Genomic DNA, 124,720 nt, shown 5'->3' on the forward strand with positions numbered 1-124,720 from the left:
GGATTGTCTACGGTATATATTTTTTTCTAGCAAAAGAGGAGCCACTGCATAAATTATCAATAGTCTGGATCAGTTCTTAGTGATGATACATGGCATTTGAAGCTATTAGCAATTCAACTTGGGAATTCAGAGAATAAAGGCATAAAGGGATTCAAATCACAGGGGCTTCCTGGGGTTTTGGTAATGTATCGAGTCATTTCTACTCTTGCTAAAATTATCTTTTTAACTTGCTCTTGAATTAACACTTGAGATAAATATCATTTAAAATATGTTTCAGCAGATTCATTTCTGTTAGGTCTCAAATCCGAAACAAACAGCTAACATACTGCCTATTTAACATATCAAAGTGGAGCTGGCCCCCAGGTTCTCCCAGCATCCTTCAGTCCCTACTGGTTACAAGATAGGGCTGCCTATCACGCCCCCTACCCTGAACACTCCACCCAGGGTCTGGGCTGCCCTTCCCTATACAATCCAGCTATTTTGGTTATCCATCCCCTTTGTCCTGCCCTTTCCCTTCTGGCCTCTTGGTCTGGCCCTACTGCCCTGTCCTCATATGGCCCTGCTTAGGATCATGTCCACTCTGGACTTTCCCAGAAGTCCCTGCTTCTGTCTAAGCTCTCCCTTTTATCTACAATAAACTTTCTCCTCCACCAGTCATACCCTTCCTTTTTTACTTTGTTTTTTTTTTTTCATTCAGCTTCCATCTTTCAGCTTTCTGGAGAGGACAATTTACACAGATTTTGAGAAGGAAATGTAGAGTCCTTTGCATCATCCCCTGATGCCCTTTCCAGTTGCAGCAAGTTTACCAGGGAGGCTACCTGGCATTTCCGTTTGTTATCATGAATCTCTTCAGGGTCTTATCACAACAAACATAAGAGAGTGGAGCATAAATGAGCCTCCCTTCTCCAGGACCCATAGACTCATCCATGTCCAGAACTACAGTCTTGATCTTTAGTTTAACCCTCTAAATAAGCAGCAGAATCATCCTTGGAAACAGATGCAAAGCTGTGTGACCTCGGAGGGACACTTGGCACAGGAATGAAGCATCTCTCTTCATCTATCTTTCTTAAAACTCACAGGCTGCTATTTAGGAGGTTATCCTTCAAAGAGGCAAGTGGTACCTGTAAGTGTCAATATTTTCCATGATATTTTGGGACATTGATTTTTTTCCTATACTTTTCTACCATGCACCAATGTAAATATATTTTTATAATCTAAAAAATAACACCAGTCTTAGAAAAAAGCATAATGTACATCAAAAGTTAGAAATGTAATTTAAAATGTTGAGTCACATTACAAAGCTCAGCTCAGGAGATAGAAGCAGTGGGAATGCAGAGGATAGGAGCCCAGGGCCTTTGCCTGGAAATGACAGTATGCCATCTTTCTGGAAAGCCATTTGTCTGTATGTATCAGGAGCATTGTAAAGGTCCATGCTAAGTGGCCTACAAGTTTGGCTTTTTGCAGTGCACATAAAGAAAAGAAGTAAATATGCAAAGATTTAATTTTAACATATTCATCTTATTTTGTCCATAATATTATAAAGTTGTAAGTAATTATGGCAGAAGAGGTAAATAAAAGAAGTTGTTATAGGGTATCTGAAGAGAAAAATCTCCCAAGAGGCCTGAATAAATAGAACGGGGTCTTGATTAACTGTTGGCAGGACTGTCCCACGCAGACTAGTGGGAGGCAGCCTGGATCTCCAGTTGGTTAGAATTTTTAAGGGCAATAAAAACCCGAAATTGTGACACACACAGAAAGGCAGCTCTAGAGAAATGCAACAGGCAATTGTTGTTTATAGAAGTAGGGGGACTGTTGCAATTTAAGAAAAGCAGCACACGAGAGAGAAAGATGCCATGAGACAAGTTTCAAGAAGAGGGCTTTTTATTAGGAAAAGAGATCATAAAAAGGGAGAAAGGAAAGGGGGAGACTGGCCACTGGAAACAGGAGCAGCAGGAGAGAGGAAAGAGGGAGAGAGAGAGCAGAACAGAGAGAGGGAGGGAAAGAAAGAGAGAAGGATGGGAAGTGGGCAGGGCCCTTTTTTAAAAGGGAACATAGTGAATGTGCACAGATGGTGGGTGCTCAGCTGAGGGTGTATCCTGTCAGATCCCCAAGGACAGGCCAGTACAGATGCCTAAATACTAACAGAGATAACAGCTAAATGGTCAGGCAGTTAAACTTTAGCTCAAGGTTACATTATATAGGAATTTAGGGCTGGTTCACAGACAAGTTTCACTCAAGATAGTTTGAGCATTTATAGTATTCTCAGGAACACTTTCATGAGATGGCCTAACTGTTATGTTTAAAAATCCCCAATGAATGGTAAGGTTACTGGAAACCCACCACCAGTGATACAATAAGCCAATCAAACCGAATTAATAAATCCATATTTAATATGAGTAAAGCATTCCTGTATGACCCCAGGGGAACAGGAAACCTGGAACCACAGGTGAATCCAGATGTGGGGACTTTTAATGCCCTTGGAAGTGGACCCGTCAATGGCGGGGGTTTTTAGGGGTGGGGTCTAGACTGAGGTGACTCCAGGTAAGGGCCCACCCTTGGCACCTTGAGGGTGAGGTTTGGAAGGGGGCTATCAAACAATAACTATGCTTCAATAGGCTGCTACAAAGGTACAGCAACATCATATAATTAAACAATATAGAATTAGTATGAATGATGATATGTATATATGCTTGTAATTATACTTTAAAGTCTTGGAATGTGTCCACAAGAGTGCTATGGAATAAAGAGGAGTTACAGAATTCTATGTGAAATATTTAATTTTGGGGAGGAGGGCGGGGCACTATAGCCCAAGCTGACCTTGAACTTGTGGCAGTCTTCTGCTTTGGGAGTCTTCATTTCTGTTTGAAAAGAAAGGTATGCACATACATCTTGAAAATCTTTTCTTTTGGCTTATCTGTATTTTTGTATTCTTGAACTTTGTAGAATTAACATGACTTATTTGTGTGATTTAAAATTTAACATAAATGAAAATATCTATTAGAGGTGCACAATTTATAAAATAGTTCACATGATATATGCATAAACACACAGAAAACACACACACTTCTTATAATGCTGGGGATTGGTTTCTCCAGGTATCAGTAAGATCTACATATGATCTGGCACAGCCTCAAGTGGTTCCTGCGCAGCCTTAAAAAGTAACCTGCAGGGGCTAGAGAGATGGCTCAGAGGTTAAGAGTACTGACTAGTCTTCCAGAGGTCCTGAGTTCAATTCCCAGCAGCCACATGGTGGCTCACAACCATCTATAATGAGATCTGGTGCCCTCTTCTGATGTGCAGATATACATGGATGCAGAATGTTGTATACATAATAAAGAAATAGGATCTTTTTTTTTAAGGGTGTGAATAAAAGCAACCTGCATAGTTGGGCACTGGGGAAGCAGAGGCAGGCAAATCTCTGAGTTCAAGGCTAACCTGGCTCACAGGTTACACAGAGAAACACAGTCTTGAACACAAAAGCAAGAAACCCCCCCAAAATACCTGTGTATTATTTAATAAAATGCCAATTTCTAGGAGAGTCAGTCTCCGCCACCACCATCTAGAACTCTGTGATCAATTGGAGCATCTGATTCATTGGAGCATCTGATCTATTGGAGCATCTGATCCATTGGAGCATCTGATCTATTGGAGCATCTGATCCATTGGAGCATCTGATCTATTGTGGTGACATTTTAGTCAGTGGGTATTTATTTCTAGGCTCTGTAGTGGCTTCCTCTTCAGTGTTCTCTAGACTGAATGAAAGACAGATGCAGTAAAGAAACAAAAATAACCCTCGTGGGTGAAAAGGGAAAAGCTTATTCCAAACTGCCAAGGCTGTCAGAGAGAAGCGAGAGGGTAAAATCTCCTGGGTTATGTGGGAAAGGGTGCTTATGAAAGGCAGCCTGTGAACTAGGGTTCAGAGCTGTGAGTAGGGACCAAGGAGCAAGAGACATCCTAATAGCATGACAGGCATATGATAATGGAAGAGTTTGTGTCCCTTTTGCCAGAGGTAAGAAGAATTAGCAAGTAGGAACTTTCTTCAAGCCTCAGAGGGAATGCTGGCTTTTGTCTAAATGCCCAACTTTGGACTTTGGAAAAAGGAAATTTGGAGGGGATCTTTCATAGATGAGCGGGGTTTGTCTCTATATAAGGAGAGAGAGGAAAATACGTTTAAAGAAGCTTGCTTCAGATGTGGAGTGTCACTCTACCTGAGTCCCTGTCATTAAAAGTGAACTGTAATTTTCATTGAAAGAGAAATCAGTGTGATTTTACACATCCCCGTTTATGGAAGATTACATCTCACAGCCTGTAAGGAGATGGAGAGTGACAAGAAAAGGAACATCCTCACAGCCCGATTTTATGATGAAAATGTCTATTTAGGGCCATATTTTACAGAAGCAAAAGCCATCTTGAAGGCTGGGAAACTCAGTGGGGAGGGCTTAGAGCCAGTGCTTCGGACCTTGAGACAAACAAAACTGAGTCCTCTTTTGTCTGTTTCTTAGTCTTTGCCATAACATTGATAAAGAGTGCCCAACAGCCTAGTCACACACCAGGCTCGGTGACTTAGTTACATCTTTAATCTAAAGTTTCTTCAAGGGTCTAAGAGCCTCTGTTCACAGACCATGCTAGGATTTCTAATCTTGTTTGAAATCTCTGAAAAACTGGAAATCAAGAGTTTTGTTTCTTTCTTTTACAAATGAGGTAGCTGGTAAATTAGAGGATCCTTCCAGAAGCATCATTTTGTGATTTTCTGTGGGTATTGTTTAATTTACTTTTTAAATTTTCTGTTTTTTAGTTTCAGTTTGATTGTTGTTGTTTGTTGAAACAGGGTCTATGTAGCCCTGGCTATCCTGAATCTCAGTATGTTAGATCAGGCTGGCCTTCATCTCACTGGGATCAGAATGCCTCTGCTGCCTGAGTGCTGGGGTTAAGGATGTGTTTTTTGTGTCCTTTATTGTTTAGAGGATGTTTTTAGTTTGTGTGTTGGCTTTTTAAAAAATCATTTTCCTTTTCAGTCAAACATACCACAGAAATGTTTGGAAAAGTTGAGATTTAAGAAGAATCTAGGATTTCTGTATTGAGAATGTTCTCAGTGTGATTTTTTTTACAACATCACCAAGTTTTCTCATTCCACAGAGAAAGCTAAACTAATTTCTCCCACTGAAAACTTGAATAAGATGTAGATGGCTACATAAAACTTGGCATCTTCTTTTATAAAAACATATATCTGTGAATAAAATATTTTATGTCAAAAAGATCAATAAAGATATTACTTCTTTTTAAAAAGTTAGTTTGGGGGCCACTAGAATTTTTTACTCTCTTCTGAAACAAGGTGTCCCTGTGTCTCCAACTTGCCAGGCTGGCATTGACTCAAGAGATCTCCTGCCCCAGCCTCCCTTAAATAGGTGTGACTATAGGTAGGTCACTAGGCCTGGTGGTGGCTTCTTTTTCTTCCTCTACCTCTTCTTTTTATAGGTATAGATAATTTAAATAATGATTGACTCTAATTATCAAAAAGTCAACCCATTGAATATTAAAAGGAAATAAACTGAATACATTCTTTTTTTTACTGTTGCTCATATATTTTTAAATTTATTTTATTAGTTCAAATTAGAAACAAGCTTGCTTCAGATGTCAATCCCTTCTCCCTCTCCCTCCCCTTCCCCCCAACATCCCACCTACCCCTAGCCATCCCCCCTCCATTCCCCAGGCAGGGTAAGGCCCTCAAAAGGAGCTCCCCAAAGTCTACCACATCATCCTGGCCCAGGCCTAGGCCCTTCCTCATGTGTCCAGGTCAAGAGAGCATCCCTTCACAAGGAATGGGCTCTCAAAATCCCTTCTTTTTTTTTAAGACCTTATATATTTAATACAGTGCATTAGCTCTGTACAAATGGAAAAAAATTAAGTTCAACATTTCTAGACCAATATGGCTGTTATTTTTGTACAATGCCAACTCAACAAGGTAAACTGGGATACTTTTTTCCAAAGTTGACAGCACAGCTAAAGTTTCCAAAAAAATTCAAATTATATATGTATATATATATATATATTTATATTTATATAAAAAGACCAATAATGCCAGTATGTTATGCATCAATAGCAGCAACAGCTTTTCCAAGCATTTCTCTTTTTTGTGAATTTGTCTTATTATTATTACTAATAATTTTACATTTTAATCTTCACAAAATCAGACATTTTTCTATGTTTTTTCAATTTCTGTCCCTAGGCCACAGGTATAGTAGACATTCTGTTAAATGAACGAGTGGGTGACTGAATGCATGTATTGCACAAGAAAACAGTATTTTGGTGCCAAGAGACTAAAGAAAAGGTAACTAAATTTGCATTTTAGGGCATATAGAGGTTTTGGTGTCGAGCCATATGTTTGATCAGGATAAGAATGCTACAAATGATGCTATTAAGGGACTTTGTAGAGTCTTTGAAAATGATAGTTACAAGTCAGGTAGTGGTGGCACATAGCTTTAATCTAAGCACTCAGGATACAGAGGCAGGCAGATCCTCAGATTTCTCGGCCAGCCTGCTCTACAGAGCAAGCTCCAGGACAGCCAGGGCTACACAGAGAAACCCTGTTTCAAAAAAAAAAAAAAAAAAACATAACAAAACAAAAGCAAAAGAAGAAAAGAAGGAAAGAAAACACTAGTTACAGAAAGTGAAAATGTATCTATAGAAGCAAGTCACATAAAATATAAATAGTTTTTACACACATGTGATTTTGTTTGCTGATTTTATAATTCAAAGTGCCAAATTATTACTTAATATTCAAGTCCATAGCCCAACACCTTAGTTTCTCTGTAGGAAACAGAAATTGATAGTGGAAAATATCTTTATTGTGGCTTAGCTAAACGAGGAGGAAAGAGCTGAATTTCTCTCCCCTGTGCCCATAGAAGTGCCTGCATTTATAGGAAACCAAAAAACAGATGACAGAAAATCAGTAGATTTGACTGTGAGACAGCTTAATGCATCTTTTTCTCAGGGTAGGGAGACTTGACCCTAGGTTGCTCCAGCTGTCTCTGTGAGTATTCAGGTATCTGTACTGGCCTGCCCTTGGGTTCTGACAGGATACGCCCTCAGCTGCAGCCACTAAGAGCACCACCTGTGTTCCCTTTTAAAGGGGCCCTACCCACCTCCCATCCTTCTCTCTTTCTTCCTCTCCCTCTTTCCCTCTCTCCCCCTTTCTCTCCCCCCTTCTTTCCTCTCTCCTCTCTCCTGCTGCTCCTGTCTCTGGAGGCTGGTGTCCCCACTCTCCTTTCCCCTTTTTATGATCCCTTTCCCTAATAAAAATCCCTCTACATGAACTCTGTCACATGGTGTCTTTCTCTCTCAAGAGCTGCTTTCCTTAAATTACAACAGTCTCTATGCTCAGCATGGAGGGTTATTGTATGTTTAGAAATTGGACTTCTACAAGCGACATATTTGCATCTGTGTTAAATATGTTACATCTTCAAAGGACTCAAGGTCCAGGGCTTCCTAAAAAGACTGGAGATGAGGAGCCAGGCTGACTGCAATGCAGACTAACCAACAAACCCATTTGTGCTTCCTGAGAGGTTGAGCCAGGAGGATCTTGAGTTCAAAGCCGTTTCTGGGCTGCAAGTGGGACCCAATCCGTGGATAGATATGTAAATAAATGAATGAATCGGAGAGCAGAGCGATGTGATCATGGGAAGTGAGTCTTGCATTCCTTTACCGCCCCAGGTCTGGGAACAAAAACTTTTTGGGATGGAGGAGGACATTGTGCTCACCTGAAAGAGTCCTCAACACAAAGTCAGAAACACCAAAAACCTACCTTAGTCCACCTGTGCTGCCATAATGAAATACTTGAGCCTGGGTAGTTTTAAAGGACGGACATTCATGTCTCACAGTTGTCTAGGCCAGTAAGTCTACAGCATAGGGGTCACATCTGCTGCAGGTTCGGGGCTGTTTCCTTGGAGGTTCCGGTTACTGCATGAACTAACCCAAGCCCCCACTGCTGCTTTCTCTGCATCTTAACCCCATCCCTGAGGAGGGAGCCCTCTTGGCCTGATTGCCTCTAATGGCCCACAGATTAATGCTGTCACAGTGTCTGAATTTGGGGGTGGAGGGATACGTTTAAACCGTTGCTACACAAAATGTGTTTGAATGATTTAGTTATTTGAAAAGAGGGAAGTTCCATGATTGGCCAATATTTGGGACATTGCAGAGTCTAGTAAATTCCCATCATCTGAGAAGGGGAGCCTCTTTTGCTAAAAATATTTCTCTAATCTCTTGAGTGAATGTGTTTAGTCGCATCAGATATGCGGGTAGATGAGCTGAGACCACAGGGATCCATTCCATGCATGCAGGGAAAGAGATGAAGGCCTCTCTGATTTAATTTAAAAAAAAAAAGTATCTGTCCATTAAGTTTGGATAAACATCTGAATTCTGCCGTGCTAGTCGCCCTCACCTCCCCAACCCCCCAAAGCTCCTAATGTCCGCTATAGGAACAGCTGTGGCGAGAATTAGTTGGTCTAAGCTTTTGGGCCGCTTCCAACTTCGCTATAGCTCACACCCTATAGGTCAAGGAAAGAAGTGATGTAATGCATATAGCTGGGCCTCTTTAATTACAATGGAATGGAGGGGGAGGGGCTACCGGCGGTGACAAGTTTAGCGCGTGACTTGGTCCAGGGATGCAGGAAACAAAAACATTACCAACCATTGGCTGCGTCCACCTCGGACTCCGGTCTCTAGCGCCAGGTCTGGAACCTGGGAGCGCACGTTTCCGGGGCAGGGGTGGCGCTGTCCCGCTGAGCGTCAGCCTTGAGCACACACGCTCCACGCAGGCTCTCGCGGGCAGACAGCGTCCTCCCCGCTGGGATGGGCGTGGGGCCCAGCGCTCCGCACACGGTCCCCACAGGGCTCGCACGAAGACACCCGCGGTCACCCGGGTTCGCGGCGAGTGAGCCGCGCTGTCGTCATTCATTCGCAGTGTCCGGAGCGTCCTTCCAGCTCGCTGCCCCGATGCCAGGTGTCCACGAGCGGTGATCTCGGACTCGGCAGCTGGAGACCACGGCGGCCTGGGGTCTTGGGTCCCCGCACTAGCTCGCCCTTGAACGCCGCCGCCCCCCGCAACCGAGCCCAGCCGCTTGCTCCCGCCGCTGTGGGCCGGGCCGGGCTTCGAGGCTGCGCGCCTGGCGAGTGCGGCGCCGCGAGGAGGATGCTACTTGCTCGGTCCCGATCACCGTCATCGTTCCCGGCCGCCCGCTGGGTCTTTGTCGCCTGCCGGCGCCGCGGGCCGCCGCCTGCTGAAGGCCATCGCGGCCGCCGCACCCACGGCGGGCGGGCGCGCGTGTGCCCGGGAGTGCGCACCAGTGTGCGGGCCCCTTTGTGTGACTGCCCACGGCCACCGGGACCATGTGGGTGAATCCGGAGGAGGTGCTGCTGGCCAACGCGCTGTGGATCACCGAGCGGGCCAACCCCTACTTCATCCTACAACGGAGGAAGGGCCATGGGGGCGACGGGGGCGGCGGCGGCGGATTGGCGGGTAAGGACAGGGCACTGCGGGGAGGCTACGCCCGGGCCCTGGCTGCGGACACCCGGGACGCCGCCTGGTCCCCAGGGCTGGGCCGTCTGCCCGCCCAGCATGGTTGCCTGGAAGCATCTGGAGTTGTGATTTTATTTTATTTTTTTCAGACTAGGAGAGAAATAGCTCTTTCCTGACCCTGTCAAGAGATGGGGGCTTTGCGTGGGTGACTCATAAGTGGGTTAAGATGAGAATAGCAATGAGTGAATGTAGCATTATCACTGAAGAATCGAATGTCGTATTGCAACCCCCCCCTCCCTTAACATATTGCTGAGTGTATTAAGAGAGATGGAAGACGTTAGTTTGGACTCAGTTGTCTTTAAGGGCAATCACAACAGTCAGGTGTCAAACACCCTTTTGTTACCAAGGAAACAATCTGTTAAGAGGCTGATGTGGTCATTTCCTATATTCATATGACCTATGAGGATGAATAAGGAAAATGGAATTCTTTTGTTGCATGGGATTAGACAGAAAACAAAGCAAGTTGTCTGGTTCTGGCCATATAACTACATTTTAACAAGTTAGTTACTTCTTAAACTCCTTCAACAAGGTGTTATCAAGATAATTAGCAATCACTCATAACCTGGATATTTCCACGTTAGAAAGATCTTGCTTTATTAACTAGCTGGCTTGCATGGTGGGAGGTTACAGATAATACTGAACTCCTACTGTGCTAGAGATACTGGACCTGCCCTTCTTGTTACTACAATATTAGTAAATATTCTATCATCGCTAAAAAGTTAGTGAAAGAAATAGATGGCTGTCTAGGAAGGAGGCCAAAGAAATGGGGCGGACTGCTGACATCTTCGGAGTTGAGACTATAGATCCCCAGAGTCTGAGTGTTAGGTAAACTGCTCTTACAATGGCCTGCTGTGACATGACAATTCTTGTTGAAGAGTGCACACAGCTGTTATGTATATAAACTGATTCTCTATACACTAAAATCCAGATGTCTTCTAGTAGAGCATATGCTAACACACCTATGTTTGAAGTATTGGGCTAGTGCAAACATTTTTTAAAACATGTCAAAGAGAATCTGCAGAGGTTCAGACCTTATTATGGAAATTCTGACTAGTGAACTGGACTCGGAATGTCCCAGGTCATTTTGTAAAAGGTCTTGAACCATACATTTTAATGTGTAATTTTAGTATGTGCCTAGATCACCTTCCTTTAAACCTAGGACAAGGAAATGTGAATAAGCTCCATGCGGACAAAGAGCTTCCTGTTGACTTTGACTTTCTGTGTCATCATGCACTAGTATTCATCTTTCCCAGTCATTTGCACTAGGGTATGAAAACTTAGGGGGTGTGGGTTGTCTTCTTTTTCTACTTAAACTTTGTTGCATTCTAATATTTAGAATTCCAGTGGGGAGTTCACTGGTTATCTCATCTTGTCCACTGTCACTGATGCCTTAGTCTATGAAGATAGAAATCTATCTTTTTAAGTTGAGAACGCACTGCTTTTGTAGATGCTGTTTCTGGAATAATTGAAATTATTTTGAAAAGCACAGATATTTCTACTAACAAAAGCTGTTTTTAACCAGCTGGTTAAATGGTGGTAGAATGTCTGTTCTGAAAAATTGGTACTCTTTGAAATAGTCATACTATGTCTCGAATATAATAATGTGAGTTCATTCATTAAATTGCTAAATCATTAGCAAGTGTTTATTGGCAACTTCAGAAGCACCAATGTCATGATGCTTGCAGCTTAGTGGATATCAGATGATAAGACAATCACATAAATCCATTTAAAGTTATCAGTGTGCAAGGCCCCAGCCAAAAAGCAGAGTCCAACTTCGATCAAATGAAGAGAGTTTATTGAGGAGTTATGAAGACAGAGGCTGGCCTGGTTATCTGAGTCAGTGAAAGCAAAGCAAGGGAGGCCTGAAAAACACAAAGCAATGATTTGGCCAGGGACATTAATGCTGGAGCCAAGGAGGAGGCAGTTCCTCCTGGAGGAAGCCTCCTCCTGCCAGAAATACAGATCACAAGAAAGGTGAACATGCCCTGGTTCCTCTCTCCCTGCCATCCAGCTTCTATCATTATAAAATCCACTGGAGCCCAACGGAAGCTGGCTGGACATGGAGGCCTAGTGATGTATGCGGTCCCTTGAGATTGGCTGACCAGGGATGGAATGGGGAAGCCAGTGGTGGACTGAAAGTGGCAAGCATGGGCTCCATAAGGAGAGTAAGTACTATTAGTTAGTTTTGGCCACCAGGGCTAGGGTAGCTGGGAAAAGGGGAAAATTCCAGTGAGTGACCCTAAAAGAATGGGTGTGTGAAGACGGGAAGAGAGTCTGTATTGTCAGCTGTGGTAAGATCTTAGGACTTTTATATAATGAGCATTGAGACAGTAGGGAAACCTGTCCAGTTTGAACTGGCCAGGAATGTTCCACCAGTGGTCCTCATGGTAACTGGTAAGAAATTGCAGCTGGGGATGTAGCTCAGTTGGCAGGTGCTTGCCTAGCAAGCACAAAGCCCTGGGTTTGATCCCCGGCACCACAGAAAACTGCCTGTGGTGGTGAACTTTATAATCCAGCACTTTCGAAGTGCAGCCAACAAGATGAAGAGTTCAGAGTCGGGTTGTGCGATGGCTCAGTGGACAAAGCTGCTTGCTGCCCAGCATGGAGTCTGGCTTGGATTCCTAGGACCCACATGAGAGAAGAAGATCACTGTCTCCTGAAAGTTGTCCTCTGACTTCCACATGATAACATGATACCACACACACACACACACACACACACACACACACACACACACACAGGCCCAGCAAGAACTGCTTTTCCTGAAGACCTGAGTTCACATCCCAACCTCCACATTATACAGTTTACAACTACCTGTCACTCCAGATCTGGGGTATCTGAGGGTCTGGCCACCTAGCACCAAAACATGTATGCCATATACTCAACATAGACACACATGAACAAAACTAAAAAGTAAAGTCTCTAAAACATACTTCAGAAGTCATCCTTGATTACATAGGTTCAGCCTAGGCTACATAGACTTTTAAAAACAGAAAACAAAACAAACAACACAGAAAGCTATAAAAAAAAAAAAATGGGCTAGTACTGGAGTGATGGCTCAGTGGTTAAGAGTGCTGGCTGCTCTTCTTCCAGAGGTCCCGAATTCAATTCCTAGCCACCACATGGTGGCTCAGAGCCATCTATGATGGGGTCTGATGCCCTCTTCTGTCCTGCTTATGGACAGGAAGACAGAGCATTCATGTATATAAATAAATACGTCTTTTAAAAAATAATGGGCTAAAGTGGGGACATTTGCCAATTTAAAAGAAAAAAGCAAGCTATTCTCCATTGCAGATCCTATGCATAGCTATTGATGAAGATTTCTGTTGTACATGAATTTGAGTTATTCATTTTAGCACTTTGTTTTCTTTTGGGTTTTCAAGACAGGGTTTCTCTGTGTATCCATGGCTGACCTGGCACTTGTTCTGTAGACCAGGCTGGCCTTGAACTCACAGCAATCCACCTGTCTCTGTCTCCCAAGTGCTAAGACTAAAGGCATGCACCACCACTGCCTGGCTAGTTAAGCACTTTTAACTGAAAAATTTTAATCATAAAGAAAGTTGAACAAAATGAGTGCAGAATATGAGAAGTGAACATTTTGCAAACAATGGCAGGACAAAGAGGAGTCTATTACCAACGCCTGGTCATGCCACGCTCTGCTCTCCCTCTCTTTTAACACTAAAAGCTGTCTCACACTTTTTGCTAAACATGACTTTGCTTTTCTTCTGTTTTCCAACAAGGAACATACCCCCAAACCATGGTATTTGGTTCTCTAATGTTTTCATTTTTGCTTTTTTGAGAAAGTGATGAAATGAAACCATGGATTCTTCTCTGTGTTACTTGGTGATATTCATAAATACTGTTGCTTGGGTTCTAGCTGTTAACTTTTGGTACTATATAAAAAGCATTTATGGGTCACTATAATTGACTTGCTCATCTGTTGCATGGCTGATGAGAACTTGGTGGCTCGTTGGTTTTATGGATTCTGGCTCTACAGCTTGTCACTGTTCCATGGTACTAGTGGCCCACTGGTTTTTCAAATCTTCTAGAAATAGTCCATTGTTTAAAGTGTGGGAGAATTCATTTTCTAAATCTTTTACATATTCCTTTCCCCCTCCATGGGGGCTTTAGTGTTGGTAACTTAGTCTTTTCTTTCTAGAAGATATAAAGGTAATCATCTCTATTATCTCCCAGAAACTTCATAGTTTTAACTTCCAAGTTTATGTCTAATACTCACTGGAATTTAATTTTTGCTTATCATGTAATGTGAAAGCCAAGTTTTACTTAAGATTTTTTTGGGGGCAGAAGGATATGTACATATTTAATTTGGCATAATTCAGCAGAAACCCCTTTGTGTCCTTACTGCCAGGTGGGTCTGTTTTTATTATAAGACAAGAGCCCAAATGTGTGTGGTCTCTCTGGGGCCTTGTTGGTTCCCTATTAAAATTTCTATCAACCACACTGTACTTCCATAAGAACTTATATTCAGTAGATCAAGTAGAACACATCTTATATCTTGTTGTTTGTTCTTTAGGGATTTCTTTGGCTTTCACACTTAATAATATTTTAGAATCAATTTCTTAAGTTTTACCCAAGAAAACAATAGCAGAAACAAAGACTAAAACTGTTGGGATTTTGAAGAAGTTTCTATTACATCTACATTTCAAGTCTTCCAAACCATGGAATTGGTATTCTTTATTGATTTGGGTTCAGTAAGATTTCTCTGAGTACCTTGGAGAGGACTCAGTGGGTAACTACTTCCTGTGCAAGCATCAAGGACCTGAGTTTGGACCCCTAGCAGCTGTGAAAAGATCTTGACGAGTACTGCTCCCCTTTAATCCCAGGAATGAAGAGGATCCCAGAGACCAACCTGACAGCCAATCTAGCCAATAGGTGAGCTCCGGCTTCAGTGAGAGACCCTGCCTCAAAAAAACTGCACTAGGAAAGCAATGTGGAAAACACCTGAGCTTGACCTCTGGCCTGGATGCGCACACTTTCCTCTAAATAAAACATAGTTTTCTGTGTAGAAGTTTTAATGCCTTATTGGATTTATTCCTAGGTGGGCAATGTTTTAATTCTGTTGGATATCATGCCTTTTAAAAAATTCATTTTGCCTTTTTTTTGGGGGGGGGACTGGCACCCAGAAATACTCAGCAGGTCTGTGACATTATATCCAAATTGAATGAATGACAATTTATCTGAACAATCTGATTGTGGTTCATAGACACACAATCACAGCATCTGATAACACTGAAAGCTTTATTTTTCCGATTTTTGTAATTTTCAGGCAACTATGAATGGTGAGGTGATTGCACACACCTGCATTCAACAGCTATATTCTTATTAGCAGCACTTTGTTAGTTCATTTAAAATTGTTTTTGTTTTCCATTCTCATCTTGTAAAATCTCAAGTTTCTTAGAAGTGTAGTTCCTAATTTTCAGACATCCTAGGCTTTGTTTTAATGACATAGGTATTTTAAAGAGGTAGTCGTATGTAATGTGATCCCAGTACTTAACAGGCACTGGGTCCCACGAGATGCCCTCCTGGTGAGAATGGTCTCTGCAATAGCATGCCATGGTTGAGAAGATCACACTACCACAATTCCTTGTTTTCATTTGGTCACATCTAGTATCTTCAGTGATCAAGTATTTTTCAACTTAACTCGGTTTAAAATTGAATTCTGACTCAGCATGGTGGTGCACACCTTTAATCCCAGCACTTGGAAGGCAAAGGCAGGCAGGTCTCTGTGAGTTCAAGGTTAGCCTGGTCTACAGAGTGAGTTCCAGACAGGTAAGGCTACACAGAGAAAGCCTGTCTCAAAAATCCAAAACAAATAAATAAAACAAAACTGAATTCTGTAATTACAGAGAGTTTGTTTGAGTACCCATTGTAGTTACAATTCTGACTATTCTCCTTCTTCGTCAACTTTTTATGTTTGCACCTTGAGGTGGTCTTAGGAGATGGATTTATGTAGTCATAACTGCAGCATGTTCCCAGCAAGATCAGTATTTTTTATACTAATTTAAAATACCTTTACTGAACACCAAGAACAGTTTCCAGTATTTTTTCCATCACCTTTATTATTGAAAAACAAACCAAAATGTAATCAATTTATTTAGGTTTCAGCCAAGAAATACACAAAATGTAAAGTTGGTAGTCAGTGCTTCATAGAGGGGTGGTTTTATGGTTTGGTTTTGTTTTCAGCAGGGGTTTGTTAGACAGGATCTCATGTAGCCTACAAGAGCCTAAAGCTTGCAAGATCAGTTCTTTACTCATTGTGAAGAACTCACCCGTGTCTCCTGGCTTGCTTAACTTTTCATTATTCCAGTTATAAGAGTTACTTTGGTTAGTGGTGATATGTTCTCTTCTGAAAATTTACTTTCCTAAAATTTATTATTGTGTTTACAGAGAATGAATGTGTGTGTGCATGAGTGTGTGGAGCATTGTAGTTTGGATTCCTTTCACTTGGGCTCTGGGGGTTGGTTCAAGTGGATTGCACAACCCTCTGAGCCATTTTTTAAAAATAATTTATTTATATTTTGTGTGCATTAGTGTTTTGCCTGCACATATGTCCATGTGAGGATGTCAGATCTTGGAGTTACAGACAGTTGTGAGCTGCCATGTGAGCACTGGGAATTGAACCAGGGTCCCTTAGAAGAGGAGCCAGTGTTCTTAACCACTGAGCCATCTCTCCATCCCCTTTGAGCCATTGTTTAAATTTTTAATTTAATATTTTGAGATTTTACTATGTAACTCTGGCTGGCCTGGTGTGGTATTCACTATGTAGCCCAGACTGACCTTGAACTTGTGGTGATCCTTCTCTGTCAGTCTCCAGACTCCTGGGATTACAGGAGTCAACAACAAACTCTGAACTTTGGCTTTGACTTTTATCATGTATGTTGAACTCATCTCTCATCAGTAGCATCCACTGTTTATTTTCCCAGTCCATTCTGAAGTCCTGACCCCCAATAGGCTTGTTTAGCCCGTGCACAAGTGACTCAGCTTATGCTTTCTGGATTTTTCTACCTACTCTATGTTCTTTTTCTTTATCTTCCCTGCCTTTAAGTGGGATGTGGGAGCTATTCTTTTTTAATGTTATGTTTGCTGAAGGCTCTTTTAGGTAAAAGCTTTTGATGTACTCCAGTATTCTTTTAGTGGAGAAACACAGGGAAATTACAAAAGAATTTTTGACTTAACAATGTATATTGTCAAGTGTGTGTGTGTGTGTGTGTGTGTGTGTGTGTGTGTGTGCGCGCGCGCGCGCGCGCGCGCGCGAGCGTGCAGGTGTATGGGATTGGGGTGGAGAACACAGGCCACAGTGCATGTGTGGAGGTCAGAGGACAACCATGAGGAGACAATTCTTCACCATGTGGCGTCTGGAGATTGAACTCTGGCTACAGGCCTATATGGCCAGTGCTTTTCTCCTCCCAGCCACCCCAATGGCCCCGTTTTTAACTTTTTCTTGGAATTTTGAACTTGAGAGCCTCCTTCTGCTCAGCCCCGATTGTTGGAGTGATGAGTCTGGACCACTGTGGCTGGCTTAATGGGCACTCTGATCATTTCTTCTTTTAATCTTTTTTTATATAATAAATACCCTAGAAACTTTAACTCCTTTTTTCCCCAGCCCTCAAATTATTATAACACATTTTAATTTCTTAGTATATTTTCAACCCAAGAGTATACAACTATTGATACTTAAATATATTTTTTAGATTTATTTTATGTGTATGGGTATTTTGTCTGCATGTGTGTATGTGTACCACACATGTCAGAGAGGGCACTGCGTCCCCTGGGACTAGAGTTAAGGATGGTTATGAGCCACCATGTGGGTGCTGGAATCTGAATGCCAGGTCCTCTGTAAGAGCAGCCTGGACTCTTATAGCTGAGCCACCTTGGCAGCCATCACTGCTGCTTTTAGAAGTATTTGGTATATTTACCGCGCTTTACCGTCCTTTCCGTAATGTTCTTCTGTCTTTGGTCTTTATTCTAGAACCATCTTCTGTTGCCCCGACGTATCCTTTCCTCCCTGGTAACATGCTAGTGAGACAATCTTAGTTTTCATGCCTGCAGACTCTTTTGAGCATGTGTTAGACACTGTCCATAGTCTTCTGAATCCTCTTGAAAAGCAGACTGTCCCTCAGAACTTGTCACTTGGTTGTCCCTATGTCATGTTTTCTCTACCTGCTTTTAAGGTTTTGCTTTGACGTTGACTTTTTTTTTTTTTCTATAATCAAGATTGGTGGTCTGTTTGTTTCTTGTTAAAAAAAAAAAAATCCCCATCTGGGGATAGTATAGTTTCTTTAATCCTTACTGGGTTTTATAAATTCTCTGTATACTGCCCCACCCCTGCTGCCACCACTGTGTGTGTGTGTGTGTGTGTGTGTGTGTGTGTGTGTGTGTGTGTGTGTCTCCCATTTTCTCCACCTCTCCTCTTGGCTTTCTTATACCACATACTGATTTTTATATATTTCATTTATTTTCCTCTGATCTGTTCCAGTTCATGGTTTCTCTTGCTGTATTTAATCTCTTCTTAAAGAGATTAACCTAAGAATGTAATTATTTTTTCAATTCTGAAAATTCAGTTTGGTTTGTTTTTATAATTCCCATGTGTCACAGTTCTCAGTCTTGGTTTATAATATTTTTGAGCACATGTTGCTGTCTGGGAGCTCCTTTTGACTTCAGCTTCTTGAGGCCCACCATATCCGTCCTCCTACTGTTTCTCTTAGTTTTCATCCACACTTTTGTGCTATTTCATCATTTTGGCAATTATACTTCTACTTTGCAGAAGGTAGCCTTAGAAGAAAGTAGTTTTAAATTTTTAGTTTATTTTATGTGTATGCGTGTTTTCATGTACACTCCATGCATGCAGTGCTCACAGAGACCGGGAGAGGGCTCTGATCCCACCAAATTGTAGTTACAGATGGTTCTGAGTCTGTGTGGGTTCTGGGTGCCAGAAACTGAATGCTGGTCCTTTTGCAGAACAACCAATGAACTTAATCTCTGAGCTCTCTCTCCAGTTCCAGGAGAAGGTCATTTTATTGTCTATAAGAGTTTTTTTTTGTTGTTGTTGTTGTTGTTACAAATTAAAGTTGCTTTAAATTTAAACACCAACAACAATTTGAAGCTGAGCTCTAACATGGGTGGTTCTGTCCACTGCTGCTGTTATTAGGCTGTGCACCTTTGACACTTTAGCCATTCCCAGAGGAGCAGGCATCATCAGTGCCCCCCCACACACACACACACACTTTGGTAGTGACTCCTGTCCTATCCTCTGCTCACAGTCGGGTGGGATCTCAGCTGGCCAACAGTACCTTCTGGACCGGCAGAAGCCTCACAAAGTGTTTTTGTTTGTTTGTTTTCTCCAGTGCCTAGCTCTTCCCTGACAGCCTTTCTTTTTCTTGGGTGAGGTAATTTGTCTCTGTAGCTCTTGTTATTTTAAGGCGCATTTTGTTCACTTTGTACTTATTCTCAGGACTGGACATTGGTACAAATTCCCTTATGTCACATACGCACCAGATCCTTTCTAGAAAAGGAAACTATGGTCCAGAAAGTCAGAAGGACTGGTTCTTAGTCCCACAGCTAGTGGTGGAGTCTATTTGCGTTTATATCGATTTTACAGTCATTACAAGACTAATGCAAATGGTATATGCTAACCTAACTTCCATGTTATGACTGCCGTGTTCGATAATCTAAAAACAGCCATGGGCTTTTCTAGCAAAAACCGAGAAGATTCTAGAAGGTCATCTATAGCTTTAGGAGCATCTTGGGTGCAGGAGAGTTATGACTCAGGAACTTCCACCTGGTGGATGTCACCAGAGAGAGAGGCAGGGTGCCCCAAATCAGGTTATGGTTCCTGCCCTGAAAGAAACGTGCTTCAGGGTCAGCTTGCCTGAGTACGAACATCACAGAGGACAAGGGTGGCCTCTGCTGCTGAGTGTCACAACCTAGATGAAGAACCCAAGAAGAAATGAGAACAGTAGAGGCCACTTGACTGAAGAAAATTGAGGCTGCATCAGATGGCTTCATCCCAACCAGAGCATTTGCTGGCTTACCTGGGAATGCCTCTGTTTGCACCAAATGAAGGAAAAGTCTTCATTTGATAAACTGTCAATCAAAGATGTCCCAGGGCTGGGGGAGAAGCAGCAGCAATGTTCTTAAAGCCTTGATTGATTCTTAGATGTCTAAGTAAATACTTTATCTTGCAACTTAAGTGTTATCAAAGTTGCCACTCTGTATTTTTTTTAGCATACAGACATTTATATAGTGTATATATTATACACACACGCATACAAATTACATACATATTACATATAGTATATATTATACATTATATACACTCATTTACATACACATATCAGTTAAATTTTGTTCCATCTCCTAAAGGAACTTAATGGTTTCATAACTTCTGTATGTAGTAGTCCATAGTGATGTGACACTTGGCTCATAAAAATTTCATAACGAGTAAGTGCTAGTAGCAAGAAGCTTTCTTTGCCCCAAGCAAATCTCCTTTGCTTAGTCTGTTCTCCCTTCCCTCTGCTTGTTCTCAGTTGGTCACCCATGTAAATCCACCTTGAGACTTCCCTCTCAGAGTCAGTGGGAACAAACACTTTTCAGAGGCTTTGAACGGATTTTTGACATCACTTAGGTGCTTGCAAATTTGCCTAAGAAATTAGTCAAGAGACAAACAGCTGGAAGCTTCTCCTCAGGTGTGTGAGGAATCTGAGTGGCTGGCAGACTTCCAGCCCCAGAGCCCCTGTCCAGTGCTCTGTCCAGACCAGTTGTACAGAGAGGAACCACTCCAAAGAGATCAGGGATCCCACGACATCTGTTGGAAGCTGTATACACATAGGGATTTGGGTAGTTTATCCTCCCAGCTGTGGTGGGTACCACCCTGAGCTGGAGGCTCAGGTCAGCTTGGAGGCCAAAGGCCAGACATTTCCACAGCACAGAGCAAGCTGGAGGCAAAGAAGGAAAGTTCCAGGCGGGCTCAGGTCATCGGCTTCTTGTGTTCTTTGCATCTATGGGCTCTGCCTGTCTTCAGTACATTTGCTGTAAGAGCAGATCCAAGTCCCGGCTGAAGTAGTTAGGTTCTTGTATCCTATGCAAAGCACTGGACACAGGATCAGAAATAGAAGGTTTATTAATAAAAGGAAAGCAGGGGTTGGAGAGATGACTCAGCAGTTAAGGGCACTGACTGCTCTTCCTGAGGACCTAGATTCAATTCCCAGCACCCACATAGCATCTAACAACTGTCTGTAACTCCAAGATCTGACACCCTCACACAAACATGTGCAGGCAAAACAAACGTGCACTACCAAGAATGAGGATGGACTATTGAGCAGAGAGAGAACCCCCAAAACACTGGCCAGGAGGTGTCTAGCCCTTTATAGTACATTTACATAGCACCTGCTCCCATATTCCTTTAGCGGGCTTTTCTGATGCAAGCTATGTCTGTAACATGAAGCCCAAGGAGGGAAAGGCTTACAGTCTCTCTCTGCAGGCTGGCCTGAGCATGAGCCATTTGTTTCCCAAAGTCTTCCAGTCTTTCTCTCCCGTGCCATTCTTCAGATGTTCATCTTGGCATAGCTTTCCCCACTCTGTTTCTCTGCCACACTTTTCTGTACAAAGCAGGCAGTTTGCTGCCTCTGCAGTGGCCAATGTGCTTTGCAAAGTTTCTCTTCCTCGGGAATTTAGATTTCATTTGTTTGTCTACCATGCAGCTAGCTGGCTCTTTAGCACCTGCTTTGAAGAGTCTCCCAAACATTATAAGGAAGCATAAAAGCATCCCTGGTCATATGACCTAGCTGTATGTACACAGCTCGGTGTGTGATTGCAAGCAATGATGTCAGGATGCGGCAGAGACCCACCCACCGTTGCTTATCGTGGACCTGCTCAAAATCACAGGCAAATGGATAAGAAAACATGGTTCACAGACACAACTGAATATGATTTAGTGTAGAGATGAATGAAGTCTTGTTATTTGCAGGAAAATTAATTGAGATGTAGGTCGTGCCAAACCAAATAACTCAGATACAGAAAGACAAGGAATGCAGGTTTCCATCATGTGTGGAAATCGGAATAATAATTAATGACAAAAAGGATGACCTGAAAGTAGTAGCGGGACAACTAGGGACAGTAAGGGGACCAGGCAGATCGGAGGTAGAGGAAAGATGGGAAGGGTGGGGGGAAGATGAGTCCAACCAAAGTACATGTATGGGCATGCTTCAGCAAAACCATTGATGTGCACAACTGATATGAATTAGTGTAGCAATTAATTTGTAAAAAGAACCTTTAAGGTTGCCACCCACTGTCCTCCTTCCCCTGCCTGGGTTCTCAGGTAGGTACTGTGGAGTAGCTGCTGTAATTCACTAACACCAGTGTGTGAGTGACTGAAGAGCTCTGAGTTGTTGGGGGCGGGGCAGAGAGAGGGTGGAAGGAAGAAGGAGCACAAATTAAACTTCCTGTTAAAGTAAATGGCTCTGTGTGACCTAGGCAGATTCACGATTCTGTCAGGTGTAGGCTTTGCAGGGAAGTAATTCTGAACCAACAACTTCATTGTTTCTACACAGCTCCCCACTCCATTGTCACATCTCCCTTCCTTTCTTTCCTTCTCTATTCTCCCCATCCTCCTGCTGTGCGATGGTTCATCAGCTCTGCCAGTAAACACATTCCTTCTCTCAGCCCATTCCTTCTCTCTGACATTCCTCACCTCTTTTCATTCCTCCTTCTCAAACCAGAGTCCTTCTGATACTGATAACCAGGAAAAGGTCTGGGTGGGAGACAGGATCTCAAATCAATCTCATCCCCCCCACTACCACTCTCTCTCTCTCTCTCTCTCTCTCTCTCTCTCACACACACACACACACACACACACACACACACACACAAACCCTCTCTCTGTCTCTCTCTCTTGTCTCTCTCTCTCTCTCTCTCTCTCTCTCTCTCTCTCTCTCTCTCTCTCTCTCTCACTGTATAGTTAGATTGCAGAAACTTGAGAATTTGAGCCCTCCCTCGTGCTGGCACAGGGGCTCTGGAAGTTGTTAGCCTGCTTTCCTGGCATTCTCCCTGCCTCCACCCCTGCCCTTCTGGTATGTGTTCTGCTGAGCTCTGAGGACAACCAGGTCACTTTCTACAGTGGCCTGCCATCGCCTCAACCTCTAGCTTGCTTTAGATGGCATTTCAGTTTTGCCTTAGGTTATTTACACATCTTTTCAGTGAGTACTCGATTGCTGGTTTCGGGCAGTGGGATCCATTCAGGAGATCTATTTTTGATGAGTTGAGTCAGAGGCACAGTTCACAAGAACAAGACCCCTATCATGCTAGAGCACGAGGATGCCAGCATGTGGGAAGAGAGATTCTACGGCTGACTCAAATGAGAGAAACAAGGATAACAGTTTCCCAGGTAGGCAGGGGCCTGGTTTTCCAATGTCATTACATGTGGACATGGAGTTCCAGTCACCGAGCCTTGTCCCGCTCTGTCATGGCTCTTCATGCATGGCGTGCCTCATTGCGATGGTACATCCCCTACCTGTGGTTGTGATCCTTACTATTACAGTGGGGTAGTGCTAGTCCAGTGTGTCTTAGTGATCGTCTGTGTGTGCATGTGCTTCTCACTGTGGAGGAAGTGCTAACCCTGTTCTACACAAGCTGAGTTAATGTAATGTCATAGTAAATTTGCAGAGAAGCTGAGTGACTTCAAAGCCTTTGTTAGATTAATCTTCTACTGGGACCATGACTTGCTTTTTACCCCTTTTCTCTTTGCATCTCTGTGCCGTTTCTTGGTGGGCTTGGTGACCACAGAGCTTTTGAAGACAGCTTTGAGTTGTTTTATGTTTCTTTGCCTCTGTTCTATGTGACCCGGTATGTTTGAAGCTGCAATAATTCTCAGAGCCACAAGGCTTCCCTAAGTCCCCACTGCCGACTGTGATAAGAAACTTTCATTGGGGTGAAATCGACTCTATTGATTTAGGAACAAGGAGCACTAAGTCTGATGAATAGTCCTTGGAGTGACGCCAGCCTGGGAAATGTAAACCAGAACAGGCTTGCTTCCCCAGTCTCGTTATTCTGCAACTTGCTGGGCAAGTGTTTGCTTGACTGAAGGTCAAATACAGCATAAAGGATGTGATCTCTGTTTACACTTCAGCCAAGAGAGGTGAACCCCGCTTATCTGGTTCTTTTCTCTACCCCACCCCCAGTTTATGTGATTAATGACAATCAAACTAAATAAAGCCCAGGTTTATTCTGAATTCTTTTTTTAACATTTGATATATGTATTGGATGCATGTGTGTGCGTGTGTGCACATGCCAGCATGTGTGTGTGTACATGTGTACCTATGTATGAGTGCCACCATGCATATGTGGAAATCAGAGATAACTTGAGGAAAGTCTGTTCTCTCCTTCTACCATGTAGAACCTGGAATTGAACTCAGCTGTCAGGCTTTCAGCCAGTGCCTTTATCCACTGAGCCCCACCTGGTCCTGGACTCTTGATCTTCCTGCCTCAGCCTTCTGAGACCTAAAATTGCAGGGGAGGCACTGCCACACCTGGCCTTAACACTTCCTAGGAAAAGAAATTGCATGCATTTCAATAATCAGAATAATCTATTAACTAGGGTGATCTTTAATAGAACAAAATTAAGGGGACTTAGACTTACATGTGGGCTCTGTGACTAAAATAAAGGGGAAAAATCATGAATTCAAAAATTGTGAGTTCACTGCTCTCACTCTCTGCATTTTAACACATTGACTGGTTAGTTGTTAAAATGAAAAGTGTAGGACACATTCCTTCTAGAAGCATCTTTGTAGTAAATCTTCAAATCTAAGTTGTCTAAAGCTGAATTTTAACGCACCGTTATTGTAGCTGTCTTTTTTTCTTACTATATGAAGTCAACAGGTGTCGTGCAAGAAGCTTAGAAGTGCTGTGGTCCAGGCCTTCAGAGGCCTTCCATAGATCCACTCATTTTATTTGTTTGTTTGCTTGTTTTGTTTTGTTTTGTTTTTCAAGACAGGGTTTCTCTATGTAGCTCTGGCTATGCTGGAACTCACTCTATAGACCAGGCTGACTTCAAACTCACAGAAATCCGCCTGCCTCTGCCTCCTACTCAGGAGATCAAGGGTGTGTGCCACCACCTCCTGGCCTAATTCATTCTTGTAACAACCTAGGAGGTTTGATATTTCTTCTGTGACCAGTAGCTAAGTGCTCAGAGAAAATGCATCTCTTTCCTGAGGAGACCCCGCTAGTAGCAGACACTCATTGGATTTGTGCTTAGTTTTGACTAAGATTAGAAGGAAGAAACTGAGCAGGGAGAAAAAGAGAAGTGGGGAAGGAGGGCTAGGAAAGAAAGCAAGAGCCAACCTCAGGCCTCAGAAACACAGCCCTGAGTATGCAAATAGGAGACAGGCTAAGTGAGGCTATGCCTTCCCTCCTATTGTTGCTGTCCTTGGCCAGCAGCTGCCAGCAACCGTCAGGAGTTACATGTCTGTGACTTCTGTGGCTGTATGGGATAGCCCACATTCAGCACTTAAGCTTTTGGGGGCCAGTTCTTTGGGGAAAGAATGACAAACCTCTCTTGTGAATCTGAGCTTGCAACCAGACCACCTCCAGCTTCTCAAGTAGGGCAGGGATACAATCTATCACTTTAGAAAGACATGCCACCTGTCCTCTGTCCTTTCCAGGGGACCTTATCTGGTCACCTGATCTCTCTCTCCTCCCTACTCTCCAGCTTCCCCAGTATCCCCTCTTTCTTCAGCCCGTTTGATAGCAACCTGTGGCATCTCATTGGGTGTCCTGCTATTTTGTTTTTATAAAATAGTAAACCTATGGATCGTTCCTTTCAGAGCCGTGATCCCCCTTGTAGAGTGGCTGTTTGCCCACATGACTTCTCCATGACACCGTCACAATTTCAGGACCCTGGTTTGCATGCTTTGTGGACATATTTATAATGACTTGTGACCCAGTCCCCTTTCTTAGTGCCAGTAAAAACTTGTTGAAAGTTTTGGAGAAACGGAACAGCAGCTAAAAACACTTGCTGTACTTTGTAAACCCAAGTTCAGCTCCTAGCTCCCACATCAGGTGGCTCACAACCTCCTCTAACTCCACCTCCAAGGGATTCAACATCCTCTTCTGGCCTCCAAGAGCACACATGTGCACACACAGAGAGAGAGACAAACACACACACACACACACACACACACACACACACACACAATTTAAAACAAATTTAAAAAGCCTTTGGTGACCAACAAAGGACACATCTCACACCCTCAATTGTTAGTCATTTCAGTTTGCCGTAGGCAGGACTATATGTCATCCCATATTTTAGCTGTAGTCCATTTGCACACTTGAGCTTGTAAAGGACACTCCCCTGTATCTACTGCTCTGTCCTTAGGATCCACTTTCATTATAGTGTTTTGAGGATTGACTTTATAAAGTCCTTGGGGGTTGTCTTTTTTACCGCTTGCTCTTATGGACTAGATCTTTGTTTTAGAGTTCCCACAATACTTACATGGAGTGGGAGAGAATATTTTCCTCTGGCCCCTGGGTGAACACAGGTACATGCTTCCACATATACACCTGCCAAAACAGCAGCCCTCCTCCCAGCACACACACACACACACACACACACACACACACACACACACACACACACACACACGCCCATACAGCAGCCCCCCACGGGCACATACATCCACACACACATACCCTCCCTGGGAAAAAATAGCTTAGGAAAGTAGCCGGTCTCTTAGAGGATACTCATCTTTGAAAGGGTCCTGGCAATGTCTTTGGAGCAAAGGCAATGTCATGTTGGAAATGGCGTCAGAACCCTGTGTTCTCACACAAGCTTCTTTTTTACTGTAGGGTTTTCTATTTCCACATTCTGCATCCTTCCATCTTCTCTCATCCACATTCCACAAACAGGAAAGAGCAGCCATCATCAGCTCTGTGGCAGCATGGAGCCAGTGTGATCAGTGTGCAAAGGAAGTGGCCTTGCTAGAGCATCAATGGCAGGTCCTCGTTAGGTTCAAAAGGGAGAGGCCAGAAGGGAGGAAAAGCACTGGTTATGGGAATCAATCTGGGATGGTAAATAGCCTGGCCTTTGTTCTTAATCTCCACAAAGCAGGATGACAATTGGATCTGTCTTCATAGAGAGATAGACTGTGTTCCTTTAGGTTCTGGGTACCCTGTCGAGGCAGGAAGTGGTGAGAAAGCTGTTAGCTGCTATCCAGAGGCCCTTTGTCCAGCCTGCATAAATGAATACAGGAAGATATATGTGGCTTCAGGGAAATAAGTGTGTAAACACAGGCAGTAAGAATTTAATGTTGCTTAGTTTTATGCCGTAAGGGAGTTTCTGAAATTAATAAGTACCAGTTTGGTTCAGTCTTCCCCAGAAAACATCTCCCAAAACATTTTTCTGGAAAGACTTGTTTTTTTCCTGGGCAGGTCTGGTCTTGATAGCGGAGAAGCAAAGGTAGGATTAGTACCTGGGTATTATTAACTCCTGGCATTTAAAAATCAAATCATTGTTTGAGGGAGAGCAAGTGGGGGAGGGGTGCGTTGTAAAGGTCAGCTTCCTAAAATGGTAAATATTTAGAAACACTTTTTATCATGCAGAGAAACTTCTCTCCCCAGATATTTTGAACAACCATGTGAGCTTTGAATATCCCACCTTAGGTGAATGTATAGTTTTGATTGCAGAAGTATGTTTTCCCATCATGAACACTGCTTTAGTCTTTCTAAGAATAAGAAGTATGAGTGAATACTGATACCGAGCTCCGTCATTGGGAGATAATGAGAGCTGATCAGGACCAGGTAAGTGGAGGAGTCCTTGTCCCATGGAGGTGGCTGCCATTGGCACATCACAGTGCCTCTAGGATTCGTGTGATCATAATTTACAGAGTGCTGCTGGTTGGATGGGTTTAACTAGTACAGTGTAACTGATGGCACTGCACCGAATCCTGATTTTCCTTTCAGCTAATTAAGTAAGGACTTAATGAGAACAGAGCAGTCTTTATTTAGGATTGGAGAAGCAGGGGTGACTTGACAATAAGTGTCCTAATTGGGAAGGTGTCCTGATTTCTCTAAAGTCTTGCTGTAGGCTGAGATACCTCAGTGTCTAACTATCCAGGGACAGTGTATCTGCCAATACAAGCATGTCTGCAACAGTAGGAAGATAGCGTTTGGCTTGCTGTCCAAAGAAAGCCGGTGTCCAGTCTTTGACAAGGACAGGTCTCTGCCTGTGGAGACTTGTGCCCTGGAAGTCAGCAGCCAATATTAAGGTCTGATCTACCAGTCCTAAGCAGTTGTCCCTCTAACAACTTGAAGCCCATTTACCATATACATTATTCATGTTCCTGTCAGTGCTCTGCTGTGGTTATAGTTTCTGCTGGCATTGCCTCAAGGGACAGCAGTCTGGTGATTATGGCTTTGGAGTCGCAACCTGAGCTAGTCTGGCTCTGGGCTTAGAGAAAAGCATCCTTACTGAATTGTACCATGAGGAAGTACAGGCTCCCTAGAGGCTCTGGAGGTAGATTTCACTGTCACCTGCCTCTAGCCCAGCTAGCATTGTGAATGCACACAGTATCAGAGGTGTGGAGTTGCTCAGTGCTGGAGGAGAAACCCACTTCTCACTCCTAAACCAGTATGATCTGAGACAAATTGTTTCCCAGCTCCATCTCATCTGTAAAATGACAATTAAGTAGGGCTTATACATTGGAGCTCTTTACATTTACGTACACAGCATACTCTGAGCAGTCTCTTCACTGTGAGCTAAAGAGGAGCTGTGAGTGGGGAAGCAAAGTGCCCCCCTCACCCCTTCAGCTCTCAGACATCCCTTTTGCTGTCTCTTATCCCTCGGAAGTGAAAGCTTGAGGTAGTGTTATTGGATCCCCTGAAGGGTCTGTGAGGAACATTTGCCCAGGATGCTACAGGGAAAAGAGGATTTGGAAAAATCTGGCTTTGAGACCAGACTTCACCAGTTCCAGCTGTTTGCTGTAGGTAGGGGGGTGAACATTGTAAGTCTCTGTTCCTTGGGCTTTTCATGATAACCCCCAAGTCAGGAGTCAGACCACTCAGAGGGACTCCAGAAGGATTTTGGCTTTTGGATACATGTGTTCTCATTACTACGCATTACTTAAATCACACAGGATTTAAGCCCAAGTGTTCCTTCAACACTAGAGGCAGCAGCTTGCAAAACATTTGCCCCTTGTGAGTCAGTCATTCTGGTTTCAGAACTCTCTTATTTTTGTAGTAAACAATCAGACATTTCTGGATTTATACACAGAGAGACCAAATATGAAACAAAACAAAAACAACAGCAACCCCCTCCCCAAAAGACAACAACAACAAAAAACCCACCCGACAGACATAAAACTAGAAGGAGGATTATTTGGAAAGAGGATCAGCAGGTGAAGGCAAGAGACATGAGCAAATGGCGGGTGGAGATGATCAAAGTACATTGCATACATGCATAATTAATGTGTTAATAAAGACCTTTAGAAAAAAAACATGGCCAAGGAAAGAAGTTAGGCCATTGGAGGCATGCCCTTGAAAGGGCATCCTGGGACTTGGTACATGTACTCATGCTCTCTCTCTCTCTCTGCCTCTTTCTCTCCTTGTGGACCTCTGTGAAAGGAGCAGTTTCCATCTCCCTACACTCCCTACCTTGATGGGCTGTGTCAGCTCAAGTCCAAAGGCAGCCAGCCTGAGCAAACATAGACTAAAGTGTCTACAGCCATGACCTGAAGTGAACCTTTCTTCTGTATGAGCTGAATTTCCAAGTGTTTTGTCATAGAGATAGAAAACAGACTAGCATGCAGGTTAAGCTTTTTTTCTGCCTAATTATCTGTAATCCAGATAATGGTAACATACCTCTCCCAGTTCCTAATACTTTTAGTCTTATGTACATGGAGAACACAGCAAAATATCTGGCAAACTGGTTGTGATATCCTCTCAAAGCAGATTGCTTGCTCAGACCCAAGAGAAATCAGAGCTCAGGGAGAATTCTGCAGAAAGATCACTATTTTTCATTTTATTTGGAAAACCAAGAGGAAGGAGTCTTCATCCTGTTCAGGGAGATCATCTCTCAAGCCATGTTAGCTAGCACACTCTTTCCCACATTGATTTCCTGTAAGTTGGCTTTATTTTGTTGTTAGGTGAAATCTTAAATCTCAACTATGAGAGGTATTAACCAATTAATGGCAATTATGTAGCCATGGTGATGAAGAATACACAGTAGATAATATCCCCAAATAGGAAGAATTAAGGATAGAAAAGGAAATGAATTGTCTCCCATGTGCCCCAGATACCCCCCAAAATGTTTTTTTTTTTAATATTCCATGTAATTTTCATAACAGGAAGTACATTTCTGTATTTTCTCAAATGTCTGTTGGAAATTAATTTCTTTGTTATCACCCCCACCATTTGAAGTTTAAATCATTCTCTATGTAACTGTATCATTGCTTGAACTAGGGAGAAGGTATTTCTTCATTCTGTTGGACTGTGACCAACATTCCTGTCTGATGTTGAGCACGGTTGGTCTCTAAAGACTGTGTGAAGCCTGCCGCCAGTGACCTTTACTGTACACACAGCCTTTGCCAGAACAGTGTTTACATGGTTACTTTACTGTTAACTTCAGGCTAGTGGGAACTCCTTGCTTTAGCTTTGGCCTCGGCAATTGGCCAGATAATCAGAATAACTCTCTGTGTTTTACATCCAAATACTCTACAATTTTAAAAAATGCTTTAAAATAACTGTGCATGGAAACCAAACTTTAGAAAAACTTACTTTATTTTTATTTATAAGTACCCGAGAAGGCCAGAGACGTCAGTTTCCTAGACTGACATTAACACATGGTGTTGAGCCATCTGACGTGGTTTCTAGGAACTGAACTTGAGTCCTCTGCATGAGCAGTATATGCTTTTAGCCACTAAGCCATCACTCAGTCCAGAAACTAAATTCTTATTTTCCTGGTAGACTAGTGTTTTGTTGTTGTTGTTTTCTGATGATTGAGACCCAGGGGCTTTTATAGGCTAGGAGAGTGCTTTTTTACTGATGTAAATACTGAACCCACCCCCGTTTAAAGTTGTTTCTAATTTAATTCAATTTTTTATTGTGACAAGGTCTAGCCTGATGTCCTAGGCTGTCATTGAATTCTCCATCTTACTGCTGTAGCTTCCCCAAGTGCTGGGATTGTAAGTGTGTACCACTATGCCTAGTTTAGACAAGTGGTTTTTGAAAATCATTTTCTATGCAGAAATATTTCAATTAGGAAAAGGTAATCTTGCTTCAGTGCAATTAAAGAGTGGTATTGGAGATATACAGGCCAATTCCTCAATTAGAACTGCCACCACAATGACTTCAATGAGTGCTAATTTTGCATTTTGACCAATTCATCATTCATTCATTCACTCAACCATTCCTGTACTCATTCATCCACAGACAGACAGATGTTGGATGCTTATCACATGTATTCACCGATGATCCAAAATTATATGTCTCTTCTATGCTAGAGAGACTTGATTCAACAAGACTGTGCAGATGTTAGATTCTGGAAGCAGGTTTTTGGGTTTTGCTAAGGCTTAATGAGAAAGACTTGAAGTGCATATTGAATTCATGTGCCCGTGGAAAGACTGTTACTTGTTGTAAATTGGGATGATGTCACCACAGACTGCTTTCAGGCCCTCCCATCATAGGTAGTTTGAGATTGTCCTGGGCAGGGATTTGAGTGAGGATCAGACACAGGAATACTGCCTGCTCCACCCTGCCTCCAGCTATGGGCCATGTGCAGGTGAAGGTCAACTCAAGACCCCAAGTGTCTGAGCTCTCTCGGGGACTCAAAAATCAGGTTCATGGTAAACAAAACCTCCTTTGGGGCAGTGAATGGAGGTGCTCTCATCCTTTAAACCAGTTATAGCCAGCTACTAGGAGCCAGTTTCACAGGTCCTTCATCACTAGTGGCTTACAACAGGTCAGTCTCAAGATCTCCCAGTAATTTGTTTCTTCGGGATGTTAGTGTTGTATTTGTGTGTGGTGTGTGCATACTTGTGTGTGGGTGTGTGTACTAAGGCTTGGAAAGTGACTCAGTGGGTAAGAGTGCTTGCTGCAAAGAGTTAGGGACCTGAGTTTGAATCCCAAGAACACTCTTAAAAAGCTAAGCATGATTGCAGTGTCTGTAACTCTAGGGCAATGGTTCTAGAGTTTGTGGAGTTTGGAGACTGACATCAGTGTCTTCCTCTATTGTTCTACACCATATAGGATTGTGTGGTGAATATGCATGTGTGTGTGTGTGTGTGTGTGTGTGTGTGTGTGTGTGTGTGTATGTTCATATGTGCACACAGAGTCAAGAGGAGACATCATTGCTCCACTCTGTCACTCTCTGTCTTATTCCTTTGTCTCTCAGTGAAGTTAGAGCTTGGCTGGTGGCCCCACTGATTCTCCTGTCTCTACCCCGGTTGCCCTAAGGCAGTGGTTCTCAACCTATGGATCACAAGTCCTTTGGGAAGGTTGCATATCAGATACCCTGCATATCAGATATTTACATTATGATTCATAAGAGCAGCAAAGTTACAGTTATGAAGTAGCAACAAAAATAAGTTTATGGTTGGGGTCACCCTTCATAAGGAACTATAAAAGAGTTGAGGCATTAGGAAGGTTGAGAACCATTGCCCTAGAGTTACAGACACTGCAATCATGCTTAGCTTTTTAAGAGTGTGCTTGGGATTCAAACTCAGGTCCCTAACTCTTTGCAGCAAGCACTCTTACCCACTGAGTCACTTTCCAAGCCTTAGTATACAAGACAGGGTCACTCACTGAACTTTGAGCTTGTCATTCTGGCTAGACCGGCTTGGTCAGTACACCTGCAGGATAGCCTTATCTTTAGCTCTGGGGACACATGTATGCTACCATGCCCAGCTTTTATGTGTGGCTAAGGTTCTGAACCCACTGAGCTGTGTCTCCAGCTCTCTCTATAATTTTTAAATTTGATATATTTACTTTTATTGTGATGTTATTAATAATAAAGTAACCTTAATACAAGCTTATTCTAAATCATCAGAATGACCACCTCATGATTACTGACTTCAAGTGGTGAGTAATGTCAATGTGACAAACTCTAGAACAGCGGCTCTAAACCTGGGGATCTTGACCCCCACAGAGTCACAAATTAAACATTTACACTATGATTCATAATCGTATCAAAATTACAGTTGTGAAGTAGCAACAAAATAATTTTATGGTTGGGGTGACCACAGCATGAGGAACTGTATTAATAAGGTCACAGCATCAGCAAGGTTGAGTACCACAGGTCTAGCATCACTTAGGAGGAAAGCCACCAGGCCATTTTCACTTTTGAAAAAATGTTCTGACATTTCCTGCTGGTGGCTGATGAGGCCACCATTAGAAGAGGCAACAGCCTACTGTGAATCCCAGCACTGAGGCTGAGGTGTGCTGTCCTTGTTTCTACAGCACAGCTCTAGGGGGCTAACACTAGACGAGACCTTTCGGTCAGTTCCTAAACTACTAACAGACCAACTCTACACTCAGCTGTAGCCAGTTTCCTTTTCTTGGTGGTTCTGAAGCCTTCGTGTTATGAGAGGAGGGTAGAATCTACTGACCTTGAATTAACACAGCCCGTTTGGTCCCATTTCACAAAGAGATTGTTTGGTTTTATGATTTTTAATGTTTTAAACTTATTCAGAGTGTTGCCATCTTGATAATGGAGAAATGGCACTTTGCTTTTTAAACTGCTCTTTTTGGCACTGTTACACTCAAACTTTCTTATTAAGGTAATTCTAAGAGTCTACCCAGTGTGAAAGGAAGCTATGACCAAGATTGGGAAATAATAAAAGAAAATATGTCAATTCTGGTTGGCATGTTGTCCCCTTTTAAACTCTCAGTGACAATGGCAGTTGGTAATCCAAGGTGAGGCCAGGGTAATGAGGAGCTGTTGGGGAGGAAGATTGTTTTTATTCATGAAACAGTGTACAGAACATAGGGGATAGTTACTAGGAATTGTTGGTGTTCATATGTCATAACCTGCAGACACAGTGAGGCCTTTGTCATCAGGAAACGCTATGATGATACACAAAATATGGTGTAATCACATAGCCTGAGAAAGGTTAAGTTCAACCTCTAACAAGAAAGTTGAAAGTCATAAAAGGCAGAGATGAGTGAGAAAAATAAGAGGAAGTATATAAACTATTGCATCATTATAGTTTATTGTGTGTAGTTCTGTATTCCATATAGTTTATAGACTATTATATTGGGATTTTAAACTCCCAAGAGAAATGAGGGATTACTCAATGAGCATGGGGGATTGTGGGTAGAATCCAGTGTCCTGAAGAGGACAGAAGGACAGTGAGGCGTGTTCATGAGGGGACAAGAGTGACAGTTCAGAGGAAATGGGATCTTTTCAGAGCAAAATGAAGAAGAGAAGAGTGTTGCTGCAGAGCAGTAACGGTGCTTTCGTAGCTGCTGAAGAGTGGAAAGAAGGCTTAGGAAGGAAGCCATTCCGGGGCTTTGTTAAGGTGGTAGTATTGATCTCCAGATGAGCTACTCCTTACTAACCATGGGGCCCCGAGGACCAGCTGGCCACTGCCATGACCCAGACCCATCCAGAAGTACAGAAAGTCACTCAGTCAATGTTTGCTGGTGAGCAAAAGATCAAATGGTAGATGAGTTATCTCGCATACAAAGACCTCTGACCCAAGCTCTCATGGAATAATCATACCTGAGGCCCCAGCTTTGCTCTGGTCACTTACTGTGTTCTCAGGACCAAATGAAAAGGGCAAGAGAAAGGATTTCAAACTCAGCTCTGGGATGTGGGTCCCTCACACCGTCTGTGCTTCTTAACTTGCAGGTTTTCCCTGGGAAAGTGACAGTAGCCATTGGAGCTTCTCAGAGTCCTTCCTAGCTTCTCCATGCCATTCCCCAGAGGTTCCTGCCTTGAACATCAGTCATTACTTCCAAAACAGAAAACAGACACTGGGCCTTGTAGGAACTCTAGAATGTGGGAGGTAATAAGTTCTGGGCAAGGAGTAGGAGAATGGACCTGGGAAGTTAGAGCTAGATGGAGGCATTGGGTCTCAAGGGTTGGTAAAGATCTAGGTGGAGACGGGCTCTGAGTCAGGAGACATGGGCGGCTGGGCAGATGCCAGAATAGGGATTCATGCACTGGAATAATTCTAGACTCCATCCAGCCAGATGGCCCTGCTGTAAGACGGTAAAACATGAGCACTCCTCAGAAATCCCTCACATGTTGGATGTTATACTGTGGGGCTTGGGAGGAGGTAGAAAGGGAGATGACATCTAAACTAGATGTCATCTAGTTTAAACTGAGACAGCCTAACCAAAATCCCAGGTAGCTCAGTGGTTTTTCCATTGCATGACAATAGGTAATTTATAATGAGTGCAGGTCCAGTGTTTGGACAAATGTCCCTGAAAGTCCACTTATTGAAGGTTTGATCCCACGATAGCACTCTTGAGAGATGTTGGGACTTCCACCAAGAGGCAAGCTTGGCAGGTGCTCTTGGGTCAGTGGGATGTGCTCTTGCAAGGAATTCTGGGAACTTTTTCCCCTGACAATGAAATGAGCAATTTGTTCTGCCATATGCCTCCTGCCACTGCCATATGGCACCCCAACCAGAGGCCCAAAGCAGCGGGTCTGCCCAGTTTCGAACTGCAATCTCTATGATTCAGGATAAGCCTTTTCATGTATAAGCTGATGTCTCATCCATTTCAAGGTGGACATAAGAAGATAACTCGGAGGTTTATTATAACTCAGAGCTTGTGGTTCTGGAGGCTGGGAGGTGGAAGAGCTTGACTCTACCACTTGGTGAGGCCTTCTTATTGTATCATAACAGGGCTAAAGAGAGTCTCATGGCGAGACAGCAGGTGAGCTAGCTCAGTGAATGGCCATCATAGTGGCTGCAGTGTGCATATGTCCCCTCCATGTTCCCTTCTCATCATCAGACAACAGAGATATGTGTTTTCCATGCCCAGCAATGTGTCATGTCCACACATGTGCTGTTGCATGATGGTGATGGGATCTCATGCCTCCTGGACAGGCCTCTATGCTTCCCCCATCCCTCTCGAGTGCTATTGACCATGGTGACTGGGCACTAACATTCAGAACACAATCTTACAAGTTATTTTCTCATCTCATACCCAGTCCCTATCGTGGTTAGCTTCAGTTGTCAGTGTCACACACCTGCAAAGAGGGAACTTCAGTTGAGAAATTGCCTTCATCAGAGTAGCCTGTGGACATTTTCACGGAACATTTTCTCGATTGCTCATTGTCAACTTTTGGGCCAACCTATGCAGATCTTGTCTGCTGGACCTGGGAGCTGAGGCCCTGAAAGAGTGGGGCAGACTCCAGTCTAACACTACAGACAATTTTATTTCAATTCCGGTGGACTTTTATACACAAATGTAACAAAGAAAGTGATTCATGGAAGGTTGTTTGAGTTCAGAAAAATATGATCAGAAAAAAACATGTAAATAAACATCAGTACACACATACTAAACATTAACAGAGCAGCCCTTTCCCAGAACTTTCTCAGGACAGACCAGTTTAAACACAATTGCCTGGCATGTACCATAGATTATATCTGAGAAAGCATGAAAGCAAGGCAGAAGGCCGTGTTCAGATTCAGGGCACACCAAGGACAGCACTCCACACATCCTTTCACCAGAGTGGGTTATATAGCTATGTTCTGACATCCAACAAGAATAAATAGGCCTTATAAGTCGAATGCAAATGTTAGTCACATGAGGAATGAAATCATGTCCAAAAACAATCCAAGAACAAAATGCAGCTGAAATAAATGGCCCTCTGCCTTTTTTCCTGGGGCCTTCCTCACAGTTCCCCACCCATCACTCTTTTGACCATGTTCCAACACTCATTAAGGTAGGAGGGCCCAGTCCACTGTTGGGGGTACCATCCCTGCGCAGGTGGACCTGGAATATTTTATGATAGGTAGCCAAATGGGAGTCGGGAGGTATGGGTGGCAGTCCGGGGAACTGAATGCAAGCTAGCAAGCAGCTCTCCCATGGCCTCTGCTTCAATTTTTGCCTCCAGGTTCCTGCCTCAGCTTCCCTTGATGGTAGACTGTAGCCTGTAAGTGAAATCTAGAGTTGCTTTTAGTCATGGTGTTTATCACAGCAACAGAAAAGTAGCTACTCCTTACTTTAAAGTTAACTACTACTTTTAAAAAAATCTGCCCCAGTTTCGTTACCCAACAAAGAGCATCTACAGCAGTGGTTCTCAACCTGTCGGTCATGACCCTTAGGGGTCAAATGACCCTTTCACTGGAGTCGCCTAAGACCATTGGGAAGCACAGATATTTACATTATGATTCATAACAATAGCAAAATTACAGTTGTGAAGTAGCAGTGATAATAATTTTATTGAAGGTCATAAAACATGAGGACCTGTATTAAAGGGTCACAGCGTTAGGAAAGTTGAGAACCACTGGTCTACAGTTTATAAAACCCTTCCCTGTAGAATGTTATCTTATCTTCCCACAGCCTTGGGAGACAGATAGGAAGACAGATCAGGGAACTGATCTAGCAACAGAAACCTATGGCGCTGGCTACAAGACTTTCCAGGCAGTCACCACTAGTGAACAGAAAAGTGAGACTTAACGTCCTCTGACTTCTCTGCCCCTCTGGGGGTCCTTCATAGTCACAGTGTACATGATTTTCCACAAGGAAATACAATAATACAACCACCTAACATCTTTGGATTACTGGGTACTCTCCCAAATTTAAGATAAACAAGTTACTTATTTGGGGGATTTCCCTAGTGATCTTCTTGGAAATTATTTCAAATTATCTTTTGGTAATTTTCTAATTGTTTGACTGACTCATTGTGAAAATGTTCCATCATGATTGTTGGCACTTATTCTCTGAACCACCCTGAAGGATGCCAAGGAGGCTTGAGACCCTGGGATAGACTGCACATATGTGGGACACTGACCCAGTTTGCTCGAATTCATTCAAAGGAGTGAGCAAAGACCAGACAGCCTAAGACTTGCAAAAAAGGAACTGTCTGCCCTTATGCAAACTTTCCAGGAACTTGCACATGAAAAGCAAAGACCAGGCAGATGTCTTTGAGTCACTGCTTGATGCTCATGCTAATGGTAAAAAAAGAGTATATTGTACTTAAGCATATACAAGCAAAGCATATATACAGGCTAACATTGGGAAATAATCTGTTAATTCCCTAAAATTTGCCACATGCACTGAAGTTAAAGGTATAGAAATAGCGTCTAAAGCAGTAGTGACTGAACAGCTTTGATACACAGTAGAGTCCTCAACAGAGCCCTGACACCTGCTTCACATATAGCACACCCAGGAAGGGAAAGGATTTCAATACACCCCAAGGCTTCCTGAAACTGCCACGGAGGATGAGGGGCCAGGTGTGCTCGTCAATGTTTCCCAGAGCAGCACTTGGCAGCTGTGGCAAAGGGAAGATGAAGGCGTGAGAGAGCATGGAGTACAATGGCTTGCCTGTCTGGCCAGTCATAGCCATATTTTGCTGCAGTCAGGGGAATCCCCAAGAGGACAGACACCTCTCTCCCCATCACAGCGTCTTCAGGCCACCATGAGCTATGAAGAGAACCTGGATTCCTGGTCTGTCCTCTAGATTTCAGAGGCTTTATCCCTCACCAGGCGGAGGGCAGGAGTTTGGCAGTGAGCAAGTGCTGGGGTGTGGTGCCTTATGTTCCTGCCCATACTCAGATGAAGGTAAATGCTCATTCACTGCTCTAAGCTTTACCCTGCAAGACATAATTGAAATAGTATCACAAGGGCAAAAGAGGGTCGTGTTTAAAAGGACAAAGGACGGTAGCTCAGTGGCATCCCTTAGTCATTTGTGTAGTAGCTGACAAACAAGCAGGCCCACACAGTTTGAAGAAGCACCTTGAATTAAAAAACCAAAACCAAAAGCAATGTGTGTCAGCACATGCCAGTGATCCCTGTACTGAGACTGTGGAGGCAGGAGCCTGGGGAGTCCAAGGTTAGCTTGGGCTGCACGGGGAGACAAGCTCTCAAAAAACCAAAGCAAAACAACAAAGGAATCTACTTGGTTTGTGCTCTACCTCTTCTTTTCTGTCTCTTAACACTCTCCTTTCAATACAAATGACAGAAAGTGGGGCTAACACTTCTGTCTGCATCGTCTGCATCAGGAGACATTTGTTGAGCCTCTGAAAAGTCATAGCCTTTATTTAGGGTGCTATAACCATCCAAGAAAGAACAAAATCCCTTCTGCTTATCCAGTGAGGACTTGGTTGAAAGACATTGGCATAGAAGTAATTCTTGCATTCAGCTATTGATGATGATGATGTTTGGCTTATTTTGTTTGGTTTTTGAACAGAGTTTCCTTGTGTAAGCTTGGCTATCCTGGAACTTACTCTGTAGACCAGGCTGGTCTGGAACTCACAGAGATCCACCTGCCTCTCTGCCTCCTGAGTTCTGGGATTAAAGACGTGCACCACCATCAACCAGCATACAATTATCATTTAAAATGTTTTACTTTCATGTGTTTATTTTCATATGATCCCATCTTTCATTGTATTGCTGTGCTTCATTAAACCCTGGAGTAGACTGAGACAAAGCTGAAAGTTCATCCTTCCTTAGACCTAGTTCATGTGAAAATCCTTTAAATGAGCAAAGTGTACTGTAGTACAGCCGGCCCTCACCGTCCATGGGCTGCAACCAACCATAGGACTTCACGTGGAAACTGTTGAGGAAAAGATCACTTCTGTACTGAACGTGTCACATATTTCCTCTTAGAGGCATTACCTAAACAATGTAGTAGAACAGCTACTTCAGAGGTTTTAAAACACCGTGTGGGAGGAGGTTCATAGGTGAGAGAGCAACATTGAGCCATGAGCCCCGGTGACTTTTGGAATCCTTAAGGCGTTCTAGATTGTATGTGTGGTTTTTGCATGTAGTTTTCTCCGTGAGATCAACAAGCTTAGTGTTGAAGGTGTAATTTGAAGTTTGAAAACAACACAACAAGGTGTGTTTTATTACATTTTAAATTCCTAGTTACTCTAAAATTCCTCATTCATAAATAAGATAATAATAGAAAAAATTATTTCTCCCACCTTTCATTTTTGCTCACCACTCCCCAGCTGGAGATATATACAATGGGTGACAATTGCAGCTGTCACAACCATTGCTAGTAAATTGCTGTATGTCAGTGTGGCGGTTTGCAGCAAGCAGCACAGGCAGATAACACTTCCTTGGAAGTGATTTTGAAAAGAAAAGCTTCTCCACCCTAGCATGTCCCTTTCACTGTTACTGGTGACCCCGAGATCTAGAAACTATGGGTATATTTTAGAAAAACTTGCTGCTGCTTCTAGTGCAAGCTTGGACAACTTCTTAGGAAATCTCCCTTGGGTCTGATGTGTTCCATAATGAACCAACAGCATGGATAGGGCACTTTCTGATACTGAAAAGCAGTGACGGTGCCCTAGACACCCTTGAAAGACAGGGGGGAGGATGATTATGGCTCTGCATTTCTGCAGGTTTTCTCACGAGGTTACCCCATTTATTGGTGCCATGGTCTTCCAGCTCCACTTTCTGTGTTGAAACTCCATGTGTACCTTAGACTGTGGTGATCTATTATTTATGATTTGTTAAAGGTTGCCTGAGGATTCAGAAAGCAAACTCAGCCTCAAGCTATAGTAGTCAGGCAGTGGTGGAACACACCTTCAATCCCACCACTGGAGAGGTTAAGGTAGATGGATCGGTTAGTTCAAGGCCACACTGAGCTACACAATATACATCCAGTCAATCCCAGGACTCTCAGGAGGTATTTAAGACAAGAACAGAGTCTCAGAGCTGGCATTCATTCTCCAGGCACATTGAAGATAGGGAGGCATTGAAGTCTCTAGCCACGTTGAGGAGAGTTTAGCAGTCTGGGATTTCAGTCTGAGGTTTGGTGGAGCCAGGATCACCTTTCAGCCTGAGCTAGAGGTAAGAGCTAGTGACTGGCTGCTTTACTTTTCTGATCTTTAACTTGAAGCTTGAACCCCAATAGCAATCTCTGGGTCTTTTCTTTTTCATGCTACAGTAGAGATTGCTCTCACTTAACTACCACAAACTGAGGTTTCTCAGTGAAGCATCCCTCACTTGAGGTTACCCAGACCTAGAATTTTTCCTAGGAGGGAACACAGGTGCGGCATGCTGAGGTCATAAAGACTCTTCATCACCAAGGCAAGCTGCTGCTGTGTCTCCCCTGAAAATAGCACGGCTAGTTTAATCACACTTCTGCAGCCATACTTTCTCTTTTCAAATATTCAGATGCAAAGCTGGAAAGCATATTATTAAATTGTAGTTAATGCTGGGCACCTTGAGCAACACTTGGCTCGTGGTAGTGTAAAAGGGGCATGTACTCAAAGGCCCATGGAACCACAGGGGTCACTTGGGGTTTATTTGGGCTCTGAGTAGCACTAAACAGAATCATTCAAGTCCATTTGAATCCTATTACCTGGGTTTGGTTGCTAGGATACCTGGACTGGAAGCCAGACCTGGAACACCAAAGTGACCAAGGGAGACAGCTGGGCAGAAGTAGCTATCTATCCTTGCTCTCTAGTTCTCCAGGATGCCATATGAGCCCCTGATGACTGGCATCTCTCCTCACTTCTGCTCCCTTCTTACTGTTGGCTGGCTTCCTTGGTGCCGCTTTTTGTCTTCAGCATCTGCAGCTGTGTGGACTGCCTTGCTTGGTGCATGCTGTTTTCATAAAGTCCTTTCCACATCCTCTTCCTATAGCCGTATGGTTTTTTTTTTTCTTCTGGTTTCTCAACTCACAGCCCTGAGGTGTGCGTGTGACAGGTGCCGTATCTCTTCACTCTAGGCTACAGACTAGTCCTGTGTTTGTTTCAGTTGTGCCCTGGTCTAAGGCAGGCTGAGGCAGCCTGTTCTATACAATATGACACACTGCCTCCCCAGGTCCATTCCCATACATTACTCTAGGGGCTGCTAGTTCTTAGGATAGCCAGTGGCCCACATAAAAAATAGTAGGAGCCGATTTCAGTAATATTATTGATAAACTCCTACAGTGGGTTCTTCATTATAGTGTTTTGGTAATCTAGATTATTTTTCTATTTCATTGTTATAATGTACACATTTTGTAATCAAGAGTAAGAACATTTATGACAATTCTAACAGTGTAATATAGCAGAAGAGATTCCTTAGTGGGTAATGTGCTTACCTCACACATAAACATGAGGAGCAAGTTAACCCCACAGAGAAGTGCCAGGTGTGGAAGCATGCACATGTACCAGCTTTGGGTGGAGACAGCCGGGCCCTGGGCCTCATGGCAGGCCAGGGAGAGACCCTGTCTCAAAAGAGAGGGGATGATGTCCTTGAGAATGACACCTGAGGTTGTCCTTCACCTTTCACAAACATGCACACACATATGTGCATGCACACCCCAACAAATAGTAGGAGCCGATTCACACACATGAATAAAACCATCCACCACCCCAGCGTCAAGAAAGGGTGTGCTTTTGGGGTGAAGAGATTACTCAGTTGGCAAAGTGAGGATCTGAGTTCAGATCCCCAGTACCACATGAACAGCTGAGCAAATAAGTGCATGTCTATTACAGTGCTGGGGAGGATGCCTGGGGCTTGGCATCTCATCTAGAAGGAATTATGGGCTCCAAACACAGTGAAGGACTCATTCTCAAAACATGAGGTGGAGAGTGATGGAGGAAGACACAACAGCCACCTTCTAGATGCCACATTTGAATGCATGGGCATGCACACAAGTACACACAGAGACACACATGCATGCACATGCACATGTACACACACACACACACACACACACACACACACACACAGGGCTGGAAAACTTGCCTCTTTCACATCAGTGAAGACAGCCATTAGCCGCAGTTTACTCTGCACCCTTCTAGACGTCTCCTAAGCTGAAGCACAGAACTTCTTTGCTTGTATGGAGAAGTCCAAAGGCTGCACAGTGGTGGAAATGCTGCAGTTCACTTGACTCATTTCATTTCCACAGCTTTCAAGGTTTAGATGAACAAATCAGGAAACAAGAGCTCTGGAAACTGGGAAGCACCACGGGCTGTGCAGATGGATATGCACTTTGAGCTGCACACAACAGCTCCTTTTCCACTCAAGTGTGCTTTGGGGTTGGTATTCAAGTACTTGCCAGTGTTTTCATGTTACATAGAGCCTTGGGTAGGCTAAACTATATAGCTGAGGATAGCCTTGAACTTCTGATCTCCTCCTGCTAGGATTCCGGGCATGTACTGCATACACTGTTGGGTACCCAGTTTATGAGATGCTGCCACTGAATCCAGGGCTCCCTGGATGCTAGGCAAAAACTCCACCATCAGAGATGTCTTCAGCTTCCTAGAGACAAGATTGCCAATGAATGGTTATTGGCCAGGCAGCAACAGTCATCATAACACACAGCAGCCATGTGTTTTCTTGAGGGCATGATCTCTCTGCGGTTGGAAATAATTTGTTTAATTATTCAGTTCTCTCATTATAAAAGTACTGAGTGAACATTTGAGAATTTTTTCAATTTATTTAATGCACGTGCATTACCCCCCACACACACACACACATGTGTACGTGTGCAGTTCCTTGTGGAGGGCAGAAGAAGAAATCAGATTCCCTAGAGTATGAGTCACAGGCACACACAGTGTGGGTGCTGGGGACAGAACTTGGGTCCGCTGCCATCTCTCCTGCCCCTAAAAAATCTTTAAAAAATTCAGACTCAAGAAAACTTTAAAAATTTTATCTTACCCCCTAGTGTTACTATTTATATCTGTTTTTATAATCTTTAACTGATATGTACTTTGTGCTTTTCAATGTAAGTGATATTTTTTGACAAATTAAGTCATACAAATTATATTGGTTTTAAGCGTTTTTTTCTTTTTTCCATGTAACATAGTAGGTGCATTTCACCACACCATTAAACAATTGTTTGTAGATACAATTTTAAATGTCTCAGTATTGTTGTATAGATATATTATGATCTATTTAGACACTTTAAGTTATCATAGAATTGTAATTTCCAATTCAGCACTACTTTGCTTCATAGAATTTCATTGTACCTGGTGTGATAGCTCACACATTTAGTCCCAGCACTTGGGAGGCAGAGGCAGGCAGATCTCTGAGTTCTAGGACAGCCAAGGCTACACAGAGAAACCCTATCTCAAAACACTGGTAATAATAATCATAATAGTAATAATAATAATAACATTTCATCATGAAGGTTGTGTTCTCTAGCTGATAGATACTGTCACGTATTCAGAGATGGAAGCTCTAGTGAGTTAGGAGAAAGTTTGGAACAGTGGCTCTTGTAAATGTCACCCATGTGAGAGTCAGGGTCTGATGAGTATCAGGTCCACAAGCATCCAGGAAGAGTTGGTCTCACCCTGTAAAAGGAGGGTGACCTCAGCACCAGAAACTCTCTCCCTCCTAGCTGTTTCAGAGCTGACATTGGCTGGCCCAGCTATCAGGTTCAGTTTTTCAGACCTATCTGTAAACAAGATTAGAATCAGTACACCTTCCTGCTGTGCTAGTAGAAGCAGCTGTACATCTAACAGAATGGCAGCTGGCCCCATCTGACTTCAGTCCCATCATCCCATTGCTCTGTGCTAGAGTGGAATTGATCGCAGATGGAAGGCAGAGGACAGCAAGCTAGTGTGTGAACTGTCTGGGCAGAGGCACCTGTCGTTCTTTTAATGCCATCTTGAGAATTTTTTAACAAAAGAGATCCATATTCTCCCTGCAGCATGCACGTGTGTGTGTGTGTGTGTGTGTGTGTGTGTGTGTGTGTGTGTGTGTGTGTGTTGCCAGGAGTTGATGTCCTGCACTTTCCTCCATGGCTCTCCCCTCTAGTTTTTGAGACAAGGTTTCTTTCTGAATCTGGAACTAGTTGCTTTGGCTAGACTAGCCAGCCAGCAAGCCCTTGGGATCTTTTCGTCTCTGCTTCCCCAGTTCCTGGCATCACGGGCACTTGCTGGCCTTTTACACAAGTGCTTCAGATCTGGACTCAGGGCCTCATGCTAGCACCGTATTGACTGAGCCATCTCTCAGGCTGCAGCACCTACACTTTTGTTTATACGCTGAGCCCTACAAATGATACAGCACTCAGGTACATTCAACCATTTGACAATGTGACATTGTCATTTGTGAAGTTCATGAAGAGTACAGGTGTGTTACAACCAAGAAAAAGGAAAAATCGGATAATATCTTAAGTAAGCTTATGATTTATGTTGAGCCACTCCCATAGCTATCCTCAGCTGCATTCAGGATGAGGGCTGGGCATGCCTCACTAATCCTGAGTGGGGTGTAAAGTAAGATTTTGCACTGAGAAGTAGATCAGTGATCCCTTCAAGCCACTGCCCCAAAGGGAAGGCAAAAAGTCACTGCAGCTGCTCTCCCTTTATGCAAGAGAATGAGGCAAGTGTGATGACTTTAAAAGGATGTCCTTCTGGGCAAACTGGAACAGCTCTTGGAAGACATGGCCTTCAAGGTTCCTGGAAGCCTGGAGCAGCACACACTAATTGGCTGTCTCCCAAAGGCTCCACAGATAAAATGCTCTCAGATGGCAGCCTCCTGCTCTGTTTGTTTAGTTAGAAACCAGCCTGTGCTTTCTCTTTTGAGGTAGGAAACAGAGAAGCTCCATCTGCCTTCTCTCCTACCAAGTGTTCACTTGCTGTGTTCTTCCAAAAGCACGCATGTCACAGACCCTGAGACGAAGCTACACAGAGCAGGCCATCCACCTGCCTGGGCTCTGTCTTCTGCCTCTTTAAGCCTGCTTCCCTCTTTTCAAAATGAGGTAAGGGTCCCTGGGGATTGCCTGATACACTAGATCATGTTCTCACCACTTTGAAGACAGTGCCCCATGGGAACCAAAGCCCAGTGAAAAAAAACCTCATTTCTTCTCCATTCATGAATCCTTGCTTTCAACTGAGAAATTATATTGGTTCTTATTTTCATTTGCATTGTGAGAACAGTATATTTTCTCAAGATGAATAAAGCTCTTACAGAACTGAAGGGGATTTCTAAAATCTGTACATACGATTCTACTAAGCAAACTCTGGAGGAAATGCCTGCCCTAGAGTCCCACCCCCTTTCATTTAGTGCTACCTATTTTGCTTATTGTTATTATTACTTTTGAGATAGCATCTCACTATGTGGTCCAGCCTTACTTCAAGCTGAGCATCCTCTTGCAGGATCCTTCTGAATGCAGGATGCAGGTAGCATCACCACATTTGGCTAGGGTAGTATCATTTAAAAGACAGGGCTTTGAATTGTTTCTTACTGTTCTGCTTCCAGTTATGAATAGAAACTTGAGATCAATATTCTAGAAATTTAGAACAATTTACCTGTTGAATTTAACAATAAAATATGGTTACTTGTTTATGTGATTTTTTTTTTACTGCTGCATTTTGTAAAGGTCTACAGTAGGTTGTAAACTGTCTTAGTTACTTTTCTATTGCTCTGACAAAACACCATAGCCAAGACCTTATAGAAGAAAGAGTTTATTTAGGGCTTACACTTCAGAGACGGAGTTAGTGATCATCATAGCAAGGAAAATGCAGCAGGCAGGCAGGCAGGCATGGTGCTGGAGTACTGGCTCTTGAGACACAACCACAAGGCAGAGAGGGCTAGCTGGGAATGGTGTGGGCTTTTGAAACCTCAAAGCCTGCCCCCAGTGACATACCTCCTCCAACAAGGCTATACCTCCTAATCCTTCCCAAAGAGTTCAATCAACTAGGGATCATATATTCAAACATATGGACCTATGGGGCCATTTTCATCTAGACCACCAGAGACACTTAAAATTACACACACACACACACACACACACACACACACACACACACACACACACACAGATTCTTAACCACAGCCAGTTTGGGGAGCACTGGTATAGCTAACAGAGTGAGTAGCGTATTTATAATGTCACTAAGCTTTGGAGTACTCTCTCCACCAAGAACAGATTGGTTCCTGTGTGCATGTGTGGTACAAACATCTCTTTTCCTTAAGAACATCATGTTAGAGCCATAGCTAGGGAGATGTCATGGGAAGCAGCTGTTGAAGAGGGTTTGTTGCTTTTCTCAGGAGATACTGGAGGAATGGGACTATGTATGGCATGAAAACTCCTCAGACTTTCATACACCAAAGGAGAATCCTAGTCTTGAGGCTGGTTTCACACTTTGCCATAACCTTTTAATTCTTTCCTTTATAGTAAGTAATAGAAAAACTCAAGAATAACTAATATACTTGTTGGCAATGAAACAGAGAAAAACACTGCCCCCATTTCTTGCCTTAGCCACCCCTGAGACAATCCTTCCTCTGTATCTATCACCTCTACACAGAGGACAGCCATTGCCTGTGTTCCCTTTCCATGGTGCACAATGGTGCTTGCCACCTTGATCTACCGCGCTTTCATGTCATTCACGGTGACTCCATGAACCCAGGTGCATGCCTAGTTAGGGGGCTGTCGACAATCACTTGGCAAGCCCAGTGTTCCTGGCAACTGAACACTTTAGTTTGCCCTGATCACACCCACGGCCAGGGACCTGTGCAAGTAGTGTCTGTGTGAGGACAAGCATGTCAACCAACTAGTTAAAGTCTGAAGACTTTTGCTATTGTTTTACTCTGGGCACCAACTGCTCACCACCAGACTAAGTTGCAAAAACAGACAAGGAAGGCGTGTCTTCTCCCTAAGAGTCTCTGCTTTTGATCAGATTAACCATAGGTAAATCTCAAGTTAATGCTTAAATTAGAGAAATTGATTTCTTCAGATACGTCTCAATACCCCTCTTGGAAATGGAGCTTCTGGCCTTGCTTTGTCCCATCTTCTCTGGCAATGTGATCTTTCATTATTCAAGGCAGACTTGTTAAAGTCCATCCTGCTGAGAACTGGTATGAAGATGAGGAAGTCTGGAAGCAACTCTCGGCTTCTGTGATCAGAAAGCTGGTTCTTTTGTTTTGGACAGCAGTCTAACAGCCAGCATCATGCGCTGAGTATGATTTGGGAATTCCAAGCTGAGTGTTTTCCCTTAAAGAACTCATGGCATCATGGAAGGAAAAATATTTGAAGATTTTTTTAATTGGCAAATAATATGGTAATTCCTGTCATAGTGTAAAGTGAACCATAGCTGGCAGAGCCCATAAAAGGAATTAATTAGTTACTGAGACTTGGAGATGGGTCATACTGTGTGTTGACCTAGGAAGAGTACTGGAATAAAGTGGTGCTCATAAGCTGGGTAAACCTACCTTATACATACTGAGAGGTATAGAAGTGTACCAGGAAGGGGAAAACAAATGAAAGAAAGAACATTTCAGATCACACGACATACCGTGCAATGCCTTGAAGACATAAAAGCAAATCTGCAAGCACAGGAGCCGTAACAAAAGGCAGGTAAAACTGACCACATGAGACACCTGTCAGGAGCGGGCTTTCCATCTTGGTTTGATTTCTTTCTGTGTCATATCATGTTGCTGGCATAAGTGCTAAGATGTCCTGGGAGTGATCGTTTACATCTAGGAAGCAGCAGCCAGAATACGGTGTAAGCTGGTGACCTCCAGAACCCTTCCCCTGCCCCAGATGAGGAGACAGACACAGAGTGATTCTAGGGGCTGCAGACACCAATCCAAAATGTTGGACTTATATGGAAGATTCCTGAAGAAACAAGCCTGAGCACACTGCTTCCCTAGCTTTAGAATGATTAGTGAATGTTTGCTGGCGTGAATAGAAATTGAGTGGGTGTGCCAGTAAAGGCCTCTAAAGGAGAGTTGTCCCAGAATGGCCAACCTGTCTTCTTCAACAAACAGCAGCACTAGAGGAATGGCAGATTACATACTGTGAAGGAACAGGCCAACCTACTTGGCTGCTGAACAACCAGATAAATGCCAATTGAAACACACAACAAGTAGATACCAATACTTTTACCTTTTGGGTTGGCTAAGAATAAGCAAGTCCTGTAGAACTAAATGTTGGTAGTGTCATGAGGAGACAGACACTATCACTTTCTCAGATAGACTGCGCAACACCTTTGAGAGTCGTTCTGTAATATCTAATAAGGGTTAGGGATACACTTACTCTAGTACCCAACAAATCCATTCTAAAGATACCTGCTCATGCGCCTAAGGATTTATTATCCTGAGTATAATTGCACAGCTATTATTGTAAAAAGAAGGGGAGGGAGTAAATTCAAATGTCCTTTACTAGGAAAATGAATGTAACAGCATGGATATATAGTGAAATATTGTGTGTTTGAGGTAAACTAATCAAGTTTATTAGCATATTTACAAATTTTGTAAAGTAAGTTGCTAGCATTATCTACCTTCCATGTTGTTGGTGCTTTGGCCTCAAACTCACTATATAACCAATGACAACCTTGAACTTCCCATCCTCTTGCCTCTACCTCCTGAGGCCTGGGATTCAGATGTGTGACACCACCTGGGTTATGCAGTTATGGGGAGTGAATCCAGGGCCTCTGGATGGCAGGCATGCTTATCAACTGAGCTACATCCCCAGCCCCAGGGTATCTGTTTTTTTGTTTGTTTGTTTGTTTTGTAATCATAGATATAAATTACAAAGCACATCTGTGTTAACACATGTATGCACTCAGGGGCCAATCTGTGTTAACATGTGTGCATACACATGGGCCAACCAAAGTTATATATACGAGTCTAGAGAAAGAGCTAGACTGTAGTACCACGAAAGCACCTTGCTGTGTGTGCTCCATCATCTTCCTTTGACCACACAAACCACAGCTGATGGGAAAGAATGTTGAAATGGGCCATCGAGTTTCCAAGTTCTTAATACATTTTATGGCTCCTCAACTACTCTCTAGGGTTGGTGTTATTTTTCTTTCTGTGCCTGGAAATAGGCATATGAAGAAAATACATGTCCAGGACATGAGCCAAGGCTGAGCCCTCTCCCCTTCCCACTGTCACAGCCTTATCTCAGAAGAATGAATGGGGTATTGGGTGAGCATCAGATCCTTCCCAGCTTTGTGTGAGGTTGCCTGAGATCTTTCACAAACAGATCGATGGATGTCGTGAGCACCCTCCTATGACACGCACACTCTCTTGACACATCCCTGCCTGCTCCCCCCATGGGGGTATCTTCCATGCACTATAGACCAACCACCATGCACTAGTCCCATCCAGGACTCCAGATATGGAAGGTGACCATGTACTGCACACCTTCTAGTCACCTCAACTGAGGGAAAAGCTTGGGCACATTGCTTTCCCAGTGTTTTCTGAGTCTCCTTGAAAACAGATCTCTGCTTAGTAAGATGCTCCCAAGCTGAAGTATAAGGAAGATCAGACAATAGTTATTTTGAGGGCCATAATTTGGTTTCGTTATCTCAGGCGATCAAAGATTGTTTAACACCAGAAATAGCTGGCTGGGGCAGCTGTTCAAACAGTGCTTTGTGTGGGAGATGATGACAGTGCAGTGTTGTGACAGCAACTCCAGAGCTCTGTAAGAAGCCTTCTAAGAAAACCCTGATTGTTGCTTACCCCCCTTCTCCCTCATCTGCCTTCTTCTTTTCCCACTCCCTGCCTTTTTTGCTCTTCTCTCTAGACCAGATCATCCATCTTTTAGTCTTGACTTGTGTCAATCAAGCTTGGACAGCACTGGAATAATTCATCTAGACTTTTAAAAAAAGACCTAACTTACTAGCTCACAGAAAACTAATTTCCACTTTAGAAATTCTAGAATTGTGATTGCTGTTGTTGCTATTCTCTGATATGCTCAGATCAGCTGATGATCAGTGTGCTTTGCAAGGAGTCTAAGTGGATGTTTTGCCCCTGGACAGTGACCAAGGATGGGCATAGGACTTCCCTGTGGTCTACCTCACTTAGGCTTCTTGATTAATAATTCTAGTTCAGGAAGACAAGTGCTACAGTGTCACTTTACAACTGAGGAAATCGGAGCCATGTGAAGCTAAATGGCTTGCCCAGCTCCACCGAACTGGCTAGAACCCATTCAGGTCTGGCACTAAGCTTTTCAGCATGAGCTGACTAGTCCATAGCTCTTTCTAGCACTCAGTCTTCCAGGGTTAATTGAGGTGATCTGTGGAGGATTGTGTGTGCCAAGGTGCTGCTTGGTATGGTCAGAAACAAAACCCATGACACTGTGGGAAAGCATCACATCAGGAGGGCCAAGTGGTGGTGTTTTCTGCCAAACACATAAGTGCTGCCTCAACAGAACTTCATGGAAGGCCTACTGTGGATGGCCCTAAGCTTGAACCTTTACAGGAGGCTGCTCACTGTTGAAGCACACCATACCAGACCTTAGTCTCCTCTCCCGACATCAAGTCCACCCGTGCCATTCACAGTAAACCTTCACCCTTACATAAAGGTAGGCTGCAGGGACTGGAGAGATGTCAGGGAGGTGACGAACACTGGCTGCTCTTTCAGGTTGCTCTTTCAGCAACCACATGGTGGCTCACAACTATCTATAATGAGATCTGGCAAGTCTCATGCAGGCAGAACACTGTATACATAATAAATAAATAAATCTTAGGGGAAAAGTAGACTGCAAATAGTCTTGGAATGTCCTAGTGAGGTTCCCATTGAACTTTGGGAAGGTTTTGCTTGCTCTAAACAGCCTGTTACTTCTACCTACTGCCCCAGTCCTCAGAAACTAGCTAGTGATTTAATTGCCTCCTTTCCATAACTGAGGAAACAATTTTAAAATTCTGCCACATATACACCCACAACTGCACAACATGACAGGCAGACATAAGGCCAGTGGGAAATGCATCTGGAGACCTTGTCAGAATGCCACCTTTCCACACACAATAGAAAATTAACAACTAAAGAACATGTCATGCCCTAAGGTTCTGAGACCTTAATTGCCCCCTCTGAGTACAAGCCCTACTGCATATTGGGTCCTATGTAACTTTGGGCAAATTAGAGATATTTAAATGGTGGGAATTGCTTGAGTCAACTTGAATTACTGTGATGAAATACCTGAGGTAATTTAACTTATAAAACAAAAGCCTTATTTAGCTCCTTGTCCATCAGACCAACCCCATTCCTTTTTGGGGCAGATGGATAAACTGACAGTTCCAAGAACACACCACAGAGAAAACTGCTACCTCACAGTCAGGGAGCAGAGCGGAAGGGAGGAAAGGGACAAGGGGGCCACAGTCCTCTAAAGATCCCAATGGCCTAGGGACCTCCCACCAGGTTCCATCTTCTAAAGGTTCTGGAACCTTCTGAGGGTGTTACCCTGAGTGTCAAGCTTTTTACATACAGACCTTGGGTGACATTCATCCAAACCCTACAACCTCTGCTCTTGACTAATTACCCATTCTCAGAAAATAGACTGGCTGGGCATATTGCTAGCCTTTAGTAGATCCATGGAGGACACTTGCCCAAATGACAGCAAGAATGTTTCTGATTTGTTCAGTCAAGTAAATCATCTGATTTATGAAACATGACAGAATTTGTGGATGTGGTCTCCATCCACCCATTCTTGTTATTTCAGAATAGTGTAGGAGATGTCTGGTATGTAATGCTGGCCCAGAGTGGATAAAGGGGACACTGGATAAAAAGTGGTTGTAAGGAGTATTGGTCTTTTGTTTAAGTTTAAAAATTAGAAAGAGTGTGAGATGGAACCAGAGCGATGGAACACTAACCATAGAGAGTACACTAACCAGTTTATTACAGGGCAGGAGAGGGAGAGACAGAGAGAGGGTAAGAATGAAGAGCGGAGAGCAAAGAGGAAGAGGGAGGTAGGAGAGTGTGAGAGGAAGAGGAAGAAGAGAAGAAACGACCACGTGGAGGTGCTCACTTAAAGGGGGAAGCTCACACATGCGCACTGAGTCCTTAAGCAGCCATAACAAGTGATGTAGACATGACGTGGCCCCACAACACAGGGCCCTTTGAGCTGCCCAAGTATCTGCCTGAATGCCGAATGTCCCACCCATTGTCAGGGGGCAGGGTCAGCATACCAGTTCCAACAATCTCACCTCTTATTATTATTAAAAAGATGGGGAGTTAGGCGTGGCAGGTTAGGGAATAAGGAAGTCAAGTTATCAGACTGCTTCCTGCTGACCCTGGGGGGCATTGACCATCTTTGGGGGAACTGAGAAAACTGGGGTGCTGCCACGTCCTGGGGTAGCTAGTTGCCCCATCGCAGTCCAAGCTGTATGGAACTCTTTGGCACCTCTCAGACCTGGCAAGATGTTAGCAGAGTAGAGAACAAGGTTTTGAGTCTTCTGATTTTTAAACTTAAACAAAAGAACAACACTGATGCTGTGAAACCCAGGAGGCTCTTCCCATGGTCTCTCCTGTCTCCACAGGAGACACGGGGATCCTTCTGTCGACCCAACCATGGGATGGTTAATGTACTCTCTATGTTCGTGTTCCATCGTGCCAGTTCCATCTCGAGGCTTTCTAATTTTTAAACTTAAAGAACAACAAGGAGCACGTCCTTTAAAGCAGCTGTCCCCACACCTGACAGGTGGCATAGAAATCTGAGAAGTGCTATCCTGGGCCAAGAAAAGAGTGTGCTGCCCAAGACTGACGGTTCTCAAACCAGGTGACCAGGACAGTGATTCCTTACAGACACCTACCTCCCAGCTTCTTCTTAAGGAGCATCTTGAAGACATGTCACTTTGTGCCAATAGATGGCTAAGCCCCCTTATTTCATGGACACACTTCTCTAGACTTTGTCCCTGAGGTCCAAGTTGACTTTGTGTTGTTGAGAGATATTTGATTATAAGATATACCACTGTGATTGGTTTAATAAAAAGCTAATAGCTAGACAGGAGCTATAGGAGGGACTTCTGGACAGAGCGAGCTCTGGGAAAAAGAAAGGCAGAGTCACCAGACAGACAGGATGGGCAGTACAGGGTAAAAGTAACCGAGCCACATAAGAGAACATAGATTTTAAAATATTGGTTTGTTTAAGTTACAAGAGCTAGTTAGAGTTAAACAAGTCTAAGCTAAAGCCAAGCTTTCAAAATTAATACTAAGTCTCCACGTCATTTTTTGTGTGATGGAAGCCCAAAAAGACAAGTCATCTACACCGTGTCAGTAGATCATTGAGGATATACACCCCAGAAGTTAGCTTTGTGCAACCAGTAATGCATGACCTGGCCCTCAGCCTTACTGATGGATCATTTCAGAGTTCTGAGCCGACTCCCATGACCTCTAGCTATAGTGAGGGTGCCACAAATGGCCAAGAACTACTGCATGTGAAATAGTGACTAGTGACCTTCTGACCGTGTGACTTTCTGTCTTTCCTACAAGACCTGGGGGCTCTTGTAGCCCCGAATGAAGTTGGTAGTTTGTGCTGTACTAAGTTTTTCAATGCAATAGAAAAGTTTGGCAGATTAAAATACAGGCAAAACATCGCGACATCATATCAGATACTTAGGCCTGGTTCTCATAGCTTTGTCCAGTTACTCAGTCAGGGGTATCTTTCAAAAACCAAAGGGAAGCATAGCACGTATCAGGCATAAAGATGGTTAGAGAAAAGACGCCAGTGTGGGTGTATTTATGGATTTTCCTATTATTAACAGCATCTGTGAAGAGCACCATATGCTCTACAGGGACTCTACTGGGACATGAGCTTTATGTGGTTGTAAAGCCTTCAGTTTTTCAGCTTCAGCTCCTCTTGGAGATCACTGAAATAAGTAACAGGGGCCAACATCCTGTGTGATGAACACTTTGTCAAGGTGCCCTGCAGTGGGAGGTGTGGCTGTCAGGAGATCCAGCTGGAGAGCCGAGCTCACACTGATGATGTGATTCTGGCATGGAAATCCTGACCTGTTTCCTACTTCTCCCCTTCAGGCCTCCTAGTGGGTACCCTTGATGTCGTATTGGACTCCAGCGCCCGTGTTGCACCATACCGAATCCTGTACCAGACTCCAGACTCTCTTGTCTACTGGACCATCGCCTGTGGTAAGTCTCAGGATTCTGTGATGCTCACGTTTACAGAAAAAAAAAAAAAAAAAAAAACTTCCACACAGCAGCTTCAGAAGGAATGTGCTTGCTGATAGCAATCTCGTGAGTTTAGAGTAGTGATCCTTGGTCGCTTTGCCACCAAAGTGTTGGTGGCTTACCATGGTAAAATTTCTCACTCTGGAGTCTTATTGGGACCAGGAAGCCTCCATCTGGAGTGACGCTCTACAGAAGGAACACGTGATTGGAAGGCCAGCTTACAAGGGAGGAGAGAAAAGTACACTTCCTCAGCCACAAGTGGCACACACCATGTCTACTTACTCTGGCTACAACTTCTCAGATCACCTAGCTAACTGCGAGGAGGCTGGGAGACGAAGAGGAACAGGTGGGGAGGGTACTAAGAAGTGCTTACCTGGTGACCCTTCATGTATCAGCCCAGGAGCTCCTGTGCATGAGATTTGTATCTCTTCCTGATAAATCTGCTGTGCCCTGTGCTTACAACAGTAGCAAGCAGCCTGCTAGAGCTGGCACTCACAGAATGGTCAAGACATGTGTGCTCACTGTTTGCTTGTGGCAAGAAAAAAAAAAAGCAAGAGTGCCAGTTTACTGTTTTGTTTTATTATTTTATTTTGCCCCTTTTAATTTTTTACCTTAATAGGCTCTATTTTAAGAACAGTTTTAAGCTTATAGAAAATTTGAACAGGTAGCTCAAGACCTTCCACTCCGTACACCTCCCACCCATAGTCCCACTATTATCAACATCTCCCTACAGTCAGTGAACCAGTATTAACCATTGTTTTGTTTTGTTTTATTTTTTTTCTGTTTTGAGATACCACCAGTAAACCATATTATCTTGTCATAGCCTCTTAGGTTTGCCTTGATGTGGAAGTTTCCCAGGATACCTTGCCTGGATGCCCTTGACAGTTTTGAAGGATGGGTTAAGGGTGCATTGTGGGATTGCACCTCTATTGTATTATTTATTTCTTTATCTATTGGCTACTGAGGATTGAACCCAGGACTTCATACCAGCGTATACTAATACTCCAAAGGAAGCTAAGGGAAATGCCTTCTGTGTTGTGCTAGTAGCTCGTTGGGAAAGTCAGAAACAGTCTAGAATAATGTTAAAACTGACATAGAAGCCTGAAGGATGCATTTAAAGACAAAGGGCAAGGCTAAGGAGATGATGCAATAGGTAAAATGCTTATTGGGCCTGATACTGACCCCCAGAATCCACATAAAAAGCTGGTGTGATGTGCACACTTGTAATACCAGTACTGGGGACACAGAGGCAGGCAGATCCCTGAGGTATAGTTCCTTCTTGGCTACTCAAGACCAGTGAGGATCCTGGTGGGCAGTCCCTGAGTAACAGCACTCAAAGTTGTCCCGTGGCTTTCCCAAGCATGCACACATACTTGTACATGTATGTGCACTTCCATATAACTGAATTGCTCATGTTCACGTACACACACACACACACACACACACACACACACACACACACACGACATTAAAGATCACAGAGAGCCCTTGTAAGCCTTGGCTCTATGAGGATGTGACCCTCCTCACTCTCCTCAGGTGTTCATTTCTTGGGTCCTGGAAGCCTTAGGGATCCTGTAGAATCAGGAGTCCTCGGGGCTCTTCGATCTCTTTGCAGCCTTCAGGTCCCCAGCCAGGTTTCAATGATGTGAGAGCTGCTGGGTGCCTCTGACTTCCTTCTGTCTTTTCAGTTGTCCCCTTTCCCACTCAGTGCTCTTCAGCTGGCTTCCCTGGTGTGGCCAACCCCCAAAGCAGCTCCTCCATGAACACGCATGTGGGGTGGGACCCAGCCACAAAGTTCGGTTGTTTGTTAATTACCTACTGACCCAAGGTGAAGGAACAGCAGACTGTAATTGCTGGTGCCATAATTTATACCCCTAAAAGGTGCACCTTCATTTTTCTATTAACTAGTGCCTGTTACAACTGCATGACCTCATTGCAGTAAACCCAGGATGGCTTCATCTTTTATGTATATTGATTATGTAAGGATTCAGGCCTTATGCTGGCCTGCCCCTGTCACCTGGCACAATGTACTCAGGCAGTACCCTGGTCAACCCAGGGTCCCATGGTTGTGTCCTTTGTGCCTGCATGCCCTTTAAAAGAAAGACCCCGCCCACTTCCGCTCTCTTTCTGCTCTCTTTCCGGCTGTTACCTTGGGGACAGACAGAACTTTTCCTGTCTCCGTCTTCTGTTCTCTCTCTGTCTCTGTGTCTCTTTACCTCTTTTCTCTTTCCTTCCCCCCTTTCCCTTTCTAATAAAACTTCTCGCTTAAGCTCCATCTGCCTGACATGTTTGTCCCTCCACCTCGGTCACCTGCCATGGAATCTGCCAAAGGTTCCTCACACTTTATCGTAACAGATTACCCATAGAGACAATCCAGAATTTCCTCACAGAAGACTCCAAGGAAGTGATAGCCATTGCCCATTAATTATTCTTTCTTAACAATTTTCCATTTGTTCCAACTTGAGTTTGAAACCTGACTTACTAATTTTAAAATCAGAAGCTCCTAACCCACAGGCCTTTCTTCAATATGCTCATCTATCTGCTTGTGATTTTAATGTTAAACTGCAGAGTTGGTACTTGGTAGAAAATATGGCAAATTGGGCTTGTAAATTTGTGTGTATTTCATGAATTTTTGTAAGAGAAACTTCAAGAGAAAAGTGGGTTCACTTACTTGGAAAGCCGTAAGATAGAAAAGCCTGTCGTACATGGTGTTGTAAGTTGTCGGTGAGAGTGAATTGAATTAAGAGAGCATTGACCTGCCGAGTCTGCCATTCAGGTCTTGACATGCACCACCCTCTGTAGATCAGCAGGACTCTGAACCATGAATCCTGGACAGATTTGCCTTAGATTAGAGACACAGAAAACTAGGCATAGGAATTTTCTGAACCTGTGAACGAGTGTAGCTTTCTGCTAAAGTGGTAATTAATTTACCTGAATCAGTGTAGGTGGCATTGTTTGATTGGACACCTCGCCTATCACAGAGGCTTGGGTTGGCTGCCCATTGATTGAGTTTAACTTTCATTTGCCAACCTAGGATCTCATCAGGGTCTTTCAGCCACTTGATTTCAGAACTGACAGGTCCATCAGCCATCACTTTGTCAACCATCATTTTAGGAGAGTAAGGAGGGGCTCTTATTCCCAGGGATAGCCAGTTATGTAGAACTCAGCACTCATTCTCACACTCTGTGCTCTGTGCTGGCACCATGTAAGGGGATATTGTTGGCTTCATGATTAAACATTCTTTTAGTCAGTACCTGTAAGACCCAGAGATTAATTTAGCATTGCTAATCGTTCTGCTCCTGCTATTTGCTACAGTAGACAAAAAAATGTCAGCTTAATTTTCCTTCCACATGAGACAGACAATATGGGAGTTGATAGGCAAGTTTAGAATCACAGTCTGTGTAGTTCAAAGACTATTCTTGTATGTGTACATATGCATATGTATGTGAACTTTCATATGTGTGCAGGTGCATGTGTGTGAGGGTGTGTATATGTATGTAGGCATGACCATGAGGACTAGAAGACAATACAAGTTGTTGTGTTTAACTATGTAAGGATGTGTTACATTTGTTTATGCTGCATTTGTTTAATTATGTAAAGATGTGTTGTTGTTTCACCTTGCCTGCTTTAAAGCACCTGATTTGCCAAATAAAAAGCTTAACCACTAATAGCTCAACAGGAAAGGGATTAGAGGGGCTGGTGGGAAGAGAGAATAAGTAGGATGAGAAAAACAGAGAGAGAATGAGGGAGAAAGAAAAGGAGATGACCAGGGCCAGTCAGCTAGGTAGCTGCCAAACAGGTAGACACAGAGTAGGACATACAGAATGAAAGAAAGGGAAAAAGTCCCAAGGCAAAATGTAGATGAAGCAAAACAGGTTCAAATAAATTATAAGAGCCTAAGAGCAGGTGCAACAAGCATAAGATAAGGCTGAGCATTCATAACTAATAATGTCTCCATGTCATTATTTGGAAGCTGGTGGTGGCCCACAAGAAAGCCTGCTATAGACCATGGCAACTCTTATAAAGGAAAACATTTCATTGAGGCTGGCTTACAGTTTCAGAGGTTTAGTTCATTATCATCATGATGGCAAAAATGGCTGCATGAAGCCAAACATGGTGCTGGAGAAGGAGCTAGAGTTCCCCCTTGCTCCAAAGGCAGCAGAAGGAGACTGTGACACTAGACCTAGCTTGAGGATATGTAAAATCTCAAAGCCCGCCTCCACAGTGACACACTCCCTCAACAAGGCCACACCTCCTAATAGTGCTACTCCCTATGGTCCAAGCATTCACACTTGAGTCTATGGGGGCCATTCCTATTCAAACCACCTCAGATGTCTTTGTTGTTTGCCTTATATTTGATTAATTCTGAACATTGTATATTTAAAGACTGAAACATGTCAGAGATCCATTCAGCCTATTCCACATCTGAAAATACCACACTGCTGTTTTTAACCCTTAGAAGACTTGGTGGATTTTGTTTTCTGCTGTTATAGTTTGTTTGTTTGTTTGCTTGTTTTAATTTGCAAACATATTCTCTCTTAGTCTCTTGCCCCCATCCCAACAGTGAGAAAATTTCGGGGCAGTGCTATGGACTCAGGATCAAAGTCCAACACATATTGTTTGTCAGTACCACACAAGTGCTAGCTACCAAATATCAATCCCCAGGAATTTACACCTTTGTTTTTAACCCAAAGAGGTCACAGGACAAAATCACTCTGTGGGTCTGTCTTAAAATTTCTTTCTTTTAGGAAAGATGCAGAGGTCATGAGGGAGCAGAAAGGTTGAGTCAGGTGTAGATTAGAAGAAAGGATATGTGATAGGTAGGGTTTTAGCTGGGGGAGTCGTAGGAGAGGAAGGGAGGGAGAAGGGAACTGGGATTGTCATGTAATTCAATCTTGTTTGTAATTCAAATAAAAAAATGAAAAAATAAAATAAAAATAAAAACAATGACACCAAAAAAGAGAAATATTCATAAAAAATTCTTTCTTCTGATTTGAAGTACACTCCATGGACTTGCATTTTAGAACTGGGTGAGTTATCAGACCACAATGGTTCAGCGTTTTCCATCAACATCACATATAGCATTAAAAATTTGCCCAGACACATGTGTGACACCTAAGGATGACAGTCTAGAAGCCCTCTGAATGACAAAGCTTTGCATTCTCCAGATGTTAACAACCTGAGAGACATCAAGTACAGACCTTGTTCTCCCCCAGCAGAGCTCTTTGTCTGGGCGGCCCTCACCCTGCCTTTGGCTTTTTTTTTTTTTCCAGCTCAGTCCAGATGGATCAGCTTGTTTTTCTTGCTCAGTTTCAGTAAATGGGGCTTTTTGAGAAAATCAACATCCCAGTCCCTTTCTTTTGCTTCTGAATTCAAACACATTTCCACAAACTGCTCCATGAATAGACCAGGCCCTGTCAATTATGGTGACAGCTGCCTGTCAGGTCACTTTAAATAGTGTGGGGGCATGAGAGTGTTATGGTTATGTGTGGAGATCAGAGGACAACTTGTGGGAGTGGGTTCTCCCCTTTCAACCATGTATGTCCTAGGGATTGAATTTAGGACATCAGTTGGCAGCAAGTGACTTTACCTGCTGAGGCACCTTACATGCACACCCACAACATTTAATGAGACAGTCTTACCATGTGTAGTCCCTGCTGGCCTCAAAGGTCCTCCTGCCTGAGCCTCCTAAATATTGGGACTACAGGCATGCACTACCATGCTCAGCATCTGGCTTTAACCGGGAATGGTGAGGCATCAGGGGGCATGGGCAGATGCCTGTCAAGTTAAAGTGTGCATGCACACACTATTCCTCCTACACTTTTGCAGAGCTGTGTATACATGGTTCTGTGGATAAAGAAAATGCCAAAAGCAGTCCAAAACTGTGTTTCTGCCCTAAATCTTAAACCTGACAACCAAGGAACACTGAGACTGAACATCAAGGGCTGTGAATGTAGGGAGTGTGAATGTTGGGCTGAGGAGATAAGTCTGGTCAATAAAATGTTTCCTGTGCAACCCTGATAGTGTGGATTAATCCCCAGCATCCATTCCTGAGTGTGGCAGCAAGCACCTGCAATCCTGTGTCAGAAAGACAATCAGGAGAAGCCCAGCCTAGCCTCATTGTTTAGTTCCACCATTTGCAGTGTTTACTGCCACCTTGACAACTGGATGGACTCTAGAACTACTTATAGTTGTGCCTGTGTCTTGATGATGTTCACTGAGGTGGGAGGACCTGCTCACTATGGGTGGCACCATTCTCTAGCTAAGATTCTGGGCCATGTAAATAGAGAGAGGGAACTGGGTGCAGCACTTCATTCTCTCCTTGTGTTGATGGGATGTAACCAGGTGCTTCAAGTTCCTGTGGCCTTGGCTTCTCTGCTATGCTTCACTGCATCCATGGTCCAAGGGTGCAGTGAAGCACCCTTAAGTTGTGTTTATCGGAGTATTTTATTACAGCAACATGAAGATAAACTAAGAAAGTCTCTCCCAGGCCAACAGGAGACCCTATCTCAAAAATAATAATGTAAATGGCATCAGAGTAATGATGCCTAAGACTGACTTCTCTCTCTCTCTCTCTCTCTCTCTCTCTCTCTCTCTCTCTCTCTCTCTCTCTCCTCTCTCCTCTCTCTCACACATACACACACACTTACACACACACTCTCTCTCTCACACACACCACACAGACCCCCAAACATACATACACACACACACACACACACACACACACACAGACGGATGGACAGACGGACGTACGTCTTAGTGTGATTTCTTGTAATGGGCAGAGTGTGATAAGATCTACTCAAGAAGCAGACCTCCATTGCCAGACCTCACCCAGCTTCTGGCAGTCATGATGGAGGAAGACGAGCACATACAAGGTGAAAGCAGAGCTGGAGCTGTGTGGAGGGGAAATGCAGAGCTCTGCAGCTCTGTGCATCTCTCCATGGGCCTCTCTTCTAAGGTTCAGTGCATCTGGTCATGCCAACAAGCACAGATGGAACCATGGATGGTAGACACTCTGCCAGGTCCCCTTGATATCGGTAGCATCTCACAGCTCATGGGGTCAGTGACATGGACAAAGAAGGGTTTGGGTTTTGGGTGAGAAATTCATGCAGTTTGAAGAGATAATCAGAGTATGAGAGGCCCACAGTTTTGTTTTGATTTAATTTTTCCAATTATTATTTAAATTCTTACTCTAAAGGATTAAAAATTCTGTCAAACTCCTCAAATTGATAGTTCCCTAAATATTCCAAATAATAATTGTATTTTGCATTTGAAAGAATTCCCTACTTTCTAAACTGTGTCTATAGACACTCTCCCTCGTGGTGTCTATAGGGCTAGTTTGAGGGGGAGGAGAGGCCATTGTTCATGCATTCATTTCTCCCATTCAGAATTTGAGATGGTTATTAAAAACTGTCTAAAGATAGCCAGCTAACTCCTCGTAGCCAGATGGAGGGGCCAGGTTAACTTGAGCTCCAGATATTGCCACAACATTGTGTGGTGCTGGCAGCATATTGCTCTCACAGGTTCCTGTCCTTGGCCCAGAGCCGTAGAAAGCATCTATGATGCAGAAGTGCTCGTCTTTAGGGTCTCACATGGCTGCTCTGCTGAGAAACCCTCTCAATTACCCTTTTTCATTGTTTTGTTTTTGTTTTTGTTTTTTACAATTTTGTCTTTTTATTGAAGTCCTTGGGATTGAACCGAGGGCCGTGCACCTGTTAGGAGTACCACGCCAGTCTCATAAGTATCCATTATCAGTCATTTTAGTGTCTAGTTCTAACGTGAAAAAATATAAACTTGGGTTTCCTTTTTCTTTTTGCCTTCCCTCCAAGAGTGATCCTGAGGTCCCTAGTGCATTCCTGTCAGTCTTAAAGATATTTTAGATCAGAGACCAGAGATCTGCGTATAATTGCAGGTAACACCCACGTCTCTCACATTTCTTCCTGTGTTGGGAATCAGCTTTCGATATCTTGAATTTCCAGTGACAAAGAATTCAGAAAATGGGCTTTCTTGAGATCTCAATTAAAAGATAACTTGGGAATCTTAGACAGCACCCAAAGAACCAATGACACCAGAAGCTCACTCCTTGGTGTGGAGATAGGAAGCATGTGCAGTAGATGTGTAACTGAAGATAGTTTGTCTCTAAAGCCTTTTCCCCCACAAGACAACGATAAAGGGAATTCATCCTAGCATTGTCTAACTTCATCCTGATGGTCACCCTGTTATGCCCTGCAGGATAATTACATATATTCCAAGGCTAGGATGGTTTAATTTAGAGTTTCCAAGTGAGGTAACGTGTGTTTCTTAGCAACTGGCAGAAATGTAGACTTGGTTGGAAGCTGCAAGGATGAGCTCATCTCTGTGTTTCAAGTCAGCTGCACTGGGGAGGGTGGCTGCTGTCCTCCAGTGATAGTCTACTTTCATATCTCATTCATAATTCAACAAGGCTCTTTTTTTTTCTCATTATATGAGATGCTTCCATAATATCTCCAAGGGCACACCATAGCTCACCCAGTGTTGCAGCTTAACCCAGAAAGCTCACATCACGACAAGATCTATGTCACCCTGTAAATTACATATTCTGGAAGGGAGAAAAAAAGAGCTAAATTCCAAGTTGATCTTTGCAGTGTGTGTGGCTACATCAACTAAACCAGTCTCAGTTTCTGGAATGACCTCGTTCGAATAATCTAGAACACAGTACTTGCTCTTGGGTGTCTCTATATTCATAGTCTTGTGTGTCTCTTCTCTGGGGGGTTGAAGTCAGAACTCTGGGAATGGCAAGCAGTCTCCTGCTGGTGTCAAATTGTTTCTTAATATGCCTTTGGCATGAAAGCTGACATCCGTTGCTGCCCCCTCTGCTTCTGTGCAGGTGGCTCCAGGAAGGAGGTTACTGAGCACTGGGAATGGCTTGAACAGAATCTATTGCAGACACTCTCCATCTTCGAGAATGAGAATGACATCACCACATTTGTAAGAGGAAAAATACAGGTAGTAGCCTTTTTATTTTGTTTTGGCTGAATGTTATTAAAATACATAGTATGCATGTATAAAATTCTCAAAGGATAAAAAACATTTTAAATATACCAAAGCCTTTTAATTGAAAAAATCTAAAATTTACAGAAATATTGCAAAAATAAGAAGTGTATATAACCCAAGTGTGCCCTTCACTCGGACTTAGCTGTCAGAACATTCCACTCCACTTACTTAGGATTCTTAAAGCTAACACTCCTTCAAGTGTGTGGTTTCTAATAGTGATATTTGATGAAAAATAAACATTATTTATTAATGTATATAATTGTATCATTATTTAATATTTAGCATATATTCTAAGTTTTTAAAAATTTAGAGTTATTTATGTATATAAGTGTTCTGTGTACATGTGTGTATGTGCACCATGTATGTGCCTGGTACCCTCCAAGGTCAGAAAAGGACATCAGGGCTCCTGGAACTGCATTTACGGATATCTGGGAGCTCCTGTGCAGATGCTAAGAACCAAATCCAGTCCTCCTACGAGATTTTTCAATGCTCTTACCCTGAGCCATCTCCCCGGTCCCACATAGTCTAACCTAAATGGGGTTGATTGTACCCTTAATGGTTGTGTTTTTCATTCTATGAGGAAATTGAATTTAGTTTGCACCTCTTTAGTCTGGAACATTTCCACAGCCATTCCTTATATCGTACGACATTTATGTTGTTATATTGTGCCCGTCTGGTTTTTATAAAAGGATGTTTCATTTGAGGTTCTGTCATATGTCTCTTTGTGATTGAATTCAAGTTTTGCCTTCCTGGAATGGAGTGCTACACAAACTATCTGTGTACTCCTCGGGCTATTGTGTCCTGAGGCACATGAAATTTATCTGCCACCCAATGGTGTCATGAGTCCATTCAAAGTTCATCCATTTTTCCATGGTAGAATTCATGCTTTTATCTTTGTAAATAATGGTATCTGTAGGAAAACATTTTAAACCACCAATACCCCATTTTTTTGTCCAAGTTTCCTTGTTGGTGTAGTATCCATTAATGATGTTTAAAAATCTGAATAGTTCTTCAGTGTGAAAGTTTGCAAACAATGGTTTTATTAAATATGAAGTTGACATACTACAGACTTTATTTCAATATTATCATTTTGAAAATTCCACGTCTTTTTTCATTTCACAATCCAACCACTTATCCCCTTGTTCTTTTTACATCTCTATGTTTGGTGTGTGTGTCAGTCACTACCTGTGCCATCCAAATTTTGCAACTATAAATTCTGCTACATTTAGAATTTCACGCATCCATGCTTGCATATGACTGAGGCTGTGTCTTTAGGGTGAACTTGCAGATGTGGAATTGCCAGATTGAAGTCTAAATGCGTATGCTGTTTTGCTAACTATTCTCAGTCTCCCTTCCCCCCCCCCCCCCCCCCAGGATGCTGTGCTACTTTATATCCCCACTGGCATTTGTGCAAACACCTTCTTCCCCACAGCTTCTCCAATAGCATAGATTCTTCCGCTTTCCAATTTCTGCCAGGGAGACTTCACTTGTGTTTGGCTTGTATTTGTGTGAGAACTTGGGCAGCATTTCCTGTGTCTAAGATACACATTCTGTGTCTATACACTGCTGTGTGTAGCTTTTGTTTATCTTTTATAGGATTAGGGAGGTCTTGTTTTTCTTGAATGTTTTGTGTATGTGTGTGAAGACCAGGGGGCAATCTGTGGTGCCATTCCTTAAGTGCTGTCTGCCTCTTCTTGTGTTTATTAAAGACAGACTTGCAAGGACACTAAGGTGTCTGGCCTGAGCCCTAGGGATTCACCTGTCTGTCTCCACAGTGCTGGGATGCTCCACCATGCCCAGTTTTGGTTTAGTTGGTTCTAAGGACTGAATTTAGACCTCTTTGTCTAGAAAGATCATTTGCCTTTTGTTGGTGATTCACATGTGTTGTAGCTATTTCTCCTGTTTGTCATTTGTCATCAGACTTTGCTCATGACAATTTTTGCCACACAAAGTTGTAAAGTGACTTTGTATGAGGGGGTGCTCAAAATGATCAATTCTTTCTGTTTTAGCAACTGGGTTTTTAGACATGGTTACAAAACCTTCTTACATCCAAAACATGGGGAATTGTAGTGAATGGTCTGGTGGAATGCTGCTGTAAAATCCCATGTTCTCTTTCCTCTTTCTATGTGACTAAATTTTTCCTCAAGTACATAATAATCGAAACAGTAAAGTTGATAACAAATGGAAGTCCATTGCTCTTTAGGATGTGATGTGGTTGAAGTAGAGAGCTGAATTTGAAGCTGGCCATATACAACTCAAACTAAACTGTAGAAAATGCTCATCCAGTGACCCCAGTCTGATTCTCATGCCCAGCTTTCCCTCCGAATGAATGCACATTCTCTGTTTAGGATGCCCTATTAGAGACTAAGAAAGGGAGAGAGGGAGTGACACACTGGGGAGGGCCAGATACAGACAACTTTCCAGAGTGTGTGTGTGTGTGTGTGTGTGTGTATGTGTGTGTGTGTGTGTGTTAAGTAATTGAAGGTTGTGTAGTAAAACTCAGACTCTATGTATGATGCAAGCATGAGAATATGGAGATCAGGAGGGCTTCTAGTTGTTTCTTGTATGAGGGGCTGGAAAAAAGAGGGCAGCCAGCTGCAGTGGAAATGCACACTGACATGTGACTACATAGGTATCCTGGGGCCACCTCGCAGTCCTGCCTCTTGATACTGCCAGAGGAAAAATCACAGCTTCCGAGGGGAGAACAAATTATGTCAAATAGTTTTTCTTCTCACTGCATTAAATGCATCAGGTTTATTTCCCCTGAAACCATTTATGAGGAGAGAATTCCCATTAATGCAATAATGTGTGAAAGAATGTCATTCATGTGCAAATGAATGGCTTGCTGGTTCACAGATTGTCCAATAATTAAGCAAACTAGCAGGCTTATTTGCTATGAGATCTAACTAACTTTTATAAATTATAAATTAATATCTAGACAGGCAACAGGATTCAAGTGCTATGCATAGCATTTTGTATGCTTATTTCTTGATGTTTCAACATGTTGATCATAATGGTCATATTGTGTGTCCTTGTGTTGCCTTGACTAGTAATTACTATAATTATATAATTATAATTGTAGGGTTTTTTAATTTTTTGTTCTGTGTTTTGAGACAGGGTTTCTCTGTGTATGCTTGACTGTCCTGTAACTCACTCTGTAGACCAGGCTGGCTTCAGACTCTCAGAGTCTACTTCTGCCTCCCAAGTGCTTTAACCAAGAGGTTAAAGGTGTGTGCCACCATCACCAGGCTAATTATAGTTGTTTTAATAAGAATATAACTCTCAATAATTGACTTTACTTTCTTGTCTTTCTAGAAGTTACCTTTGCTTCTAAATTAGCAGGGGATAGGCAGATACAAATGAAAACAGAGTTACCACATAACTTTTGCCACAAGTTATATTTTGCCAATCTCCTTTAGGATGGAGATTAATAGATGAAGTGATTAAAACATTTTAATGAACCAAATTATTTTAATGGACCTTAAGCATAGCTTGTTATACCATAATCCCCTATACTTGCTTTCACACTTGCAAATTTTAAAGGCTTGTTTTATTATTTTAACTAGGTGTATGTGCTTGTGTCAGTGTGGGATATATGCACAATAGTGCAGGCATCTGCAGAGCTGGAGTTACAGGAAGTTGGGAACCGAACTTGGGTCCTCTAGAAGAGCAAGCAGCACTTGCTCTTAGTCATTTCTCCACCCTATTGTTAAAATGGCTTTCAAGCTTAATGTCTTCATGCTTTAATTTTCTGTCCTCAGTTATAAATCTAACATTTCCTTGTGTTTACCAAGTTTTGGGTTTTTTGTTTGTTTGTTTGGTTTTTGTTTTTTGCTTTGTTTTGTTTTTTAATGTATATTTACTTTGTTTTGCTTTTGGGGGGGACAGGGTCTCACTGTGTAGTCCTAGCATGCCTGGAACATATCATGTAGACTAGGCTGGTCTTGAACTCACCAAGATCTCTCTGCCTGTACCTCCCAAGTGCTGAGATTAAAGTATACACCACAATGTCCAGCCTCTGGTTTACTAAGTTAATTTTACTCTTTTAGTTCACCTTTACATATTTAAATTTACATTAGGCACCCAGTGTGTTAGATATATTGAATTTCTGACATTATGAAGTGCTGTTGCCTAGAACTAGAGTGATTTGTTTTAGAATAAGTAGAACCATAGAACTTAGAGGAAAGAAACACTCCATCCCTGTGTTCAGTCCACCTTCTGGCTGAACATTCACAGAAAAGACAAGGAAAGCTTGGGCATTCCAGACTCTGTCTTTTCTTAAAGGTGAGAAAGTTGGAAGAGGGAACTTTTGACTGGTCTATTGACAACTGTACATTATGCCCCAGAGTGTCTCCAACTATCCTTTCTTAGTTTCATACTTTCATAAATACATTCATACTTACAAACATTTTGAAGTTTAAATGGACATTCTAGAAGTTGGTATTTAGCATGGTGTTTTTGTACCAAAATATACAGGATTTACACGTGATCTACTGTGTAATACAGGGCCTTACATGTAGTCTGCTGTGTAATACATAACCTTACTTGTGGTCCACTGTGTAATATCACTAGTTTTAATGTTCTTCATCCATATTCTGACTTCCATAAGAGATCTGCTACAGTGGTCCAGACGAACAGATATAAGCCCAACTAAGGTTTCCAGGCTGATTCTAGACCTCTGCCGTTGCCTAGGAAACACTGATGCTGCTTCCTATTACTGGGTTCTCCTCATAATTGTATTACTTTCTCATTCATTTCTTCTGTGTCCCCCCCCCTCTCTCTCTCTCTCTCTCTCTCTTTCTCTCTCTTCTCTCTCTCTCCTCTCTCTCTCTCTCCTCTCTCCTCCTCCTTTCTTTCCTTCTTTCCTTCTTTCTTTCTTTTTTGTTGTTGGAAACAGTGTCAGTGGCCCAGGTTGACCCAGAAGTTACTATGTAGCTCAGGCTGGCCTCATCAAGACCCTTCTGAACTCTTCCCACCCAGTGATCCAGTGCCCTTACACCACCTCTGACTGTCTGACATTCCTCATGTATCTCTACTGAAGCCTGCTCATGCCTAGAATAATCTAGGTTCAACTCTTTAGCCTCTATGGACCTCAACATTTGTTTCCTCTGAGGGATTGTAGCAGAACTAATTAGAGGAAAACAATCTTATCTTAGATATTCTCCCAGGAAAGATTGTTGCTGTTTCTGATGCCAGCCATACTGCTACCCTGGGTGATGATGGACCAAGTCCACACTGAAAACTTAGTTTCCTAAACATAGTTCACTATGAAACAATGTAAATTCCACAATTGAGGTCATACAACAAAAAGCAAAATATGACTCCTTACGAAATATTCTCATTTGAGGACACAACATATTCTCTCCTAAAAATATTGCAGTAGATACCTTTTAGATGTACTGTAAATGTTCAAGTCACTATTGTTAGTGTTGGAACTCATTCAATGGTTGAGGAAAATATAAACAGAATCCAACATAAGTTGAAAGAGTATAGAATTGAGAATGTTTAAATGGAGTTATGTGTTGCTTAGTCTCACAGGGAGAAGAGGGTGACTATGGGTTGAGGGAATGGCCATGAAGCAATTGTACAGTGTGGATGCCGCATAGGCTTTGGTAGCAATGTTGTTGGCAAGTCTCTGTTTCAGAACATGGCTGTACAAAACCTGAGTGGCATGAGAATTGTGACAGGAAGCCGCTGCGATAATTCTGGCTTGTGCTGAGAGTCTAGGGGTGCCTCTGAAGGTAGACTAGATTGAAGATGAACTATGGGGTTATGTTCACAGAGGGAGTCTACTGTTGGCTCTTAGTTACATGTCCAAGATTTTTAGTCATGTGAATGGAGACGAGGACTTTTGGAAGACTGAAGCCATCTGTTCTGCTACCATTCCTCATTTCCACCACTGAAGGCCACAAGGGATAAGGTGTGGCAATGGACATAAAATTCAAGAAACAATTTCAATATATGATGCAGAGAACCGCCAGTGCTTTGTGTGAGGGAAGGAATCATAACTAGATGGTTCACAGGGAGGGGGAATCAACTAAACCAGGGTTTGAGGGTGGTTGATGTGACTAAAACAGTTTGCAGAATGACAGGACCAGAAATGAGAAGGTGAGACACTTATAGATGGCACTGTAGGCCCAGAGGGCTGGGTAGGGCAGAATTCTCCCAGGAAACTATTCAGATACTGGACAATGAAGAAAAAGTTACAGTGTTCATTGGATTCAAAATGAACATGACCTAGTATTTTTGGTGTAACAAAAGTGGTGAACTACCTATGTTATTAATGGTAAGAATAATGTAGTCAAAATTGTTTTTTAAATTGGTCTTATTTTTTGCATATGGGTGTTTTGTATATGCAAGTATGCCCTGTGCATCACATATGTGCCTGTGCCTGTGGAGGCCAGAAGGGGGAGCTGGATCCTCTGGAACTTGAGTTATGGACAGTTGTGAACCACCATGGGAGTGCTGGGAATTGAACCACAGTCCCCTGTAATACAAGTGTTCTTAACTGCTGAGCCATTGCTCCAGTTTCCAAAATCAGCTCTCTCTCTCTCTCTCTCTCTCTCTCTCTCTCTCTCTCTCTCTCTCTCTCTCTCTCTCTCTGTGTGTGTGTGTGTGTGTGTGTGGTGTGTGTGTGTGTGTGTGTGTGTTTGTGAGGTGGGTACATGTGCATGGATGCGCATGCATGTCTGGAGGCCAGAGAGCAATGTTAGGGTCTCCTCAATTGCTCTGCACCTTATTTTTTGAAACAATATGTTTCACAGAATCTGGAAGTCTCTAATTTAGATAGACAGGGTGACCCCAAAGCACCTGGGATCTTCCTGTCTCTACCTCACCAAAGCTTGCATTAGAGTAATGGGCCTCCACAGCTGATTTCCATGTGGGTTCTGGGCAGTCAAATTCAGGTCCTTGTGCTTGTGTGGCGACCACTTTACTAACTGATCCAGATAGGTATCCAGCCCCCCAGAATTTAAGCGTATGTTTATGGGAATAGTAAGGCTACGCTGGAAGAGTGAGAGGCCAGTGCACAGCCTGAAGGCTGGGAACTAGAGACATGATGATCCTATTGGAAGGTTATATCCCAAGGATGCTGAAGGATTCAATCATGTCTAGGAGACCCCCAGTTCTCACAAGTTCACACAGATATAGGTGACACTCTGGGCCCTGGATCCACATTTGCTATGCTCTGAAGCTCAGGCTTTCCCAGTAATAATGAGATCAGAGAAAATGAAGATAATGTAGGGGCAGATTTGATGATTACAAAGTCAATCATGGAATTCGAGGGAGCCTTCTCTTTTAAAATATATTTGATTTTTGTGTGTATGCATGTGTGTGTATGTGTGCTTACACACACATGTGTGTGGCCATGTATACCATAGTGCCCCTGTGACAGTTAAGAGGACAACTTTCGGGAGTCTGTCTCTCCTTCCACCGTAAGAGTCCTGGGGATTGAACTCAGACCATCAGACTTGGCAGCAAGTGCCTTTACCCACTGCACTATCTCTCCAGCCCACGGTGGCTTCTTCTCTAAAGAGATGCACAGAAACAGTCTTCAGGGAGCTAGAGAGGATTTGGCTAGCAACTAATGCCTTCTCAAGTTACTGGAATGATTCAATAGCAGAGTTAGATTAGACCAATCACTTGCTGTGCAAATATTTTATCTCCTGTCCAGCTGTCAAAGAATCGTGTATCTAAGTGACTTCCCTTTTGTATTCATTTGTTTTTGGCTCAGATGATTCCTGAGGTGTGGGGTCTCTGGTCAGATATCCTTTAGAGACATACAGTCAGTCCTTCCTCCCTTGACCTTCTATGGTGTTTTGTTTGTTTGTTTGTTTGTTTGTTTGTTGAAAGACAGAAGCTGACCTTTATAATAACCCTATTATGATGCACTTAGTAAAAATTAACTCAAGACGCTTATACTTCTTTGTTTCCAGATAAAACAGTTTCATTTCTAGTGAACATAAGAAACTAACAAACACCAATGGATGTGTAATAAGATCCTCAGACAATTTTTTAGTGCACAAATGCTTCTCGTTAATTGGCTGAGCATGAAGACTCTTGAGAAGCTGAAACAGAAGGATCACAGTGAATCCAAGGCCAGGCTGGGCTGCATAGTGAGTTCCAGGACAACCAGGAGTTAACCAGAAGCTTAGAATTTGATGGATTGCCTCAGAAGGGAATTAATCATTAAAACAAATCTGGTCTTAGAAAGTGTTTCACTCTAATCTATTCAGATGCAGACAAAATTCCATCTGTATGCTTTATCCCCGATTAGGGCATCATTGCAGAATACAACAAAATCAACGATGTTAAAGAAGATGATGACACAGAGAAGTTTAAAGAGGTCATTGTGAAGTTCCACAGGCTGTTTGGGATGCCCGAGGAAGAGAAACTTGTCAACTATTACTCTTGCAGTTACTGGAAGGGGAAGGTCCCCCGGCAGGGCTGGATGTACCTCAGCATTAACCACCTGTGCTTTTCCTCCTTCCTGATGGGGAGGGAAGGTGAGTGAGTGCTCTAGCGTTTCAGTGGGAGCCTTGGGAAGTCCACAGAGGCTTTCCCGGAACTCACAAACCAAATCAGAATATCAAAAACATGTATGTAGAGGTGAGTCAAGATCTTTTTCTGACTGTTTAATGAGTGCATTCAATTATTTTCATTTCAACGATTGCAAACAAATTAATCATTGAGTTCTAGAGGTTCACTAAAGATACAGTTGATTTGGTAGACATGACTTCAGTCCATAATAATTCTGATCCCAGCGTTTATGTAATACAAGTTATAACTAACAAACCAGGCAATAAAGGTAGGGCCGGGAGCTTAAAAGAGTTGGACAGCTGGGAGCAGGGCTGTGAGTTTACCCCATCTGGAAAGACACTAAAGTAAGTGTTGACCCCACCTTGTTGCCTGTGCTCAGCCAAGCTGGTGATCCGGTGGGTGGACATCACTCAACTGGAGAAGAACGCCACGCTGCTTCTGCCAGACGTGATCAAAGTGAACACACGATCCAGTGAGCATTTCTTCTCCGTGTTCCTCAACATCAACGAAACATTCAAGCTGATGGAACAGCTTGCCAACATAGCCATGAGGCAGCTCTTGGACAATGAAGGATTTGAACAAGACAGATCTCTGCCGAAACTCAAGAAGAAATCTCCCAAAAAAGTGTCTGCTCTTAAACGGTGGGTGAGAAAAACTGTAGAACTCAGTAATGGAAAGCTTTTCCATTCACGCAGGCACTGAGTTCTGATCAACTTCCAGCTTGTGAGCACTTTCCTGAGTGTAGGTGCAATGGGGAAAAACTGCCTCAGCCAACCCCAGTTAGTGAGAGAGACAGGTATGATGGGTTCCTCCACCACATGGTGGGATCTCTGCTAGCCTTAGTTCCAGAATGCAGTGGGCTCAGGTGATTTCTCAGTGGAGCTGTTATTTGCTGGGCTCCTGGGTTACAGACAGGTGCATGTTTTGTGCAGAAAGATGAACCCATGGAGGAAACCCTAGAGAGAAACACCAAGAGCAGTGGGTCAGAGGCCAGGGCATAAGATGAGAAGCTGCAGGGAACCCTGAAAGTTGGGTGTGGAAGTTGAAAAAATTGGCTCAGGACCCCAAAGACCAAATCTCAGTGCAAAGGAGATTTATTTGCCCCAGAGGGACAAAGGGCAGGGATAAGGGACAAAGACAGAAGACAGAGGAGAGGGAGAAGAGGAAGGGAACCAGGGAGAAAAGGAAGGGGTATTTTTCTGGGGCAGGTATCAGGGTGGGTGTGGGAACAAAGGACTGCCTCTGGATAGAGAGGAGACATTCATGGCCCATAGGAAAATACAGTTTATAAAGATACAGAGGAAACCCTGTGTTAGGATGAGGTTTTAATTTTGTTTAGGCATGTTAAGGTAGCCACAAGGGGCATTTTGATTGCTGGACTTCAATACCTTGATAGCTGGACCTTGGTGGTCAGCCTCAGGAATAAGTCTGGCATAAGAAAGTAACCAAAGAAGGGATTAGACCTTGGTGGCTAGCTTTAGGAATGTAATCTAACAGTTTTTAGCAAGGCATAGGAAATGGGGGAATGTCAAGGCCTACCAGAGACATGTTGCCATGCTTAGGCTGATTAGAGTTCCTTAAATCAGGAAGTGTGCCCAAGGCACATGAGAGGTCGGTTTTGATTATGTTACATGGAGTGGCCTACAGGACCCCAGGATGGAGGTCATTGCTGTAAGGGACATGAGGGAGGAAGAGTGGGAGCCTGAAAGCAGGTGGTAAGGATGTCTTTGGGGTTTCATGTGGGGTTTGACATCCTAGTGAACTACAGATTTATTAATTACCTTAATGAGTTATATACCTGGTAAAAAGTCACAGAGGAAATATCAAAGGCAACTGACAGAGAAGGGATTGATTTTTTTTTTTTAACTTTGGAAAGTATTTGATGCTCTGTGACTTTTTCTACAAAGACAGGAACAAATGCCTATTCTTCCCAGATATGACACCACAGAGTGGAGAAATGATTCACCCAAATGTAGCTTAGTGAACCAGTGAGTTTTGGGGGGTTACTCACAGGCACCCAAGTTTGCCACTGAGAAACCCACCCTAGCATGGGCATCCACTCCTGAGGACGCTTGTATGCTTGCATCACCTGCAGTGTGGTGCAGGCCACTCAGCCTGATGGAGAGCCTTCTCCCAGCAGTTGGTAATGCTCCTAAGCCTGGGAGGGGCCTGGTGAACATTGTGTGTCTCTAGAGATTGCTAGGCCTGGAAAGTCTCATTGACTTCCTGGGCAAGTCTTAGGAGTCTCCCTCCAGGAAGGGGTATTGCATTTCAGGGGAAAGTGGCTACACAAGAAAACAGACTGAATGCAAGAATCTGTTGGGAATACTTTGTTGGTGAGGGTAGATACTGGAGTGAAGCCTAAGGACAAGCATAAGAAAACAGCCTTCAAATGAGATCTGTAGAACTGAGAGGGCACTGATGTGTGTGGCTCCAAGCAGACAAGGACTGAGGTGATATTACAGGCAGCAGAGGGAGGTGGGGGACTCTTCTGCACGCACCCTTTTCACTGTGGGAAGCCAATCTAAGGACAAGCTAGACCTGTGCAGCACTATGAGCTGGAAGCCTGAAGGGAGAGTTCTGAACAGGAGAAAGCCCGTCAACAGGGCAGTATGGGAGTCAGCAGAGGCCTCGGTTGACTTCTGGAACCTTTGTCTCTAGACCGGATCCCAGGTCTCTTCACACTGTCCTGTAGTTCAGGGTGGAAAGTGACACCTAGCAGACTCGCTTCACTGTTCGTGCTGCCATTAGGTCTTTCGGGGCTACAGCAACAAACCATGTCTCAAAAAAAAAAAAATTCTGGATAAAAAAATCTGATGACCTCCTTAGGAATTCTTTAGTCGTTTAGAAAGAGAATGAGCTTCCTTTCTCAGTCCTACTTTGCCCAAGATTTTTTTTCCATTTACAGATTTTAATTATAAAATGGCTAGATATAGTAAAATGATGCTGTACTTTGAGATCACGAGGTTGGAGTACCACCAATATACAGCTAAGGATGGGAGGGACCAGTCTGGAAAGACTGAGAGGCAAGGGCTGGAGACCCTACACGGCCATAGTTACAAAGTGTTAGTGCATCTTTCTGGGTGACCTGGACTATCGTTGTTGGTTTGCAGTGATCTGGATGCCAGGGCGAAGAGTGAGCGATACCGTGCCCTTTTCCGGTTGCCCAAAGATGAAAAGCTAGATGGCCACACAGACTGCACCCTCTGGACTCCATTTAACAAGATGCACATTCTGGGTCAGATGTTTGTCTCCACAAATTACATCTGCTTTACCAGCAAGGAGGAGAACCTCTGCAGCCTCATAATTCCCCTCCGAGAAGTAAGTGTCAAGTGGAAATCCATGTTTTAGGACGTCCACTCACAGTGCTTTTCTGTGTAAACCAGGGATTTGTTTTCTTTATTCTCTCTCTCTCTCTCTCTCTCTCTCTCTCTCTCTCTCTCTGTGTGTGTGTGTGTGTGTGTGTGTGTGTGTGTGTGTGTGTGTGTGGTGTGTGTGTTTTGCATAAAAGAGTGTGTTTGTGTGTGCACCATGCCCACAGCTGGAGGCCAGAAGCTGTTATCAATTGCCTTCCTCTATCATCTCTGTCTACTTGGAGCAGGCTCTGTCACTGAGCTAAGCTGGCTGCCAGTGAGTGATGAGCTTGTCTCCACCACCAGTGTTGCAGCTAGACAGATGCAGGCATGCCCGGTTTGTGGGGTTCAGAGGCAAGCATACTCTGGTCCTTAACACTGAGTGCTCCATTGCTCCAGGGCTTTTTTCTTTCCTTTCCTTTCTTTTCTTTTCCTCCTTCCTCCTTCTCCTCCTCCTTCTCCTCCTCCTTCTCCTCCTCCTTCTCCTCCTCCTTCTCTTCCTCCTTCTCCTCCTCCTTCTCCTCCTCCTTCTCTTCCTCCTTCTCCTCCTCCTCCTCCTCCTCCTTCTCCTCCTCCTTCTCCTCCTCCTCCTTCTTCTCCCTCTTCTTGTTTAGGTTTTTGCCATCAGTGAGTGCTGATGATGCCTGTGATGTGCAGTGTAGAGTTGGAAGCCCTGTGTTTTCCAGTCACCCAAGCTTCGCTCTTTTTCAGAAGTTAAGGAGAGCAGAGCTTTTGGACTCACTGTGTTATGAAACTGTGGCTAAGGTTCAGTTCCACTCTGCTGATCTCCTCTCTCTCTTTAAAGTGTTACCTGAGTGATCAAATTTTCCCTGTATTTTAAGAGTAATGCATTATTGTCATGACTAGTTTGCAAAGTTCCCTCCAGGCAGAGCTTTTCCTGTGCATTACTGTGTATATGTCACATAAATCAGACATAAATGTAGGGGAGTTTTTAGTTTTATTTCATCTACCAGTGAGTATACCTTAAATGATTCCCCCAAATCATTAAACAACCTTCTATAATGAAATTTTAATGACTGTAATTTACTCCATTAAGTGTTTATAAATAATGTGTTCACCTGTTTATGTGCGGCGGTACCCTTTCATTCTTGCTGTTTTTTCCCTGTCACATGTAGAAATCTCCTTAAGTTATAGTTTATAAATTCCCTGAAGCCAAATTGATCAATCAAAAAGAGCACAAACTATCAAACAGCTGACAGATTCACTTCACTTTGTCACAGGTTTAGCTAATTGGTATTATAACATATCTTGAGGCTTGGCTAACTTACTGGGGATGAATTCAGAGGTGGAGAGATCAATTACATTTACAATTTGTGATTAACGGGCTTCATACTTTTTTTTCCTGCAAATCCACCTTGATTGATAAGTTTTCCACTTAGTTGTTGTGTGATGCTTTTGCTCTTTCTCTTTTGGCTCTTCACTCTTTCGAGGGGCCTGCCACTCAGCTCCCAAATAAATCACACAGGGAGGCTTATTCTTAGTTACAAATGTCCAGCCTTAGCTTGGCTTGTCTCTTGCCAGCTTTACTTAACTTAAATTATCCCAACTACTTTTTGCCTCTGGGCTTTCTTACTTCTGTATATTTTACTTTCACTTTTACTCTGTGGCTGGCTGGGTGGCTGGCTGGCTGCATGGCTGAGTGGATGGCTGGGTGGCTGGGAGGCTGGGTTGCTGGCCCCTAATGTTCTCCTCCTCTTGTTTTCTCATGGCTCCTTTTCCTCATTTCTTCTTCTATTTATTCTCTCTGACTGCCCCACCTGTCCTTATTCCTGCCTCACTATTGGCCGTTCAGTTCTTTATTTGACCAATCAGGTGTTTTAGACAGGAAAAGTAACTCAGCTTCACAGAGTTAAACAAATGTAGCATAAACAAAAGTCACACAGCTTAAAATAGTACTCCCCAACACTTAGTTCTAAGCATAATTTTCAAATTTTTCTTGTGTGTGGCATGTATGTGTATGACTGTGTGATGTGTGGTCACGAAAGCCATGGCACAAGTATGGAGGTCTGAGGACAATGCTGTGGCAGCGACTCTCTTCCAACTTTAAATTGGTCCAGGGTGGAACTTGGGTCTCCTGGCTTACATGGCCAGGCCTTTATCCACTGACCCCTTAGCATGATTTCCTTCATCGAATTCTGCCTGGACATGGTATAACAGCTACCCAGAGTGGCAAGGGAAATGCACTTTGGGATCAAGAATGGGCATAGTTGTTCAATGTGCGGATGAAACTTAAGACTGCAGAATAGAGGAAATGCTAGCTTTAGACAGAAAGTTGGAACTATGATGGACACACCACTTCATGTTTGCCTTAAGATTTTCTTCCCTGATGTACCAAAGAAAACAGTTTTAGTACATTTGTGTTTGTTTGGGGTTGATGAAACTGTTAAAAACCATCAGCACTGGGCTTGGGAGAAGGCTGTCGGTTAAGTACTTGATGCTCAGGCATGAAGACCTGAGTTTGGATCCTCAGGACCAGGTTTAGATTTAAGCGTGGCAGTATGCTCCTGTTTGGGCAGCAAAGGCTGAAGGTCCCTGGCATTCCCTGGCCAGGCATTCTACACAATAAGTGAACTCCCAGTTCAGTGAGCAGCCCTGTCTCAAAAAGTAAGGTAGATAAGTGATTGAGGAAGACACTCAGAATTTACTTCTGACTTTCCCATGCCTGTGCACACGTGTGTACATACCCACATGCACACACACAGAAAAACACATATTCACAAACACGGTGCTCACAAAAAACACAGAGACATATATCTTCTGTTCAAAAACAGATATTTCTCATTCCCTTTTCTTCCACACTGTAGTAGACGTTAAGTGAACACACACATATACACACACACAGAGTCTGCAGGTGTGCATAGGGCTTCAGCTGAGTTGTTTATGTCATATCTGCTCCAGAACAAGTCCTTGAAAGCATTAGCTGTCAAGCCCTAGCATCTAGGTGACATACCCAATGGACTGGGAGGGTTTTGAAAGATGTCCTAGCCTTTATTTAGTCAAAGGAGCCAGCATTGGAATTGTTTGCTCTCTGACTGATGATACCACAGCTAGGAGTCCTGTCTCCTTTGGCTCTATGAAAGTTTAATGAAAATCGGGAATTCCTTTTCAGTTCTCAACCTTGGCACCCTTGGCATCCGGGGCCACTTATTGCTGCAGACCTGTGCCCCACAGGGTGTCTGGCAGCATCGATGACTAGGCAGCTGTCACTTCTCCACTTGTGACAACCAAATATGCCTCTGGTTGCTGAAAAATGTCCCCTGATTTGGAAAAGCCCTGAAAGATGGTTCTAGTTTCTGGTAGCAACTGCAGTTTGGTTTGTATAAGGTGTTATGTTTCACTGGATCCAGGTAGGAAGGATTGCCATTTGTCTCACAGGGGCATGGATGGGTCGTCCAGGGAATTGGGACTCCTTGCTGCTTCTCCCTGCTCCTGTGCAGTCCTTCTCATGCAGTGCTCCTACTTCTTGTTCCCCCAGGTGACCATCGTGGAGAAGGCCGACAGCTGCAGCGTGCTCCCCAGCCCCTTGTCCATCAGCACCAGGAACAGAATGACCTTCCTGTTTGCCAACTTGAAAGACAGAGACTTCCTGGTGCAGAGGATCTCAGATTTCTTGCAGCAAACGACTTCTCGAATCTACTCAGACAGAGAGTTCTCTGGAAGCTGCAACAGTTCAGATGATGAGGTCAGTGGTGGGAGACACTGGACAGTGGGGTGCACCTGTGCTCAGGCCTGGAGTGTGCACCTCCTTGTCCAATTTGACTGTCAAACTTAACAGTTGTGCTAGGCCCACTGCCCCAGGGCTCAGTTCAATATCTCAGTAAGATTGTCTTGTTACAAGGAATTGGTATTTGATCGTAGCTCAAAAAAAAATATCCCTTCAAGATGACATGATGCAGCATCCCCCCTTTTTTTTGATAATGAAGATTGAAATTATGGCTTCACAATACTAGGCAAATGCTCAATTACAGAGTTATATAACCCCAGCCTTCACCGAGTTCTCCAGGCAGGCCTTGAACTCACTTCATAGCCCATGCAGGCCTTGACCTTGCAATCCTTTAGTCTCAGTCTCAGCTGGGATTACAAATTTACACCTCCAGGCTCAGTTTAAGCCTCTTTAAGTTGGTGATACCATTAAGTGATTTGGTGACATTAGTGGGAAGAATACAGAAGTCTCTAGGTGAAGTCAGACTTGATATTAACATCATTATGGTGATGTTTCTGTGATGAAATACATATTAGACCACTATCCAAGGAAGCTGGAACCCTGAGAAGACAGAGAACTAGCTAGAGTTTCTATTAGCTAACCGATGTTTTCAAGATTGGTGAGGTTGCATGTATCATCCTTGTCCCTGCTGTCCGACCACTTATGTAGCATTTTTGAGATGCCAGAAACTAGACAATAGGCAAAATAGTCAGTTTCCAAGACTTTTGCTTCTTCTGTGTGAAACAGATAACCAACCACTTTAGTTGAAATAATACAAGGGAAATTCTTTATTGCATTAGTTACTTGACAATAGTACTCTGGTTTCTCTGCAAATAACATAAGTCTTTATACATTTTTTCTTTTGTTTCTTTTTTTTTTTTTTTTGAGACAACATGTCTCGTAGGTCAGGCTGGTCTGGAACTTGCTTCGAGTAGCTGAAGATGAACTTGAACATTTGATCCTGGCTCTACCTCCTCAGTGCTGGAATTATAGCTGTGTGCCAGCACACCTAGTTCATGTGTTGCTGGGATCAAATCCAGAGCATTGTGTGTAGTAAGCAAACACTCTACTAGCTGAGCTACATGCCCAGCCCTGGGAAGTCTATTTTGAGCATTGAAACGCTATTGTTTATGACTTTTGCCCCAGTATAAATCCTGAAAAAGTATTGACATGTTGGCATTTCCCCTGTTTCTTCACATAGCAAGAAGTGTAATAGGAAAACATAACGTAGCTATTAATATCTGTATAGAAAACAAAAGAAGTGAATTGTGCTTCCAGACCCACCCACTTGTGTCTCTCTCCAATGACAGGTGTACTCTCGGCCCAGCAGCCTCGTTTCCTCCAGTCCCCAGAGAAGCACTAGCTCTGATGCTGAAGGAGAGCGTCCCTTTAATTTCAATGGCAACAGTGTCCCCACAGCCACACAGACCCTCATGACCATGTACCGGCGGCGATCTCCAGAAGAATTCAACCCGAAATTGGTAGGTACTTCTTGCTTTCCCCCAAAATTTGCTGTATTAGAACAAAACCATTAAAACTTATTTTAAGATTCATTTTAGGTATTTGTGAGTGTGCACACGCATGTGCAGACCCCTTGGAGCCGGAGCTACAGGCAATTTCAAGATTCTTGACTTATGTGAATGCTGGGATATGAACTCTGATTGTATACTCTTAACCACTGGGCCATCTCTTCAACCCCCATGTAGTATTTTTAATGTAATTATACCAGTTAACATCTATGAAAATGGCCATAAATGTCTGTAAGAAAAGCTCTAACTTTTTTTCATAAACAAGTAAAGCAATATATATCTAAATATGTCATTAGGTAGCAGAGTGCTTTACTGAAGCATTGAGAGTTACGGTACCGGCATGGCTACTTTTCTATTTCTTTGGTCTTGTTTCAACTATTGTGTAAACCAAACAACAAATAAGTGCATGCTTTCTCAGCCCACATAAAAGCACAGGTATGATTATCATTCTAGTAGCCCGTTAAGTAGGACCCTACGTAAGAACAGAAATCTTGGTGACACAGCAGGCTAAAACATCTGAGTTCTACATCAGATGTAGTTCTGCTCAAAGTTGACTGTTGCTCCTCAGGGATCATGTGCTGATAATGTCACTCAGTACTTCCCCTCAGAGCCTTCTGGAACATCAGTTGTGTTCCATCATGTCTTTCAGGCCAAAGAGTTTTTGAAAGAGCAAGCCTGGAAGATTCACTTTGCTGAGTATGGGCAGGGGATCTGCATGTACCGTACCGAGAAGACTCGGGAGCTGGTGCTGAAGGGGATCCCAGAGAGCATGCGTGGGGAGCTCTGGCTGCTGCTTTCAGGTAGGGTGGGCCAAGAGCAGTGCAGCAGGGTGACTGTGGGGCTTCCTCCCAACCTTCAGCAGGCATCAAAGTCCTTTGAGATATGAGCCTGAAGGCAGAGTTTTTCATCAGAATCTCCGGTCAGCTCTGTTCTGCCAGCCAGTTCACAAATGACCCACAGAGACTTATTAATAATTATAAATGCTCAGCCAATAGCTATATATATATATATATATATATATATATATATATATATATATAATTTTCAAGACAGGGTTTCTCAGTGTAACAGCCCTAGCTGTCCTGGATCCTGGAAGTAACTCTGTAGACCAGGCTGGCCTCAAACTCATAGAAATTCACCTGCCTCTGCCTCCTGAGTGCTGGGATTTAGGGCATGCACCACCATTGCCCAGTGCTCCTAGAACTTAAATCAACCCAATTCCATCAATCTGTGTGCTGCCCCAAGGCTCCTCTACATGCTTCCCATCCTGCTCCTTCTGTGAGTCTCTTCCTGACTCTAGAAACTCTGCCCTCTTTCTCCCCAGAAACCCTTGGCCGGTCAGCTCCTTATTTACAATGAGAGTAACACATATTTACAGTATATGAAAAGACTGCTCCACAGCAAGAACCCACAAATCAAAGCTGGTCCTGGTTTCCTCACTGAAGTCTGTCATAGTAACTCTTCCTTCACAGGGTACCCAAGGCCAATCCTGTCATCTTTGCTGTTTCTCCAGTGAGGCTGTTTAGGGGGAGGGAATGGAATCTGAAGCAGGAGTTTAATAAATACTTTGTGAGTTGAAATTCTCCCTCCTCCTGGAACTGTTGACTTTATTGGGAATAAATATTTCAGTGGGCCCTGTTATGTGGACTTTTCCTGGGGAGATGTGGACATTCATCTTCTCACGACAGCGAGGACACCCATGGCCGACTAAAGAAAGAACTTACTGAGGTCTAGTTAGTGCTTAATTAGGCTTATTTATTAGAGCGTGGGTCAGGGGGTACTTACAGGAGTATGGACCACTTACTGGCATCTAAACCACTGAGAAAGGTCTCCCAGAAATGACTGGCTTCCACTTACATTATGGTTTGTCCTCAGGGGATGCTTTCCAAGACCCCTCAGTCAATGTCTGCAAACACAACAGTATTTGAACCTGCATATACTATAGATTTTCCTATATACACACATGCATATTTATGATAAAGGCTACCTTATTAACTAGGCAAGGTAAAATATTGATAAACAATGAAACAAAGCCATTGAAAATATTCCACAATAAAAGTCATCTAAAATGCTGAACTAATTTCTGTGATTTTTTTTCCACTAATATTTTTTATTTTAATATCTTAGTCTTTTAGGACAAGACACCACTGTTTTCTGCCATCTAGAAACATCCAATGTACCCCAGGAATCTTTGTACTCCAACCACCAAAGCATACCTTTGGTCATCACCAACCTTCACTTTAATCATATATCAGTTGCTTTAGATGATGCAGATAGGCCGGGCATTGGTGGCGCACGCCTTTAATCCCAGAACTCGGGAGGCAGAGGCAGGCGGATCTCTGTGAGTTCGAGACCAGCCTGGTCTACAAGAGCTAGTTCCAGGACAGCCTCCAAAGCCACAGAGAAACCCTTCTCGAAAAACCAAAAAAAAAAAAAAAAAAAAAAAAAAAAAAAAAAAGAAAGAAAGAAAAAGAAAGATGATGCAGACAGGAAGCATCGCCACTCATTACATTCATGAAAATGTTTTTATTTGAAACTGGAGATGGTCCCATCCAAGTACCATTAACCCCTTTAACTTAAAAAAATTGAAACTTAAAAATAAAGTGACTGAACTTATAAGGAAGCCTTACAAACACTTGTGGATTTTTCTAAAAGTAGATAGGAATGGTAAAATTGCCTATCATGGGATATATCTCAGAAATAAGAGGACCAAATCGTAATGAATAAATAAATAAAGATAAAAATTGCTCTATTTTATGTAAACTTGATTTGTTTACTTTCCCCCTATTTCCAAAAGTAGACCAGACCCAGATCCTCATTTAGAAGTTACATGTGTGCTGGCCATGGTGGTAGATATTAGCAATCCTAAGACTGGGGAGGCTGAGGCAGGAAAGTCTCTTCAAGTTTGAGGCCAGCCTGGGGTACATATCAAGCCCATTGCCAAACTGGGTTACTTAAAAAGACACTATTTCCAAAAGAGCAAATGGAAGGTCAGATTTGAGCTATGCTGTCTCTAACTACCCATAGAGATTATCGTCATATAGAGTTATCTTATGCAGCCTTCTTGCTCTTCTTGTTTTTGGTGAACTGGTCACCTTGACAACCAGATTCAAAGCATTGACATAGCACAGGAAAAGTTCATTTCTCTCCTTCTCCTCAAATTAGAACTTATTTTTAGCTACAGTTTAGATTCAAATGAATTCACCATGAAACCAGTATACAGCAGCAGCACCTAACCCACTGACAGAGAGAGACACAAGGAGAGGGTTCTACTCAGTAATTTACTTAACAAAGAGCGCTATATGTGACCAAAAGGTGGTGTGTCTACAGGATGCCCATTGTTGGGTTTATGTCCACACACTCATGGGTGGGGTTCACGTGGAAGCCAGGCTGCCCAGAAAGGTGGTCTGGCTTCTGGCTGGGAAGCCCATATTGAGATCTATTGCCTTACATGCCGCTTAAGGTAGTGCATGAGGTCTGTGCTCTGGACCTACTGAAGTCAAGTTAAGTCTGTCCCCAGGGAAAGCAGAGGCAACATCAGGATGCTGTCAACCAGTTGGCCATTGTCAGGACTAGGAAAGGGCCAACGATTGGTTCTGTGACACTTTTCTAAAATGAAATGTAAATGTTTACTTTGTCATTCTCTATGTACTTTACTGTTTTTTGATCTATAACTCAAGATTTACCAAAGTCTACACAACATAGTGATATCCATAGACTCACAGTTAATTTTAGAACACTGTCATCTTTCTCAAAAAAAAAGAAAATCCATGCCTTTTGTCAGTCATTCATTCTTCATTTCCTTCAGCCACAGGAGAATGGTGACTTACTTCTCTGTGGCTGTGAGATTGTCTACTTTGGACATCCCGTGTGGATGAAGTCAGTGTTCAGTGTCTCGTGGATGATTTCTACCTAAGATATGTTTGAAATCATTAGAGGAGCCAGAAGCTCTACTCCCAAGCATGGGGCAGCCTATGTCAGCATTCCACTCCTTATTAGAGCCCAGTGCTGGCCTTCACAGACTTATCACTTGACAGTTGAGGCTGTTCCTTGCTTATTCTGAGGATTATTGCTGGGAGTGTCAACATGACTTTTGGACTGTTGTGTGCACGTGGGAGTAGAGTTTCTCCCATGACTCCAGGCTTTACCCTTTAAGCGACCTCTGGGAGGTTGAGCAGAGCATCTGCATCTCTTGGCATGCCCTCTGGTAAAGCCTGAGGTTTGTTTCTCCACATACCCACTGACACTTACTGCCTTCTGTTATGGCTCTCCTGGTGGGAGTGAAGTGCTTTCTAATTTGGGACTTGGGTTTAAGGGAAATTGGGCATTTGTTTGTTTGTTTACTGAGACAGGGTTTCTCCGAGTAGCACTGGCTGTCCTGGAACTCACTCTGTAGACCAGGCTGGACTCTAACTCAGAGATCTGCCTGCCTCTGCCTCCTGAGTGCTGGGATTAAAGGCGTACACCACCACCCAGCTTGCAGAGGTTGTTTTTTGTTGGTTTGGTTTGGTTACTTTTTAAATTTGATATAATATTTTAATTCATTCTTTGAGTATTTCATACATGTATATAATGTATTTTCATCATTTCACCCTTATCCCCCTCCAACTCCTTCTGGACCTACCACCACTGACTTGCCCACAACTCCCAAATTTATGTGTTCTCTGTCTTTCCTTCCTTCCTTCCTTCCTGCCTGCCTGCCTGCCTGCCTGCCTTCCCAAGTGGATCCAATTAATGTTGCCTGTATACACATGGGTACATTGTATGTGGTCGGCACATCAGAGGCCACACTCCTGAAGAAACTAACTCTTCCTTCCCCAGTGGCTCAGCTGGGGCATGGCTTTGTAAGCTTCTGCCCAGTCAAGTCTAGTAGACATTGTTTGACAGCAGTCCTTACCAAGCTCTTACAGTCTTTCAACCCCCTGTTGTGTATTGTCCCCCTGAACTTGGGGGAGGGGTGAAGGGACCATTCATATACCCCATTTAAAGCCAAGCATTCTGCACTCAGTTATTCTCTGCAGTTTGACCAATTTTCTAATTGTGCTTTTGATTAACTTCCTTAATCAGTTATTGTTTATATAGCTTTTTGAGGAAATATCCACTAAGATCCATTGCTCATTTTTAATTATGTAATATTTTAATTACTAAGTTATGAGAGTTTTTTAATTGATTTTTAGATACATATCATGAGAGTTTTCATACTATTCCATTCTGTTGCCTGTGTTTTCACTGTCTGGATGCTGACCTTTGGAACACTTTTTTTTTTTTTTAAGATTCTGAGGGAGTATGATTTTTCTTTTGTTGCTGTACTTTTAAGGCTTAAAAGCTTACACCAGTGTTTTTCAACCTGTAGGTTGCAACCCCAGGGGTTGAATAGCCTTTTCATGAGGGTCACCTAAGACCATCAGAAAACACTACAATTCATAACAGTATCAAAATTACAGTTATGAAGTAGCAACAAAGATAATTTTATGTTTGGGGCTCACCACAGCATGAGGAACTGTACTAAGGGATTGCAGCACTAGGAAAACTGAGACTCACTGGCTTGGACCTGTGTTTTCTAGTGAGACTTGAGATTTAAATAACTGATCCATTTGAGTTACTTTCTGTGTGGTAGAAGGAATGGCCTGACTTCACACCTCTCCATATGAGTATCGTGCTGTCCCAGCATCATTTGTTAAAAAGACTCTGCTTCCCCAACTGATTTGTCTTAACACCTCAAGAAGGGAAAGAACAAAAAACAAAAAGACTATGAATATGAGGAATTAAGTCTAAACTTCAAGTTTTAATTGGTTATTATATATATATATATATATATATATTATATATGTATATATATATATATATATATATATATATATATATAGTCAATCTCACAGCCTCAATTACTGTATCTTTTTAGTAAGTTGTGAGACAAAGGCATGGGAGCCCTCCAGTAATTGTTTTTTTCTTTCAAGATTGTTTTGGCCATTTAGAGTCACTTACCTTTCCAAAGAATTTAGAGTCAGCTAATCAGTCTCTACAGAAAAGACTCCTGTGATTTTGATGGGTGTTGTGTTAAATCTGTAGGTGAGTTTGGCCTAGGTTTTTCCTATCTTAGCAATTCCCGTCTATGGACAGAGGGTCTCCTTCTGTTTATTTGGATCTTTGTTCATTTCTTTGAGCTGTTTGTAGCTTGCAATATGCCAAGTCTGGCAGTTATTTCATTACACTTCTAAATATTTTAATTTTTGATCCTATTATAAATGGAATTGTTTCTTTCATTTGACAGTTGTTCATGCTAGTATCTATACATGGAGTTTCTTTTTTGTATATTTATCCTGTATCCCGAATCTTTAATACATTCATTTTCCCTACTTTTGGTTTTGATTTAGATTTGTCTGGTGATTAGTATTCATTACTCGTTGTCCAGTGGTATGATTCTTTTTGAATAATGTCTGCTTCTTTGTGTACTTTTAATTGGGCTTTTGCTGATTTGTTAGTATTTCATGCTTTTTGCTATTTTTGTATGAATTTCTTGTATATTTAAAAATGATTGGTGTTAGTATTCTTTATGTTTTAGCATGTGTCTGTGTGTATATGCCATTAGTGTAGGTATTCTTGGAGACTAGTACAGGGCAGTAAGACCTCTGTAGCTGGAGGTACAGATCTTGTGAGCTGCCTGACTTGGTTACAGGGAACTGAACTCAGGACCTCTGTGAGAGCAGCAGGTGCTAAACCATTTTTCCAGTCCCTATGTTTTTATTCTTTTATTTATTATTAGTGTGTGTGTGTGCGTGTGCGTGTGCGTGTGCGTGTGCGTGTGCGTGTGTGTGTGTGCCACAGTGCACATGTAGAGGTCAGAGGACTCTCTTTGCACTCTGGGCTCCAGAGATCAAACTCAGTTGATCAGGCTTGCATGAGGAGTGCTTTTACTGAGACACCCAAAGTCCTTGTATAGTTTTGTAGTCTGGGTAATCACTCTTTATTGGATACATGGTTTATTTGTGTTTTCTTCTGTCCTGTCAGTTTCCTTTGTACTCTGTTGATTGCTGTCTTTCATGAGCCAAGGTTTTGAACTTACATGATCTTACCTGTTTCTACTTCTACTGCCTGTGCCCTGTGGCTATGGTTGATATCATATCCAGAACCTAATTGCTCTGTCAAGAGGTGTCCCCCCTGTTTTCCTCTGGTAGCTTTTTGGCTTATGCTCTAGTCCTTGATAAGTGCTGTGCTGATTGCAGATGTAGTGTGAGGTGAGGGTACAGTCCATTCTTCCGCATATGGACACTCGGTTTTCCTGGCAGCCATGTAAATTCATACTGATATTGAGCTTTAGATATGTGCATACCCAGGGGCTTTCTGTCTTTAAGAATCTTAACACGAATATCTCAAAACAGCAATTCTTTGCCCCATTCTACAACCCCATCCCTACAACCCAAGGGTCCCCCATCAGTAGCAGGGACCCATCGCTCCTAGGAAGACCTCAGCCTCACCACTGCCTGCTGCTGGAGAAAGCCCTCAACTCTTCCAAGGCTCCCTTTTCTCCAGTCACTGTCACTGTATTCTTTGCAACTGATCTTTAAGAAACGGGCCTAAAGGCACTCCTGAAAGGCATTCCTCCTTCTTGAGTGAAATCTTAACAAAACTTCTCATAAATAAAAAGCAAAGAGAGCAACTAAGAGTGAGAACTCAGCCTGGCTGCTTCTGTCTGACTCCCCATGTCTGCCCCTCAGCTTCCCTCAGCATGGGCTGATTACGCTCAGAATGTAATTTTGTGGTTCGTGTGGGAAGGTGGTTTGGCCATGTTGCTGTGGGACTGAGAGAGGGAAGAGGTAAATTACCAATCTAGATGTAAGTGAAAACACCCTTCAAAGTGATTTTCTTTTTTTTTTTTTTTTAATTTCTTTTTTGTTTTCCCGATTTCCTTTGGTGGGTGGGAAAGCAGAGTTTCAGCCAGTCAGTGCTCTCTATAGCTGGAAAGCCGGACTTCAGCATTTTTGATGTCCTATTTGTTGTGTGCTTCCCAGGGGCCATCAACGAGAAGGCCACACACCCCGGGTACTATGAGGACCTAGTGGAGAAGTCTATGGGAAAGTACAATCTTGCCACCGAGGAGATTGAGCGAGACTTACACCGCTCCCTTCCTGAACACCCAGCTTTCCAGAACGAAATGGGCATCGCAGCTCTGAGGAGAGTTTTAACGGCTTATGCTTTTCGAAATCCCAACATAGGGTACTGCCAGGTAATTGCCACAAGTTTATGTTTGGGGAGGGCTCTAAGTGTCCTCCAATCTTGATCCAACCTCAGTTCCTATCCTGAAAGAGGGGCATTCAGATGAGACTCAGCACCAAATCAACCAGCTAGGAGTTTAATTAGAGCAAGCAAAGAAGCCAGAGCTGGCCCAGCCAAGCAGCAATGGCCCCAACCCCAGCAGGCAGGGGGTTTGCAATCCCCTTCTCCCGGTTGCTGCGCCATCATGCCTCCCTCAGCATGACCACCTATAGGAAAGGGGCTGTTTTGTTTGTTTGTTTTTTCTCAAAACTTTGTTTTACACAGACTTCAGTCTGTTGTGAGTAGACATGTAAGAAGCAAGAATACATACATGGGATTTAAGAACCCCAAAGTTGAAAAGTTCATGTGGGGAAATGGCAACCACACTGGATGCCTCTTCTGGAGGAGTCTGAGCTGGTTGCTCCACTGTCAGCTGTTGATCCTTAAGTCTGTTTGGGGGACTCTGAGATGACCCACCCACTGTTCATCATCTCCAGTCTTTGGGGCCTAGTTGGTCAGTTCCCTGCAGAGCTAACCTCCTGCCTAACATTTATACTGACAAACTAAACATTTCTTTGTTTTGTTTGCCAGCAGGCAATAATGGACAGAAAGGTTCTCTCTATGACTAATGGAAGTCAGTGCAGCAGGGTGCCTCAACCTTGGCACTATCGCCATCATAGTTAGAGTGACGTTGGAGAAACACAAAATGATAGAACTGGTGTTATAAAGGTTTTGTTAATAGATCTCTGTTAGAAAACCTTAAATCACACAAAGTAAATTTAGCTAAGGGGGCACTGTTCCCTAAGTATACCAAAGATAAGTCTATGCTAACCAGACCTTTAGAGATAAGCAAAATCAATGCTAGGATGTCAATATCTATTGACCAGGATGGACCAGCCATCAGGCCCTTCCCCAAAGGATATGCCTCTAACAGGCAGCTCACGGGGGCAGCACAGGGTGGCAGCAGTGTTAAGTCCTGAGCTGCCATAAAGCCCCTAGTTCTCTTCTTGAGAAAAGCCAGATGTGCACATGACCCCAGGTGAGAACTATTTAAAAAGAACTACACTGGGCTACTTAAAACATAGCTGTGATGCCATTTTTGCTGAGTCTCCGTCTGCCTGATGGCCAGACTCACAAGCCCTGACTGTTTAAATTGTTCAAAGTATACCTGGAGCTGGGGCCTGAGGAGATCTGAGGATGGCAGCGTGTGTGAAATGCATCACCCTAAGGTTCATACAAGTTAGTTAGGGTCAAATCCTTTTTGGGATGTTAACTCTAGTCCACCATGCACACACTCTAGTAAAGTGCTTTTCCATCTTCTCTAAGTGTGCAGAGTGATTTCTCACTGGGAGTGATATTTCTCTAGCAAGAAAATTCTTCATCCTGCATGCTACCCAGTGCTGTGTTTCATGTTCAGCAACATGTCCAACTCCTGTCCACTAGACAACAGTATAAAACCCCTCTGAAGATCAAATCCCCTCTAAATGTTGGCACCATCACCTTGATAGACAACTCCTGCCCTGAGAAGGGAGCAAACAACGGCATTTCTGTCCAGTCCTTGTCTAGCTGAGTGACTAGTGAGGGTCTTCCCATCATACCCCGGCCCACCTGTCATAGCATCCTATGGGCAGGGTACCTAGCTCCACACATTCTTGTTAGGATTGCCCTCCTGCTCCTACTGCTGCTCCTTACACCATGACTGCGTAAGCCACTGAACACGAAGCTTTTCACACTCGAGGGCTTAACACAGGGTGAAGTAAATGTTTTAGTGTAGTCTAACAAAAAAAATTGCCCTCATAAAATTAAGGTAATGCCTTGTACCAGTGCCTGGAATGTAAGTTACTGCTAGAAAGCTCCAGCATAATGTGATCCTAGACACAAAGACCACATCATCCACAGAAAAGCTGAAGGAGGCTTAACTCTTAGACACATTCATTTTTCTCCTACCTGTGCCTGTATACACACACACACACACACACACACACACACACACACACACACACACCACGTTTTCCTATGCCACATCATTTATCTTTTCTTAACACTTAATTTAAATGTATCTCCAAATTGATTCATTAACTTTATAGTGTTGTTTTTTTCTCTCTGGTGGCAGCACTCAAGGCTGGTGAGCTCTTCCCCCAGCCCCCACCCCACGTCTCATAGGAACCCATGAGAAATGAGAGCCATGGAACTCTGTCTTGCCTGAGGAACTGACCTTGGTCGTGACAATGAACTGGAACCGTCAGGCTAATTCTTATGTGGAATTTTAATAACCACTTCCCTTGGAATACTAAGGCTTGCAAGAAAGAACTTTTTCAGTCAGACACCTTTTAGGGGATTTATATTGCACAAGTCTGGCGAATTTGTACTGGTTTCTGAAAGATCAAAGAAACTCAGGAGCTACTTGGCTTCTGACAGAATAGAATTACTTTTTATCTTTTGATCTCCATTTTTAATTAAAGGACAGTTACCTTTGAGCTGCTTAGTGGTTATGAGCTTTCTGGTAATATCTTTTAATAAAAGTGATTACTTTAGAATTTAAATCACCTTTATTCATCTTGAGCCCCTTTTCCCAGATGGAAATAAGGGAGGAGGGCTCCAACTCTGAAAGGTTTCCTTGTTCTATGCGGACAGCCTGGAGCCCTTCATACTTGGCTATATTTATGGAGGTTAAAGGGAAATATTTACCTCCATTGAGTTAAGGATTAAGAATACTGAAAGGATTTAGCAGGCTGGAGGCTTTGTCAGATAGGCTTGTGGCAGAGGCTCTGTGGTGAGGGCTTGCCTGTGCATGCTGGAGTCAGATAAACAATGGTGCCAGTGAAGAAAGACCCTGGACAATTGCTGGAGAGGACTAACAGCTTTTCTATCCTAGAGAGCCACAAACAAACAGAACCAGAAGAAAACTCACCAAACTTTTGTGGCCTGGAAATCCTAAGCTTATTTGTCTGGCTTTTCTTGGACGTTTATTGACACCTGCAAGAATCACTAATTTTCCTTTCTTTCTTTCTTTCTTTCTTTCTTTCTTTCTTTCTCTCTTTCTTTCTTTCTTCCTTCCTACCCTCCTTCCTTCCTTCCTTTGTTTTTTTTTTTTTTCTATTTGGTCAATGTCGTGAGTGAACTATATCAAAAACATAGACAAACACACGTGTGTCTTTCTAATGCCAGAATTTACTGAATAACAATAAATTCACAAGGTATTGGGGATTCAATAATAGTGATTTGTCAGCTACTTTCACCTTCTTGGCAGTCTGGCCCAGCTTAATACAACTTTTTAATTCCAATTTCGAGATTACTACTATTAACTCTCATGTCACACATCATACATTCTGTCTGTCTATCTGTCTGTCTGGGTTATGGAATGGATCCAGAGGGTTAAAGAGGCTGAGGAAGAGTCTTGGGTTTAAGACACAGCCTGGCATAAATGTAAATAGAGCTTGTATTGATAAGGGACCCAGTCTGACTGCCAGGAGGAAGCTGCTGCAGTGGCATTGGGTACCGGGGGTCTGACAGAGTGGTAGGGCTCAGTCCAGCTGCAGAGGCAAACAGGCAGGCTTGAGTGAGAGCAAGAAACCCACGGATGGATGGATGGATGGATGGATGGATGGATGGATGGATGGATGGACGGGTGGGGCCCAGATAATTTGGCCTTGCCAACAGTGGGAACCCAGCCACTCGGATAACCCTGGGACAACATGGAGTTCTCTGCCTGTTTGTCCTCAATGCACCCACTAGGTATGAGAAAACAAGCTGGTGGCAGCTGCTCCTATTGCAGTCCAGGATGTCCTCTTTATGGGGTCTGGCTGAGAATGTTACACCCTTCCTTCAGTCGGGCTTGTCCAGTAAGTTCTTGGGCCTTAATTTCCTGAGTTTGATACCTTCGTATGCCCTGACAGTCTCAATTCAGCCCAATAAAATTATAGAGTGGCACTTACATACTTTTTTGTTTTGTTTTGTTTTGTTTTGTTTGGGTTTTTTAATTTTTATTTTTAGTCTGTGCTGTGGAAGTGGCACCAGACAGATGCTGTTGTTTGTGGGCTCACCGGGGGCACGATCACCCTTCGTCCTCAAAATGGGGTCAGAAGCTGCTTGTCAAATGGCATGCCCTGAGATCCTGCTGGCTTCCAGTAACTTAAAGTGGGCATAGCCCCTCAGCCATTAACAAGATGGCTTCTACGTAGAATACACTTGCTGTGTGCAGACTGTGATGGCGTCCTCTGCCCTTCCATTAGGCCATGAACATCGTCACTTCAGTGCTGCTCCTCTATGCCAAAGAGGAGGAGGCGTTCTGGCTGCTCGTGGCCTTGTGTGAGAGGATGCTTCCGGACTACTACAACACCAGAGTTGTAGGTATGTGTGGTTGTGGTTAAACACCTTAGTCTGTCTCATAGGAAAAGTATTGTAGCATCCTATTAGTTCTCCTCCTTGGAGCTGTGACAAAATACCTAGCCAAAAGTCAGCTCAAGGGAGAAAGGGAGAAAGGGTTTGTCGTGGCTCGGAATTTGCCCATACAGTCCACCATACAGGGAAGTCACGGCAGAGGGAACACAAGGCAACTGTTACATTGAGTCCCGGTCAGGAAACAGAGAAGTGAATATTGGAACTCAGTCTGCTTTGTCCTTTTTTATTTAGTCCAGGACCCCAGCCCTTGAGACAGTGATGCCTACATTCAGGGTGGCCCCTTGAATCCTAGTTAAACGTCTGTGGTAACACTTTCCTGGGAATGCTGAAAGTGTGTCTCCTAGGTGATTCCAAATCCAGTAAAAAATGACCATCACCTGTATGGTACCTGCTTAAAATGTCAGCAAGCCAGGTATGATGTATACAGCTAGAATCTCAAAGAAAAAGAGTCTTGAAAAGACTTGGGACCCCACAGCTAAAGAGTATTTACATAAATAAGGCCTTAGCAAGTGTCATGACCAGTTCCTACTGTTGTTTGTGATAATCCACAATCACCTGGAAAGAGAATCTTAATGAGGCATTGTCTAGACCAGGTGAGCCTGTGGGAATGTCTGTAGAGGACTGTCTGAACTGCCTTAATTGACGTGAGACAATCCAGCCTGAGTGGGCAGAACCCTTACCTGTTTGGGAGCCTTGGGTCATGTAAGCAGAGAGAAAGCTAGCTGAGCACGAAGCATGCATCGCTCATTTCTCTCTTCTCTTGCCTGTGGGTGTAACAGCTGCAGGTTCATGCTGCCTTGTGTTCCCTGTGGTGATGGACTATATGCTGGAACCATGAGCTAAATGAAACCCTTCCTCCCCTAAGTTGCTTTTGTAGAAGCATTTTGTTATAGTCACAGAAATGAAAGCAGAACACAGCCCATCCTTTTGATTGGGTTCTCCAGGAAGGTGCAGGCAAATTGATCATTTTGTGTCACCCACTCAGGTGCCCTGGTGGACCAGGGAGTCTTCGAGGAGCTGGCACGAGACTATGTCCCACAGCTGTATGACTGCATGCAGGACTTGGGCGTGATTTCTACCATCTCCCTGTCATGGTTCCTTACACTATTTCTCAGTGTGATGCCATTCGAGAGTGCAGTGGTGGTTGTGGACTGTTTCTTCTATGAAGGAATCAAAGTGATATTCCAGTTGGCCCTTGCTGTGCTGGATGCCAATGTGGATAAACTGTTAAACTGCAAGGATGATGGCGAGGCCATGACTGTTTTGGGAAGGTACTATACTATGTCTGGTTTGGGGGCCACCTCCTCAGTTTGACTTAATTGATCAAAAGGCCTATTATTCCCTGTGGCCAAGGACATATTTTCATATTCTTTTTCACTTTTAACGTTTATTATCATCTGGATTGTATGACATGGACATGTATGTGTATATATAAGCAGGTAGATGCATCCGTGTGCATATGTGGAGGGCGTTGGTACCCTCGCCATCACTCTCCACCCATCCTTCTGAGGCAGGGTCACTCCCTAAACCTGGGACTCATGTTCCCTTGCCTAGGCTGGAAGCCAGTGAACCTCAGAGATCCTCCAGTCTTCTGTCTTTGCCTCCCTTAGAGCTGGAGTTGCAGTGTGATGGATACATGGATTGTTGTGTGAGTACTGGGGTCTACACTCCAGCCCTCGGGATTCTACAGGAAGTACCCTCAACACCATCTCTCCAGCCCAACATTCTTCCTCTTTAAAGATAAAGGGAGTTTCTTTCTGTTTTTAAGAAAGTCTTGGTAAGGCCTGGTGTTGCACACTGTAATCCCAGCTGTTTAGAAGACTGAGGCGGGGGAATCATATATTGAAAGCCAGCCTGGCCAGCTTAGTAAGAACCAATCTCGAAATAAAAAGAAAGTAGGTTGGGGCTGTAGAGTTGCTTAGCATGCAGAAAGTGCTAGGTCCAATCCCCAGTACTTCAAAGAGAAAGAGAAAAACAACAAAAAGAAACAAGAAAATCTTAGGTTTTTGTTTTAATATGTACAATTAGAGATCTATAACTGAGGCATTCCAGTTCCTTTCCAATGACAACTGGTTCATGTCTTATCTAAGGTACTTAGACAGTGTGACCAACAAAGACAGCACCCTGCCTCCCATCCCTCATCTCCACTCCCTGCTCAGTGATGATGTGGGACCCTACCCTGCAGTGGACATCTTCAGACTCATAGGAACATCCTACGAGGTAGGTGTGCTTCCCAGTTGTGACTTAACAGTGCCCCAGTGCCCACCCTCCAGCTCAGCTGGACATACTGCCCCTCCTAACCTGTGTTAATCTGGCTTGTGCTGTCATCATAGAATACAACAGTCCAACTGCTTCATAAAGATTTCTCATAGTTCTAGAGCATTGTCCTCTGGAGTCAGGTGTTTATGGGATACAGCCCCATCCTTCTGTCTGTGTCCTACAGGTAGGAGGAACCATGTCCTCATGGGGCAGAAGCTCTGAGGAAGTAACCTGCTCTACAAGCCCTTTCATAGCAACCTTTCTAAGCTAAACTCCTACAGATAAGGCCTGTCCTGGCACTGCTGAAGCAACCAGGGATTAAGTTTGGGGATAGACAGAAATCCTGTCCCCTTTTACATTGCGAGGTTTGATTGTCGGAGGCAGGTGACTGCCTGTAAGCTAACAGTTTTGATCTCAGAGATGGACGCTGAGTGGATCCTGGGATTTCTCTTGTCTTTAACTTGTTGTAAATGGTATGGCAAGCTCTGGCCCTCTGAATAATCTAAAGGCATGTCAGATCAACTCTCAGTGGATTGAGGAACAATCACGGGAAAACTTCATTGATAATTCTTTCCCCATCCCCACACTAAGTAGTTAGAACTCCCCTGAAGTAGATATGACATTTATTTATTTATTTATTTACTTTTCATTTCTTTTTACTGAGAAAAAAGTCTTGTTATATAGGTTGGGCTGTCCTTGAAGTGTTACTAGTATCCCACTAGAGATGACTACTCAGAAAAAGTTTAAGCCAATTGAACATCTTTATTCCAGCCGACTGGGACCACACCCAGGTACTCAGACCACACGAAGGTATTAAAGGCATAAACCATGTCCTTGTATCTCACTTGGCAGTTTCACAGAAGCAAACACTTTAACAGATGCTGAGATGACCAGTTCACACAAGCAGGCTAAAGTAAGTTAGATTCGTCAGTTAGGACATCCTGACCTCAGGTTTCTAGAATAGGGCTGGGTAATTTTCTGTGGGGCTTTCCATCAAGGACCGAAAAGTTCTAGTCAAACCTGCAATGGCCTCAGCAAGAATTCAACATGGAGGGAGCTCAGCAGCACCTTGTGCTGTCTCAGAAGTGAAGTCGATACTCCTAGCTCAGTCTCTCCAGTCCTAAAAAATCCTAGCAAGACCTATGCCACTAAATTTGTCTCTTGATGGTTACTGTGTGTGTGTGTGTGTGTGTGTGTGTGTGTGTGTGTGTGTGTGTGTGTGTGTGCGCGCGCGCGCGCGCGCGCGCGCGTGCGCACTCAAGCTTGTAAGCACCCACATGTATGTACATGCATGTGGTGGCTACAGGTTGACATCAGTTTTCTTCAAGAATTACATCCACCTTACTTTTTTGAGACAGGATCTTCTTGCTGAACATTTTGCTCCAGAGGTTGGCTACCTTTCCAGAAAGCCCCATGAATCCCCCTGTGTCTGTCTTCCCAGTACTGGTATTATAGGCTTTTTTGTGAGGCTTATGGGAATTAGAACTCACATCCTCATCCTGAACAGCAAGCCCTTTACTGTCTGAGCCATCACACAGCCCCACAGTCACTGTAGATGTTCATTGAGCTGTTGTTGGGATCTGAAGACTTCCCCCACTGGGAGCTTCTCATTCCAAACCACAATTCTTACCAACTCCTGAATTGGGCTGTTTAGTGGAAACAAATAGTATGTCTTCCTTTCTTGTCTGAGTTGTGAAAACACACAGAAGTGCTAGGCAGGTTAGCATTTGAAGATGGCCAGGTCACAGAATGCCCGTGTGGATTTCTGATCCCAACAGATTCAGTTAAAGGAGTTTGGAGATCGACCAACACTCCTCCCAGCCTCTTCATCTCCCAGCCTTAGGGCAGATGCTCCCCTTGCCCATTACATACTAATTCCCAGTCACACATAGCCTCACAGGCAAGCTTTCTTCTAGATAGGCTGTTGACTCAAGACAATCACATCTGACTGTGAAACTTAGCTCTGTTGCTAGACATTGAGAATCTCTGGATTAGTAACTCCTAATCCCTAAGTGGTTTCCAACATAAAGTCCAGTTTAGGTCACTGTCATGGAGAGAGCCATTTATTCTGTGTCAGGAACATTTCCACCAATCTTCAGGTATCCCTGTGTATTTTAGCACACTTTTTTCAGAAACACCAATATTGTTCCTTTCCAGAAATTCGGAACTATCCGGGCAGATTTGATTGAGCAGATGAGATTCAAACAGAGGTTGAAAGTGATCCAGACCCTGGAGGACACCACCAAACGCAACGTGGTAAGTCTTTGACAAGCATCTGGGATGGGGGTACCTCATTTTCCCCCTCCATGCACACACTCCTGCTGCCTCCTCAGTTCCAGCTTGGCAGAACTTAGAAGAACTTGAGAGGTTCTCTCTCTCTCTCTCTCTCTCTCTCTCTCTCTCTCTCTCTCTCTCTCTCTGCGTGACATTTTTTGAATCTGGGAGTCACTGTGCTCACCCCTTTTTAGGTTCGGACCATTGTGACAGAGACCTCATTTACCATTGACGAGCTGGAAGAACTGTATGCTCTTTTCAAGGTGAGTTCCAAAGTAAATTCATGTCCATTCAAAGGAATGAAAGAACTTGCTATAATTGTTCTTGGAGTTCTTGTCTTTCTGTTTGGTGGGTTAGCAGTTCCACAGGTCCCCAACACACATAAAGGAGAAGACAGCTGGGAAAACAAAGCTGTCATACTTAGTAGGAAATGTAAATCAATTATTAGCAATAATTAAAGTTGATGTTTTAGCTCACTTCTTCACTGGATGAGTTGTTTTCTTGGACCATAGAACATGGTACCTGGATTTCCATAGAACAGTGGTAATCAAGCTCAAATTCTGCCTGAACTTTTTGTAATTTCTCCTACTAAGCCCCAAGTCACCCATTTAGGGAAAAAACCAGCATATAGATAGTTGAAGAAGCATGCTATGCTGGGAGCCCTGGTTAGTTTGAACTCACTGTTTCAGAAGCCTCCTGCCTGTGGTTGGCCTGCTCTGTCAGTCCCGGGCTGTGGTGATACAGAGCATCATGGTAAAGGGGGCTGGAGGAAGAGAGTCATTGCTTCATGGCAGACAGGGGACAAAAATACACCAAGAGAGGGTCCAAGGCAAAACACAGCCCTCTAGACCATGACACACTTCCTTCAACCAGGCTCCACTTTCAGAAGTTTCTATCATGGTTCAATAAGGCAAACAAATGATTACTCCATTGATGAAAGCCAGGCTCTCGTGATTCGGTAACCTCTCAATGATCAGATTTGTCTTCCGGGGACCAAGTTTTTAACATACGGCATTGTTGTGGGGACCGTTCATACCCAAACCCTACATGTCCACACATCTAGGGGAGAGCATCATGGGTTCAATTTCTGTGTTTTCCAGTTTTTTCACTAAGCCATTACAAATTAAAGTATACATGGATGATTTACCATTTTTTCTTTTTTATTAATTTATTTTTACATTCCAGTCCCAGCTCCCCCTCCCTCCTCCACTCCTTTGTTCAAATTATCACTCCTCCCTCAGTTCATTTGTACTCCGGGAGCTTGGCCCATTGGTTAGTTGTGGATTTCTGCATCTGCTTCCATCTGTTTCTGGAAGAGGGCTCTAGGTTCTCTGGGGTTGTGGACTATAGGCTGGGTATCTTTTGCCTTATGTCTGGTATCCACTTATGAGTGAGTACATACTATATTTGTCTTTCTGGTTTTGGGTTACCTCACTTAGGATTTTTTTTTTTTTCTAGTTCTGTCCGTTTGCCAGGAAATTTTAGGATATCATTGTTTCTTCCCACTGAGTAAATATACCATTGTGTAAATATACCATGTTTTCTATATCCATTCTTCAATTGAGGGGCACATAGGTTATTTCCAAGATCTGGCTATTATGAATAATGTTGCTATGAGCGTAGTTGAGCAAATGTCCTTGTGGTGTGAGTGTGCCTCCTTTGGGTATATGCCCAACAGTGGTACTGCAGAGTCTTGAGGTAGGTTGGTTCCTAATTTTCTGAGAAAGCACCATACTGATTTCCACAGAAGCTGTACGAGTTTGCACTCCCACCAGCAATGGAGGAGTGTTCCCTTTTCTCCACATCCTCTCCAGCATAAGCTGTCATTGGTGTTTTTTATTTTAGCCATTCTGATTGGTATAAGATGGAATCTTAGAGTGGTTTTGATTTGCATTTCCCTGATGACTAAGGATGTTGAGCAATTTCTTAAGTGTCTTTCTGCCATTTGAGATCTGTTGAGAGTTCTCTGTTTACATCTTAATTTTTAAAATGTAATTCTTCTACAAAAAAAGTTTTTGTCATCTGTTATGGTCATTGTCGAAGATCAGAATGTGGCAGTTGGCCTGGACTAAATCTGCAGTTAGATGTGGAGGTTCGTGCCTCTCATCCCAGTACCTGAGAGTTGGAGGCAAGAACATCAGGAGTTCAAGGTCATCCTTGACTACAGAGCAAATTTGAGGCCAACCTAGCTTACACAAAACATTGTCTCAAAAAAGAAAAGAAAAGCAACCAACAGACCCAAATGTGGCTCTTTGGCTCAGTTCAAAGATAGTCCAGGAACAAACCTAAAGGACAACACCTAGGACAAATAAATGTATGTCTCCTGTGGAGACCTCCTAGGGGACAAGAGTTTGGGACTGAGGGCTCTCCCTAAAACACCCATTACCTTTTAGCCACTAGAGGGCACCACTATCTCTCTTTTTGGTAGGTAGGCCAAATATGTATTGACTTGGTACATAATTGATGGATGTAGTAGGGTCCTGCATTCTTCTAATGGGATGCTGGTTTCTATGCACTACATCAGGAAGGTATTGCCTAGCCTAGCTCTTCATTCTTACCATGGTATCTTTTTTTAATTATTTTTTATTGGTTCAAATTAGGAACAAGCTTGCTTCACATGTCAATCCCTTCTCCCTCTCCCTCCCCTCCCCACAACCCTCCCCTCCAGTCCCCTACCTGTCCCCCAACCCATCCACCCTCCACTCCCCAGGCAGGGGAGGGCCCTCAATGGGGGCTCCCCAAAGTCCACCACATCATCCTGGGTCGGGCCTAGGCCCTCCCCCATGTGTCCAGGCCGAGAGTGCATCCCTTCACATGGGATGGGCTCTCAAAGTTCTTACACCAGGGAAAAATACTAATGCACTACCAGGGGCCCCCTAGAGTGTAGAGGCCCCCTCATTGACATCCATGTTCAGGGGTCTGGATCAGTCCTGTGCTGGCCTCCCAGACAGCAGTCTGGGGTCCATTTACCATGGTATCTTACAGGTTCTCCAGTTAGGTATACCTGTGTATAATAGGAAGAGCACACACACTTGCACACACTTGCAGATTGAACACACTGTGCCTAGGATAATATTATGTGATTTGCAGCTACATAAGTGGGAGTAACCACTCTGTATCTTTTTCAGGCTGAACATCTAACCAGCTGCTACTGGGGGGGGAGCAGCAATGCCCTGGACCGGCATGACCCCAGCCTGCCTTACCTGGAACAGTACCGCATTGACTTTGAGCAGTTCAAGGGCATGTTTGTGCTTCTCTTTCCCTGGGCATGTGGCACTCATTCTGATGTGCTGGCTTCCCGCTTGTTCCAGCTGTTAGATGAGAATGGGGATTCCTTAATTAACTTCCGAGAATTCGTCTCTGGGCTGAGTAAGGATGCTATATTCTTGCATGAGTTGGGTGGGGCTGTAACCAATTTTATGATCTTTCCCATTAATAAATCACTTATAATACATATAGCTATTAATCTAACTGATGCATTTGAAACCATTGTGTGTATTAGCATATGTAGTTTTATGTGTGTCATGGGGTCCCAGTGTCAAGATCACTGGTAGATTTTTCTGTTATCACCCAGAATTACAAAGGGGAAACTGAGGACAAAGAGAGCCCCGCTCTTCAATAGCACGCCATTAAGTACAAAGCACTAGAACCAAACCTCCTGGTTTGAGACTCTTAACCCAAGCATGTCATAGGCAAAACTTTTGTGACACAATACCTTGGCTTGACTATATAAAAAGTAAACTTTTTTGAGAGCTCTCTAAGTCTGGGGCAAGGCTAACTCATAAGACACATTTCACACCAGTTCTTCCATGATTTCTAGGTGCTGCATGCCATGGGGACCTCACAGAGAAACTCAAACTCCTGTACAAAATGCACGTCTTGCCAGGTAAGTGGGCCACACAGAGTAGCGTGCATCCGGTACCCTGGACCTGGCTCTACATCTCTTCCTTTGGTGGCACCTGTCTGCCTGTCATTCTTTCCAAAGTCCAAGCCAAGTTGCTATTCTTCACATGAGCTCCTAAATGAGTGTGTCCTTGATTTGGTTGTTACTTGCCTGTCTCAGAAATGAGTTGGGCTCATAGAAAATATCACACCTCTCTTCAAGAGAATGACTCAGAGCCTTTGGTGACAGGTGGGACACAAGTATTCCAAGGGGGAGAATGAGACCCTGAGGACTTGTCTTGAGGAGCAGTTTTAACATTGGTGGGAAAAGATGGGCACGCTGCTGAGGCTTGGGTTTCAGTTTTAAACCAATCTATCAAATAATAATAAAAATAAACAAATAAAAGTGAAGGCAGATTAGCACTCACACCCCAGATGGGAGTAAATGTGGGTGTATATAGCAGACAGCATCCTACAACTGACCCATCAAGTGTTATTTTCAAAGTCTTTGGGAAATTGCCCCATAGAGAGGAAAATGCAGAGGGACACTGGTGTGGAGTTAAGATGCAGTTAAAAACAAAGTAACCCTCACAGAGGCCTTCAAGGTGCCTCTGTCCTCCGAACCACTTTGATGACTTGGGATTTTGTCCTTCCACTGTCATTTTCCTGAGTAAGGAAGCTTGTTGTTGAGTCACAGCCCCAACACTCTCCCACAGAGCCGTCCTCTGATCAAGATGAACCCGACTCTGCCTTTGAAGCCACTCAGTACTTCTTTGAAGACATCACCCCAGAATGCACACACGGTGGGTGATGTTTCTCACTACAGGGACTGTGTTCATGTCCTGTAGAGCCTGCCGTTACTGAAGAAAGGCTTAGCTCCAAAGTTAGTCACAGAAGGGTGTAAATTAGGATATCTAATATGGGCCTTCATGTTTTTGAGGGTAAGCACCTTGGGCATCAGGTCCCATACCCACTGCATCCTGCTGATTCAGCAAAACTCTGGCTTGCAGTGCCACACACTTCTCTCCCTCCCCACCTTCTAACATTGTGTAGTTGCCACACCACTATCCAGAATTACCTCTGCCATTGGTTTAAGAAGCCCTTATCAGACTAGGAGGGTGGCTTGGGCTTTAAAGGGCCTGCCATCAGGTGGAGGACTAGAGTGTAACCTCCAAACCCACATTATAAAACAAGTGAGACGTGCGTAGCATGCACTTGGAATCTCAGCTCTGAGGAGACAAAGGCCACAACCCCCGTCGCCCGACCTAACGCACAAGCACCAAGCCAAAACCAAGGTAATGGCATTCCTGAGGAACACACCCAAGTCTGTCCTCTGACTTTTGCACACACACACACACACACACACACACACACACTGCTAGTGTTGATGCACTTGAAGGAAGAGTTTTTAAAAATTGAAAGAAGACATTGTCATAATTTGTCTATGCCCTATATAACAGCTGCAAAGCAAAGGACAGCTCATGGGCTAGACCCAACCCACTGGCTGTTTTGATCTCATGAACTCAGAAAGCTGTTCATGTTTTAAATTTAAAAAAAAAATTTAATGCGGGTGTCAGTGGGAGACCTCAGAAATCTATGGGGTCCCTTGTAGTGGATCAGTACTTATCCATAGCATAGGAATGGACTTTGAGAGCCCATTCCACATAGAAGGCTACTCCCTGAGCCTAGACACACCGGGTTGGCCTAGGCCCTATCCCAAAGGATACGATAGACTCTGAAGACACCCTATGGAAGTCCTCATCCTACCTGGGGAGCAGAAAGGGTATGGGATAGGTTGGGTGTTAGTGGGAGGGGATGGGGGAGAGGCAGGGAAGGAGGGGAGGAGGGGAGGGAGAGGGCCTGGGATTGATGTGTAAAATAATCTTCTATTTAAAATTAAAAAATTAAAAAAATTTAAGTCAGATGTAACATATTTCCTGCCGTGTAAAAAGTACATAAAATGTGAGCTCTAGTACTGATAAAGTTGAAAGGGCACACCCATGTTCTCATTCAATCTGCGCCTCAATAACAGTACCAAGAATTATAGCAGAAAAATATGGCCTGCAAAGGCTAAAATCCAGGCCAGACTCTGTATCCACAGTCACAGATGCAGCCAATTGTTTATTGAAATATATTCAGTCATAAACAGTCGTCTAGATTGAACATGTGCAGCCTCCTTTTTTTTTTTTCTTGCTGTATCTAAACAAGTGCAGTAGAGCCTGCTTTTAAACCTCAGGTGGGTGCCAAGGAGTTGGCTGGAGAAAAGGGAACCAGACTCTGCTGTCTTTTGATTTGCAGTACTGTTAAGGGTAGGAGCTCAGACAGTGGGCTAACTCTGCATATTGTTGCCTAGGCGACTACAAGCAGAATCCTGACTCTAAGGCTCAGTTTTTCTGTGGATAATGGAGATGATAACTGCCAAATTGTGGATGTTGGAGACCTAATGAGATCACACATGGTCCTGAGCATACCTACTGTTCTTCATATGGGCAGTCATGCATCTGCAACACATTGGCCTTACCTTGCCAGGGATGCCCATTTCAGAGAGGAGTCCCCTCTTAATGCAAATGCTTCTGAGACAGTCACATGCCACACTATGGAGGGTCCTTAAACAATGCTGGATGGTCACATGCCACACCTCTGAATGTCCTTAAACAATGCCTGTTCAGAGTGCTTTTCTAATCCCAGAAGCACTATTGTTTCATGGTAGATGTTTTGAAATATAGATTAAAATATGCAAGATAGACTGGGCAGTAGTGGCACACACCTTTAATCTCAGCACTCAGGAGGCAGAGACAGCTGGATCTCTGTAAGTTTGAGGCCAACCTGGTCTACAGAGCTAGTTGTAAGACAGCCATAGCTACACAGAGAAACCCTGTCTCAAAAGCAAAAACAAACAAATTTATACACACACATACACACTCACACATACACACACACATGCTAAAAATCTTACACAATTAGTAATTATTCATATCTTAAAATACTGCTTTTCTTTTTTTCCTATACAGTGTGTGATTATGTATATACACAATATATCCATCTAAAACTGGGGTCAGACTACTTAGACAATTTGGGGTTTTGTATTTGCTAAAATGCTAGAGTCAGAAGCCAGGACCTTGCACATAGAAGGATTCTCCCAGCCTTGTTTTTGTTTTGTTTTTTAATTTCATTACATTGTGTGTGTGTGTGTGTGTGTGTGTGTGTGTGTGTGTGTGTGTGTGTGTGTGTGTGTAACATGGTTGGAGGTCAGAGGACAACTTTCGGGAATCAATTCTCTCCTTGTGCCATGTGGATGCTGAGACTCAAACTCTGGGCCCCTGCTAGAGCATGGTAGCTTGAACAGCTGAGCTGTCTGCCAGGCAGTGTTTCAGTTTCTGTTTGCTAAATCAGGCCACTGTGCCTGTACAATCTTCATGTTCTACAGCTAAGCCTGTGGTATGCTCTATAACGCCCTTCTTTCTTTCCAATATCCTCTGGCAGTCGTTGGGTTGGACAGCAGAAGCAAACAGGGTGCAGAAGATGGCTTTGTCACCGTGAGTCTGAAGCAGGACAAAGGTACAGCTGTCTTCCTCCCTATTTACCTGTTTGCTGCCTGAGTTCTTGTTTCCCATCTACAACCCTCATCTCTTGGCATTTGGTTGTAGGAAAGAGGGCAAATTCTCAAGAAAACCGTAATTATCTGAAACTCTGGACTGCAGAAAATAAGTCAAAATCAAAAAATGCCAAGGATTTGCCCAAGTTGAATCAGGTAAGAGACTATAAAATTTAAAATAAATACTGTATTGTTTTTGTGATTCTGTTTGTTTGTTTGTTTTTAAGACAGGATGTCATATGGTCCAGGCTGGCCTCCAACACACTAAGTAGCTGAGGATGACCTTGAATTTCTGATCCTCCTGCCTCCACCTCCCAAGTGCTAAGGTTACTGGCATGTGCCCACCACATCCAGTTTATGTAGTGTTGGGCATTGAAGCCAGGACCTCATGCATGCCAGGCAAGTACTCCACCAGTCAAGTGATCAACTACATCTCCAGTCCTGTTTAGATTTATTTCTTTTCCATCAAAATTGTGCTCAGCAGTGACAAAATGTTCTCCTAAAAGAAAATCTGAACAATGAAGTACTCAGTTTGAGGATCCATACACCCATTCCTATCAGTAGAATTACCTTCAGACACTCAAGCTCATGCTGTCTTCATATCACTGTGCTCTGCAATAGAAATGTCTGACACATTTTCCTTAAAAGCTAAGACATAACTGGAGGAAGGATGTAAGTGATGATGTAATCATGAAATGGTGTACTTCCTGCTAAGGAGAAGACGGGGCACCAGGCCTCACTTCTGTGTCAAGGCTATTAGAGCTCACCTTGGGAAAATCTCCAAAACTTCAGAGATGGAAGACAAGACCAGTCTTCTGCCTGCTTAAGATTCTGAAGCAAGGAGAAAAAGATAATAAAGAAAAAAACATGATGTAGTGCCTAGTATGGCAGTCCATGCCTGTAGTCCTGGCCCTGGGGAGGCAAACGTGCTGGCCCATGCACAGTGGAAAGAAGATAATGAATTTGAAGCTAGCCTGGGCTACATGGGAAAACTCTGTCTCAAAACAACCAAAGTGGAGGGGGCAGCAGAAGAAAAAAATTAAGCAAAATATAGCTTAGTCATTGTGTGTGAAGGGTATGTTTTCATGTACACGGGTGCACACATGTGGGCACATGTGTAGATACACACACATATGGAGGTCAGAGGATAGCCTCAGCTACCAGCCCTCAGGAGCAACCCACCTTGTGTTCTCAGACAGTCTCTTATTGTTCCATAGCTCACTAAGCAGGCAAAGGTGGCTGGCCAGTGAGGCAGCCCCAAAGACTCATCTTTCTCTGCCCCCACACCAGTTCTGGGACAGGACTGTGCATGCCACCACACCTTCCTCCCCTTAAAATATGGGTTCTTAGGATACTTCATGACAAGTACTTTAGCCACTGAGTCATCTCCCCAGCCTCTGCCATAGTCATTCTTGACTCTTGGTGATGAGTCTATGAAGGCTTTTATCATTTCACTCTTGCTAGTTTCGTGGATGTTTCAAATTTTTTAATTAAAAAAGAAATAGACTAATAAAGAGACCCTGACAGTGGGTCCCTCACTTCTCCATAGAGCATTTTCCTGGGAAGTTTAAGAGTCATGGTTTCATGGTTACTTAGTCCTTATTCTTAGCACCTCACCTTCCCCGCTCATTCTCCAGGGGCAGTTTATCGAGCTCTGTAAGACTATGTACAACATGTTCAGTGAAGACCCCAATGAGCAGGAACTGTACCACGCCACAGCCGCAGTGACCAGCCTCCTGCTGGAGATTGGAGAGGTGGGCAAGTTCTTCATTACTCAGCCTGTCAAGGAGGATGGGGTTACCGGGCCACCCTGCAGCCAGGCTATCCCAGGCATGCTCTTCCCCAAGAAGGGGCCCAGCCAGCCCTACACGGTGGAATCCACAGAACCACTCCCAACCAGCCTGGCAGTTGACAGTGAGGAGCACTCCCTGGGAGGGCAGATGGAGGACATTAAACTGGAGGACTCCTCACCCAGGGACAACGGGGCCTGCTCCTCCATGCTAATCTCCGATGACGATACCAAGGATGACAGCTCCATGTCATCCTATTCGGTGCTGAGTGCCGGCTCCCACGAGGAGGACAAATTGCACTGTGAGGACATTGGGGAGGACACCGTTCTGGTGCGTAGCAGCCAGGGAACAGCTACCCTGCCCAGGAGCAGCAGCCTGGACCGGGACTGGGCCATCACCTTCGAGCAGTTCCTAGCCTCTCTCTTGACAGAGCCTGCCCTGGTGAAGTACTTTGACAAGCCGGTGTGCATGATGGCCAGGGTCACCAGTGCAAAGAACATGCGTATGATGGGTAAACCCCTCACGTCGGCCAGTGACTATGAAATCTCTGCCCTGTCTGGCTGATTCGGGAAGGGAGGCAAGAGAGGTTTTTATGTTCTTCTGTGTTGGGGGGTTTTCTTTTCTTTTCAATTAAATATTTATTAGTACCTGGCTTGAAGCCTAGTGTTTTCATAATACAATGCAATGAAAACTGATGAGAACTAGATAAACACCCCAAAGTAAGGCACTAGCAGTCTGCCTGTGGGGTACGGCAACCAGAATCTAGTTTATTCTGTGAATCCCTCCCCAAAAAAACCCAAACTGTCCTTGATATGTGTATTATAACTTAGTACTCTTGCTGTTCAGCTGTATCCATGGTGTAAAAATAGTGCTGTTGGATGCTGATAGACAGCTGTGCTGTGTTTTCGGGCTCCAAAATAAAATTAGGTCTGGGAGGAAAATGGAGTGTTGCGAACACAAGGCTGTTTTTAGAAGGAAAGGGCATTGTCAGCTGGGGTAAATCTTGAACTACTTTAGTAAATCCTAAAAAAATATTTTTTAAGATTGGAAATATATTTCATAAAAATCCTCTATCCAAAAGTCATATTCTACACTGGTCCCCCTTCAAGGAGAACACATTTGGGTTCCAAGAAGTTATGAAAATATAAACGATTCTTACATGATGCTAGAATGACATATTTGATCACTTTGGACGGTGACATCTTGCTCTGATTATTTATATCAGCTGGCCAGAAAAACACAGGAGCCATCTGAGAATCCGAATGTGAAAGCCTTGAGGACCCAGGATGACACGGGATCAGCTTTCTGTTTCAAGTTTTGTTTTTGAAGGGCTAGAAATCCTGATGCTTCTCATACTGGGTTTTTAGATTCTTGTCATTCATTGAAAATACCGCAAAACAGTAACAAAAAGTAAAACAATGATCTTTACCATGTCCATACTTTCTGTAGAGTCAAGAAACTGTCATGTATCACGTATGACCAACTTGCCATTAAGTCGGTGTAGACGTTATGTATGCAGAGAAGGGATTCTGCAAGTAGCATAACTAGATGTTTAAAATGGAACTTGTCACTTTATATAGCAGAATAGAATGTTCTATCTCCTGAAGGGATGTGGAAATCAAAGCTGGCACACCTGCACTTTGAATTCTTGCTCTGTTAGTACTGTTATGCCTTTGTTCGTTACAGACCCTGGGAAACTTCCCGCCTTACTCTTGACCTCACAATCATGTTCACATTTCCTTTGCTGATTCTGACATTCTTTCCACACACTCCCTGCTTTTATTACATAGCCTGTCCTTCATTTAGCCGTTACAGCTGTAATTTTTTATTTTGTTTACAGATGGTTTTTAAATTATCAAATGAAGTAGTATGACCTCAACTAGGATAAATGTGAACAAATAAAATACTTCAGATATGGTCTTGTGTCTTTGTGCTTGAGTCTCTGCCTGAGACCCTATGTTGTTTATTTTGTAGGGAAATTATCAGTAGATAGTTATTTTGACTAAGTAAAATTTTATGAGAGAATATTTTGAGGAAAGAAAGTGTGTAGAGCTGAGAAGATGGCTCAACAGTTAAGTGCTTGGTGTGCTTGGATCCCCAGGACCCAACTAAAGCACGCTGTAGTTAGCAGTAGGCATCTGTAATCCTAGTGCTCTATGGTGAGACAGGACATAAAGACAGAAGAATCACCAGATGTTCATGGGTCATATAGCCACCAGCAGCAAAAACAAATAAAAAGAGCTCCTATCTCCATATGCAAACTGTGGTAAATGTGGACTCATGCACAGGAAGGCACACCCCAGACACTTACATATAAACACAATACAGAGAGAGAGAGAGAGAGAGAGAGAGAGAGAGAGAGAGAGAGAGAGAGAGAGAGAGAGATTTTTTAAATCTTCCAAGAATGTTTGAAACAAACAAACAAAAGGTAGTTGTTAGCAGTTGCCTAATTTTAAATGCTTGGAGCTGGAGAGATGGTTCAGCAGTAAGAGCATTTGCTGCATTCCCCATACTGGCCTATGAGGACCACTTTCATTCAGACCACCACAAATAACAAATGGCCAGCTCTGAAAACATACACATACCAGCAACATTATACAAGTTGTACTTGTGTATTATGTATGAAGGTGTGCCTGTCTGTGTGTGGCAGTTAATGGGGAAAAAGAGGCCATGAATGGGGAGGGGTATGAGGAGTTTTATATGGGAGCATTTGGAGGGAGGGTTAGGAAAGGGGGAAGATGTGATTATAATGTCTACAAGAAAACACTTTTAAATGGCCTGTAACTGAAGCTCCAAGGGGAGCTGATCCCTCTGGCCTCTGTGGGCACCTACACTCAGGTCATATACACAATTTAAAAAGTAAGAAAAAATTTAAAATACTAGTGTCACATGTCAGAACAGAAATACCCGTACCTGGTCCTTATTCATGTCCTACAATTCATGTTTGCTATGCATTTAGTTGCATTGTTTTGAGTCAGTGTCTGACTTAGGGTATTGTCCCATTATCCCATGTGTACCCCCTTTAAAGATCATTTAAATATGCCTCAAGAAAGAATCCAGGTTTGACCCCCCACGTGCCAAACACAGCAGAGGGACTGGAGAAGGGACCTTTAGAAAAGAAATGCAATGCAGCATTCCAAGTGCGTTGAAGGGACTCTCCAGCTGAAAGAGCAAGGTGATGTGGGCAGGGTGGCTGGACACCGAGGGCCTCATCTCTGCTGATGGAACAATCCTGTTGTGGTGTTGGCGTGATGTTTTCAAGCATATTCGGGTGCTTTTCCCTGCAGCAGCTGTGTGCTACACAACGGTGGTTAGTAGTCTGTTTTCTTCTAACAGCGACCAGTGCAGGAGCTCCTGGCCCTGAAGTTGTTTCCATCTTCATCTGTGAAGGAACAGGCAGATTATCAGCACATTCACTGTGTCAGAACCTGAGAAATCCCTTTCCCTGCTGGCCTCTCAGATCTGGTCATTTCAGACAGCTGTTGCCAGGGTCTCTGTGACTATAATGGAAAGTAAGAAGGCAGTTCAGGGCTCAACACAACTCAGTAACTGGTGTTGGTTTGAACTTCGTAAGTCTGACCCCAAGTAGTTTATTTTAGGCATATTTAAGCATAGCACAATTTGATGAAAATTACTCTGGTGATGGTTAACTCAATTCCACATGCACAACAAAGTATACATGCATCTGCTTGAGGAACAAAGAAAGCTAAATGCAGATCAGACGTGACTACATTCAAACTCTTGTAAAGTCCATAAAGATAGGTTCTATAGATTGAGGAAAACAGGGTTACAGTAAGGGTCTAGAGAGGGTCTGGTGGCAGGAAAAGTCTCTGGACACAGGCAACCCAAAGGTCACCAGGCCAGAAGGCAAACATCCACTTCAGACTTCTGGGAGGATAACAGGTATTGCATTCTTTCTCTTGAAGGAACAACCCTGTATGGACCCTATTCTGCTAATGCCTCCTATGAGTTCACACACAGACCTCTCTAAGCTGTGTTCCTCCCCCTGCCTTACAGTGATGGAGTCATGTGATCTGCTCAGTCTCCCCACTTAGGACTTGCTCACCTGAGCTCACCCACTCTGATATTTATAACTCTGTCTGTCTACCACTGACATCCGATGTCGCTCAGCCCAGGCCTTCCTCCTAAACTGGCTCCCTTTAGATACACTGGGGTTTCAGTAGCTATTAACAGCTGTGACAATAAGAAAAAAGATGAAATCTCTGCTCTCATTGCCTGAATTTTATCATATGTACCCCCATAGCCATCACTATTTTCTCTCCATAGCATAGTTCTCCTAGTTACTTCTTAGCTCAACTAATAACATTGATATCCATTTAGTATATGAAGCCAGGCATCATTCTTAATACCTCTTGATTGCTTATACCCACTGTAGTGGTTAGTTTTGTCAGATAGGCACAATCTAGACTTAGAAAGAGAGTCTCAATGAGGGACTGTCTAGATGAGGTTGACCTGGGGGTTGTCTTGATTATCTTAATTAATATATGGAAAGACCCTGCCCACTGTGAGTGGCAGCATTCCCTGGGCTGGGTTCTGGAGTGTACACGAGTGGAGAATGTGAACTGATTAATAAGCAAGCATGCATTCATTTCTCTCTACTCTTACAGTGGGTGTTATGTGACTAGCCACATCACATTCCTATCTTGACTTCCCCACAAAGCTGAGATGAACACTTGTGTCCTAGGTTGGTTTTTGTCAGGATATTTTATGAAAGCAACAGAAATGAACCTCAGAGGCCCACCCCTAGTTACTGAGTGCAGCCACCGTTTCTTCTGGTCTCCCCTAGAACCCCTGCTCCCCTGGCATTAACTACACAATGGAACTCAGCCTTGTTGCTATTGATTGATCCACGAAAACATCTGTGCACTCATAAATAGTTAGCACGCCCCCTTCCCTCCCACTTGTGCGTACTTATAAACCACATTTCCAATCGTATTCTGCTCTATTAGGTGTGCACACGTGCACTGTGTGTGCAGGTGCTTATGATGTGTATGTTTGAGTGTGGTGCACACATACCATCTCCATGAAGGTTGTAGCAAAACTTTTAGGAGTGAACTCCCCCCCCCATCATGGGTTTCAGGGATCATACCCAGGTTGCCAGGCCTCTGCAGCCTCTGCCTTTCCCTAGTGAGCCATCTGCCATTGCACTTCAAGGGTGGTTTTCGCTTTTTTAGTCAGCATATAAAGTAACGGTTTTTCTTATGTCATTTTCATAGATGGCTCTCATCGACTCCTCCCCCTGCTCCTCCTCCTCCCTGGCTCATCCCCCTCTACCCCAGCATCCCCTCCCACTTTTATTTCACGTGTGCTGTACTACTCGCCTCAGCCTCCCTCTCTCAAGACCCCTTTCCTGCCTCTAGTGGTCCCTAGCTAGTTTCTGACCTTATTGTAATTCCTGTCACACAAATACACACACATAGAAGCTAAGCTCCAAAGGTGATGTGGATGAGTTGGGGCTACCTAATCTAATATTTTTCAGTTCCATCAATTTTCCTTGCAAATGACATAATTTCACTCCCCATGACACCTGGGTAAAATCCCATTATGTTTACCTAACAAAGCTCTTATGATCCATTCACCTGTGATGGGCATCTCCTCCAGCTCCATTTCCTCACAGTTAGTGGTCCCAGCCTTGGGTTGCACAACAGGAAAAGTCCCCTGTTTTTTACTTTAAAAAGCAAAATGTCTCCATGAGTTGTGGATCCAGCATGTTCTCACCATGGCACCGCTTCTTGGTAACTTTACACAGTTTTGAGACTCAGCCTTTATGCTCCAATGTGTGACACACACACACACACCCCTGAAGGGAACTCAGTTCTGGACGATCCAGTGTCCAATAAGGACGACTTTGAAGCTTCGATACTCCTGCCTCCACCACCCCAGTGTTTTGTATATGTGCCAGGCAAGCTCTCTGTCACCTGAGCTACACCCCCTTTGTGTTTGCCACAGGGAAGACCCGACCAGGGGCCTCCAGTTCTGTCCTTTCTGTAGTGTTGCACACTTGCTCATAACATCTATTCTACTCTCTCCCACTAGGGGGCAATGTTGAGTTAAAGGTAAAGGCAGTTCCATGGGACTGGATTTGAAGCCCACATTTAACACATCCTAGCTGAAGTTGTACTTCTCTGATCAAAATTAACAGAAGAGTGCCCCACCCCTTAGTGCTGCAGACAGCTGGGGAGAGAAGGAGGCAGAGCTTTGAATCAAGAGTGGTGCAAACAATACCAAGATGGTTCCAGGCTGGACTCCTCAGGTACCACAAGCAATTCCTCCTCCTCCTCCTCCTCCTCCTCCTCCTCCTCCTCCTCCTCCTCCTCCTCCTCTTCCTCTTCCTCCTCTCACACTTTCCCTTCTCCTTGTTGTTCTTCCTCCTCCTCCTCCTCCCCTTGCCTCTCCTTCGTCTTACAATTCAGGAAACCAAGAATAAAAGAGTAATTGGAAGACAGAGAACATCTCTAACAACACAGTCTACCCACCACTAAATATTTCAGCTGGATTTGATTACTGCTTGCTGTGTAATTTCCTCTTAGGTTCATGATTCTAAGCTGACAACTCTCCTCCAAGGACCCTGCCAAAGCCACATCTCAGCCAGAACAAACTACGGTAGTCACAGAGCCCTCCTCTGCAGCCAGCACATGGGACCCTCGCCCATCAGTGTGCTGGCCAGGACTCAGACGACTCCCTGGTGGCCCATGACAACCACTGGCTCACTAAGAAGCACAGTAGTAGGTTGTGGCTGATTTTCCTCTACAGGTTCCGCAATCTTGTGCAAAGAATAGCCTGTGAAGGCCACCTTTTGACCTTTGAAAGATCTCACACCTCCCTCAGAGCTCCAAGTTTTGAGGACCCCTTAGTTTCCTCTGCAAAGAAAGGCAACAGTTGCTCTTTACTCACTAAGTGGGCAGACAGGTGTGATGACCTGAATTTGGTTCCCTAGATCCCACACTTAAAGAAAAAAAAGAAAGAAAAAGAAAGAAACTGGGTAAAGTCTTTTAATTCCAGTGCTAGAAAGGGAAAGACTGACAGATCCCTGGGGCCCATCCACCAGCCAGTCTAGCCTTCTTGACCAATTATAGGCCAAAGAGTGACCCTGTCTTAAAAAACAAAAATAGGTGAATGACTTCTGAGAAAAGATGCTGAGGTCGTCCTTTGTCCTCCACACTCAAGCATACACGTGCACCTGTACATACATGAACATGCACAGGTTCACACACACGTGTGTGTGCATACATAAACATCTAAGGACTACATGAAACTGAAGCAAATTCCCAAAGGACTCAAACTAAATGAACAAAAGTCATGGAATGAGTCAAGGGCAGAGCTCGAAACATAAAACAGCCTGAATCTTCCCAAAGAAGGCATGGAGGGTGCCCTTCCGCTAAGAAGCCTCACAGACGATTCCTCCAGCAGACACAACGGTGTCATTGCCATCCCAAAATATAGAGGCAATGTTGATCAGAGGAAACAAAGATGAGCACAGAACAGGATAGTGAAACTAAATGTCAGAAACACTGGGAGGAAGGGCTGTGTGTGTGTGTGTGTGTGTGTGTGTGTGTGTGTGTGTGTGTGTGTGTGTGTGCATTTATGTGCATTTGTGTGCATTTGTGTGCATTTGTGTGCACATGCTTATTGCAGGCCACAGGTCAACTTTAGGTGTTAATACCCAGAAGCCATGACCCTTTTTTTTTGAGTCAGAGGCTCTCATTGTCCTGGAGCTCACTGGGTAGGTCTGGCTGCCCAGTCAATGAAGATTCAACCTGTCTGCCTCTCCTGGGCTGGGGTTACAAGCACATATCACCATGCCCTCTTATCTTATGGATGCTGGGGATCGACACGACCTTACTCCACAAAGGCAGCATCTTACCAACTAAGCTATCTCTCTAGCTTCCCAAATGGCACCTTTAGTGGTGACATCCCCAAGGCATTGAGGGGGGAAGGGGCAGGGGCAGCTGAGCCAGGAGTCAGTGGGAAACTGCGTACACAACCATGTGCCCAGTGGTCCTCTCTCCCCGTCTACAGAGAAAGTATACACACAGAAGTGAGAAGAGACCCTATGACTCTGAAACTCTGCCCTGGCCTGATTGACTCCTGTCTGTCCTCTTGCCTTCCTTCTTCACTGGTGGCAGCTGCCACTGGGATGGCTGTGTGAGGAAAAGCAAGTCCAAGGTGTGAGTCAGCAAGGAGGAAATTCAGAGAACTCTTCAGTGAAACCAAGCCATAGACTGGCTCTGCCCTTGAAACCTGTTTTTCATTCTGCCTATTTTTCCAAATATTCATTTGCATAACAACCCAAAACTTCAGCAGCCAGAGAGCTAGTTGGACTCAGAGATGTTCCGAAGTGCAGCCCCTGGATTCCGAGCTTCACTGGGCCTGTTTTATGTACCCATGCATATACCTGCTCCCAAGGAAGGAGAAACAGGTGATGAAGAGAGCTGCGAGAGCTCCTATTCAGACTGCACTCTGATACCCAGCCACTCCCACACAGCCGGAGTCCCTTTGGGGACATCCAGTCTTCCTCTCAAACCCCCAAGCAAGCGCAGAGCCGTGAACAGCAGGCATCCTCACTGTAGACAGAAGCATCCATGGGGTTACAAGCAAGTATTGCTCATGAAGCCACTGTGTTTAAAGTGGATGTCTCGTGGCCATCCTGTGTCTGTGGGTATGGAATGTGGTACAGGATTTCGGATAAAGAATAGTGCTGAAGCCTTCCCGTATACTCTCCACACACCAAGACATGCTTGTTTTAGGTCAGCTTGAGTTAACAATCTTTAATTAGAGACAGCAATTACTAAGCTGGGCCTCGTGGCTCAACCCTGGAATCAAGGTCATCTTTGGCTACCTAGCAAGTTCGAAGCCAGTTTGGAATACATCCAGTCCTGTTTCAAAAGAACCAAAAATGAAAGCAAGGAAAATGACCAATGTCTTAGTATAAAGTCACTTTCTAAGTCAAGCCTTCACTCAGCACAGCACACATGAGGTCTAGCTGAGATTAGGGCTGCTTGGCTCTAAATGTAGTCCTGAACTAAGGCGGTGGATCAGATGTGTCATCAGCGATTCTAACCCTGGGGACCACACCCTGAATGACATCACTATTCAACTAGAGTCAAGAGCCCCAGACCCAGGTTTCTGTCTCCAAGCTCAGGCTTCCATATTCCACCCATAAGGCCTGAGAGTCTTTGGATTCAGGAGGTGCTATGACTAATTAGTCAGACCTGTGATTAGAGCAGAGTACGGGACAGTGGCACAGGTGTTGAGGCTATAGCCCTACCCAGGAGAACAAACATCTCCCCCTCTAGCCTGGGGCCAACCTAAAAGAGCGGATGAGTTTATTAAAGACTGCAGTCCTGGGCCAGACCAGTGAGTTTGTAGTTTCTGGAAGCCCAGCATTGCCCCCATTAGGTGAAACCCAGGTATTGTCACTACTTTCCTTTTTGTTGTGATAAAACACCCAACAAAGGCCACTGAAGGAGGAAGGAAGGAAGGAAGGAAGGAAGGAAGGAAGGAAGGAAGGAAGGAAGGAAGGAAGGAAGGAAGAAAGGAAGGGTTTATTTTGGCTCACAGTTTGAGGGTACATGGCAGCAGGAGCGTGAGGGAGCTGGTCACAGTGTATCTACAGGAAGCAGAGAAGTGGACATTGGCTTCAGCTTGCTTTATCTTTTATTCTCAGTCCCAGCCCCCATCCCACGGAATGGCACCACCCACATGCAGAGTGGGCTTCACTAATCAGTTAGTGCTTTATAGAAGTAGTCTCATGGACCACAGAGGTGTGTTTCCATGGTAATTCTTAATCCTGTCCAGTCCACAGTCCAGTTTTACCTGCACACCTGAGCAAACTTCTTGGTCATGTATTTATCTTCTTGTCTCAGCCCTTTCTTAGTTCTGCAGAGCCTGCCTTCATCTTAATGGCTTTCTACTGGTGGGCCTCACCACCTTGCCTGGAAGAGCAACCTCAGGCAATTGACAAGTGTTGATAAGCAACTCATGTTCCCCCAAATTCTAGACCATACTACTTTGGCCCAAATAGTTAGAATGCAAGATCCTATTAGTAGGAGGCTGAGATCTGAATAGTTGTCACACAAAAATGGTGGCCTTGATACCCAAACCATAAGTATTTACAGAATAATGTCTTCATATTTCAAAATGTATCAGGGATGATTCAGTCCAAATTCAGTAATTTTATTTTCAGGTAACTTGAGACTATAAATATTTAAGCTCACTCAGTTTTATAGACTAAAAAACAAATCTGGGAGTTTATTTGTACTTTGAACTCTATTGAGTGTGCAGGATTTCACAGCACTTGGGCAGCCACACAGCCCTGACTGGGGACAAAGGGCAGTCTTTCCTCTCAAGAAGTGTATGCCCTGAGTGCTTTCCCAGTACACCTGGGACAGTGCGTGCGAGACGGAATCTAGTCTGTATTACAGGCTGCCACTTCCCCCAAAGCACTGAGGTTCACTTGAGAATGGAAATACCAACTTCTCTGTCACTAATTGCAGGGGCAAAAATCCCTTTTCTTCTTATTTGGCAGGGAAAGTAGTCCAGTTTGCTTTAAAAGGCATCAAATATAAGCTCATGTCTCCAAGTGCTGCCCATTTGTTTTGGTAAGAGAGTCTGATTGGGACTGTCTCACAAATGCAAACGAAACCACCAGGGAGTGTGTATAGCCAGTGCCCCCCCTCTCCAAACACGTCGGGTGTGCTCCTGAACCTCCAGTGCCCATCAACACTTCAGTCAAAATGATTCAGGTTCAAAATGTAGGGAGGAGTTTAATTATCAGAGCTCTGTAACAATTGATAGTGCATAATATTTAGAAATACTTAAGGGGGCCGGGCATTGGTGGTGCACGCCTTTAATCCCAGCACTCGGGAGGCAGATCGCTGTGAGTTCGAGGCCACCCTGGTCTCCAGATCGAGTACCAGGATAAGCTCCAAAGCTATACAGAGAAACCCTGTCTCGAAAAACAAAAACAAAAAACAAAAAACAAAAACAAAAAAAGAAGAAAGAAAGAAAAAGAAAAAAATACTTAAGGGAAGTCCTTTTAGTTTATTTCTTTGTTTGTTTGTGGGTTTCTCTGTGTAGCCCTGGCCATTCTGGAACTCACTCTGTAAACAAGGCTGGCCTCAAACTTAGAGATCCACCTGCCTCCCAAGTGCTGGGATGAAAGGCGTGAGCCACCACTGCCCAGCCTAAAGAGAGACATAAAAATGCAGGAAAGGGTTGGAGAGATGGCTCAGTGAGAAAGAGCTCTTACTATGCAATCATAAGGACCCCCCCCCAAAAAAAAAGGCAGGCTTGGCCACAGGGTTGCAGGTGGGTACAGAGCAGAGACAGGAGGATTGCTGGGTCTCGATAGCTGCTAGGCTAGCTGTTGATTCAGCAAGAGACCCTGTCTCAGGGGAATGGGGTAGAGATATATAATCAGGACATCTGATGTCCTCCTCTACTGCTGTGTACATGTACAAATTCACACACACACACACACACACACACACACACACACACAAACACACACACACACAACACACACACACACACACACACACACACACACACACACTCGCACACACACACATACATACATGCACACATATGCACCTACCACACACAATTTTTTAAGTGCAGGAAGGTCTGATAAGTAAACAAATGGCCAATGTACATAAATATTGATTCTTAAGAACACTTATATAATAATGTCAACTAGCTAGCTACTTGAGTTTGGAGATGCTCTTTCCAAAAAGCAGGTGGATGGAGCCTGACCAACGACACCCATCTTTGTCCTTTGCCCTCTATATTTGCACAGACGTATGATATGCACTCACCCCCTCTACACGCATGTGTACCTACATACACACATGCATAAAATTATCATACTAGCTATTGTATTGTCAAAAACATCATAAACCTCAGAATAAGCCCAGAACAATAGGAGCTCAAATGTCTACACTGATAATGTTAAAACATTATTGGTGGCAAGTAAGGACAGCTTAAGAAAATGAAGGGACATATTACATTCATAAACTGTAAGATTCACTGTTAGAAGTATGTCTATTTTCTTTCCAATTTGATTTAATTAGATGAAATTCTAATTTATTTTGCCTCGTGTTAGTGGGCATGTAAACTAGTTCTAAAATGAGTGAGAAATTAAAGAGCCTTCAAAAGCCAACAAGTCTGAAAGGGCAGAGTCAAAAACACTACTGAGTATCGGCTACAGTGGTCCAGATGTGTGGAGTCTTGGGGTAAAACCTCAGCTTGAAGCAGTAGAAGCAGAGGGCTCACAAACAGAACCAAAGGTAAACATCGGATTACCACGGAGATCGTGAAGAACATCGGAAGTTCTCAATAAATGATGAGGGTCAATCTGTGTGGAAACAAAGATTTTTACCCTTTCTTCAAGGTCAACATTGGTAGCTGCTTATTTAGCAAGTTAGAGAAGAAAGCCCAAAGGATTTGTAAACTTAGCCACAGTTACCACACCATTTGGAGCCTGGCTGTCATGGCCTCCGCTCGCCCCACCCTCCCTGTAGACTCAGAAGCAGCTGGAGGAGATAGACAGGCCTGGAAAGTCGGCACTCATGAAGGTCAGACAGTCCTGGGGCCAGAGCCCTGACCTGGCAAGATCACATGGAACAGGAAAGAGCCAGATTAATGCCTATACACCTAGGAGAAAACACCGGCAGAATCAAGTTGCCAGTGACCCCTAAATCCCCTTAGCACTCGAGTCTTCCCAGCCTTGATTCTCCAGTGGCCCCACTGTTAGAGCTTTCTCTGGCCACTGGTTGTTCTTCTCTAACTTGGTTTCTCCTACCCCTTAGCACTTGTTTTCCACCAACAGTTCTAGGGAGACAAGCTGTTTGACATAGCCCTGACATGACGACCTGAGGCAAAAATAATAGCTTCTGTTTGCTCTGAGGATGCTGGATGTCCAGAGCATTGCATATGATATGTTCTTTCTAATTCTTCTAACATCCATACAAGACAGGGATTATTGTTCCCACTGATAAAAGAAGAGAAGAGAATTGCCTGATTCTACCTGATTCTTTAAAAAAAAAAGGGGGGGGGGTGGACGAGCAGCAGGAAGGTTTTTTGTTGTTTGTTTGATTGGTGTTTTGTTTTGTTTTGTTTTACTTTTTATATTTCTGTGACAAAGTGCCTTGAGATTGGAAAGTTTGTTTTTGTTTGTGGTTTGAAGGGATAGCTTCGGTTACAGTGTATAGGCATGGTAGAGCGGGAGGCACCTGCTCGCATTGCATCAGCAGTCAGGAATCCCAGAAAGATGAATGCTGGTGTTCAGCTTGCATCCTCTCTGCCTCTGACCTTGCAGGTAAGGTGGTGCATGCTGGTTGTCGGGTCCTCCACCGCAGACTGCTGTGCTCAGCTTAGGTGATACTGATCTATTAGGAGGCATCCTCACAGGGGTCTGGCTGCTGAGAAGCCACTGTGCCTCCATCCTCAGGAACACAGTCTCTCTATATCATTAACTGGTCACAGAAGGTCCTGCAGGATTTGGTCACAGAGAGCGATTCCAGGCTGTAAAGGCCACCTGGCTCATCTCAGTCTGCCAAATAGGCCAACAGACACAGACGCCCCAGAGAACATTCCCAGTGTCACCTTCATTTCTCTTTGCTCCTTCCTCCACTGCCTGTCACGTTCACACTCAGGGTGCAACCCTTCACCTTTCACCAAGTCCTTCCCACCAGGCACGATGCACCATTCTGCAATTTCCAGTTGTCTGAGAGCTTCAGAGGAGGGATGATGGAAGGAGAGCCCTGGAACAGATCTACGACCTCTGACCTGACAACCATGTCCCCATCTGAGCAGGAGCCACTGGGCGCCAGAAGCCTCAAGGCGGACTCTTAGCCGCCATGTCCCCACTTCACCTCTGTGTTCTCCTGGTTGTTCTCAGTAAGGAGATCTGGGAGCTGGCCTTGCTTCTCCTATCTAAAAGCCATGGCCTTAGAGGACACAAGAGTTTGAGAAGTAAGTGAGTCAGCTGAAACCTTTCAGTGCATATGTGCCCTACACCTACTAAGGGGTCATCAAACTTACTAGCTAAAACTGTGATTGTAATAACCATTTGTTGTCCCCTTTCCAGGTACACCCAGCCTTCACTATGCTAAAATCATTGCTAGAGTCCTTTATTTGAATCCTCCTAATATCCCTGAAGTTATGATTACTGTCCCATTTCACTGACAAGAAAACAGAAGCTTAAAAAGATTAAAGAGAAGCCAGGCAGTGGTGGTGCACGCCTTTAATCCCAGCATTTGGGGAGGCAGAGGCAGGCAGATCTCTGTGAGTTACAGTCCAGCCTGGTCTACAGAGCAAGTTCCAGGACCGGCTCCAAAGCTACACAGAGAAACCCTGCCTCAAGGGAAAAAAAAAAAAGATTAAAGAGATTGCCCAAGCTCACCAAGTTCATACAGACAGCCAATGCAGGTTCAAGTCTATATGTACCAGAGTTATAGCAGTCAACCCAACACACTGAATTCATGTTACTTTGATACCTGCAGCAACAGAAGAGGCATAGCCCCAAACAGCTACAGTCCTTCTCCACATGTGATCGACCCACCTGTAGTGTCTCTCCTCTGCACCAATCCTTGGCCTGAGTTCCATGTGAACAGATCTATCCCCCACACGCTGGATTTGGGGACAGAAGCATCTGGTTCTACATGTCCTCTCTTTTCTTTCCTCCATTGGCCACAAATTCTGTAAGTTCCATTTTCCTACACTGTGTTTGCTACCTTCCTTGTCTTTTCTGTCAAGTGATACTAAAGAATTGTTAGTCATATATGAGTATGTGTGTTTCTGTATATGTATACCCCATGTGTGACAGTACCCCTGGAGGCTAGAAGAAGGCACCGGAGGCCCTGGAGCTGTCACTGTGGATGGTTTTGAGCTAACCAGCATGGCTGCTGAGAACCAGTGAGTGCCCCTAACCACTGCATCACCTCTTCAGTCCCACTTACTGAAGATTTTTCAGTGTTTCTTCTGCCTTTTGTGGCCTTTGTAAATTTCTTAGGACTATAAAGAAATCAAATAAACATATATACTTGATATAATTTATTGAACAACATATTAGGAATCCTAATAATTATTATACATCTTCAAATCACAGGAAAGTAGCATGCCACAAACATATCCAGCAAACACTTCATGCATCATCCGTTGTTGAGTCTGGTGGTCAGACAGACCCTCAGTGCTCTGTTACGGGTTAGGGGACCTTGGTTGCCTCTGAGCACCTGAGTCTCCTGCTCTGTGAGGTGGAGATAACAACAGTCTGTAAATCAAGGGTGTGTGTATCTAACAGTAAGTAACACATGGGAAACTGTGCTACAGTTTGTAAGTCTCTTATAACTTTGTCTGGCATTGGCACAACGCTGTATATGTGCTGGTCAAATGCATTAAAGAACACATGCTTCTTAAGTTTATGAGTATTGTACATATTTTATACATCAGGTACTTAACATCAACTGGCTTGTTCACAAAACAGTGGTCTAATTAATGGTCTAATTAATATATTGTCTAATTAATTAATGGTGTAATTAATATAGGAGTATGCATTGCAAAAGCAAATCATTTTTTAAAACTTTATGCATATCTGTGGCTGTGTCCAACAGGTGTGTGCAGGTGTCTCAGAGTCCAGAAGAGGGCATTAGCTCCCCTGGAGCTGAAGTGACAGGCAGTTGTGAGCTTCTCATCGTGGGTGCTGGCAACAGTCCTCTGGAAGAGAAGGAAGTGCTCTCAACTGCTGAGCCATCTTTCTAGCCCCCAAAGCAAAGGATTAGAGCTTCAGAAAAGTAAAAAACATTTAATGCTGATTGTCCAGTCAGTATTCCTGGTGGCTTTGTACACAGGCACTTTGTTCTGTTAATCTAGTGCTTCTCAACCTTCCAGATGCTGCAACCCTTTAATACAGTTCCTCATGTTGTGGGGGCCCCAACCAAAAAATTATTTTGTTGCTACCACTTACCTGTAATTTTACTACTGTTATATGAATTGTAATGTGAATATCTGATGTGTGGAATATCTGATATGCAACCCCTGTGAAGGGATCTCGACCCACAGGTTGGGAACAAACTGTTGCTTATCACAGTGTTGTAGACCACCCTGGTCAGAATTGAAAGGGGAAGCTTCCTCTGTACAGTTTTATAAACACTCTCCTTTTAGGATGGACTGAACCAAGCGACCCAACCCAGTCCTCCTACTGCTCATTCCCTATCCCCGGGAGAGTCTTCTTCCCCACTTTGGCATCGATTTCTAATGGTAATATCTCTCACCAGAAAGTGTATACCACTTCAGCCAATCCCAGAGGTGTACACCTGTTCCCCAAAATGAGGATGACACTCACATTCATTTCTCTTTTAATTACTAAGCTGTGATGACTCGTGGCTGGAGGGTTACTTCAGGGTATCAGTAGCATCACTGCTTCCCAAGACATAAACATAGCTCAAGGCACACTGCCAAATCACTCTCAAAATAATTATATCAGTTGACAAGGGCATCACTAACAGAATACTGATATTTTCACATTCCAAGTTTCAAGGACATGAATAATTTATTTAATTATATCTCTAATGCTAAATTAAAAATGTGTGCTATAATAATTCTAAGGTTGGTAGGGAAAGGTGTTCTTAGAGGGAAGTTGCACATTTCTGTATTAGCAAAATTAAATGTAGCTCTTTGCATGTTTAGTGTCTATATTACTTCTTTTAAAAATGGTCATGTGAGTCAGGCATTGGTGGCACACACCTTTAATCGGGAGGCAGAGGCAAGCAGACCTCTGTGAGTTCGAGGCCAGGCTGATCTACAGAGATAGTTCCGGTACAGGCTCCAAAGCAATCCAGAGAAACCCTGTCTCAAAACAAAACAAAACAAAAAAAACATTGTCATGTAAGCATCTATTATGCCCTGACATTTCCTACTGGAGACAGCTAAGAGGTCACTAGACCCCTGTTCCTGTTCATGTGCAAAGCCTGTGTTGCTTCTGTGGTGAATACATTTGTTCAGTGATTCTGCAGTGAGCACTGTGAGTAGCTGCCTTTGTAAACGGTGGCCTACATTTTAAGAGAACACGGACACTTGGTCAGGGAACCTGGCTGCCGCTCCTTTGCCACATCACAGATCAGTCACCCTTGATCACACTGAACTAGTCTTCACCTCTCCACTCTTTCTGCCAGAAGAGCAGAAATCTGACTCTCTGGGGATCCCAGCCTCTCCCCTACTGCTCTCTCCAGTATAAGGCAAACTTTGTCCCACTTCCCAGAGACTCTGGGGGCAGCAAGTCAGGCCTCTCAGAACCTAGAACTACTCCTAGTCTTGAGCTGACATCACAGGGTCTCCTCATGTGAGCTTTTCATTCTGCTTGCCCTCTGACCTTGAAGACCAGCACTGTACCTAGCACATCACGGGCACTCCACTACCATTGCCCTGAGTTGACAGCTGCTCACCTGACTACTTCCCACTCGGTGTTAGCATCCAGGGAGTTTAGGCTTTCATTCTTTCTTGCAGCCTGGGGAACTGA

The 124,720-nt window shown here is 43.6% G+C and overlaps 1 protein-coding gene across 3 annotated transcripts; it reads left to right on the plus strand.

Moving 5' to 3' along the window:
- Positions 1-9,384: 9,384 nt before the first annotated feature.
- Positions 9,385-107,745, plus strand: Tbc1d9 (TBC1 domain family member 9). 3 transcript variants are annotated; one of them, XM_027406131.2, is made up of 21 exons: positions 9,385-9,514; positions 54,401-54,511; positions 63,417-63,535; positions 71,859-72,087; positions 72,501-72,762; positions 75,235-75,442; positions 78,971-79,177; positions 80,509-80,679; positions 81,377-81,527; positions 88,737-88,951; positions 93,213-93,330; positions 94,367-94,652; positions 95,472-95,601; positions 97,798-97,896; positions 98,109-98,177; positions 101,043-101,283; positions 101,735-101,800; positions 102,513-102,599; positions 105,280-105,354; positions 105,444-105,547; positions 107,029-107,745. In XM_027406131.2, the coding sequence occupies exons 1-21, from the start codon at positions 9,385-9,387 to the stop codon at positions 107,743-107,745; spliced, it is 3,795 nt and encodes a 1,264-aa protein (XP_027261932.1). The 3 variants fall into 3 exon arrangements, with proteins under 3 accessions (XP_027261932.1, XP_035297293.1, XP_035297294.1); XM_035441402.1 differs by lacking the exon at positions 98,109-98,177; XM_035441403.1 differs by lacking the exons at positions 71,859-72,087; positions 72,501-72,762; positions 75,235-75,442.
- Positions 107,746-124,720: the final 16,975 nt, after the last annotated feature.

Source organism: Cricetulus griseus, chromosome 3 (assembly GCF_003668045.3).
Source record: "Cricetulus griseus strain 17A/GY chromosome 3, alternate assembly CriGri-PICRH-1.0, whole genome shotgun sequence".
In the NCBI taxonomy this organism is placed as follows: Eukaryota; Metazoa; Chordata; class Mammalia; order Rodentia; family Cricetidae; genus Cricetulus; species Cricetulus griseus.

Bases quoted from the DNA above. Each gene is read 5' to 3' on its own strand.
- Tbc1d9 (XM_027406131.2), top strand. From the start codon at position 9,385: ATGTGGGTGAATCCGGAGGAGGTGCTGCTGGCCAACGCGCTGTGGATC. The intron at 54,512-63,416 runs GTAAGTCTCAGG...GCTTCTGTGCAG, and splicing joins CTACTGGACCATCGCCTGTG to GTGGCTCCAGGAAGGAGGTT. The intron at 98,178-101,042 runs GTGAGTTCCAAA...TATCTTTTTCAG, and splicing joins AACTGTATGCTCTTTTCAAG to GCTGAACATCTAACCAGCTG.